This window comes from Theropithecus gelada, chromosome 3 (assembly GCF_003255815.1).
Source record: "Theropithecus gelada isolate Dixy chromosome 3, Tgel_1.0, whole genome shotgun sequence".
NCBI lineage: Eukaryota > Metazoa > Chordata > Mammalia > Primates > Cercopithecidae > Theropithecus > Theropithecus gelada.
In genome coordinates, this window is record NC_037670.1 from 85592724 (window position 1) to 85729396 (window position 136673).

General features: G+C 50.6%; 11 protein-coding genes, 4 long non-coding RNA genes and 1 pseudogene across 19 annotated transcripts; 11 read left to right on the forward strand and 5 right to left on the reverse strand.

Annotated features, from left to right (window-relative positions):
- Positions 1-11075: 11075 nt before the first annotated feature.
- LOC112621253 lies at positions 11076-17905 on the reverse strand. Its single transcript, XR_003118693.1, has 3 exons — positions 17805-17905; positions 15678-17703; positions 11076-13605 (listed from the first exon to the last, which is right to left on the reverse strand). It is a non-coding gene; the product is annotated as an uncharacterized LOC112621253 (long non-coding RNA).
- Positions 17906-18232: 327 nt separating this feature from the next.
- HOXA13 (homeobox A13) lies at positions 18233-23962 on the forward strand. Its single transcript, XM_025379890.1, has 2 exons — positions 18233-19180; positions 19907-23962. Exons 1-2 carry the CDS (start codon positions 18256-18258, stop codon positions 20149-20151), a joined length of 1170 nt encoding a protein of 389 aa, XP_025235675.1. The 5' UTR covers positions 18233-18255; the 3' UTR covers positions 20152-23962.
- A 5043-nt stretch (positions 23963-29005) lies between these two features.
- LOC112620743 lies at positions 29006-32929 on the reverse strand. Of its 2 annotated transcripts, none has more exons than XR_003118580.1 (2): positions 32034-32929; positions 29006-29696 (listed from the first exon to the last, which is right to left on the reverse strand). It is a non-coding gene; the product is annotated as an uncharacterized LOC112620743 (long non-coding RNA). The 2 variants fall into 2 exon arrangements; XR_003118579.1 differs by lacking the exon at positions 29006-29696 and adding an exon at positions 31445-31607 and having other exon boundaries at positions 32034-32760.
- HOXA11 (homeobox A11) lies at positions 32929-36778 on the forward strand. Its single transcript, XM_025379555.1, has 2 exons — positions 32929-33857; positions 35260-36778. The coding sequence occupies exons 1-2, from the start codon at positions 33155-33157 to the stop codon at positions 35490-35492; spliced, it is 936 nt and encodes a 311-aa protein (XP_025235340.1). The 5' UTR covers positions 32929-33154; the 3' UTR covers positions 35493-36778.
- Positions 36779-43954: 7176 nt separating this feature from the next.
- On the forward strand, positions 43955-47695 carry HOXA10 (homeobox A10). The gene is made up of 2 exons (XM_025380680.1): positions 43955-44936; positions 46114-47695. Exons 1-2 carry the CDS (start codon positions 43979-43981, stop codon positions 46386-46388), a joined length of 1233 nt encoding a protein of 410 aa, XP_025236465.1. The 5' UTR covers positions 43955-43978; the 3' UTR covers positions 46389-47695.
- On the reverse strand, positions 46374-49733 carry LOC112621303. Its single transcript, XR_003118698.1, has 3 exons — positions 49334-49733; positions 48528-48984; positions 46374-46978 (listed from the first exon to the last, which is right to left on the reverse strand). It is a non-coding gene; the product is annotated as an uncharacterized LOC112621303 (long non-coding RNA).
- A 3074-nt stretch (positions 49734-52807) lies between these two features.
- HOXA9 (homeobox A9) lies at positions 52808-55914 on the forward strand. The gene is made up of 2 exons (XM_025380682.1): positions 52808-53460; positions 54509-55914. Exons 1-2 carry the CDS (start codon positions 52881-52883, stop codon positions 54745-54747), a joined length of 819 nt encoding a protein of 272 aa, XP_025236467.1. The 5' UTR covers positions 52808-52880; the 3' UTR covers positions 54748-55914.
- Positions 55915-61715: 5801 nt separating this feature from the next.
- Positions 61716-64678, forward strand: HOXA7 (homeobox A7). Its single transcript, XM_025379175.1, has 2 exons — positions 61716-62228; positions 63160-64678. The coding sequence occupies exons 1-2, from the start codon at positions 61850-61852 to the stop codon at positions 63471-63473; spliced, it is 693 nt and encodes a 230-aa protein (XP_025234960.1). The 5' UTR covers positions 61716-61849; the 3' UTR covers positions 63474-64678.
- A 1052-nt stretch (positions 64679-65730) lies between these two features.
- On the forward strand, positions 65731-112585 carry HOXA3 (homeobox A3). 2 transcript variants are annotated; one of them, XM_025379169.1, is made up of 6 exons: positions 65731-66112; positions 78244-78345; positions 91706-91889; positions 96132-96214; positions 108002-108647; positions 110043-112585. In XM_025379169.1, the coding sequence occupies exons 5-6, from the start codon at positions 108122-108124 to the stop codon at positions 110846-110848; spliced, it is 1332 nt and encodes a 443-aa protein (XP_025234954.1). In that variant the 5' UTR covers positions 65731-66112; positions 78244-78345; positions 91706-91889; positions 96132-96214; positions 108002-108121; the 3' UTR covers positions 110849-112585. The 2 variants fall into 2 exon arrangements, with proteins under 2 accessions (XP_025234954.1, XP_025234955.1); XM_025379170.1 differs by lacking the exons at positions 65731-66112; positions 78244-78345; positions 91706-91889; positions 96132-96214 and adding an exon at positions 99213-99292.
- HOXA6 (homeobox A6) lies at positions 70720-73326 on the forward strand. Its single transcript, XM_025379174.1, has 2 exons — positions 70720-71180; positions 72530-73326. The coding sequence occupies exons 1-2, from the start codon at positions 70739-70741 to the stop codon at positions 72787-72789; spliced, it is 702 nt and encodes a 233-aa protein (XP_025234959.1). The 5' UTR covers positions 70720-70738; the 3' UTR covers positions 72790-73326.
- HOXA5 (homeobox A5) lies at positions 74766-76894 on the forward strand. Its single transcript, XM_025379173.1, has 2 exons — positions 74766-75382; positions 76348-76894. Exons 1-2 carry the CDS (start codon positions 74821-74823, stop codon positions 76596-76598), a joined length of 813 nt encoding a protein of 270 aa, XP_025234958.1. The 5' UTR covers positions 74766-74820; the 3' UTR covers positions 76599-76894.
- On the forward strand, positions 87997-90252 carry HOXA4 (homeobox A4). Its single transcript, XM_025379171.1, has 2 exons — positions 87997-88653; positions 89200-90252. Exons 1-2 carry the CDS (start codon positions 88038-88040, stop codon positions 89544-89546), a joined length of 963 nt encoding a protein of 320 aa, XP_025234956.1. The 5' UTR covers positions 87997-88037; the 3' UTR covers positions 89547-90252.
- Positions 95889-97838, reverse strand: LOC112620504. Its single transcript, XR_003118539.1, has 2 exons — positions 97582-97838; positions 95889-96849 (listed from the first exon to the last, which is right to left on the reverse strand). It is a non-coding gene; the product is annotated as an uncharacterized LOC112620504 (long non-coding RNA).
- Positions 112586-115994: 3409 nt separating the features above from the next.
- HOXA2 (homeobox A2) lies at positions 115995-118447 on the forward strand. Its single transcript, XM_025380663.1, has 2 exons — positions 115995-116695; positions 117340-118447. Exons 1-2 carry the CDS (start codon positions 116302-116304, stop codon positions 118077-118079), a joined length of 1134 nt encoding a protein of 377 aa, XP_025236448.1. The 5' UTR covers positions 115995-116301; the 3' UTR covers positions 118080-118447.
- A 4366-nt stretch (positions 118448-122813) lies between these two features.
- HOXA1 (homeobox A1) lies at positions 122814-125825 on the forward strand. 2 transcript variants are annotated; one of them, XM_025380665.1, is made up of 3 exons: positions 122814-123261; positions 123465-123559; positions 124024-125825. In XM_025380665.1, the coding sequence occupies exons 1-2, from the start codon at positions 122908-122910 to the stop codon at positions 123522-123524; spliced, it is 414 nt and encodes a 137-aa protein (XP_025236450.1). In that variant the 5' UTR covers positions 122814-122907; the 3' UTR covers positions 123525-123559; positions 124024-125825. The 2 variants fall into 2 exon arrangements, with proteins under 2 accessions (XP_025236450.1, XP_025236449.1); XM_025380664.1 differs by having other exon boundaries at positions 122818-123559.
- A 9478-nt stretch (positions 125826-135303) lies between these two features.
- LOC112621134 lies at positions 135304-136306 on the reverse strand (annotated as a pseudogene). The gene has a single exon (XR_003118669.1). The product of XR_003118669.1 is annotated as a mitotic spindle assembly checkpoint protein MAD2A pseudogene (transcript).
- Between the last annotated feature and the right edge of the window lie 367 nt (positions 136307-136673).

Sequence of the window (136673 nt, forward strand, 5' to 3'; positions counted from 1 at the left end):
CAATTTCTCTTAATCTTTACCATCCTTCATTTGTGTTCTATGTGAACATATTCTGGAAAGAAAATGAAAGGAAGAAAGAAAGGGAGGAAGGGAGAGAGGGAGGGAGGAAAGAAAGGAGGTAGGGAAGGATGGGGGATGGAAGGAGGGAGAGAAAGAAAGAAAAAGAAAGAGAAAGAGAAAGAAAGAAAGAGAGAGAAAGAGAGAAGACAGAAAAGGGTGGATGGATCCGGTTGAGATGTCTGGATTGTGATAAAATTCTTTTTTTTTTTTTTGAGGTGGAGTCTCACTCTGTCCACTAGGCTGGAGTGCAGTGGTATGATCTCGGCTCACTGCAACCTCTGCCTCCCAGGTTCAAATGATTCCCCTGCCTCAGCCTCCTGAGTAGCTGGGACTACAGGTGCCCACCACCACGCCCAGTTAATTTTTGTATTTTTAGTAGGGACGGGGTTTTACCATATTGGCCAGGCTGGTCTCAAACTCCTGACCTTGAGATCTGCCTGCCTCTGCCTCCCAAAGTGCTGGGATTACAGGCGTGAGCCACCATGCCCAGCCTCTTATTTTTAAAATATTTTCCGTCAGCATTATAATAGTAATACCAAGTGTTCAATAAATTATGTCAAGCTCCTACTTTCTAGGATCTTAACAGTTTCCAGAAAGCCTATGTGAGTGGAGCTTGCTGAGAGTCAGAGCTAGAGGGAAGAGATGGGTAGGAGCTGTAAGACCACCTACTGCATAAGAATCTGGTAACAGCATCCTAGACACTACCTCTCACCTCAATATGTGTAATAGGCTTTCCATTCCCTGATAACCTCAACAACCGTTTTACAAAAACCCAGCTGTTTCCCACTTCAAGGCCAAGTATGCCAAAGAAAGAGCTTTCAAAGCTACAGGAAAAGGTGAGGCCTGGATATCTTTTCCCTAGCATTTATCTTAGACAGACCCATATATACACCTAGCCCCCCATCACCTTCCCCACCCACACACACACCTGTCCTGGATTCAGTGTATCTAAAGATTCGGATTGTATGCCCTGGAAGCTCAAAGTCCTTGCTCAAAGGCTTAATGAAAGTGTAGCACCTTCAATAAGGAGATCAAGACAGCCCTGGGAAGGAATTCATGATCTGCCCTGCTGGAGAGGTTCAAAGAAGGAGCGGGAGTACCCTGCCCTGCTCCCCTAGCTCTCTGAAACTATACAAAGATCATTTCAAGGAAAGCACTACACTTTTTTCCCAGAAATGCCTGCCTCACAGAGGTCTACACTGGTGGTTCTTAAGTGGGGGCAATTTTTGCCCCCCAGGGGACATTTGACAATGTCTGGAGACTTTTCTGGGTGTCTTAACTGGGGTAGGCACTACTGGCATCTATAAGTAGAGGCCAAAGATACTGGTAAACATCCTGCAACACACAGGACAGCCCCCATGGCAAGGAATTAATCATCTAGCCCAAAACATCAATATTGCGGAGGTTTGAGAAATCCTGGCCTAGAGCAAACCCCTGCTGCCTTGGAGAAAGCATTCCCTCAGAACTCCTCCAGCCACTTAGGCAGACAGCAGACAGGAGCATCCGGAGGGGAGTCCAAGAGAATCCCTTCTCAGGCCCCATACTAAGAATGGGGAGGTCTAGCAGACTCCTTCCTCCTTCTGCTTTGCTTCTAGAACACAAAACCCTGGCATCTGAAAAGATTAAATACAATCCATGATTCCCAGCCCGCCAGGCTGCATAACCCTGCCCCTCATATCCTATTTCCCTCCTGCATCCCCTCATTCTTGAAACACAGTTGGAAATTCAAATTGCAATCTTTACTGTCCAGCCCTCAAAGGCTCGGCCTGCTTCCTCTCCCAGGGACAAAGTCTCCTCAACGTCCTGCCTCCCTTTGAGATGAACCCCCAACCTGATTCTTTCACCAACTGTAAGTTTTTCTTCCCCATCTCCCACTACCCCTCCTTCTCTTTCTAATTAAGCTACATCCAGGGGGCTAGGAGGGAGGGGAAAGGATTCTGAAGACTTCCGTGCTGCAGGTTTTGCGGGCCTACAGCTTCATGTTTTTTGTGAGGTGCCAACCACGCTGTGATCATTAAACCCCACAGTGGTGGTGGGGATTTTCTTGTTGCTGTTAACCTGGGAGCCAGCTACATCTTGTTTATCAGACTTGTTTTAATTCAGCTTGGTCAGGTTCCAAGTGTTGAGGTGGAGATTAAAGGCAACTGAAGAATCCAATTAGCTGCCCAGTCTTCTTTAAGCCAAGAACTCAGGTCACAAACTAGATCAAAGTGAAATTATTTCTCGACAGCTCTGTTCATTAAGGGGAGGGTGGGAGCTCACACTGCTAAGCTGGGCTCATTACTGGGACTGGCATTTTAAATACAGTATCTCCCCCAAATTACATGTTTCAGAGGTCAGAGGGAGAAACATAGATTATCTTACATGAGTCTCTGGCTAATAGAAAACAGAAAGCCAAAGAATGAGCATACGACTTCTAGGAAAAGATTTAAATGAGGCTCCAATTTTCCTAGGCAGGCAAACCAAATCTGGAAACTGGAATTGGCACCAATCACTCCCAGGAGAGAATCCCTCCTCCAGGAGATGTAGAGTTGAGAAATCTAGGTCTTCCAGGTGGCTCTGCTTACCATCTTCTGGAGTCCTTCAAAAACTCTTTCCACCCCTTTCCCTGGTTGGGTGCAGCTGCAAGGGAGGCCCTCTCACTATGCAGGCAATCCCAGCCCCAGGACCCAAGCAGCCTTTGAAGAAAAACCACTCACCATTTCTGGTCTCTGGATCCCAGGCAGAGTTAGTCCCAGTGGCAAGAGACGCCTCATGGGTCTCTCTGTGTTTCTGCAGGTTCTTTTGAATGGGCTGCAGAACAGAAGAGAAGGAGGAGGAGAGTAAAGAAGACCCCGATCAGATTTGCTTTCTATAGGGAGAATCAAACATTGGATTGCTGTGAGGGCACAGTTCTATGGGAGCAAGAGAGAGAGAGAGACACAAAAATTACATTCAAGAGAGCAGTCACAGACACATGCCCTTTTCAGTGAGCCCTGATTTTGAACTGAACCTGGATATCTACAGAAACAATGGCCTTTTTCCCTGTCCCCTCTTGCTTAGGAAATTCTGCTCAGCCTCTCAGGCAACCAGCAGCTTCTAAGTTAAAAGATCGTATATTTTAGGCCTTCAAAGCTATAGGCTTGGGGGATACCCGAATGTGGTTAAAGTTTATTTTTGCAGGCTTTAAGTTATAGCCACCTCTGAGGTGTCTGAAATCTGAACCAAGAGTGAGACCTGGCCTTAAACTTCCCAGTCTCTCTGGCCCATCCAGGTAGGGCCTCAGAACAAAGCCACTTGCCCCTGGAGGCCTGACTCTCTGGAAAGGTGGGAGAGAGAAAGGCAGACACGGGAGAGGAAAGAACAAGAGGCAGGAACCTGAAAGCTTTAGTCTGCACCTCCTGCCAGGGTCTTGCTGTTCCCAAACGACTAGTTGCTGCATAACTAACCACCCCCCTCCAAGTCTGGGGGGCCTGGGAAACTTTGTTATGCAGAGGCACTCAAAGCATGGGGTTTACTTTGGGGCTGCAGCCACCCAGGAATCCTACTAGCCTCTTCCTCTCCTTTTCCCTTCGTAGCTACAGCCTGCACCTTCACGGGGGAGATTGGGAGTGCAGATTTCAGGGAACTGCCCCCACCATTGGTGGATCTGAGGGCCCCAGACCCTAAGCCCCAGTAAATGTAGCCCAAAGGGATTCTCTTTAGATGATTCATTTGGAGCAGGAACAAATCACGTCTAGTGGGTTTTGTTTTTCCTCTCTGTGTGAGCGTTTCCCTCCCTGGGGTTTCATCATCCTCCCGGATCTTTCCATTCCCGCCTGTTCTCCATGCCCTGGGGCTGCAGCAGCGCTGCCAGGCCCCAGAAAATGCACCCTGGATCCCACACAAGTTTTTTAAAATATGTCCCACACCACCCCACGAGCACCCAGTAGTTTGATTTGGTTTGGTTTTAAATCAGCGTCCTAAAACGAGTTTTAAAATCCAGTCTTTTTCTAAAGAGAAAGGAGAGGACATTGAGGGCGCGGGCAGTGACTCAAGTGGGGTGCCTGCCCTCCTCCCGCAGAGAAGCCCTCGGGCAGGCGCTGGCAGCAGCCTCTCCCCTGCCTCTGGAGGGCCGCCCTTGAGGAGTTTCATGCTGAGGGTCGCGGAACCAGTGGCTCTCCAGGCTGTCACCCGAGGTGAGAGCCTGCACCACTCTGCGGCCCTGTTGATTTTGTCCTAAAAGCCTGAGCGAAATGGAAATACGGGGAGCCGGGGGCTGCTGTTGTCTTGTGAATGCTCGCCTTTGTCCCTCAGGCGGTCGGCCACCAGCCTGGCCATCTGTCCCTGCACTGGTCACTCTCATTTGGCAGGCGGGGCCGCAGACTACATAGGAGGAGGCCGAGGTGCGTGTGTCTCGAATGCGGTTAGGTGCCAGCACGAGGCCTTACAAGGTTCCCGGATAGCCCTGGCGCACGCCTTGGCCATCGAAGAGGCGGGAGGGGGACCTGACAGGGCGCGGATGTGCCGGACCGGAGGTGGAGGCGGGGGTCCCCCATCCCAGCTGTTCTCCTGGCCCTGCAGCACCCGGGACCCGAAATAGCAAGTTCACCCTGGGTCAGCCTTGCGAGAGCCAACTCGCACCCCACCCCAGGAAGGGCTCAGTCCGCACCTCTCGAGAACTGCTCGCGGGCCCAGGGCGTCGGCCTAGCGGTCACATTTCAACCCGGAGCAGCTTCGGAGGAGTCGAGTCTGGGGAGCAGGGAAGAGTGACCCGATGGGAAGGAAGGTGCCGAAGAGCCCTGGACAGCTGGAATGCCCGACCCTGCCCAAGAAGGGGCCTGCCCGCGGCCGCGAGAGCTCCAGACCAACAGTCTCAGCTGCCACTCAGTGCCTGGCCAAGACGCAGGGTCCGGCCTTCGAGGGCCGCGGGCACCGGGGACCTGCGTGGGCCTTTCCGCTGCGCTCCTCTGCGGGGCGCCCTCTCCCTGGCGCGCCTTTGAACCTGGCATCGAAGCCGCCCGATAGACACTTCGAACAATCCGGGAGAGAAACAAAAAGATCTCAGTTTGCCCGCATAAACGCTGCGAAGTCACTCTCAGTTTCCCGGCTTCTCGTAAAGGTGGCCGGGGCCGTTTACAGTAAGAACGGAATAATGTTTGCGACTGTACGACATAATTATCTCCAGACTTGCCTCTACCCCGCCCCCAGCTAGGGTTTTCACCAGCGAAAGCGGCTAATGCATTTGCACACATTAAACATCTTGAACGCATAATTACAGGCTGCAGACAGGCTGGATAATAAAATATCTGGGCTCGATATTTTTGGAAGCCTTTTGTGACGGTGCCTGGAATAAATAACAACCGCTTTCTGTGTCCTCAGCCATCTAACTGCAGCCACCGTTATTTCAGAACACCCCCACCCCACCTCGACGGTGCGTTTGAGAAAAAACGGGGCAGAAGTGAGGGACTTCAGCGGGAGGGTTCGGTCGCCTGGAGAGGTCTCCTGAGCCTCGGATGCGTGTGGGCTTGGAGGACTAGAATAAGGAGAAGAAAATATGTTCCAAGCCCTGAGGGCCCTCTTCCTCGTTAGAGGCACACAAGTGGGGCCCTCTAGACCCCACACCCTCTGGGCACGTGCCCTCCCTGACTCTCTCCCTACTCGAAGACTAAAAAATTTGAAGAAGACGCAGACTACATGTTCCTACCTCACAATCTCTCTGAAAAGAGCGTCTCTATACTGAGCCGGCTCCTGTCACCTGAAAAATCTACTGGAAAAGAAAGCTGGATATTGAAGCAGCAAGACCCAGAGGAAGAAGCTGCTGGTTAGTTTCTGGCTGGTTATTTTCTTCCACAGAGGCCTGGGACTCTAGCTTCCCTTGAGTCTTAGTTGCTTTGTCTGTAAAATGGAGATGATTATAATAACCTCGGGACCAACTTCACAGGTTGTTAGGAGGAAACACCTAAAAAAATTTTTATTACCGTATAACTTACGTATAGCAAAGCATACAAATCTTAAGCCCCCAGTTCACTGAATTTTATATATGTATACATTTGTGTAACTACTACAAAGATCAAGATAAAGAGTATTAACAGCCCCCAGAAGGCCATGAAGAAGCACTTTGAGAACTAATTTTAGACAGTGATAGTGTTATCTCTAAGTCAAGAGATCAATAGGTCAGTCTAGTATGTGGCCCTTGAAGACACTTGATAGTGTCTTCAAGACAAGAATTGACAAACCAAATATACATGTCAAGGGACTGTGGGAATCTCTGGTCTGGAGGGTCATTTGTGGGCCTTTTCTACAAACCCCTAGGCACTCAGGGATTGGGGGGAAATTGAATATCAGGCTTTAATTCGTTTTGAGACAACGGAGTTCTCTTTTGTGAATGGCTGGGGCTTTATGTCTTTGGCTGGCATGTTCATTTACAAGTTAGGGGTAAGCCCAGAGAGAGAGGCCTGAGAACCTCTCCCAGGGGATGGAAATCTGAGTTGATGTCCATAAGACAAAGATTCAAGCTTTGGGGTAACTTATTTCAGTGTTCTCCCCTGAATCCAAGTCTGGTATAATGTGTGGAGGAAATTCCCCAAAGGAATATTTGGCCATGAGATACATAGGGTACCCAGTTTTCTGAAAAGTATAACCCCAATAGCTAATAGATGCAATTGGTTCTCTTCACAAACAATACAAAAGATTTTATAGAAAAAAAAATTCTCTACTCAGATTCTCTGAACACCACTTCTTCCCAGAGGTGGCCACTGTTACTGATGACTTGTCTGTCCTTCTAGCTCTTTTGTACATTCTCTCTTTTTTAAAAGCACAGTGGTAGCTCTCACTATACATGCTGCCCTGTTCCTGGAGCTTTTCCTAAACACTGCCCATGACAATTCTCCATGACAGGTATACTGGCTCAGAAAGATATGCTCAGACCCAGTGACTCAGCCCAGATAAAACTGAAGCTAACCTCGTCTAGCCTGACACACAGAAAGGCTGCTTTAGCCTGGGTTCTAGATCCTGGCCTACAGTTTATGGGTCTGGCGACCTTAAAAACAATCAGCTAACTTGGTCACACCATCATTACCAGCACCCCCTTTCTCCCTAGGGGAGCAGAGCCATGGGGAGGAGGCAGTAAGGCACTGACCATGAGTAGACCCTCAACCATTTTCTGGAGTCAGGGGAAATTGAAAGTGCTTCTTGGAATTTTTAACTATTCTGTCTAGTAGCTATAAAAACTGTGCTCAGGTCATTAGCCCACCCTGGGTGTCTACCTCCGATCCCATTTCCTTAGTCCTCTTTGGAACTCGATGGGGGTGGCCCTGGGCCTGGCCCCCACCCAGGCCTGACAGAGGCAGGAGGGTATGGCAGGGGCCTAGGGCTTTTCCCCAGACCTTGGACCCCGCAGCGTCTGCCAGGAGACGTCGGAGGAAACGCGTTTACCACCTGGGCGACCTTGACTGCAGCCGATTAAAGTTTAATCCGAGGTGTGTGCTCAGACTTGCCATGTTATTTAAACACATCAAAGGTCATAAAAAGATTCCAATGGCGTGAGCCGCTCCGACGCGGGCCCGCAGGGAGCCAGCATTTGATTCGGGTGGATTTCCAGAGCCAGGATTTAGAGCGCGGGGCGGGAAGGGGAGTATAGGAAAAAAAGGGAAAAGTCAGCTTTCACAGAGGAACGCCAGACTTCAAAAAGGAGCAGGGGAAACCGAGTCTCGGCCCGAGGAGCAGAGACAGCGTCCTTCAATTCCGATTAACTGGGAAGACATCTAGCGGGAAGAGGTCGCAACTACAGCGGTGTCCTGCGAGCATCCTCCGCCGCCGCCCACAGCGACTGCAACCTCCTGGATTGGATTGGATGGGGGTCGGAGGCCTCAAAAAGAAGCCTCTCTCTCCTTGGCCTCCCCGTCGACAGTGGAGTGCTTACTCTATTGCCTGCATGATTGCAGAGCTGGGGCTGGGCTCCCACCCAGGGCAGAGGCGCAATTTCCACCTTGAAAGAAAGATCTAGCTGCTCACCGAAAGCACCCGGCCCAGGATCTCTGAATTCCCATCTAACCCTTTCTGGAGCTCCTGATCCTAAGGCCGGCAGATCCCTGGAGCGCCCATATGTAGGTTCTCCTGAAGGGTACTGAGTGGCTCTGGGGACCAGCAGATTGCTGCAGAAGTTAAGTGAGGCCAGAGGCCCACATGCAAAACCTCTGGAACTACAGACTGCTGCCCACCGGGCCTTTGGCAGAGCACAGGAGCCTAGCTTCTTAGGATTCAAAGGTGACATTTTCCCCATCTCTGCCGTGGGGCCATCCGGCCAGACCTGATCCTGGCTGCCTTCTTGCATCCAGATTCTAATTTCTGTGAAGGATTGGCCTCTCTCACTACCCCATGGAAATGAGCGCCACATATAGAGAGCTGGCTCTTATCTGAGCTCCTCTGGCCCCGCCAGCACCTGCGAACCTTATGGCCAAAAGATGGAGAAGTCTGTGCAGGCCTCCCCATGTGCCTCAGAGATGCTCACTGCAGGTTCTCTATTGGATGCCTTCACCTGCTTCAAATGGGGTCCCCCCTTGTAGGGACATGCCTCCTTGCTGACCACTTTGACTGAGTCTGAGTCTGAGTCTGAGTTCTCCTCTCTGTCTTTTTTTTTTTTTTTTTTTTTAGACAGGGTCCCACTCTTTTGCCCAGGCTGGAGCACAGTGGTACTATCACGGCTCACTTCAGCCTCGACTTGCTGGGGATCAAGCGATCCTCCCACCTCAGCCTTCCCATAGTTGGGACCACAGGCACATGCTACCACACCTGGCTAATTTTTGTGTGTGTTTTTTTTAAGAGACTGGGTTTCACCATGTTGCCCAGGCTCTCTCAGTCTGTTAGTTGTGGCATTAGATCATCCTAAAATTGTCAGGAAGAGTGGCACCAGTATATTCCTTTTGGGGATGATACAGAAGGCCAAGGAACCATGTTCCACATTTCAATGTATTTATCCCAGGACATTGTGGAGCCCCCACAGGCAGCTCCACTGATAGACTTTCCAGGCCTTCTGTAGAAGGACCCCCACCCTGTCATGCTCAAGTCCCTGGGACTAGCATCGATCGGCCCAGCCTCTGGGAAGCAGCTTCTTCCTTTTTCATTTTACCCATCAAGTTGCCTACCCATACTCCTCCAGGATTTGCACTCTCCCTGATTCTCAAATGAAGGCTCAAGGGACCCTGTTCTTTGGCTTTGTTACACGACCACCTACAACCCCCTCTGAAAAAATGGAAGAACTGGAAATGGTGGAAGAGGATATTCTAGCAAATGCCTTGAAACCCTTCACTGAGACATTAGCCATCTCTTATCACTCACAGAAGTGTTTCCCCAAAGGGGTACAAAGGCTATGACTCCTTCTGTGCTCCCACCAATCACCTAATGACTGGATAAACCTCAGGTAGGAAGACTCCCTTATGTTTTATTTAATCAGCTACAGACTATTAAAGTAGCAGTGGGTAAGGGTTAGGGGAAGAAAGGACTGCAGCTGGGCTAACCAGACTTAACTTCAGAAAAACTGAGACCTGGATCATATCACAAGTGAACCTGGGATCCAAGCGCCTGGATCAGTCCAGGTTCCACACTGAGTTCTAATGGGCTGCTGTGTGTGCTTGGAGCACAGCTGATCCCTTAATCCTCTCAACCTGAGACAGACAGACAGACAAACAGACACACACACACACACACACACACACCACGATCCAGAAAGTCCCCTCCCAGCTCACCTGGTTAGGCCCACACTGGACCCCTGGCTGGATTCCACACGCCCAGCCAATCAACTCTGCTCTGCTCCCAGCAGAAATCACGCGGACTTCTATTCCTCAGGGTGACAAACGAGTCTGCTTGCTCTTGGTGACATCAAATTACTTTGCACCAGCCTAGGGTCCCATGACCTGACATAACCTCACATTAGATCCTAGAAATGTAAAGAAATATGGCCTTTTAAAAAGTGGCTGAGAGCAGGTAATTGCTAGCAGGCTTGAAGGGTTGTCCCAAGCTCAGCTCTCGACCTCTGCCTCTGAAGCTGATAGCAGCAGGAATTCACGTGTTTGGACTCTCTATGGGGAGAAGGTCGAGCCTGCATTTAACTCCGCACAATAATCAGATTCTCAAAGCCCAGGTTGTTTTTGAGCAGTTACAGAAATCACAGGGAGGCTTGGGACCTAAAAGGCAAGGAAGACTCAACAGCGGCACCACCCCCACTACCCCCCAGCCAGGCTTCCGCAAAGAACAGGCTTCAGCAGAGAATGGGCTTCTGCTAAGCTTTAAAAACAGGCCATCTTTGAGCTGCTGTAGCTTAAATATTTGTGGAGAATTACAGTTTCATTGCTTCTTATTCTTCTCCCTCCCATCTCTCCCTTCCTCTTTGTCTCCTGGCTTGTCTGTGGCTTCTCTCTTCCCCTCTCCCTCTTCCTCCGAATTGTTTGACTTCTACAGTCCCCACCCTTACCCTGACCCAAGCCCTCAACCCTGTGGTGAACTCCATCTTAGGATCAAGAGACATAGGATCCATAAACCCACCGCTGTGCCCAAGGCTTGGTAGGAGTCGATATTGCTGATACCCCACAGACAGTGGGCAGAGAGCTCATGGCTTCTGCAACATACAGTTGGAGTCATTCGAGATTATTGTAAAATATGTACACACACTTTCTTCTCTTTTTAAATTTACATACCTCTTATGAGTTTCATCAAATAGCTCTTTTCTAATTTATATGCTTAATGTAGAATTTATATGAGAATTTATATGCTTAGTGTAAAAGCATCCCAGATATTTAATCACTACTCAAAAAAATTAATTAAGAAACCATAAACAACCCAAATACAAAATACTGCCATAGAAAAGATGATCAGTATCAACTCACACAAGTGGGGTCAGAATTTATTAAGCAGCCGGGTAGTGTCAAAGTTGTCAAATTCAACAGTGTGCTATTTTCTGTTTTTACCGTTTTGCTTTCTGAAGTCGCCAAGGCTTTCAGTTAAGTCACTTTCAGAGTTCGATGGGGAGAATCATGCTCATTGTAAATTAGACTACCAGATTAAAACAAAAGAAACCATAACACCTTTATTCATTCTTTTCTTTAAAAATCCCTTATTGCTAGGGGGATATTTTCAATGCTCGGCATTGAATTTCTTTCTGAAAACTGCAGTTGTTCTGATGAGCCATCAATTGAGTGCAAACTTTCCTAGTTTAATCATTAGAAATTTCTTTTGAGTTTCTACCAGGGGAGGAGTTGTGCTGAGATGGAATATAGTCATTTACCCACTAATAAGTGAATATATGTCAATTTAGGACACACTAAGGACTGAGGTATGTTTTTTGTGTTCCCCCATAATTCTGACACAGCAACAGAAATTTTCTATTAAAGGACGATTCACTCATATAAAAAGGTAACATAAATCTTCCTCTTTCATATGTAATTTTTAGAAAGATGAGACAAGATTTTTAGGCAAGATGGGTCTACCTCTCAAACCCCTCTTTTGTCCAGCTTACTCCTGGGTGAACCCTCAGGTTTTTTCTAGAGTTTCATTGCAATAACCCCATTTCAAGTCCTTTTGCTCAATCTTGAAATATAACAGATCTTGGAAATCCTATGGTGGGGGTGAAATGATGTGACACTATCTGGGATTTACTTCAAAATACTAAAGAGAGAGAGAGAGGAAGTGGATAATAAAACATTTGAAGATGAAATTATAATAGCGGTCAAAACTAGGAGCTGGGTACATAGGTGTTTGTTATGCTTGTGTGTGTGTTTGACAAAGTCCATAATAAAAGGATTAAAAAAAAACAACAACAACTATGTGGGGCAAAGGTGGAAAAACTATCCCTGCCAAAGGGCTACCAAAAAACAAAAAAGTGGTCTGTTGGTTAGCACCTGTAGTTGCCCATTCCTAATTCTTGATTTCCAGAAACAGAAAACGACCTTACTCCCTTTTCACTTCTCTGGAGTCAGCGGCCAACCCTGATGCTTTCTTTCCGGTAAACTCCCTCTCCCAACCCATAAACTGAATATCTAAACCCAAGGTTGGGGGCTGATTGATGGAGCTTCCGTAGTCAGCTCCCCTCACCAGAGTGTAAATACCCATAAAAACTAATATCAGAAGTTCGTACTGAGCGCTTCGTTTCCCTGAGAGCTGGGCGGAACGGGGCTGGAGCCACGGGACAAAGGAACCGCGGCTCCTCCTTGAACAGTGCCGGGTGCTCTAAACCCGCTCAGCTAGGGTCCTTGGAGCCAGATGGAGGTTCTGGGGAGGACATGTGAACCGGGCAACGCCAGTCCAGGACTCACCTTCCACGGGGGACAGGTGTATTTACAAAGCCACAGGAGAGGGAATGGTGAGTGGTCGGAAAAGTGAGTTAGGAGATGCGCCAGCGAAGTATGTCACCAGGCTGGTCCGACAGGGTGAATTTTTTTTCGTAGGGCTGGTTATGATGCCTGTATTTCACCCACATGACATTGGATGCGCACATTCACTCTGTGTGTATACGCACGTTTGATGCATATCGAGGCACACACATCGTTATAATTACAGCATATAACGTGCCCATAAAACTCTGATCACACCTCAGTGTGTACTTGAAGGGGTCCTGAGTTCCCCTTCCTCGTCGCTGCGCTGGTGAATTTCCTTCCCTCCGTCGCGTTGTGCATTAAGAATTCGCAGCTGGGAACAGGGCCGTGAGAGTTCTTAGGAGTCTAGGGCGAGATGGACCCCCGCGGGCCCAGGCCGCCTGGCTGCCTGCGCTGCTTTCTCAGCGAGAAAGCCGAGCCCGGCTTTCGTGCAAACCCCCTACTTCCTTCAAACGCTCGAAGTCTTCAGTGTATTTGTTGACTTAAAAGAATGAACTGCCCAGTCCTGGTTTCCTGTTTTGTTGCGGGTGTAAGCATCAAGCTAGGGTGGGGGTGGGCGCCCGAGGGTAAAATTCCTTTGGGCCAGTGGCAGAGTCGGGTACAGAGACCCCTCGTCCTCTTCACGTCGCAGCCGGACGGAATTCTCCGGGCCGTCCCGCGCTCGCCCAGCGCCCCAGCTGAGTGACCCGCAGGTCACTCCCTGGGTGGCAGGGGCCCCACAGTCCAGCAAGCTGGTGTCCCCCGCGGGCTGGCCGCGCACTGCGAGAAGGCATTTCCTCCTTCCGGCCGAGCCCTTCTCCAAGCTCCCTCTGCTTCTAACTCACGCTCCGGTCCTTTACGCGAAGGCTGTCTCCAGCTCCAGTGAAGAGCGATCAGAGGCACTGTCGGAGGAAAGAGCTCTTCCACCACCGCCGCCGCTGCCGCGGCCGCGGCCGCCGCCGGCTTCGGAGTCACCTAGGCCTCCCAGAGCCGAGTTTTGGAGGCCGGAGTTTGCGCCAACTCTGGGGAGTCCAGGCGCGGCTGGCCAAGGCTTTGCAGTGGAGGATGCTCCTCATGGGAGTCTGGAACCTGGTTGTTCTGAAATGGTGTGTGTCGGGTGGAGATCTCCTTGCTCAGAGACTCTCTGGGGGAAACAGGGCAGGACTGTACTCAAATTGGAGTTTTCCTTGAGCTCCTGCCGTATTTTCTGAGGCCCTGTGCACTAGTGGCTTTGTGGTACCTGGGGGGGGAGGGGAAAAAAAAAAGAACTCTACAGGCAGCAGGAGAGCTGCTCCTCCAAAAATCTGCTGTCCTTGAGATCCACCCCATGAAGGGATCTTAAAGGCAAAGTGGGGGTCCCTGTGGATCTTCCTGGACCTTGCACTTCCACTTTCACCATGTTAACATTTGGTCACCACAGTGACCGTAGCCCAAAACTATCCCCCCAGCCTCAAGCCTTTCACTGCCTTATTATTGTTTCAAATGCACAAAAATCTAGAACAAAAGCTTGAGTGAGTGACTCAATGCGCCATTTCCCTGTCCACTGGCTAACTTCAACCCAGATCTCAGGACCTACCAACCCTTTCACCTTAAGAAAGAGGGTACAGCTTCCACCTGATGGGGACACTCAAAATTCCCTCCGTAAGCAGAGCAGTCCCCCACTTGCTCCTTTCCCAAATGATCTGCTCAAGTTTGGCTTCAGAGGTGCTACACTGTTTGACGTGTTTGTCTTTTCTCTTTCTCTCTCCTCAGCCCCTCAACCAGTTTTTCCTCTGGATCTTTCTTCCTTTGACATTATCTCTGTGCCCCAGCCCACTAGGGTGGGAGAGAGTGGGTTAAGATGTTCTGCAAAAGTGGCTTGTAAAGCTGCTTGGATACATTAAAAGCACATGAATATCCTGAAATACAAAGTGTCTTTAGAACCAACCAAGGAAAGTTTATCCTAATGCTGGATGAATGCAAAGAAATGGTGCCAGGGAGCAGCACTGACAGCCTCCTCGGAGTTAAAGTGAGAGCAGGTAAATTTCATTTGCTAATGAAAATCAAACTCGATTAAAACCTGGTTTCCCTTTGTCCTTTTCTCCTCCAACGCTGGGAGCCCAGAGCCCCATGGACCAGGCTGGCATCCAGTCCCCCAACCAGAAAAACCGAGCCATAGTCTTTTTCTTCAGTGAGAAGCTTTTGGGCAACCAAACCCTGCAGGGCACCCTGGTCTATCCCAGGAGGTAAGAAGCCTTGTCAGCCAAGGCATTTTGGAACACTGAGAAATGCTCTGGTAATTCCTTAAACAAAGGCCCTGCTGCAGAAACTACCCTCCAGTCCTTCCTGCGCTGCCCTCTCAGGGCTCCTCTGGGGAAATCAGTGCACCACGCAGTACCTGGGAAATGACTGCAGCCTCTCCCACCTCTCCCACCTCTACTCATGCAGCACTCTGCTTGGCTGTCATGCCTAAGGTGCCACCGCGGCCGGCCGATCCTAGTGGGTGCCCTGGCTTCCCCAGTCTAACCCATGAGGAGTCTGAGAATATAAAATTGTCAGGTTGATGGTGCCTCTATGCAATCCTATAGGAATTCCTGAGCCTGGAGAACAAAAAATCAGAGGGACAGACAGCTCAGAAGGTCAGGATCCATTACTTTGGCAGGCAAGCAAATCTTGACCTTGCCGTTGGGAAAAGAGGAAAAATGCTAGGAGGGTCGCAGAGCACAGTCGCCTTAATTGTCCTCCAACCTTTCTTTTGCCACAGCAAGTCAATTTGTTGGCTGCCTGGCAGGGAAAGAAATTATATTGGGAACCATTAAGAAATGTCTTATCTCTCTCAGCAGAAGACAGGGAAGGAAGATTATTCTTGCTTAAAAGCGAGTAGAAATTCTGAAACTCAGACCCAAAATTATTCAGAGCTTGTTTTTCTTCTATAAACCACTTCCACTGATTGGTGGCTACAACTCAATACTGACAGGACATGTAGACATTTGAAAACAGTGGGGGCATGCCAGGACGCCATGGACCTGTCTGGTAGAAAAATAAAAATATATATTGAGATCCAAGACAAGAAGCGAACAAGCAGGGTGCGTTCTTCTAAGTATGTTTTGAGAAGGTTTTTTTTTGTTTTGTTTTTGTGGTTGTTGTTGTTATTGTTTTAACATGGGGGAACTAAAAAAAGCCCAGATAAATTTGATCACTAAAGGTGCACAATAAATCTCAATAATTCAGGCCCCAAGCTCTTTCTTGGCGAGAGAACCACATTTAAGGAGCAAAGCTTAATTTGAGATGCAATCCAAAGCCTTCCCCCAGTACCATCCCTTCCAGACAAACCTGCTTGTGGCTCCTCGGCCGACAAGATGAAATCTTGTCTCATCAATTTTGGTGAGGAGGGACCCAGTCGTCTGTGGAGCTGAGGCCCTTTCTCTGTGCGTAGGGTTCGGGGCTCCGGTGAAGTGGAAGGGGGAGGGAAGAATGTGGAGCCGGCCTTGGCCGCGGTGTGCACCGGCAGCTGCGCCATGGCCAGAGGTGAGCTGGCACAGGCGCAGGCTAGTGGGGGCTCCCCAAGCTGTGTTTTCGTTTTTCCGGGTCTGGCTGGAAAACCGAAGACGCTCAAAGCCCTGGCTGAGTAGGGCGGAGGCAGAGAAGAGTCGGTAAACACCGCCCCAAAAACTCCACGAAGGCACCAAAAAATTCTGGGCAGCCGAACTGAGTCAGAGCCGAGAACTTTAAAAAGAGAGAGAAAATTAAGCATGAGGGCATGCGGGCAGTGGGCCTTTTGCTGCTTCCTGGGTCTCCACGCTTGCATGGCAGTTCTCATGCTGGCTAGACTGCAACTTTCAACTTGACCTTGGCCTCCAGCCGTGTCTGACCCGTATGTAAAACCGCCTTCAAGTCCCCAGGAACAGGGGCCTCGAACCCTACTCTGTCTCTTTGTCACTGTGAGTTTTACAATGCCACTTGGAGGGAGGAAGGGGGGTGGTGAAAGGGCCAGAAAGGAACAGAAAAGTCAGGTCCCTACAGAAGCTAGTTCCTGAGTCTGCAAATGACCAGTCAGGGAGAAGGTAAACTGGGGGCAAATCAATATTTACCCAGAACTGCTAAAAAGTCAAGAAGGAAAGGGCAAACTTGGAAGGGCGGGGGGTGGCTGGTGTGGTGGTCATAGAAGGTTTTATTGGGCGACACTTACATTGGTCAGGACAAACCCAGGATCAGGACAGATAAAAGCCCAAGCCCAGCCACATTGGTCTGGACCCTGCAGGAAGCCCAGGGGCCTTAGAGAGCAGATGGTGGGGTGTGTGTGTGGGGGAGTGGTGGTATGCATGCTGCTCTGAGTTTAGGGCTGAATGTGCAAGCTAGGAGCAGAGGACAGGTCCAAGCCTGGCTTCTCACCAGTCAGCCTAGGGTGGAAAAGAATCCAGCACTCTCCCCAGCACTATTCCGGTAATGTGCCCACTTTCACTTTGAATGCTTGTTCCTCTTCTAGGCATCTCACCAGCTCACAGTAGTGAATCAGGAAGTGGAAGTATGTGAACCTAAAGCAGCAGGACCCCCAGAGCCCCTCGTCAAAACATGGCAGCTGCAAGAGGGGTCGCTGCTTGGTTCTTCAGCACCAACACCCTGCCATGCTAACAATAAAAGGTTGCATTTCCCAGGCACAGAGGAAAGGCTTCTTGGGCTGGTTCTTGGGCAAAGAAGGACTAGGCACCCTCTGCAGGCTGGAGATCCTACTTGAGGGGAAGGCAGGAAGCGGCCCCAAAGAGCCCCTTTTTCTTGTCCCAAAATAGAGTGAAACAGTGGATTCCCAGGTTCCTGGAGAGTCAGGTCCGGTCCACAAAGAAGCTGGAGGCGTTAGAGCCCAGAAGGGGGGCTTGAGTCACAGCCAGAAGCACAGCTGGGGCTTGTTCCTCTTAAGCCCCTTCCAGAACAAGCCAGCCACACTGGCAAGGTGGGAGCATGGATGAATGGTGCACACGGATCACTCACTCTATCTCAAAGTCTCTGGAGGAGGAAGCGTTGTTACAGGGTCAGAGCAAGGAACAGGCTGTATACCTAAGTGTGTGAATGCGAGTGAGTGTGTCAGTGGACACGATGTTTGTGTGTGTGATGAGTCGTTCTGAGTCTATGGGTCTAAATGCAAACATATGAAATTGCTCACTAACAGTGTGGACAGGGAAGGGATAGGGGCTCCTAAATGCAGTCCAAGCCTCCAGTGGAATGTCCTAGGATATCCGCAGGAACCGACAAGCAGCAAACACCCTGCCACTGTTTCCCTGGAAAGAGCAAAATCGCAACTCCATGGAAGCTGAAGGCGCCGATGTCCGTCCTAGGGTCTCACTGCAGAAATACGCGCCGGTTCCTGGAAAGAAAACAGCCCCAGAGGCCTCAAGAAACACCCATTCTGAGCTAGGCTGGTCCCGTCCTCCCCACTCTCCCATCCCTGACGGCCGGCAGAATTACCTGACCTGTCCCCACCGCTCCAGATCGCAACCCAATCGCGAGCCCACCTCCCCTCCCCGCCTGGTTGCGCGGGTCTGGGCCCCACTGGGATAAAGGGAGGGAAGGGGGGCGGAGATGGGGCCGCCCTTCCTTCCCTGCCCCACCCGCACGTTCCCCCGCCTCTCCCCCCGGTGAATGCTGCGCGGCGGCGCGGCTGGCGCTGGCGCTGGGGATGGCGCGGGCCGCGGCGGGGACGGCGGGTGCACCGTGCAGAGCTGGAGTCGGAGCCGCCCGCTTTGCATACGCCGTGGGCGGAGCGGGGGGGCCGGGCCAATGGGCGGCCGCCTGGCGCGACCCCGCGGGGCGCGATCCGCCCCCCTCGCTCGGGCCCCGGCCCCGCGCCGCGCGCTCTTCACTTCTTGGGGGCTTTTTAAAACAGCGCCACTGGGGTCTTCTCCATGCGGCTCGGGCTATGACAGCCTCCGTGCTCCTCCACCCCCGCTGGATCGAGCCCACCGTCATGTTTCTCTACGACAACGGCGGCGGCCTGGTGGCCGACGAGCTCAACAAGAACATGGAAGGGGCGGCGGCGGCTGCAGCAGCGGCGGCAGCGGCGGCGGCGGCCGGGGCCGGGGGCGGGGGCTTCCCCCACCCGGCGGCGGCGGCGGCAGGGGGCAACTTCTCGGTGGCGGCAGCGGCCGCGGCCGCGGCGGCGGCGGCGGCCAACCAGTGCCGCAACCTGATGGCGCACCCGGCGCCCTTGGCGCCAGGAGCCGCGTCCGCCTACAGCAGCGCCCCCGGCGAGGCGCCCCCGTCGGCTGCCGCCGCTGCCGCCGCCGCTGCAGCTGCCGCGGCCGCCGCCGCCGCCGCGTCGTCCTCAGGAGGGCCCGGCCCGGCGGGCCCGGCGGGCGCAGAGGCCGCCAAGCAATGCAGTCCCTGCTCGGCAGCGGCGCAGAGCTCGTCGGGGCCCGCGGCGCTGCCCTATGGCTACTTCGGCAGCGGCTACTATCCGTGCGCCCGCATGGGCCCGCACCCCAACGCCATCAAGTCGTGCGCGCAGCCCGCCTCGGCCGCCGCCGCCGCCGCCGCCTTCGCGGACAAGTACATGGATACCGCCGGCCCAGCGGCCGAGGAGTTCAGCTCCCGCGCTAAGGAGTTCGCCTTCTACCACCAGGGCTACGCAGCCGGGCCTTACCACCACCATCAGCCCATGCCTGGCTACCTGGATATGCCAGTGGTGCCGGGCCTCGGGGGCCCCGGCGAGTCGCGCCACGAGCCTCTGGGTCTTCCCATGGAAAGCTACCAGCCCTGGGCGCTGCCCAACGGCTGGAACGGCCAAATGTACTGCCCCAAAGAGCAGGCGCAGCCTCCCCACCTCTGGAAGTCCACTCTGCCTGGTAAATGGCGACATATTCCCAGCCCTGGTCTTCCGGCTCTGCTCCAGCTTCTCCTCCGCTCGCACCCGGGCGATCCCGGGTTCCCTTCTGTTCTTTTCCTGGTCTGCCCTAGCGGCTCTGCACCCCTGGGAGCCCAAGCATGGCTGGCTGGGGCTTCCTGAACTGCCTTGAGTTGAGCTGGTCCCTGGCCCTCCCTGGGTGAGGGGTGGCTGGGAGAGAACTTGTGGGGACCGCGGCTAGCTTCCCTCTCTCCCTCTGCGCCCCGCCCTCCCCAGCCCCTGACACCAATTTAAGGATGAGAAATTTACCAGAAAACAGCTCCCCAAATTGCCCCTCCCTATTCATTCTGTCAAAAATGGCTTCAGTGTAGAAGCTTCGAGTATTGGGACGGGCACCCAGAAAGGAGCCAGGCACAGAAGTGTTGTACCTTGAGCTTGGCGCTAAGGTGTGGGCCGCTGGACCAGGCTATCTCTCGAAGCTGCCTACGCGTTGCTCCCGCAGGATGGCCGGGTTGGGGACGTCACTGGAGCCCTGGGCGATTTCATTTCAGTTCAGAACTAACCACCTTCCCCACTGACCCTCTAGGCTTTGGCAGAAGGCCGGATTGTACAGCGCGTGGCAAAGAGCAGCCGGGCGCTGCAAGGCGGGTGGCTCAGATCGAGCTGTCGCCTATGCCCTGGCTGGGGTCCGATCCCTGTGTAACTTGCCTTCTCCCTTATCTTCTAGACGTCGTCTCCCATCCCTCGGATGCCAGCTCTTATAGGAGGGGGAGAAAGAAGCGCGTGCCTTATACCAAGGTGCAATTAAAAGAACTTGAACGGGAATACGCCACGAACAAATTCATTACTAAGGACAAACGGAGGCGGATATCAGCCACGACGAATCTCTCTGAGCGGCAGGTCACAATCTGGTTCCAGAACAGGAGGGTTAAAGAGAAAAAAGTCATCAACAAACTGAAAACCACTAGTTAATGGATTAAAAATGGAACAAGAAGGCAACTTGAAGAAACGCTTCAGAACTTGTTGCTTTGCCCAGATAATGATAATAATGCTTAATAATAATTGAAGAATGGGAAAGAGAAAGAGACAGACACTGGCATTTTGCTCTCCTGAAGGAGATCTCTTTCTCTTTAATGGAATCTACAACTGTTTTAAAACTTTAAAAAAGGTAAAGACTGCCAGTTCTTTCGCCAACCCCACCAGCCCAGCCCGTTAAATGTCAAACGTCAACCCCCAAAATACGCAATTTCAGATAAGTTACACAGTTACTGAAATCTTGTAAGTATTTATGTGATCGTTATATTTTAGGACACTGCGTTAGATGGTAATAATCTGGAAGTTGGTTACAAAAGCAAGAGGCCATTGTAAACATCTGCTTGTCCTTCTTAGGTCGCCATTCCCTTTGCATGTTAAGCGTCTGCTCAGGTAAATCTTAGTGAAATTCCTACCGTTGTTGTATGTTCTGCAAAACATTTTATGTATAGATTTAGAGGGGAAACGAGAAGGTACTGAAATAATAATCTTGGAATATTTGCTGTGAAGGGAAAACGGGAGAGAAAACTCTTCTGAGGATCATTTGTCTTGGTAGTATAGTAAAACCAACCAGCTGAACCTTTCAGGCTACAAGAGAAACCGAGTTGGTAGTGTCCTTTTCAGAATAATTTTTAATTGCTTATAACAAGCATATTTTGTGGCATTTGGACTATATTTACTGCCCCAATATCCGTTATTTTCCGAAGGATTTGGTATCTTTTTGAAAATGTTTAAATCATCAGATGATCCACAGAATTCACTTTATTTGAGAAATCCCGAAAGTTTCCATCCCAACATGATGGACTTCGGTTTGAACACAATTCGTTTTTTCATTTGAATTGGCATTTCACAATATTTGCTAAACATTTGCTGGAGAAATCATTTTTCTTTTTTCTTTTTTAGAAAACTCAAAATGAAAATTCATTCCCCTGAAATATTTAGGTGTCTTCATTCTATATTTTGATCTATTAAGAGATTAGTATTTTTCCATGTTTATTGTTTTATCAGACTGCATTAGAAAGATTAGTGATTCATCTTCACAGCACATTTTTAAGCAGTTATTTCAACCAGCACATTCGTTTTGTTCGTATTCACTATAGAATGATATCTTGTAAATAAAGACACTCAGCACACTGTGAAAATGTATTTGTGCACCTGCTTTTTAAATATTTCTACTAAAAATGAAAAAAAAAAACTTAGACCTGTTGATAGCGATGTAGTGGTATTAATTCTGTTAATAAAATAGTCACTGCCATTAAAATCTGCAGAAAATACTCTTTTCTTTCCTATGCTAAATGTGCACTGCACAGAAAGAAAAGGAGCAGGTTTGTCTTATATAAACCAAGGACCATTCTTTATTATTATTCAGTACTTTTTTTGCTACCAAATTTTTAAGAAAAGGGAGAAACCCCTCATAACTAAAATCCTAAAAAATGATAAGTGCTTCAAGGAGATTAAAGTGTCAGATATTCCAAAAGGGAGAGAAAAGAAAGGAGGAAGAGATAGTATGAATTCCCAGGCTCCCTGTGGAAAATGAAAACCAGTTGTTTTGTATCAGCAATGCCTAGGCTGTCATATTTTAAAATGTGCTGTTGGGTCTGCATGTGTCTGAGAGGGCAGGTTTTGATATCTGTTGAAATGACAGGACTACGAAAGGCCTTAAACCTTGACCTTGACGAAAAAAGACAATTTGTGACCTTGACTTTTGACAGCTCATGAATTGGCCTTAGCTGGATTAGTAGATCAAGGGCGCCACCTCGCGTTGACAAGCCTCCTTGTAATTTTTCAACCAAGGGAATCAAGAGCTCTTACCTCCTTGACTTTAGAGATTCAGTACTCAATTATTTGGCTCCAGATGGAGCAAATTTGAATATATGTAAATTATACATGTCCCTGTATATATGTAAATATATATCATATGTGTACACATGTATACTTTTGCATATTAGTGCTTGTGTGTGCTTGTATATATATTTGTAGAATCTGTACAGATATCGTATCATTAATTGCTAATGACCCAAGATATTGTAATTTAAGGTGATTCCTAGAGTTGAGGTACAAAATGTACTTTACAAGATGAAGCTTTGTTCCTTTTCTCTAATGGCTAAGTTCGATTTGTCTTCACAGTGGCTTTCTCTGCATCAGATTTCTGCAGATCTGCTTTAAAGCTGTACATTTTTGTTACAGTCAAAGATGTGTTCTTAAATCACCATTCTTTCCTGGTCCTCACCCTCCAATGTGGTCTCGCACTCTAATTAGAGCTACTGAGGAGTCTTTACAGCAAATTAAGATTCAGATGCCTTGCTAATTCTAGAGTTCTAGAGTTACATTTCAGAAATTCTAAGAAACCCCTCTTGAGAGGTCAGTAAAGAGGACTTAATATTTCATATCTACAAAATGACCACAGGATTGGATACAGATCTGAGTTATCCTGGATAACTCAGAGCTGAGTACTGCTCCAGGGTGGTGTGCAATCTTATATTGATGCTTGTGAATCTGCCATTTTATTTGTAGGATAAATAAATATGTTTAATATTAACAACTTCCATCAAAACTATAATAATAATATATCTGCTGTTGACCTCTAACAACAATCAGGTGCTGTATTCAGAGTCATAAAGAATACATATGTATGTTTGTATATTTAATACACACATAGGATAATGTGTTTTTGTCAAATCTATGCTATGCACATATGTATTAAAATGTTGGTGGAACCAGTAGCCGTGGGATGCAGAATTGTGAGACGCAGGCTAATTTTATCTTTATATTAGAGGAAAGTAACAGTGAATGGAAGAACCAGATTCAACATTTTATGGAAAATAATATTGATTGGTTACAAAAGTGGCTGCCGGAAACCTCTCCAACCTCTCCTGAGGACTCACAGCTTCTTTATAGATGAGAATTATGGAAAGAGTCTCTAAAGCTGTCTCAAAAACAGGCTGGTGTTGAAACATACATATCGAAAGGGCTTGAGAAATTCAATTATATTTTGCTGCCCTGAGGATTTTCACTCCACTTGTGGAAACAAATGATAATGTTGCTTCAGACCCACCTCTCCACCTCTTGTTCCAAACAGTACTCCATTTCCAAATGAGCTGCCATCAAGCCAAAGTAACAACTTTCTCCCAAAATGTTTAAAGTGGTGGAAAATTCCCTCAAAGCTGGATCAAACTGTGTGTTTAAGAACAGCTCCAAAAGGGACTCTTCTGTTGATGGGGGATATTTCTCTTTAGATGTAAGAAATATTCTGAGCCTCGAGCCTAGGAAGGAGGCCAACAGCAGCTCTCCAGCCGGGATACCGCCCCTTTCGAAAGCCATCACCACTACAGGAACCCTGGGTAAAGTAGTAGCCTTCTTTTTTTCCTCTCTAGTTTTTGAAACTGTAATGACAGAAGATATTTCAGGGTTGTTGTGGGTTTTTTTTTCCCCCAGTTCTAAAATGGTCATTGATAGTATCGATCTTACCTAACTCTCCTTCTATTTAAAATTTCTATGGATCTACCAGATAACCAGAGGTGGGCATGGATTATTTATGATGGCTCCTTTAATGCCCAAATAGCAATCAGTCTAAAACCTGAAAGAAAAAAAAAATGTCCAAGGAGAGACCAGCCACCTCCTGAAAAACAGGAATAATAGTATCAGCCACTGATCTGTGAATAATGTTGTTGAAAACCTGACTGAAGTATTTTTTTCTAAAAAGAAAACTCTTCCTGAATACAAAATAATAAAAATAGGACTTTAAAAAAAACCCTACTTTTTCTATCTGCTCTCAGTACTGTCATATTTATTTAGTTACTTCAAGTGGATGATTGTTAAATGTCGCTGTGCATTTTACTCCTATTTGTGACTGATGCAGAGCTGAAGCCACCCATTCAAGTTGTGGGTTAAAAATAAATAACAGAAAAGGAAAGAAAAAAATTAAAACAACCTAGTTGAAATCTTTTCTTAAAAATTCACCACTAGGCAGCGAAATTCAGCTGCAGATGCAACATTTGCGTGTGGAGAGTTGACACAGATTTCACTTTGTAATAGATGTAAGTGCAAATTGCACTCTACTGCATGTGTTTGGAGGGCTCGGTGAAGATGCAGTGTCTTGCTTCCTCTGCGAATTCCCGAGTTCAGGAGCCCAGACGGAGGTTGCCCTGGACTGCTAATCCCCAGACCCGGTGGGTTCAGAGGCGCCCTCCTGGATTTGCGGACCTCTCCCAAGGAGACGGTAGGGGCTTGCTGATTTATGCGCATTCCTTTAAACTTGATCGAATGCGTGTCAGCCGACCAAGACCTGGAGAATCAGAGAAATGTGCAGCGAGTTGCTCACATCCCGTTTCTCATAAGCGAAGATGTAGAGTTATCCAAAAGGCAGAGGGAGATTTATGCCTAGGTTTTAGGACAGGCACGCTAATTAAGTTTTCATCTGCTAGGCCGCCGGGTCCGTAACAGCCGGCCTCATTCTTTATGAAAATGCCCACTCAATCCTTGTGCATCTACCTATCGCTGATGAATGCCTGAATAGTGCTTGCTATTTTTAATTTTATTTTAAAGGGAAGAAAAAAAGACACTGGCGCAGAAAAATTCCTCCATGAAAGCAGCCAAGGCCTTGCCACAGTTGATTTCATTTCTGCCCGGCTCTCGTGGCGCTGAAGAGCCGGATCCACCCGGCAGAAATAATTACAACGGGTCTCAGAGATTTCCAAACCTCTGAGGGCGGTTGTGCGGCGACATAGGACCTCCCCCAGGTACTGGGGTGTGAACTCCGAGAGCTACCTGATGTCGCGCCCCTCGGGGACTGAGGCGCGGCCCCAAACCCTCCACGCTTCTACAAGAACCCCCTACTCAAAATGGAGGCTCAGGCCGGTGGAAAGCCGGCCTCCCTCAGACGGCACGCGGGCCGGTCGGGGCTGCGGTAGGACGGCTGGCTGAGGTCCCAGCGCGGAACCGCGAGGGCCGGGTCTGTGCGGGTGAGTGGCCCCGCAAGTGCAGGCTGACGTCACCGCAGGCCGCGCGGGCCTTCGCGGGACTCCCCGGGCGCGGCTGGATCAGCACAAGCCGACTTCAAGGAATGTTTGGTGCGGGTGCTCACTTCCCCGCCCCGCCCCGCCCTCCCCAAGAGAATAATCCGGTATTTAATCTCTCCCGGTCTTAATTCTTGGCAGCGTGGAAGGTGGTTTGCAACGGGAAATAAAACTTGACAGGAGCATTTTCTCTAAAAGGGATTTTGAGACGAGCTGAAAAGAAACCGTGTTTTTCTCTACCAAATACTTCCGCTTTCTGAACCCGGAGCCGAGGGGAGGGAGCGATCCGAGGGAGCGGAGAGCAAGCCGGGCACGCGAGGCCACGCTGTGCACCCCACCGGCCGCGCCGGCCGCCCGGGCGGGAGGCAGCCTCGGGCTCCGCTGCGCCCCGCGCCTCTACCACGCTCCGTGCCGCTGGGCTGTAGGCCCCGGCGCCGCCCGCAGCCCGAGGTCGGGACCCCGCGCATGGGACCGTGGCACCGGCAGGTCCCGGTTGGCACCCAGAGTGGTACCCAGGCGCTGGCTGAGGGAGGCTGGGGTCAGGCGAGAGAAGAGGGCCCTGGAGAGAAGGCCTTAAGGAGCTTGGCGTTAGCTCTGAGTCTCTGGCCTGGGGGTGTTGGCAACAGCCGCTTGCAAGAAGGGTGGTGAGAGCAGGGCTGGGGGCTTTGTTTCCGGCCTTGGGTCTGCGGACTCTGAACAAAAGTCCAGAGGGGGAAAGGGGGTGAGCGCACAGCAGGCGTGGGTCGAGCGGACTGCTATTGGGTGGAGGAGGCTGGAGAGAGCAGAGTCCCCCTCCCCGCCGCTCAGCGAGCGCCCTTCTCTCTCGCCGTAAAGGTCAAGTCCTCCGCGCCACGGCCGCCTCCATGGTCAGGGCCGGTCGCTGCCGCGGTCTCAAGAAGGCACAGGACGTGCAGTTAGCTTGCTGCAAGCGGGTTCTGGTAGCCTGGGCTCTGGGCTCGTGCACTGGAGGCAGAGGTTCTTTCTTGATTTCCAACTCTCCCATTCCCAGCCTTGTTGGAAAGGAGTCCTGGCAGCCACGGGTGGCCCAGGCTGTGTCCCCGTCCCAGAAGAGCGGCATTTGCCCCAGTCCAGCAGACTTCGGAGCCCGCTGAGGCCTAGCAGGGGCGAGAGGGAGCGCCTGCAAGCCCAGGGGAGAGGACGTGGCTGGATCGGAGTTCTGGGTCCTGGTAGGAACATAGGGCCGAGCAGGGCCAACTTGGCGGGGAAGAGGATAGGGGAGCCAAGACCCTGCTGGAGAGCGTCTCCTGGGGTCCCTGAGTCCAGGCCCCTCCGTAGTGCGTGGTAGGCTTTTGGTGAGACCCTTGATGCTCTTCTCCTGCCTAAAATCCACACTGAGATGTGAGGCGCAATCTTCCAAGGTAAAAACCCTTGACTCCCAGCCCCCAAGAATCCTTCACTGCACTCTGCGAGGGAGAGAGCCCCTTACCTCCTGCCCATAGCCTGCCTCCAACAGGTCAGAGCATCAGGCCCTGCGGTAAACAGTTAGCTTAAGCCTGATCTGCCGCTGAGCCTGTCTCTCCAGGTGAACCAAAGAGGACGTGCAAGGGATTTCTTTTCGCGGAAGCGAAAAATCTGAGTTGTACCCCTAGGGCTACACGGGTGGGCTGGGCTGTGGGGGCATATATAGCAGAAACAATTGTCTGTGAATGGGTAGCAGAAATGCCTGGCAGGGTGTGTAGGGGAGGAGGGCTGGATGGGGTGATGGTTCTTCTCAAGCCTGGAATGTGAGCCACCACGAGCACTGAGTGGAAATGGAGCTGCCCTAGGAAGCAGTTGGAGCTTTGTGGCATGCGGGCTTCCTGTGAGCTACGGCTGTGGGGACCGAGGCCCAAGGACCAGAGCCAACCTTCGGGTTGGGCCACCCTCTTTTGTCTTCTTTATCTCAGACACACTCTGCTGGGAAACCTGTTTGGGTCAAAGCTGCACGGGGAATGGAAGGCAGATCCTGAGAACTAGGGCTTCGCCCTTCAAAGTCTCCCCCACCCCATTTGTTCCCACTCTATAGGAAAAAGAAGTCTAATAATTGGCAACAATAAAAATAAAAATAGTTAATAAAGGAAGTAAATCTTCTCTTCTCCCTTCAGTTTGGGATCCACTAATGTAAATGATAACCAGATTGCTTGGGTACTTGAGACCCTCAGCTGAGCCCTGTGCCCCACTCTGCAGTGGCCAGGGGAAGGGTATGGGCCTTTTCAGATATTTAGGGGTTTTGAAGGATGACTGAAACTGCCAGTCAGACCAAGCAGAATTATGAGGTCAACTTCAGGGCACTACCTATTTCTGAGCTTTTAGGAAGTGTAGGGGACTTTGGGGGAGGGTGGGTGTCTCAGCAAAGGGACAAATTAACCCCTGCCTCCACCTGGTAGTGACAGAGGTGATCTCTTGATTTTTTATCGAAGCCTCAGTGCTGCCTTTGTGCAGCGCCTGGAAAATGTGATGGATTGGCAATGATCTGGCAATAAGCCATGCCCTGAGAACAAATACTGGGAGATCTCCTGGGCCTTCCCGGGCAACTCACCTCCCCAGCTCACCATGGAAAACAGACGTGCCCACAGGAACCCTTCTATTTGGAAGGAGATATTCCTGAAATGGAGGAGAAGAGCTCTGTTGCCATTTCTACCCAGGGCCTCCCGGCCAGTTCTTGCACCTGTGTGCAGTATGATCACCAGGGTTGAAATACTCTTCTGTGTAGCTTTCTAGAAACAGTGCGACATTTGTGGACAGAGGAAAGTAAGGGCTTAGGCAAGCAGGAGGAGGCAAAATATTGATGGTGCCCTAAGCAATCCAACAAGAGAGAAACTTAACTGTAGCCATCTGGGAGTGAGATTCAGTCTGTCAAGTGGGTCCTCACCCCTGCCAGGCCTACCCCATCTGGGTTGCCCAGCCTAGAAAAGCAGCAGCTGGGTCTGCAGAAGAGAAGGAGGAAGTGTTGGGGAAGAAAGGAGGCTAGAGAAGGGAGGGGAGAGGAAGGGAGATAAGCCGGATTTGGTGGGGCCTTGGGGTGGAGTATTCCAAAGAAGGAGGTGGGAGACTTAGTTCAGGCTCTGGTGGAGGCCCGAAGTTGGGGGAGAGTCAGGGACCTAACAGCGCCTCTGCTCTGCACCTGAGTATTGGGTGCCCTCCAGTGGCACCTCAGCCCTTGCTCAGTCTAGCAGAGGCATCAAAAAAGGTAGGGAAGAGTCCCAGCAGGTGAGAATGGCTGGAAGGAGGCAGGGCAGGAGACAGGAACTTTAGGGGGGACAGGAGCAGGATCAGGAACTGTAGGGGGACAGGACCCCCTTGAGAAGGACAGTGGTGACTGGGGCAGCTTGGCATTGACATTGAGACTGTGGACAAATGCTGGGCATTCAAAGGCCTGCATGTGCAAGTACTGGGGACTTCGCATTCTCAGATTTCTGGGACAAGGAGCAGCTGCTGCCTCCCAAGCTAGCCCCAAGGAGAGAAGAGGGTGGCCCAGCAGCTTTGTCAGTTGGAGCTGAGAAGCCTGGAGTGTGGAGGTGCTCCCGGCCACCCAGCTCTATCCTCCCTTGGAGTGAGAGGGTGTTAAGCTGCCTGTCAAGTGACGATCCTTGCAGCTCACGTCCCTTGAATGACTGTGCTGGAAACGCCCCCAGCACAACAACCACGGTAACAAGGCCTCGCATTGCCCGGTGCGCACCGACGGCTTCAAAGCCACCCCGCCTGGGCACTGCCCGCCGGCGCCCTCCCGCTGCCTCCCGGACCCCTCCGGCTGCAAGAAGAAGCGGAGGCGGCAGAGACGCCTGGACCCACTTTATTCCGATATTCCGCCTGCAAAGGCGGTGGAACGAAGCGTAAGGCTCAGGGATGGTCGTCCCCAGAGAGGAGGGTCCCGGAGGCGCTGCGCAAGCCCCCCCTCCCCAACCTTTCGGGCCAGATCAGACGAAGCCTCGGAAAGGCTCGGTCTGTTTTGCTGACCAAATCTCCTTGTTAGCCGTTTCCGCCTGACAAGCCTGGCGCGGGCGTCGGCCTTCTCCTCTCCGGGTGGCCACCTCCAAATGCCGTGCAGGGAGCGATGGGGCCCGGCCTTGCAGAGGGCTGCCTGGACCTTGAAATTTGGAAAAACAAGAAGAGACTGAACCGGGCTCCCTCCCTTCTCTGCAGACACACACGCACCGTCAGGCCGCCGCCACTTCCTGCCTTTGTTTTTCTTCCTCCAAACATTTTTTGGCCTCTTGCATTAGCCGCGGTGGGGCTCTGGGTTGACGATAAAAGGAAATACACCCTGAACAGTTTTCTGGAGATGGCGCGAGCTCTGGAGCTCCTGAGAAAGAACAGCTCCTGGGAAGCCAGTCGCCAGGGCCAATGTCACAGCCTTACCCGCGCCGGCCTCTTCAAGAAATGGAACTCGGACTTGGCCTTCCGGGGCGGCTTTAGCCTCAGTCGGGTCTTTCCCAGAGCCCAGTGGGTTACGCTCGGCTGTTGGACCTCCTGCAAAGCGGAAGAGTCAATCATAGGATCAGAGCAAAGTCAAAACCAAGGACCTGAAGGTCTGCCTTCCCTTCTTCCCGTGAATTTGGTCTGATCCTCAGAGCTGCGCCCACCCCTCACCCCAGCCGCCTGCCTGGAGAAACCTTCACATTCACACCGCCAGCGTATTCCGCACACGAGGGCAGGAGCGGGCAAAACTGGGACATTGCGCAGTCTTGGGGACCTGAGTACCCTTCTCCTATTCCTGCTGGGCAACTAAAAGCGTTCGGTCACTTCAGGCTTTTTCCCTTCTGCTGATATCAAAAGCCTTTTCCCTCATCCATCTTCACGGCAGCGCCCCCACACACCCACTTCCAGGCTGCAAGTCCCTCCGGGCACCCGGCTTCGGTGCAGCCTGCCGAAATGCCCTGCCAGCCGCTCCCGGAGCGCCTTTTTCACCCCCAGCCTTTTATCCGGAATTCGCCTTTGTCTCCTGCGGACACCCATGGGATCCAGCCCTGCCAGCACCCTCTCGGTCTGGCTCTCCAGGAGGACATGGGAGGCAATGGTTATGCGGAACAGCGCACACCCCCATACCGACCTTTCTGCCGGGACCGCTCTCCCTGACACCAGGGGAAAACCGATCTAATTAAGAGAGGGGCTGCGTGCCGCTGGGGGAGGTGGCCTGGCATCCCCCGCTGGCGGGCCACCACAGCCCCGTCTGTTCAGGCACAAGCTGAAGTTGACTGCCAAAACTGCTATAAAACCGCAGGTCTGTCTAGAACTGTTTTCGGTTTTCCTAGACGCCCCCGGGTTCAATTATGGTCTTAAAAGCCCTAATACAAGTGCAAGAATTTGTTTGCCTTCACCCAGGGGCGGGGCGAGCCCCGCAATGGTGGCGCCTTTGTTATGGCAAAGTCACTGAAACCCTTCATGCATTCCTTTTGTTCGAAGGTAGGGGTGGTGAGGACTGGGTGGGCTGCAGAGAGAGAGTTTGGGATAGCCAAAATCAAGCCAGGGAACAGCTGGAATACCTTTGTTTGAAACCTCTCCTTCTGTCTTTTATATTCTGTCTCTAAAAAAGAGATGTTGTGGAGAAACAAATATTTAGCCTTGTTGGTCACTGCTGGAAATAGAAGTTTTTTCGCTGCAGGGCAATTCTGTAAATGTGCTTCCCAGCTTTAGGAGGTCTGAAGCTACTCTTCTCCAATAACCTTCCTTCCCACTGGAACTTCTCACTCACAGCACTGCTGCCCTCTGGACAAGCCACAGTGGACAAATATGTCAAGCTGAAGATGCACAAATAATTTCAAATTCAGTTCTCAGGGATTCAAGGGACATGAAAGTTCTTGTAGCAAATCTTGAATAAAGAGCTCATTAAACCAATGTGTCCAAGTAGCTTGATTTGTGATAAGCAATCCTTGTAAAGGTGGTGGTGGGGGGAGGTGGAAAGCCACAGAAACATTAATGCTAGTAAATTAGTTTACTCGACTACAAAGTAATTACTCGATATTATTGATATTTACAGCAGGTATTCAAATGCAATGGTAGGCCATTATTTGGAGAAAATACATAATGAGAATATTTCTTTTCCAGTGCAATACATGATTAGATTTGTTATTGAGTCAGTTACAGTCAGCTCAGCAATAAATAAATAAATCGATGATGACACTTATATACCAAAGATCTTAGAGTTTATACTCTAAATCTCCCCCAAAATATGTAAATACCTTTGGCTATTTCCTGGAGAGGGAAAAGCAAAAGGTTATCTTTTTATATATCTTTTATTTTCCTTCAGCAACACTCCAGATCCTTCCAAGAAGAGAGTTGTTGGGAGGCCTCAGGTCTGGGCCCCTCTCAGCTCCTGGCCCTGCCTGGCTGCTCTGTGTCCTCTCCCTTCTTTCGCTTCCTCCAAACATTGCTCCTTCAATCCTGCAGGTTGTGGAGCATATTTTGCCTTCTTAATTTATTTTTTTCCTCTTCTCAAGAAAGCTAGACTCAGAGTATTGCTATGGTCTCTCTTTATCCTTAGCACAAACCTAGCCTTTTAAAGGCATCCCTGTCTTCCCAGGTGCAGGGAGTTGGGGAAGCACCTCTCGTTTCTCTGGCATTGTATTCCTTCTGTGGAATGAATAGTAGGAAAGGCACAGAGCTCTCTGAGTTTTTGCCCTGCACATCCCTTGCTTTCACTCTCACACATTGCAAGGAAAGAGAGAAGGAGAGCAGGAGAGTAGGCGAGTTACCCCTTTCTCAGCCACCTCTCCTTGGCCCTCAGCCCGTCCTTTCCACCCCCATTCTCCCCACACCCCTGGAGCTCTGCAAGCAGCCTGGTGGGCCCCCCACGAAGATGCAGCATACCCAGGAGAAGGCTCCTCGGATGTCAGCGCCTCTAAAGCAGCCCAAGGGTTGCCTCAATTGCATGGTTTCCCGCGTCCTCAGCTCCAGAAGACCAGGCAGATGGGTGGACCGGTGAGCAGCGGGGCAGCCCCTGTGTCTCTGTCTCTGCCGAGTCACTCCGAAGCCCGGCAGGCAGCGAGGAGGAGGGGGTTTCTCCAAGGACAGAAGGTGGGATGAGGAGGCAGGCAGGGAAGATGAGGGGAGAGGTGGATCCCGGGTAAGACGAAGGCCCTTCCGGGCCCTGCGGATCAGTGACAAACCGCGGGGAGAAGCCGTTCTGGCTGTGGGCGGTTTAGGGACGGAAGGCACTAAAGCGCTTCGGAAGTGACCATGAATGAGAGAGTGTAATCAAGTCACCGTGCAAATCGGACAAGCCACGAGGCAGGCACATCCACGGTTTCAAACTCTGGCCCCGAAGGGGTGCCGGCTAGGGTCTGAGGCAGAGGCGCTTCCCAGAGCAAGTCTATGGGAGGGGGACTGCGAAGAACGGGGTGCAAATGCGAGCCTCCAGGAGAACAGACTCCGAGACCACAAGCCACACAGCGACGGGCTCCCACCTGGCTATCCCCAGTCCAGGGCACCCCTCACCCACCCGGAGAGCTGCGGGTGGGAGGTGGGCACGAGAGTTGAGCTCTCACCGCCCTCTGCACACTCGAGAACCAGGACCCTGCAATTGAGCACAAGCATGCTGCATGGGGGCGCACCCCAGCCTCTCCGCGCGCCGGGAGGCCCCCAGCGAACATGAGTTACACCGGCGATTACGTGCTTTCGGTGAGAACACCGAGTGACGATCTGTTGCTTCCCCTGAGGTGGCTACAAAGAAAGGAAGCCGGGAGGGAGGGGAGGGGAGGAAAAAAAAAAAAAAAAAAAAGGAAAGGGGGGGGGAAAAGGCCCGGACTAGCTCGCAGCTTGTCAATTTCAACATCGGGTCACATGACCAGCACCTCCCTGCTAAGGATGGGGATAGATTTCCACGTCAGCTTACGTCTCCAAATTTCTACTTCACGGATCCGCTTCAAAGAGGCAGCTGCAGTGGAGAATCATGTTAAGCTCGGCTACTGCGGAGAGCCCAAGGTAGCCCAATGATGGATTTTGATGAGCGTGGTCCCTGCTCCTCTAACATGTATTTGCCAAGTTGTACTTACTACGTCTCGGGTCCAGATTTCTCCAGCCTCCCTTCTTTTCTGCCCCAGACCCCGTCTTCGCGCCCAATGACATACTCCTACTCCTCCAACCTGCCCCAGGTCCAACCCGTGCGCGAAGTGACCTTCAGAGAGTACGCCATTGAGCCCGCCACTAAATGGCACCCCCGCGGCAATCTGGCCCACTGCTACTCCGCGGAGGAGCTCGTGCACAGAGACTGCCTGCAGGCGCCCAGCGCGGCCGGCGTGCCTGGCGACGTGCTGGCCAAGAGCTCCGCCAACGTCTACCACCACCCCACCCCCGCCGTCTCGTCCAATTTCTATAGCACCGTGGGCAGGAACGGCGTCCTGCCACAGGCTTTCGACCAGTTTTTCGAGACAGCCTACGGCACCCCGGAAAACCTCGCCTCCTCCGACTACCCCGGGGACAAGAGCGCCGAGAAGGGGCCCCCGGCGGCCACGGCGACCTCCGCGGCGGCGGCAGCCACGGGCGCGCCGGCAACTTCAAGTTCGGACAGCGGCGGCGGCGGCTGCCGGGAGACGGCGGCGGCGGCGGAGGAGAAAGAGCGGCGGCGGCGCCCCGAGAGCAGCAGCAGCCCAGAGTCGTCTTCCGGCCACACTGAGGACAAGGCCGGCGGCTCCAGTACGTATAAAGGCAGCGCCCTGCGCTTTATGAAAGGGGAGTTGGAAATCTAGCGCAGCACCGCTGTTAAATTTTTATATGCTGTTTTATAAGCATATAAGGTTTATGAAGGGCCTTTAGGTTTCCCCCAACAAAACTTTGTTATAAAAGGCGGGATCACGTGGCGAGTGCTGAAATTGGCCGTGAAATACCCACCGGCCAAGGCATGTCTGCAAAAAAAAAAAAAAAACAACTCCTCTTTTCGCTTTTTTCCCTTCTCAGCTCCCAAGCCCGGCAGCTCGACCCCGCTCGGGGCCAGCTCCGGGCTGGGGAGCCAGAGGTGGGCGCCTGTAAATTCCCCCTGCAAGGGCTTCGGGAGCCTTTGATAGCAAGGTAATCCGGAGATTTTTATAAAAGCCATGTGTTGCGCCGGGACTCCAGTCCGGCCGGGATTCAAAGGCGTCGCTGTTTAACGACGGCGCTAGGAGCGCGTTTAACAGATAAAGTAGCCCGCTTAGCTCCAGCAATATATTAAAAGAAACAAATTAACCCAAAGTTGGCCTTTTTGTCCAAAGGAAGCCATTTTCCTCTGGCGTGGTGGCAATTACGTGCCTCCTTCTGCCCAACTGCATGTTATTCACAATTGTTATTCAATCTGTCAAAAGCGATTTTTTTTCTTGTCTTGTGGGTCTTTTTTTTTTTTTTTTTTAAGGGGGATCAAGTAGAGCCTGCCCGCAGCTTCGGGAAGCCCCCTTTGCCTTCACCCTACCTAAGATAGCGCCACTGCTCTGCCGTGTGCAGGGCGACCGTGTGTCCGTGGTGCTCAGCGAAGGCCTGGGGTAGGGGGCTTCCGCTGCCACCTCCCCACCTCGGGGGAGCCGGGAGGCTGGCTGGGGAGGCAGGAGCTGGTGGCCAGGACTCAGGCTGACAAAGACCCGGCAGCCGCCGCAGATGTTAACGACTGCCCAGTCTTGGCCGCAGCCTGGAAAGATTGGGACTGGAGCCGCCTTTACTGCCTTGGGAAGGGGCAGCCCAGGTGCTGGAAGGTGAAATGTCCGCAGGCGGCTGTTTGTTTAGTCTGGCCGGCTAGAGGCAGCCGGCAACCCCCACTCGGCTGCTTTCAAAGAGGCTTAGGCAGCGCAAACTCGCCTGTTGCTGTGCGAAGCCCTCCTTTCTGTTCTGGGGGCAGCGGGAGCAGCTTCCCCGGGGGCCTATCTAGGGAGCTGGCTTTTATCTGTGGCTGAGCCTCCAACTGCGACGGTTCCAAGTATGCAGTCATAGAGTTAAAGGCAGGGGCCTGGGGAAACTTTGACGGGGCTTGGGCTGGACCACCAGTCCCTGTGGCAGCCCTTCTCAGCTATGGGCTCTGGGGTGGATTGCAGCCCCACACCGGACTCACCCCCTGCCTTTTCTCCCTTCACAGGTGGCCAACGCACCCGCAAAAAGCGCTGCCCCTATACAAAGTACCAGATCCGAGAGCTGGAGCGAGAGTTCTTCTTCAGCGTCTACATCAACAAAGAGAAGCGCCTGCAACTATCCCGCATGCTCAACCTCACTGATCGTCAAGTCAAAATCTGGTTTCAGAACAGGAGAATGAAGGAAAAAAAAATTAACAGAGACCGTTTACAGTACTACTCAGCGAATCCACTCCTCTAAGGCTCCAGCGGCTGGAATTGGGTGGGGGGCTTCATACACATGAAATAATATGCAGATTTTGCCCTTGACAAGGTCAAGCCACATGGTGACTTTTGAAAAGAGGTGTGCAAGAGAGGGATGCATGGAGATAGCCCCACACGAGGCGGCCTGGGACTCTCTTGATTAAGATCTCAGTGGTTAAGATTCCTAATAATCATTGGATTCTGAGAGCTGTGTATCAGCTAGAATGACAGGTTTGGGACCCCTGGTGGTTCACTCTTGGAGCCTGCAGAGCTGCGGGCTGGGTGTGGTCTCCGCCGGGGACTGGGCCCCCTGCCAGACCTCCTGGAGGCTAACCCCTCCACATCCTCCCTCTACTGGGAGCCTACCCACCCCCAGGACCCCTGAGTCAAAAAGCTGTGTGCTCTCCAAGACCAGTTCAGCTTGGGGACAGGGGCAGGAGGAAGGGGTAGGATTACTAGGTGCCCAGAATGAGGCTGCTTTCCAAAGCCAATGTGAACGGCGGCGGCTGGACTTAGAGGTGGCTATGAGGTGGAAGAGGGCTGCAAATCCTTGTGGGAAAAGAAATCTGTGATTCCAGGTGGCGTCAGTGTCTTTCCACTCCTCCTAGCCACCCACTACACTTATCCAGCCCTGAGTTCCTAGCCACCGCCTCCTACAGCCCACCTGGCTTTTCTTTCTACCAAATGAGGGTCTTGGTTTCAGCCTACCACTCAGGCCCAAAGCCTCGTCGCAGAGTGGACTGTTCCCTGAGGTGGGAGATATGGAAAAGCCAAGAAGCTGCGGCCAGGCCACTGGCCCCTGAGATCTCTGCAGGAAATGGCTGTGGAGTGTGGCAGTTTGGCAAACTCTCCACCACATGTAATGAAGCTTGGATTTGCTCAGTGTCTGGCTGCGGAGCAGCAGGCCTGGCCAGCAGGTCTCCAGCTTTGGCTATGAGGGCCTTGAGTCCCCCAAAACACCGGGTTCCAGCACCACACTCTACCCTCATTGGCTCCTGAACTGAGCTTGGAAGCTTCTGGTGACCTTCCAAGAGCCTGAGAGTGAGGTGGAATTATTTTAAAAGATAAATATTATATTATATATATATATATTTCCCTGAAGGAACCAAAGCGAATTTTAAAAGATGCAATGTAGAGGGGAAAAGAGATGATGAAAATATTTAAAGGCTCTATCTGTTTACAGTGTTCCATGGTTAAACTCGCTCACTGCTAAGAATATTTGAATGTATGCTTCATACAGGGATGGTGTTCAAAAAACTTGTAAATAAAGAAACCATAACCAATTTTGTTTTCCTTCCTTCCTTCCTTCCTTCATTCCTTCCTTCCTTCCTTCCTTTCTTTCTCTTTTTTGCCATTAGTTGATTTCCTTTGGGGTGTTGGAGGGGGTGGAAAAGGTATTGAGAATGGTCTTTTTAATCTCTTGCAACATTTGGAAAGTGTTAGGGAAATGCTCAGAGGCAGTCGGCCTGCCCAGACTGGGGATCTCATCTGGGAAAGCCAGGCACCCTCCCATTGAATCTCCTTTGCCTCCCTGTATTAAGAAATCTCTATTGGCTCCATTTGTACTGGGAGTGTTGGCCTGTCCTCAATTCTGGTTCTTACCCACCGTGTGTGTTGCAGCATGTATACAGGCAACTGGGCACAAGGAAAATAAAGACGGTGGAAATTGGAGTATCCTGGTGTGACATTCCTCTCCCTGATCGCCTTTTACTGCCAAATGTCTGCCCCCCTCCCCCACCCACCCCAAAAAAACGCCCTACCTAGTTGAGGGGCAAGTTATCCAGCCCCTGAAAGGGTGAGAAGGTGACTAAGTCAGGAATTGGCTACAATAGAAGCCAGGCTTAGGAAGCCAAGGTGGTTGGCTATGTCCTTGTGGGAAGTGGGGACCTGGGGATGGGGTATCTCAGGGCCTGGAATAATGGACTTTATCCCCTCAGACTGACCTCAGCCCTGGAGAGGGCCTTGGGGCCTGAGGTGGCCAACAGGTCAGACCCCAGGCTGCCCTCCCTCACCTCAGGACCGCTAGGCCTACAATGGGACCGTCCGGGGGCCCGTGGAGGCTTCATCAAGCCCGGTCTGGGTTCCAAGGCAGAGCAGACTCCCAGGAGCCTCTAAGGGTGCTTTTTCCCCAGCTCCCAGCTGAGGCTGCTTTTTCCCTTTGGGAAAAAAGGAAAAAAAAAGGATGCCGGTTTCCTCTTTGTTTGCTGCCTTTGAACTTCTGCCTTAAAATTGGACATCACCCATAACCTTGAGGAGAAGGGCTGAAAGGACAGAGCCCTTTGTTGCCCACTCCACCCTCTCTTCAGCCACCCAGGCAGGGCCAGAGCAGCAGATAGGGTCGCATTTGGAGAGAGGCCCCAGACCCCACTCTGTTTATTTGTTTGTGTGTTTGTCTAACTGGCGCGACTGGGGAAATCAAGCTAAAGGGGAGTGGGACAGACCCCGAGATGAATGTCTAGGTTGATAGGCAGACACGCAGAGACGAACAAGGGCCCTCCTGGGGGGCAGGGAGGGGGCGGGCTGGGAAGCCTGGGTTTAGGGAAAGACTTCCTTTGGGATGGTTAAAGATTAACCAAAGTCTCTCAAGTTGCTAGAGAGAGTCTAGTCAGGAGGACTGCTCGCGGGCGGGCGGCGGGCGGGCGGCGGGCGGGCGCGGGTTTGATTTCTGAGCCCTATAAAAGCCCATCCTCCGATGGCTGTGACAATGTGGTCGTAAACCCGTCTGGGGCCGGCGAATTTGCATATTTGGAATGCGCCGCTATAAACCCGGCTGGGGTTTTGCAGCGATTTCTTAGATGTAAAAATGAGATCTCAATAGCAGCGGGCTGGGCACATCCTCTCCTCTCTCCCTCTCTGCCCGAAGCCGGTTTCCCTCTCTCGGCTCGGAGCTGGAGCTCCGGCCCAACCTAGGCGCGCAGCCGCCACGAGATGGCGCACTTCCGATCAATGTCAAAGCCGCCGGGGAGCCGGGAACCCCAGCGTGATTCTTGGCCTTTGTTCGTTTCTGATACTAAGAGCAGCACGGTACATTATTTCACTTGTCCCGCTCCCCTTCGTATCAGAAAAAGGGGGCTCACCCTCAAGAAGTGGTTAGTATTGTAATTTAAAGCAACGCGCATTCGCTAGGCCTCGCGAGCGTCGCCGAGCGGAGAAGCCAGCTGCCCCTTGGCAGTGATTTCGGAAATGTGTCAAGGTAAGAGGCCACAAGTTTAGCAATTTCAGTCTGGTGGGGCGCGAGTGGGAAGGTGGCCGATGTCTAAGCAGGGTTCTCGGGAACGTGGCTGGGTTTGTGGGGTGATGCGGTAGGGAGCCCCCACCCCATTGCTCCCGAAGGTTGGAAAGCAGGGGGAGGCCTAAGTAGAAAAGTTGAGAATTTTATTTCCTTGCGCTAGCATTTCACCCAAGGCGAATCGTTGGATTTTTGTAGAAATATTCAGAATAGAATGGGCTAGGGATGAGAGGTATCTAGGCGAAAGGGTTCCAGTTGTGCTGGGATAGGGGGCTGTGGGAGGGGAAAAAAAAAGAGAGAGAGATGATCGGGGGTTGAGGAAAACAGAAAGTTTCCATTCTAAACAATGGGGTGGTAGAAGTCTGCGGCCGGTAAGGCGAGCATATTCCCAGGGGCAGACGTCCTGGAGGTCACTCGTTTCCCACTAGGTGCATCTCTAGGTCTGCCCAGTAGCTTGGAGAAAACCTTTGTTCCGAAGAAGGCCAATTCGGAGAAGTCGCATGTGATTTTTGAGAGTGCCAGACCAGTCTCTGTACTGCATACTTGGAGTACGCTGTTATAAATCCCGCGATTTTGCAGCAATTTCTTACATGTGAAAATTAGATCTTTTGTAAAAGATATTTTGCAAATATGCAAAAATGTATTAGTAAATACTAACACTTTTTTTTAAAAGCTGGGGCCAAGGATAAATTTTGACGGAGCAATCACTCCATCGGGGTTGTCATCAAACACATTTTAAATGATAAAAATTCACTTACATTTTGGAGGGCCGATTCAAATTCCCTCTTTCTCCTATATTTATTTTTTAATACTATTTTTCCATTAGTTTCCCACATCTTTTTCTTTTCCCAAATATACAGTGTATGGTGAGTGGGGGGAATCCCAGAGAAAGTAGGCACTCCCTGTTGTGTAAATTTTGCCTATCATAGTTAGTCTTTGCTGAAAGCTGGCTCCCAAACTATGCCGGAGCAAAGCAACAAGGCAAGAAATGAGCGCTCACCCAGTGAGCTGCTCTCTGCAGCGGGAGCCCACCCTACAATGCCCGAGCTGCCTCCAGTTCTAAGGCAAGAGGCGGTTTGTTATGAACAAAACTAAGAATATTGCAATTCAAAGGGTGTGTGAAAAGGCCCCAACACTTCCCTAACAGGGGTGGGGCCATCTCAATGGTTGGATTTAGAAAAACTTTAAAAATATGTTGTTTAGTAATAGACTGCACCTGATAGATTCAAAACAGACGCGTCAAATATCCCTGAAAATGTTGACATTCTTAAAGATGAATCAGAAAAGAACGTCATTGCTTGTGGAAAAATTTTCTAACTATGCATAAATGCATGGATCTGAGAAGCTCTGATTTTTTAAATTTTTTTCTGCTAAAGCCAGATATGTAAAAGCAGACTTTATTTTTCTTCTGTGGGGCTGCAGCCCAACTCCACCGCTGGATAATTCAGAGCCTTGAAAGCACTTAGAGTGCCCTCCAGACACAAATTGTTTACCAGCAGTTTCGATCTCAGGACCTGGTATTTTTTCTTTAGGAACTTGTTTTTCATAATAGTTTATTTCTCATTGCTTACAAGGGCCTACTCAGAAGGAGTACCTAGTGAACTGCAGCCTAATCCTTGCCGAAGGCCTTAATCCATGGGCCTGGTGTTTATTTTGGCCCCATAGGGCTGGCGGGCTATTACGCAGGTAGAAATGGGCAGTATTTCCTCCTAAATTAAACATGGGCTCTGGAGGTGACTGTGTAACCGCTGCATAAGGCCTGGTTGAGGCAAGCAGGCACTGAAGATTTAGGTCAAAGGTACCCTGAGGGAGAGGGAGAAATTTAGTAGCTGGGAAGAATGGCAAAAAAGAAAGAAGGCAAACGAGCACGAGGGAGGAAAAGTGCTTGGAAGCCGACCCACACTACAATTGAATTGCTTTCTTAATCTCTTGGGGTAGGGAATCTCAGGAAAGCCTAAGCGCTCAATAACTGTAATATTTTATTGAGAAATCTAACACTTCAGTGTTAAAGTCTAGAGAGCGTGGGAGCCTTGGGGATCGGTCGGGGATGCTGGGGGCTAGGAGACCAACCGAGAGGGCCAGGGAGGCGTTTAACTTGAGCTTCTGCTGCATTGGTATCCTCTCATTTGAACCAGCAGCAGCAGGCCCGCCTGCAGCCAGCCGGCTCACGGACAGTGTCTCGCTGTGTTTCCCGCTCAGCAAGCCCTGGTGGGAGTTGGAAGGCAGTCCTGGGCCAGACAGGGGCTGCCATACACGAGCTTACATACTCTTTTTAAAAGCAAGAAAGAGCTCAAGCCCAACATCCCGTTTGGTTTATTACAAGGGGGAAAAGTCATGCTAAAGAAACACATCTGGCTCACCACAAAAAGGTCACTGAAGACCCAAGTGCCAATGCCACGGCCTGCGAGGCCCATAGCAGGCCTTCCAGCTCCTCTACTCTTCGGCTGAGGCAGCCTTTTGTAGCAGACGCAGTACAAACTGACTTTTGTAACCTTGGTTGGCACGTGCAGGTCTCTGGATTCTATCCAGCCTAGAAGCCCATTTGGCTGCCCTACAGGGCCCTGACCTGAGCTGTCTGCCACAGGGCACCCAGCTTGTCTTACCAGCCAAATTGGCAGGGCCCCCAAGTCCCAGGAGACTGGGGGACTCTGGAGGACCTAAGGAAAAGACTGAGGGGTGTGTGAACTCCTTCGAAATGATGGGTCAAACTGTGGGAATATACCGATATGCATTTTTCACAGAATGAGTCAAAACTTACTTAGATTTTCCAGAAGGGTCCTGACTCCCTAAAAGGTTAGGAAAGATAAGTTAAGATCATTGTATTTTACTTTATTTGTATAGCCTCCACTATCTCAAACATATACTGGACCTTCCCAGATGTTGGCCTGGGAAGCTGCTTTCTGCATTTAGCCTGGAGAGGCATGACTCTAGGCCCAAGTCCTGGCCCACTGACCTGCTATGGCTCATTATCCAAGAGGAAACCTCGATGCTCTTGCGACCCACTTCCCAAATGACACAGCTTTTCTGAGAGGCATGGGCAGTGCTGAAGAGCAAAGCTTCCTTCCTAGGCAGTCCCCAGCTCTGTGGCATTTCCAGGTGGCATTGCTAAGGGCAACAGTCCCAGCCAGTTCCACCCGTCTGGTGAGCAGGGTAAGGACCAGGCAGATCCAGAAAGCTAAAGATAGGGCCATTGACTGCGGTGCTCTGAAGCTTTTCTGCATTCAGGTTCGTCTGCCTCATGGGCCTAGCAGGTAGAGAATTTGCCTTGGCCTTGGGTGCAGGAGCATGCGAAGAGCGAAGGAGAGTTATCTCTCGGTCTTGATTCCTCTAAGCCGCTGCTGCAGCTTCAAGACCCTGTCAGGCTGGAGAGAACTGGCTTTCTTATGCTCTCTCCCCTCCTGTTTCTCTCTCTCTTTTCTCTCCCTCTGTCCGTCTCTCCTTCTATCTCTCTCTTTTTCTCTCCATCCGCCTTGGCACCCTGATGCTCAGTCCTCAAGGCCCGGTCACCGTGGGGCGCCGAGGTTGAAGTGGCCGGAGCTCCGCGCTAGCGGTGGCGCGGCCTTCTGGGCCCGGAGCTCGGAGCAGCCACGGCCCGCAGCGACCACAGCTGCTTGAATCTCAGAAGCCAGACCTGGAGCTCTACCTAGCCAGCTCTCTCGTGCGCTTTCAGGGTCCTCTCAGGCTCCTCTTCTACCTTGGGCTGGATTCACATTGGGAGGAAGGAGACAAAGTGCCGCGTATGACCTGGAGGCAACAGTCTTTCCCAGCTGAAGGCAGCGGCCTGAGCGGTCTGTTTCCTGGGATGCCGACGTTCAGCAATGCCAGCTCCGAGTGGAGCCGGAGGGGTGGGCGGCCTGGAGTATCCTGGAGACCTGTAGCCCACAGGCCAGGGGCAAGGCAGTGACCTCCCGGGCTCCACTGGATCTGCCCGGAAAAGGTTGCATTTCCTGAGACTAGCATGAGGCTCACACTTGGGGGCTAGCACCTCAGGCCGGCCATTTCCAGTTGGCTAAAACAGAGCCCCTGAGTCTGCTGAGCAAAGGGCCTGGCCTCCACATGCTCTTATAACAGGGCCATGAGCCCAGCCCGGCCTTGCAGGGAAAGGATTTCCTCACCGGGGCCTCGTTAAAATGAACACACTGCAGGAGCAAGGACTGCCCTAGCTGAGGGTATGGGAGGGAGGGGAAGAGGGGAGGGGACAGAGAGGCAAGAGTGTAGTGACACTGGTTCTTGCTGTAGCCTCCAGGAGCATATGAGTGCCAAAGCTAACAGGAGAGCAGGAACTTAAGGCAGCAGAGGTGTACACCGGGCACACCCCTCGAAGTCTCTCACTTTGGTCCAGCCAAGGACCCCAGGGCCAGCATTTTACTTCCCTGAAATGACTGTGGGCTTAGAGTCTTCCCTACGTGATGAGGGGATGCATGGACCTGGCTCTGGCCTCGGGAGTGGGAGTGGGGCCGTCTTTCCGTCAAGGTTGGCAGCAGCTTCCCACCCCCAGTCCTGCCAGCCCACCAAAGTCCGCTGACAGGAGCTGTAGAGAAGGCAAGCCAGATGAGCACAACACCACAGAAGAAGATCCTAACTGGATCAAGGGACTGGGGGAGAAAAGTGTTGGGGGTTAGGGGCTAGGGAACAACCATTGCATTTTGAGGAAAAATCTGTGGGAAAGTCGACTTCCAGTTCACTCTGGGCTCCTGACACTCTGAGGATTTTGACAGCCATAGGGCCAGGTCATTTTGAGGATGCAGAATTCAGACAAGGGGCCAGCTCCTGATCCAGAGCTGAATGGGAAGCGAGTGAGTCCCCGACATGGCCAGTGGTCAGAGTACACCGGGGACTAGTGGCAGTTTCTGCGACAGGGATGGTGAGCACCCAAGGCAGACTGGGCGCGCGCCATAAACACCCCACTCGTGTGCGGGGCCCAAGGGCGCTTCAAACGAACCCCGGTATGGGGCTCACGTCCGGGTAGGGGCGGGGCGAGCCCAGCGGCCAGGCCCCCCACCAGCCACGTTGCGGCAGCCCCCACAGCTCCCGGCCTTCGGGCCAAGGTGCCGGGCGTGCATCTCCTGGCCCATCAATACAGATTACATATTTATATCAATCGCGGGCTTCGAGGGCGCCCTCGGAGAGCGGCCCCGCGCCTACGAAACCAAACTGGGAGTGGTCGCGCGGAAACTCTGGCTCGGGATTGGCTGCGGGCGCCCGCCGCGGTGCGGGGGGATTGCTAATCGTATTCAGCATGTTTTGCACAAGAAATGTCAGCCAGAAAGGGCTATCTGCTCCCTTCGCCAAATTATCCCACAACAATGTCATGCTCGGAGAGCCCCGCCGCGAACTCTTTTTTGGTCGACTCGCTCATCAACTCTGGCAGAGGCGAGGCGGGCGGCGGTGGTGGCGGCGCGGGGGGCGGCGGCGGTGGCGGTTACTACGCCCACGGCGGGGTCTACCTGCCGCCGGCCGCCGACCTGCCCTACGGGCTGCAGAGCTGCGGGCTCTTTCCAGCTCTGGGCGGCAAGCGCAATGAGGCTGCGTCGCCAGGCGGCGGTGGCGGTGGCGGGGGTCTAGGTTCCGGGGTGCACGGCTACGGGCCCGCGCCCATAGACCTGTGGCTAGACGCGCCACGGTCTTGCCGGATGGAGCCGCCTGAGGGGCCGCCACCGCCGCCCCAGCAGCAGCCGCCGCCCCCGCCGCAACCACCCCAGCCCCCGCCTCAGGCCACCTCGTGCTCTTTCGCGCAGAACATCAAAGAAGAGAACTCCTACTGCCTCTACGACTCGGCGGACAAATGCCCCAAAGGCTCGGCCACCGCTGCCGAACTGGCTCCTTTCCCGCGGGGCCCGCCGCCCGACGGCTGTGCCCTGGGCGCCTCCAGCGGGGTGCCAGTGCCTGGCTACTTCCGCCTTTCTCAGGCCTACGGCACGGCCAAGGGCTATGGCAGCGGCGGCGGCGGCGCGCAGCAACTCGGGGCCGGCCCGTTCCCCGCGCAGCCCCCGGGGCGAGGCTTCGATCCGCCGCCGGCGCTGGCCTCTGGCTCGGCCGATGTGGCCCGGAAGGAGCGAGCCCTCGATTCGCCGCCGCCCCCCACGCTGGCTTGCGGCAGCGGCGGGGGCTCGCAGGGCGACGAGGAGGCGCACGCGTCGTCATCGGCCGCGGAGGAGCTCTCCCCGGCCCCTTCCGAGAGCAGCAAAGCCTCGCCGGAGAAGGACTCCCTGGGTAAGCAGGGCTGCAGAGGGCTGCAGTCAGGCGGGCAGACAGGCAGACGCAAGGAGGAGAAGGATCAGAGAACTAGGAGCCCGCGCAGCAGCCGGCCGGCCTTGGCCCAAGCTGCAGGCAGGCTGACCTTGTGAACTTGCTTTTTAATATTTGGGCGTGGGGACGCAGTAAAATTCATGTCCGGCTTAGCGCCCCACAGCAAGACGTCCTCGGCTCTGGCCTCAGCTTCCCCTGACTCGGGGCGAGGACACCAGCGAGCAGGCCCCCTCCTGTGCGCTCTTCCCTGTGGCCGGGAGCACCCAGAGCCCTGGTCCCTGCCCAGCCTTCGCGGCGCGGCCCACGCGGGGGGGAGGGGGAGGGAGGGAAAGTAGCTCGGCCGCAGATAGCGCGGATGTTTGTAAGGCATCCAAAATAAGCAGCCGCCAGCGCCAATAAATAAGCCCATTAACCGGCGAAGTTCGAGTTTACGATCCCCATGCTTTTTTCAAAGTTGCTGAGGGGCGGGAATCTTCGTTGCGGGAAGAAGAAAAGGCAAATCCAGCCTGGAAGCTGGGGGCCCTGAGCTGGGAGCCAGAGAAGGGACATTTCGCTTCACCTGGACCTCGGAATCGCCCAGCTATTTACCCCTGGCTCCTGGAGAAACTTGAGGGAGGGCCCTGGACCCCCGAGTAGGTTTCTCCTCCTCTTCCCCATTGGACCAATGATGCCCTTCTTTCTCCCCTTATCGAGTCTTGGGCAATCAGGGCCCTGGGGTGAGACAGCCAAGCTGCCTGGCCCTCCTTCCAAGTAAGCACCCCGCGCTCCTAGCCTGGGGGGCTACAGGAAATATTTGTCTGCCATATGGGAAGAAGCAAAGAAAAGCGTTAAGTTCAAGATGTACAGTCTGCCCTCCCAGGCCTTTCCTTCTGCAAGCATCTACGGCTTAATGCTAAAACAGGTGTTTGGGAAAGTGGGGGAAATGTAAATTGGAAGGATCATGTAGATTGAAGGCCCACTCGATTTTTGTCAAGAGTTTTGGAGGAACTGCTTGCTCTCAGCAAGCCAAAAACGGGGGCAGGACTCTCTTCTCTGTGACTTGGGACATCTCTCTTATGGGAGAAACGGAGGCAATTCACTCCCGCGGGCAGCCGGTGTGTCCTCGACTTAATCATCCCCTCTTTATTCTTTTACATGCCAGGCAATTCCAAAGGTGAAAACGCAGCCAACTGGCTCACCGCAAAGAGTGGTCGGAAGAAGCGCTGCCCCTACACGAAGCACCAGACACTGGAGCTGGAGAAGGAGTTTCTGTTCAACATGTACCTTACTCGTGAGCGGCGCCTAGAGATTAGCCGCAGCGTCCACCTCACGGACAGACAAGTGAAAATCTGGTTTCAGAACCGCAGGATGAAACTGAAGAAAATGAATCGAGAAAACCGGATTCGGGAGCTCACAGCCAATTTTAATTTTTCCTGATGAATCTCCAGGCAACGCGGTTTTTTCACTTCCTGAGCGCTGGTCCCTTCCCTCTGTCTTCAGCCTCTGCCCAGGAACTCGCACCTGTGCTGGAGCCCTGTTCTTCCCTCCCACGCTCGTCATCTCCTGGGCCGTTACATCTGTGCAGGGCTGGTTTGTTCTGACTTTTTGTTTCTTTGTGTTTGCTTGGTGCTGGTTTATTTGTTGTTTTCTGGGGGAAAAAGCCATATCGTGCTAAAATTCTATAGAGATAGATATTGTCCTAAGTGTCAAGTCGTGACTGGGCTGGGTTTGCTGTCTTGGGGTCCTACTGCTTGAAATGGCCCCTGTGTTCGGCCGAGCTGGTTTCCTGCCCAGCCTGGGGCAAACCTAGCCGGAAGGCCGAGGTCCCATTGTTGGCGCTGAGGTGTCTGGCCTGAGGTCAATGGTGCAAGGAGCCGCCACCGGGCATGTCTGCCTGGAGTGCTGTGCTGTGTTTAATCAGGGGATACAGGCCCCTGGGTTTCTTTTTTCTTTCTTCCTTTCTTCCTTGGCCAAGAGAAGGGCTTACAGGCATGGACATGCAGGTTGGCAAACGGGCTTGAATTTGGCTGATTTAAAAAGTAAGAAAGAAAGTAAAAAAGAGTAATTTTTCCTTCCTCTGTAAGATATCTCAGCTTTAAAAAGAAAAAAAAAAATTACCAACAGAAGGGGACTGCTTTTCCAGTTTCTGTAAGGTCTTACATTGCTTGACTAAAATGTCTCATTTACCTCTAAATTTCCATATCCTTCTAGCTGTAGATAAATAATGTAGTTTTGTTTATACATTTGGAATTAGTGGATTTTTTGTCATTAAAATTGTTACCACTGGTAACATGCGACAAGCACACCACAATTCTCCCTATCTTGTGAAGTTGTTTTTTAAAAATCGCCTTGAACAAAAAGTTTTTTTAATTTTTATTTTTGCTTTCTGAAATTCACAGAAGCCTAGGAGGACTGGGGTAAGAGGAATAAACTAGAGAAGGGAGACATTGTTTGGATTTCCTTTATACTGTGAAGTTACATGCATAAAAGGGTCAAACCTGTAGATGCAGAAAAAGAAAAAAAACTATAAATACAAATCTGTATAAATGTCTATTATTATGAAGAATTGCCAATCTCGTTTTAAGCAAATGCATTCTATCGTTATTATAAATGTTAGTTCTAGCTCTATTTACTTCTAATCTTAAATCAGAATAAATTAATATTGTATTGCTGCTGTGCGTGGAAAAAGACGATGTTTATGTTCTTATAGAATAAAAGCTGTGGAATGAAGCTTTTTAATTTTACCTCTTTTTTGACTTCTTATCTTCACCTTCCACTTTATCCCGTTCACCACTTTTACAACAGGAGGACTAACCCGAGCCCCCTGCAATTACTTTAGGCATCTATTTAAATATTACCTAGACGGTCGTAATTTGTCTGGGCCCTATAGCCCTGGTGCCGTAAGGTTTGTCGGCTTTTGTTCAGTTTTATGGCTTGCTAGTATATCTGGATTGTGGCTGTCTTGGACCAGTGATTTCAGTTGAGAGGGGAGCTGCATAGACAGAGGAAGCCAAACAGGATTTCTTTTGGGAGCCCCAGGGAGGCTTGCAGAGGCCGGTTATTTTGCGGGTGTCTAAGTCTCAGATGACCCTCAATCTGAATCGGAGAGCAGGCCTGGCCCACAGCGCATCCCTAGTCGCTGGAGGCAGCCGTTAGGTGGACCCGGGCTGGGCGGCATGGGGGCCGCCCCCTCCCCCAGTACGGCCTCCCCCACCTGGCGGCCCTCCGTAGGGCCACGCGTTTCCTGCTGGCCAGAGTTGTGGGGGGGGGGGAGGGCTAGGGGGAGGGGGCGCGGGAGCGCGCGCCCCGGCGGGAGGGCAGCTAGGAGGCAGAGGCGGGAGAGCGAGCGGCGGGAGGCCGGGGCCAGACAGGGAGCCGGGCTCTGTACTGTCCCTGGCACTTTCGAGCCTTACACGGCTACCGCCGCTTGGCGCCGGCTCGCTGGGCTGCAAGATTTGGGAAAGCAGCGTGCACACTGCTCCTCGGAGCTACTCTCGTCTCGCCTGCTCCCCGCCTTTATTCCTCTCTTCCTGCCTTTCCTCGCTCTCTTTTCCTCCCTCTCCCTCCAAGGCATACCTTACTGGGGCCTGTGGCTTCCCCTTCAGTGACGCATTTGCGGCTGCCTGGGGCATTCCCTTGCAGCGGCGGGCGCAGGTTGCCTAGGGGCTGCGCTGGGCCGGGCGCGATCGCAGGGTTCTCTCCTGGCGGCGGCGGCAGCGGCAGCGGCGGCGGCGGCAGCGGCGGCGGGCGAGGCAGCCCTGCGCGGGCAGCACCAGAACTGGTCGGTGATTTAGGTAGTTTCCTGTTGTTGGGATCCACCTTTCTCTCGACAGCACGACACTGCCTTCATTACTTCAGTTGAAATCGTCTCCAGGTACTCTGCGCGCTGGGGTCGGGCCGGGCGGGGCATCACGGCCCTGGTCGTGCCAGGCCTGCGGTGGCATCCTCGGCTTTCCCTGCGCAGGAGCCTTGTGTCTTTCTCCGTAGCGCTCTGCCAGCCGGCCGGCTTTCCCCTTCCACCACACACCTCCACCTGGCCCACAGCAGGTAGGGTCAGGTTGGCTGCTCCTTCGCGGACGCCGGGGGCGTGGTAGGAATTCTGGGCCTTGGGCGATTCAAGGTCAGGGGCGCACGCTTCCATCCTGAGCCTCCCCCACTAGAGGCCTGCGCCTGCCCAGGGACCTCCTGCCAGGCTCTTGTAAGGCTGAAACACACACACACACACACACACACACACGCGTGCGCGCGCACACACACACACACACACACACACACACCAGTCCCGGGTGTGAGCTCAGGAAAGAATCTTCTTCCAGTGGAGACTCAGGCTGGACTAGGAAGATAGGGCAGGCAGAGGTTGGGATCCTGGCCTTGTCACTTACCCTTCTCTCTGTAAGCCCAGCCTCTGTTAGGAGTCGCTTCTTTCTCTTTTCTTCCTTCTTTTCCCTCTCTTCCCTTCCTCTTTTATCCCTTCTTTCTTTTTTCTTCTTTCCTTTGCTCCTTCCTGCTTTCTTTTCTTCCGTTTGTCTTTTTTTCATCTTCCGTCTCTGCCAGATTCTATCTCACCTCCTTATCTCCTTCCCAAAGCATCCTTGGGGAGAGGCTTAGGGCTGGCTTCAGGAGAGCCTAGGGAGTCTCACTTTCCTCTGTGTCTCAAGTAGAGGTTGGGAAGTCTGCTGAGGAAGGGCCCGCGTGGGGCGGCTGCCGAGGGCGGTGGGTTTGGGCCTGGTGTGTTACTGTGCAGACAAGGCCTCGGTTATGATCACGACCGGATGGCGGCGGCCTTGCGTTTCGTCTCCGCCTGTCGCTAAAGGCTGATTAGGAGATCTGATTAGGGGGCATTCGCTGCAGCTTTGTGTGCACATATCGAGGGCAGGGAGGCCTTTGCTAGCCTCACTGGGAACTGGAGCTGAGGCCCAACCAGCCTCGCTGGAGCCTGGCCATTCTCTGGGAAGCTCTTAGCCGGCTCTTCCCGGCCTGCCGGTCACAGCTTGGGGTTTGACCGCATTGAGGGAGACTGGCTAGGGCAAAGCTTGACTGCTCGCTTGCTAGTGGCTTCTATTAGGTACAAAATATGTTCCATACGGCACCTTTGTGCCGCTGGGTACTGGAGAAGGGGACCCTTAGCAGAGCCAGTATGTTTCAAATGGGCAAAAAGAATCCCAAATTCCAGAGCCATTGATATAAACTTGGGTCATCGTTTCAACTTGTAGTCTACAGATGGGAGCCAGTCTAACCATTTTCACTCCAGAAAACAGAAAACAAACTATCTCTCCCTACCCCCAACACACACAGTTACAGATTCGTGCCCACAGAGCTGTTTCCCTTCCCTGCCTGGACTGGAGGCCCAGGAACTGTTCCGTTGCACAGCCACCGGCCTGCTGTCTGAAAGGACCGCATACCCCATTCCCTTCAACTCCTCCGAGCCATTTTCTGGACCAGGATATTTATTAATTTCAGAGATCACAGTTTTAGAAATCTCAGTCGAGAAGGGGCGGTTTTAAATTATAGTCATTTACTATTTCTTTATGATACGCAATCTCTTTCACTTCCAAAATAAAAGCAGACAAAAAAGTCTGATTATTCTGGCTCCAAACCTTTGGGCTGAAGTGAGACAATATTTGGTTTTCTGATTTTTCTCCTCTTTCTAGGCACCAGTAACATCTGCTTAACACTCAAGGCCTGCTAATTGTTCAGCAATTCTCTTATTTGGGGGCTAAGGCTGTTTAAAGGAACAACTTTTTTACTTAAAAAATACTAAAATAATCAGTGTCTTCTCTGGTATAAAAAGTGGAAAAGGCAGCCAGACATGCCCAGCCCATTTGCAGACACTTAAAATTAGGAGCCAGGGTTTCCTCCAGGGTTAATTTTTTAAATGAAAATCTCAGAGGCCTGGCGGACTGCGGGGTATTTAGGACAGGGTGGACTGTGGTGGGGGTGGGCATGACCTAGAGGAATTTATAGGGCAAGGAAAATGTTAGGGGGAGGGAGATGAGGCGGACATCACGGGGCCGTGTCGGAGTTCATTATGTCGGCCGCTTCCCTCTTCCAGGCGTGGGTGCAGGAAGGGGCACTCTGTCGGTATCCGCCCGGCTTGGCAACCTCGCTGGTATATGAGAGTCCCAGCCAGAAGTGTGTCAGGGTGTTTGGTGGGGGGGGGGGGGGGGGATTACTGGAACTGCTGGTGAGGATGAAGGCAAAAAAGAGAGAGAGGGAGGGAAGCGCCCGAGTCCGCCAGCCTCGCCGCCAGGGAAGTGGGCTAATGAAAAACACACTGTTGCAGGCACAGTATCCACACGTGAATTTGATTACCCCTTTTCTAGGAGTCGCCGCTTTCTGTTAGGAATTGGGGGTGGGGGGAGTTTCCTTCCAATTAACAGAGTGCCTGTGACCTTTTAATTTACCTGCAATGGGTGAGAAATAAACTTCCCCAATGTGGCCAGGCCCAGGAATGGGACTGGAGTCGATGCCCTTGTGCCCCTCCCCGTTCTAATTTCCAGCCCTGGCCTTGAGCTGTGGTTGCCTCTCTTTGGGCCTTGTACCTCTCCGCCGAGTCGCCGGGTCCGTAGGTAACCAAGGCGAGGCCCGGAGTAGTAGCTGGAAAGGGGGAAAGGAGCCCTGAAAGGCTCACACGGCCCCGGGACAGGCCACATCGGTGCGGACCTCCCAGCCGCCGGAGCCGCGGGGTCTCAGGCGAGGCTGCCTTTCCCCAAGCCGAACTCTCCTTCCGTTGATGCCACTTGGAGTTTTTTCCCCAGTTGGGGTTCAGGGAGCTCAACTAGGCTTGCAGCACTCAGGGTTAGAGCCTCTGAGGCTGGAACACAGGGCTGGGTCGCCAGCCGCCTGAGCCTGGGAATCCTGATTTCCAGCTGATGAGAAGGGCGGGCTGGGTGCGCGTTTGCGTGGGGTCGACGGCCGGGGGCCGAGCGCCCCACACAACCAACCAGGCCCTCAAACCCTTCGCCCTGGGGGCGACTGGCCGCTCCCTCCTGGCCAGCTCCTCAGTGGGGTCCTCGCAACAAAGGCGAGTTTAAGGACTGCTCTTGCGCCCCTCGCTCCAGGCGGGTAGCCGTGGGGACCTACACCCGCGGTACTTCCTGAGCGGCCAGTCCCTGCCTGGAGTGCCCTGGTAGGGCTGGCGGCTGCTCCGTTTGGGACGGATCCTGCGTTGAATTTGACTTTTCGCAGGCGGCCGGGGGTAAACTCGCCTCTCCCCGGGACCGCAGGGATTATTTACAGGGAGCTCGCCAACCAAACACAACAGTCTAACCTTTCCAAGTCCTCGTAAATTTTTACTGCTGGGAGTCAGGGCGAGGCAAACGAATCTGTTGGTCGTTCTCGACTTCCCGCCAGCCTGTGTGGCTTCTGAAACAATAACTCCTTATGAAATATCATAAATATAGATTTAAATACAGTAGAGCGAGAATGCGATTTGGCTGCTTTTTTATGGCTTCAATTATTGTCTAATTTTATGTGAGGGGCTCTGCTGGCCGCACTCGCACGGGGGACCCGCGCCTCCCTGATGGCGTGATTAATTGTGATATAAAATAGTCCGCTTAAGAAGTGTGTGTATGGGGGGGAAAGGGGGAGTACAGAGGCAAGGCTAGATTTGATCTTTTAATCTTCGTTGGCCACAATTAAAACAAACCCGATCGTAGAGCGGCACGATCCCTTTACATAAAAACATATGGCTTTTGCTATAAAAATTATGACTGCAAAACACTGGGCCATTAATAGCGTGCGGAGTGATTTACGCGTTATTGTTCTGCTGGGCGGGCACGTGACGCGCACCGCCAATGGGGGCGCAGGCGCCGGCAACTTATTAGGTGACTGTACTTCCCCCCCTGGTGCCACCAAGTTGTTACATGAAATCTGCAGTTTCATAATTTCCGTGGGTCTGGCCGGGCCGGCCAGGCGCTGGGCACGGCGATGGCCACCACTGGGGCCCTGGGCAACTACTACGTGGACTCTTTCCTGCTGGGCGCTGACGCCGCCGATGAGCTGAGCGCTGGCCGCTATGCGCCGGGGACCCTGGGCCAGCCCCCCCGGCAGGCGGCGACGCTGGCTGAGCACCCTGACTTCAGCCCGTGCAGCTTCCAGTCCAAGGCGGCAGTATTCGGCGCCTCGTGGAACCCTGTGCACGCGGCGGGCGCCAACGCTGTACCCACTGCGGTGTACCACCACCATCACCACCACCCCTACGTGCACCCCCAGGCGCCCGTGGCGGCGGCGGCGCCGGACGGCAGGTACATGCGCTCCTGGCTGGAGCCCACGCCCGGTGCGCTCTCCTTCGCGGGCTTGCCCTCCAGCCGGCCTTATGGCATTAAACCTGAACCACTGTCGGCCAGAAGGGGTGACTGTCCCACGCTTGACACTCACACTTTGTCCCTGACTGACTATGCTTGTGGTTCTCCTCCAGTTGATAGAGAAAAACAACCCAGCGAAGGCGCCTTCTCCGAAAACAATGCTGAGAATGAGAGCGGCGAAGACAAGCCCCCCATCGATCCCAGTAAGTGTCTCCTCCCTTCAAATCAGCCGCCACCACCGCCTCCATGCCGGCCTCCCGGATCTGCTGGCCCGCCAGCTTTCTCTCGAGCCTGCCTTCGTCCTCGCTAGGAGCCTCTCAAGTTGGGGCCAGGAGCCAGAAGTTGGTGTTTGGGACGCCTCAGATAGGGCCCCAAGACCGGAGAGCCGTGAAGAGTGGCCCGCAGGGCTACGGGAGAGGAGGCTGCTGCTGCAGCGACAGGGGGCGGGGCGGGCACTTCGGGCTGAGCCAAGACTGGCCGCCCCTCTCCCTGGCTGCCCGGGCCTAGGACCGAGATACTTTGGGCCGTTCTTCGAAAGCAATGCAGCCCAGAGAGCGTTTTGTGCAACTAGATTGTCCGTGAACGGCGGCAGCCAGGGCAGCCGGAGCCGGGACGCTGGGGGAGACGGCCGATTTCCTTCCACTTCTTGCCTTCGGCCAGTGGCGGCGTAAATCCTGCCAAGATAAGGCGCGAGCGACCCGGGCCACAAGGGTCCACATGCCAGATTATTCAAATAAGCCACAGACGTGATCAACGGCCTTGGGGCGCCCTGACGGCATGCCCAGCTCCGAAGGCCTTCCAGGAAGGTCAAATAAGGAGTAGGGGGTGAGAGCGTAGAGGGAAAGGTTGGGAAGGAAAGACGAGTCAGTGAACGGGACAGAGGAATCCTAATCTTGCTACAGGACACAAGGTAGCATGCTTTCCGTCTGCGTGGCAAGGAGATCTGTTTCCAAATTTCATTCTATACAGCGTTCGGGGAGTGGGAGGAAGGAGAAGGGGGACAAGAGGACGGAGTATGAGAAAGGAGGGTCTCGGAGGGGAGGGGGAGCCGAAGTTTTACTGCGTGCAATTGTAAGTGACCCTCTGTGCTTCTGTTTGCCAGGGTTCCATTGTGTCCGAGGCCTGACTGCCTTTCCTAACCAATTCAGCAGAGTTCTGCACTTCGGCCAGAGACCCCACCCAGGAGGTTCCTTTGCCCCCAGCAAGGTGTGCGTATCCTCCTCCTAAACCCAGTGTTTCTCTTCTCCACAGATAACCCAGCGGCCAACTGGCTTCATGCGCGCTCCACTCGGAAAAAGCGCTGCCCCTATACAAAACACCAGACCCTGGAACTGGAGAAAGAGTTTCTGTTCAACATGTACCTCACCAGGGACCGCAGGTACGAGGTGGCCCGACTTCTCAACCTCACCGAGAGGCAGGTCAAGATCTGGTTCCAGAACCGCAGGATGAAAATGAAGAAAATCAACAAAGACCGAGCAAAAGACGAGTGATGCCATTTGGGTTTATTTAGAAAAAAGGGTGAGCTAGAGAGAAAGAGAACTGCCCGTCCCCCTTCCGCCTTCTTTCTTCTCTCACCCCCACCCTAGCCTCCACCATCCCCGCACAAAGCGGCTCTAAACCTCAGGCCACATCTGCCCCAAGGCAAACCCTGTTCAGGCTGGCTCGTAGGCCTGCCGCTTTGATGGAGGAGGTATTGTAAGCTTTCCATTTTCTATAAGGAAAAAAAAAAAAAAAAAAAGTAGGGGGGGCATTAGTGCTGATAGATGTGTGTGCTACCTTGTATATATATTTTTAAAAATCTACCTGTTCCTGACTTAAAAGAAAAGGAAAGAAACTACCTTTTTATAATGCACAACTGTTGATGGTAGGCTGTATAGTTTTTAGTCTGTGTAGTTAATTTAATTTGCTGTTTGTGCGGCAGATCGCTCTGCCAAGATACTTGAACACTGTGTTTTATTGTGGTAATTATGTTTTGTGACTCAAACTTCTGTGTACTGGGTGATGCACCCGTTGTGATTGTGGAAGATAGAATTCAATTTGAACTCAGGTTGTTTATGAGGGGAAAAAACAGTTGCATAGAGTATAGCTCTGTAGTGGAATATGTCTTCTGTATAACTAGGCTGTTAACCTATGATTGTAAACTAGCTGTAAGGATTTCCCAGTGAAATAAAAAAAAATTTTTTTAAGTGTTCTCGGGGATGCATAGATTCATCGTTTTCTCCACATTAAAAATGCGGGCATTTTCGTCTTTCCATGATCTGTAGTCCTGTCTTGTCTATTGTATATATAATCTATATAATTAAAGAAAATATACATAATCAGACAAGCTTGAATATTGTTTTTGCACCGGACAAACAGTGAGGAAATTCGGAGCTATACATATGTGCAGAAGGTTACTACCTAGGGTTTGTGCTTAATCTTAATCAGAGGAAATGGATGCTGATTGTAACGGAGTTAATTTTATTGATAATAAATTATACACTATGAAACCGCCACTGGGCTACTGTAGATTTGTATCCTTGATGAATCTGGGGTTTCCATTAGACTGAACCTACACTGTATATTTTGCAATAGTTACCTCAAGGCCTACTGACCAAATTGTTGTGTTGAGATGATATTTAACTTTTTGCCAAATAAAATATATTGATTCTTTTCTATTTTTTGCGGGTCTGCTCTTTGCACCTTCTTCTCTGGGTCAGGGGAGCCTGTGTAGAGTCTCTGGGTAGGGGCGGGCTGGGATGGGGAGAAAGAGCCCCAATTTTGCCTCTGGCTGGCTTTCAGGAGCGGGACCTGCCACAACCAGTCCGCCGAGCTAAGCTCTCCCAAACAGGCCAGCTGCCTGGCGGCGAGAAAATCTGGGAAATCCGGCGGCGGAACCAGGCTCCCGGCCTTGTGTCTATGTGCGGGACGGCCGAGAAGCCCCTGAGAAGCTGGGCTGGGCTGGCCAGTAGCGGTGGAAAAACGACTCTTTCACCTTGGTGCCCCCGAGAAAATTCCCAAACCTGGGCCTTCGTTAGCTTGGTGGAGAAAAGGGGGAGAAGGTGGCAGGATAGAGCTGGGGACCGCCTTCTAAGCAGCCTCTGAAGAGGGAAATAGGAGCCCCACCGGCCCAACGCGGCCATGCAGGCAAACATTTTGGGGGCTTGCAAAGGAACAAAGCCCTGCATCCTCGTACCGCTCACCACCCTCCCCTGCAGCGTCCTGCCAGCGTGGCCCGAGAGAATGTGGGTCCTGCACTGCAAGCCCCTCCCGAGCACAAGTCCTAACAGAGGCAGGGCTGAGGCAACAGACTAGCCCCGAAGCGCCATAAAAGAAAATGAGGGCTGTTACCGTTTATGGGGTGTAAAGGGCTGCGGGGGGGAACGGCCACAACTTCGGAGGCCTAAGCGCTTTCCAGATGTGGCCGGAGGGTTCGGCCTCGCTTCCACTCCCTTGCTTCTCTCGCCCTTCCCCCTCCCCCACTCCACGACTTCTGCAAAGTTGGATGTGTTCTAAGTTTAAAAGGGGAACCAGGGCGCGGGTGGATGAGGCGTCTCCTTACACCCACCCCCACCTCGCCGCCAGGCTGGGACGCCCTCTGTTGTTGCAGACAGAAAGAACTTCAAAGAATAGGCAGTAAGAGTGTGCCATAAAGGCCGGGACTGCGAACTGTCTGGAATTCGTCCCTTAATGAGTTTACAACTGTCCAGCCCTAATTAGGATATTCCACCAAAGCCCTTTCATTTGTTCATTTGTTCTGTCTGCCGCCGATAAAGCGACTGCGGAAACAGCTCTTTTATTGGCATTGCCTCCTCTGCAGTAGATTCCGGGCTCCACGCAGACTCCCCAGGACCTAGGCCCACGCCCCTCCTCTGGGAGTGGAGTGCGGCGGGCTAGCCGGCGGCTCCCAAAGCTCAGGCCGGCCGAGGTAGCTGAGACTGCAGTACCGAATGATGGCCAGCAGATGGCAGTGTGGCTCCATGCAAGAGGCTTCCGCGCCGCCATCTCCCGCCTCCGCAGCCCTGGGAAGTTCCTAAGATGTCGACTTGACACGAGCCTTTCTGGAATGGGAGCCCCAGATTTTAGTGAACAGGCGCCCTATATTTTCGGTGCTCCTCACGCCTGGCTAGAAGCCTCGCTGGGAAACAAGGAATCGGCGGGGTCTTGCCCGACCCTCACCGCTCGCACCTCCCTGACCCATCCTGAGGGCCCAGCGAGCCGGGCTGCAGCTGTCCGGGCAGCCGCGGGGCAGCAGCTCCAGGCGCCGGCGCGGCTCCGGGGTCACCGTCCTCAGCTGAGACAGGCCTGACACAACCAGGCTCCAGGGAGCCCCGGCTGACTGTTGGACACAGGAGGAACGCCTGCAGCCCCCGGACCTGATAACCGCCCAGAGGGTGTGGACAGTGCGTGCCGAGGGCGCACACCGTGGCCCGGGTCCCGCGGCCGCCCAGGAGGCCCTCGAAACCTGCGACCTGGGTCAGGGCCCGGCGAGTCAGAACCCAAGACAGAGCCAGGACCCCGGGACTCGGCTGGCTTGAATCAAGACAGTAAAATTAGGCGGTGAACATTGGGAGTAAAGGCAATCTCGGTGTCTGTCCACTGTAGGTCTAGGGGCCGGGCCGAGTTGACTGGGAAGAGAATCCTGGGGGACAAACCAGGGACTGCTTTGATTATTTTTTTAATGTGATGTTTAATATAACAATCACACCGTAGCACAAAAAGTGTCGCACACGGTATGGAAGCCGCCCGGGCTGTCTCTAGCCGCGGCATGTCCTCCGCTGTAGAGGAACCGAGGCTGCTCTGGCGTTCACCCATCAGGAGGCCAGAGGGAGGGGACCCCAATCCAGGTCCAGCCTCTCCGGGACCCTAGGCGGGGAACACGCTGCGGCCTCCTCTCGGGTGGGAGCATCAGCCACGGATGTCGAATGGTTCCAGAGGGAAAACGCAAAAGCAAACAGAGAACCTTTCGAAGCGTCCCAGAGTCCTGTGAACACGCAGCACATTGCATTTATTTGGGTCGTAATAGTCTCCGCCAAGCCCACAAAATGTTTACGGCCCGCATCTCCGCGCTGTACACGCTGTAAAACTGGGGACTGGATTTTGGCTGATGTCTCTCCCGGGTGTTTGTTCTCTCTCTCCTTTCTCTCTCTCTCTCTCTCTCACACACACACACACACACACGCACAAAATATCTCTCCTTTCTCTCTCTCCCTCTCTCTCTTCTCATATATGTGTGTATGTGTGTGTATATATATACACACACACACATCGATATTACAGACACACGCCTTCATTATATTTCCGTATATAATTTCACAACATCTGATTGTAAGAAGGGTTTTTTATAGCTTCCCCGGGAGTCAACCGTGGCTTTGTATTCAAGCCGCAGATAGCTCAATTTCTTTAACTACAAATAAATGGTGAAGTCGCAGATCTGTAGATTCAGAGAGAAAGCTCGATTTGTGTAACTACAAATAAATGAAATCACAGATCGGTGGCGACTGCGTCTCTCCACCGATCATGGAGGCCTCAGGTGGGTTCAGGCAGCCCAGGGTCTCCCAGGCCTGGGTGGACCGTCCAAAGGCGCCTCCCTTGCCCTTGGCAGGCTGGTGACTGGGAGTCTGCTTTTCCTCTGGGAAGCCTGGGAGTGGTTTCCCAGCAGCAGGCCTTCACCTAGGCAAGACCCCGAGCCGCGCCAACCCAATCTCATTTGTACGCTACGGGGACGGGTTTGTCTTTGCGCCCAGGCCAGGGATCACTCACTGACTGGGTGGGGAACAGATGCAGCCGATGAGAGAGGCAAGGGTGGAAACCTTGAGGAAGCAATTCGCCAGCCACCCACCAAATCTCTGGAAGGCGCTATTCCCTGCCTAGAGCTGGCTTTACCTTCATAATTGAATTTAAATATTGGTATTTGGTAACAAGAAGCAGGGTGAACACGCTCTGCCAGTAGGTAGGAAGGAAGCTCAGGGACAGCAGTTGAAAATATCTATCTAAAGATAGCTCGGCTGATTAGAAACCCGCCTACATGTGCCTGCTTCAGGCTGAGGGTTAATGAGTATTTCTGTGAAAATTATCTCACATAACCTAGTGCATTTGTGTCTTTTCAGTCAAATAAGTAGAGAACCAATGAATAGAGAACACGCAGTTAAAGAAGCCTTATTGAAAGCCTGATTTTATCTGACCTTTTCGTTTTAAATCAGACCACACAGGGCAGGAGGGGAGAAAGAAGCCTGGAAACGAAAGGGAGGTTTCGGTGTCCGCAGGACTCGGCCCAATTGGCTGACTTGGGTCCATAAGGGCCGAAGGCTTGCGAGCGGTATCCGGATCCTCCTTGGCCAGGGCGGAGGGGCAGTGTGTCCTGCCAGAACCTCCTGGACGCGCGCCGGGCAAAACCGGGGCAGGGATGAGCCGGTGGCGAGGGCGCCCAGCCCTCCCTTGGCGAAGTGCGTTCCTTCCCGCACTCCCCGAAATCGCTCCCCGCTCGGGCTGTTGGACTGGGCACGTTGTACTTTAAACACCAGCTCTGTCAGCCCCTCCAGCCGCTTGAGTCTAGACAGACGGCGGCGGCGGCGGCGGGGGCCTTGGTCTTTTCTCTTTGCATCTTGCTCTGTGTCACCCCAGGAACAATTTATTGGTCTAAAGCGGTCTAATTCTGCCTCTTTGATCTCCTAGCCTTCTTGTTTGTTTCATCTTCCTTTAACTTTCTTGGGTTTTTATTTCCTTCCAGAAGGTGATGGGACAGGGATTATTTAGGTTTTTTCTTTTTGTCTTACTCTCTCTATTCTCCATCGGAGACACGGTATCATCTGATCCGCCATAAAGGCATCTCCGGATATTGTCCCCCACCCCACACCCCTACCCCTGGACTTCCATGGCACAGGAGGAGACAGCCCAGGGCCCACCTGCCCCACCAGCCCCCACCTTCACTCCCAAGCCCGGGTGGTTCACTGCGCAGGGACTGGGGCTCCATGGCGTCCCAATCTGAACCCTCCCTCCACCTTTTGTATTCCTGGGACCCCCTGAGAGGGTGCGGTAAACGGGGGCGGCCTGGACCCTCTGAAAGTGATGGGAAGTGCTTTGTACACAAGGAACTCAACTCTATAATTTACAGGAGAATTTCCGGGGCAATTCCATTGTGAGGTCGGGTTTATGGTGTGTAATCGAGCTGAGCAGTAAAAGGTGGCTGGGCTTCCAGAGCAGCCGGGCAGTTTATGAGGCGTTTAGGGGAAGGGTTCTCCCCACTATCCTCCTCTGAGCGGTGGGCGGCAGGGGCTTCAGCTGGTCCAACGTGGTGCAGGGGTTGGAGGCCTGGGAAGGCAGGAATTGGGGGCCTGGATGGGAGGGAGTGAGACCACCGTGTGCTCAGCTCCGTGTGAGCTGGTACTTGGATAGGTGAAGCCTCCACAGCTGGGTGGCATTTAGGGGGTGGTCCCCCTATTTGTTTTTGGTGTCTTCAAAAGAAGTGGAAGTCCACAGGGGGTTGCAGTCCCTAGACGCCAGAGCCCACTCTCCAAATCGGCTCTAAAGCATGTATTGTTCCCAGGCACCCCGGCCTAGGAGGTGGAGGCCTAAGAGTGGCTGAGGTGAAGGCTACCAGAAACCTTCCACTGTTGGGAGTGCCTGGAAGGGTGCAGGCCTGAGATTTCTCCAAGCTGGGGGAAACAGCCCTGGCTACCCATGCGCCAGAGGGGAACCAGAAGTTGTGACAAGGACAAAAGAATCTTTAGCCATTTATCGGACTGCTGGAGCCAGCCAGGTGCCCAGGAGCGAAGGCACAGAGCCTGCAGCACTACAGCGTCCGGGAGGAGGGAGAGGAACCCCACGTTAATAAATCTGTTGGCAAATGAGTCTCATTAATAGATAAATATTTCACTGTTTCCTTTAGGGCGGATAAACAGTGTGCCTCCGATTAAGGAAAGGAAGCTGAGAGACGTTGACTTTATTCGAACCACATGGTTCCAGTTTGCGGTGGCATTCTCGCTGCAGCTGCAAGCGACGCTGCGCTTTCCCCGTCTGGATCCGAGTCTAAATCCCGCGTGTCGCCCATTGGACCTGGATGAGAGAAGACTTGGGCAGACTCGATCTGCTCATAGCTGAGTCCTGCCCACAAGGCCACCGAGGGGCAGTCTGTTGCGGGGAACAGAGATCCTTCCAGGGGCTGGGCAAGCGGACAGGAGAGGGATGGGGAGGATCCCAAGCTGGGTCCAGGGCTCACTAGCAGGAATGGGGGCGTTGCGCGAGGCGGGGCCGCCCGGCGTCTGCAGACCCCAGTGCCGAGGTTGGCGGCCAGCTGGGCGCTCCGGCGGAGCCTCCGGGTCTTTTTCCGCCCGACGCGCCAGGCCCACCCGGCGCGGGCGGACTCGTTGGCCGCATATTTGAGCCTCTTCCCCTTCCATTCTAGGCGGCCGCGGGCCCAGCGGAGCGAGACCACCTGTGAGGGCTGCTGAGATTGGCGGAGGCGGTCATGTGGGCGGTCACGTGCTGCGTCGAGCTCCGTCCAAAAGAAAATGGGGTTTGGTGTAAATCTGGGGGTGTAATGTTATCATATATCACGCTACCTCGTAAAACCGACACTGAAAGCTGCCGGACAACAAATCACAGGTCAAAATTATGAGTTCTTCGTATTATGTGAACGCGCTTTTTAGCAAATATACGGCGGGGGCTTCTCTGTTCCAAAATGCCGAGCCGACTTCTTGCTCCTTTGCGCCCAACTCACAGAGAAGCGGCTACGGGGCGGGCGCCGGCGCCTTCGCCTCGACCGTTCCGGGCTTATACAATGTCAACAGCCCCCTTTATCAGAGCCCCTTTGCATCCGGCTACGGTCTGGGCGCCGACGCCTACAGCAACCTGCCCTGCGCCTCCTACGACCAAAACATCCCCGGGCTCTGCAGTGACCTCGCCAAAGGCGCCTGCGACAAGGCGGACGAGGGCGTGCTGCACGGCCCAGCCGAAGCCAATTTCCGCATCTACCCCTGGATGCGGTCTTCAGGTAGGCGCAGTCGCTAGGCTGGCCGGGCTGGTGGAGCGGGACCGGGAGCGGGGAGCGCGGCGCTGGTGAGCGCGGAGCCGGGGGCCGGAAGAGCGGAGCCAGGCTGTTGCGAGCCGGCAGCCCCGTGACTCCCGGCGCAGCCTTTCTGGTTTTAATTAGAGCGGAGGCGCCATTGCGTGGAGCCCATAGCATTGTATGTAAATGAGGCTCATAAAACTTTTTATGGCCCAATTAATGGGTTCGATCCTCGTAAATTTATTTAACTCCATTTGCCTTGGAATTTTAACATTAAGTTTGTTCGCTATTCTCTCTTTCTCCCTCTTCTGTCACCCTCCCTCCCTTTCTTCTCTTCCTCCTCCTTTTCCTTGCTGCCTGGCTTTTCTTCCTCAAAAGCTGGGAGAGCCAAGCCCTCCAAGGCCTCTCACCCGACCCTGTGCCAGGGGCCATTTCAAGATGGGGGCGAGGGAATGAGGCCAGAGGGTCGGGGTACCCTAGGAAGGTCCTGGGGATTGAGGTCTCAGGCTGCTGGGAAGGGTCGCCCACTTGCCTAGCAAGGTGGGGGAATGGCCGGGCTCATCTTTGAATGGCAAAAGTGCAGCTTTTCCCACTTGCCCACACTCTATATTTACAGTTTTCCTTTGTCAGGGGAAGCAGGACATTGTGGAAGCTTAGCCGGCTGGAAAAGGCAGTTGTAAAGTTGGGATTCTGTGCCTTTGCTGATTACAGAGCTGCCTGCGAGTCTGGCACTGCAGTTGGGGTCTTTCCCTAACACCCCCCCTCCTCCCCTAGCTCAGTTTGGGGCCTGGGGCAGAGGGGGATGCTCGCCTGGGACTAGGCCAGGAGGAAGGTGTGGGCTCTGGGACAGCAGCCTAACGAGTGCCCTGTCTACTTGTCTGTCCGTGTGTTCCTGTGTCTGCATGTCTGTTCTCAGGACCTGACAGGAAGCGGGGCCGCCAGACCTACACGCGCTACCAGACACTGGAGCTGGAGAAGGAGTTCCACTTCAACCGCTACCTGACGCGGCGCCGCCGCATTGAAATCGCCCACGCGCTCTGCCTCACCGAGCGCCAGATCAAGATCTGGTTCCAGAATCGCCGCATGAAGTGGAAGAAAGAGCATAAGGACGAAGGTCCGGCTGCCGCAGCAGCTCCCGAGGGCGCCGTGCCCTCTGCCGCCGCCACCGCTGCCGCGGACAAGGCTGACGAGGAGGACGATGATGAAGAAGAGGAAGACGAGGAGGAATGAGGGGCCGAGCCGGGGCCCTCGCTGCACCGGACAGTCGGAAAAGCGTCTTTAAGAGACTCATTGGTTTTATTTACAAAAATGGGGAAAATAAAAGAAAATGTAAAAAAAAAAAAAAAAAAAAAAACAACAACAACGAACAAACAAAACAGTCCCCAACCTGCACTCTACCCGGCCCCCATCACCTACTCCAGCTCCCAACTTTTGTGGACTGAGCGGCCGCAGCGACTGGGTCGCCTTGGATTCCCTCTGCCTCCGAGGACCCCAAAAGACACCCCCAACCCCAGGTCAGCCGGCCCTGCGCTGGCGCGGCCAAAATACTACCTAGCACAGGCCTCTGCTCGAGGCACCCCCAAACTACCTATGTATCCAGCCCAGAGGGCCTCCATTCCCAGGAAGCCCCTATGTATTCCAGCACTGGCAGACACCCAGCACCACCCTCCCAGATCCGAAAGAACGTGAATCTCACTACTACCTACTCCCCTAAAACTACCTATTTTGTGCTGGCTGGCTTGCCTGCTACCTAGTGCCGACTGCTCCCAGACAAGGCCCCTGCTGCTTACAGCCCGCAGGTTTTGGGGTCCCTGAGGCTGCCCTGAGAATGTGCTGAGGTCCAGGATCAGGGTATTGGCATCTATTTAAATTGAAAAATAATATATTTATTCCAAAAAGCATTCTAAGTGCTGCACCCTAGAATCAATCCCTCCTTCTCTGGCTTGGCACCCAAAGTTCAGGCCCATCAACCCCCACTTCTGGAGGGGAATGTTCCTGAGCTGGCTGCAGATCTCTGGGTTAGCTTCTGCTTAGTAGGACTGTGGAGATGCTCCCAGCTTCGCTGTCCTTTCCTCTGGCTCCTGTATCTTACTGTTCAGCTGTGTTAAATATGTACGCCCTGACGTTTCCTACAATAGCAGATACTGTATATTTGAACAAGATTTTTTTGTTTGATCGTTTCTATAGTCTTGGAGTTCATTTGTAAGGCAGTGTCTTGACTTGGAAAGGATGTGTTAATGGGGTGACTTTGTAGCATGGTATGTTGTCTTGAGCTAACTGTAGTGGGTGGGGAGGTCCAATGCCCTCCGCAATGCCCTTCATCTCCTGTGTTGTCCTGTATCCCCCTCAGCTCCATCCTGGGGTTCAGGGAAGGCACACTTCCCAGCCCAGCTGTGTTTTATGTAACTGAAAAATAAAGATGCTTGGTGACAAAGAAAAACGTGGACTACCTTATCCAGAGGAGACTGGGAAAGGGGAAGTGAGCATGGCTGGAGGGAAAGGGGCAGTGGGGAAGCAAAAGTGGGGTGGCTGTCCTTGTGATGGTCCAAGTGTTGGATGCTCATGTATTGGTGTCATGTATTTTTTAATGTATTTTTATGTGTGTATTTGTATGAGTATGTGCTTATTTTTCTGTTTATGTATTTCTGTGTGTGTGTTTTTACCTAATTTCAAAATTGTGTATATTTTGGTGTCCATAATTGGGTGCATGTGTTTCTGTGTGTCCATAATTGCATGTCATTCTGTGCCCACAATAGAGTGTATGCCCTTCCCTGTGTGCATAATTGTACATGTGCCTTTATCCGTGTAGAGACGTTTGTCTGGTTTTTGTGTGTGCACTAACATCTTCTAGATTCCTTGAAAACGGAATCTCTGGCAGATACGTTATATTCTATGAAGCTCCCTAAAAATCTCCATAAATTCCATGAGGAAATTTCAAATCCACCCTTTCCTCTAAGGCTGCGCAGTGGGCTTGGAAAGGGGCATTATCCAGAGGCTGATTACGGATTTCGCATGCGCCCTGAACCCAGCCCCAGGCTAGGAAATGGGATTTAAGGCCCCCACCCCGCCTGCAGGCGAGGCAAGGGCGCCCCAGGGTCCCGCACTGCTGTAGGTGGCGCGGGGAGGGGCTAGGACGGCAGACCCTCGCTGGGCTGCGCAGCCTGGGCAGGGGCTGGGGCATCTGGGTGCAGGGAAGGGGCGAGGGGCGAAGGGCGAGGGATTGTGCGGGCAGCTCAGAGCATCCTGAGTTCCGCCTGCAAGACCTTGTCTCCAGTCTTCTGCCTGGGTTGGGTCCGCTTCTTATGGCTCTTTTAGTAAAACCGGGCCCAAAAGGGTCTGTAAAACCTGAGGCCCCAAGTCTGGGCGGCCTCGGTGGTAAGATGGCGCCGGTGTAAGAGCTGCCTCCTCTCAGTGATGGGGAAAGGGTCATAAATCCGTTGTTGTTTATGAAAATTTACAACTTTGCAATACAACTTTATGAGTTGTTCGGCCCTTCCATTGGCCGCTGTCGGTCATGTGGATGAGAACCGTGAACATGAACTTTTTTATAATTTCCCTTGCGAGAATAGAGCCGCATTCTTTTGCTCCGCTCCGTCCTGCCTGCTTCGGAGCTCTGCCTTCGAGCCTGGCTCGGCTGCGCTTTGTCCGGAGATGGCGAGCGAAGGGAAGCCCCGGCCAGGCCAGGCCTGGCGGCTCCCGCTGGAGATGGGGCGCGCCCCGTTCCCGGCGCCGCGGCGGCAGCTTTGCAACTCGCAACCTGGCTAATTTCCTGCGTCCTCTGGCACCAGGAAGGAGGACAATTCGTCTTTCGGGCTGCCCAAGCGACAGCTGTCACAGGGGCAGGAGCTTCTGGGAGTCGCCGTCTGAAGGTGAGACATGTGGGGAGGAGATAGGAGTAAAGGTGGTGAGGTGACAGCCGGCGGCAGCAGCGGTGGGAGAGGGCACCCAGGGAGGCTTTAAGAGGGGCACACTCCCCCTTACCATACTCACCCATTCACACTCGCCCCAATCACACACTACAGCACACACACGTCACACACACAGGCACACACACGCGCGCACACACGCACACACACCACTCCCTTTCTCTCCCCTCCCTGGCTCGCCTTGGCAGTAAGTGCCCGCCTTCCCTCGGCCCTCCGTGGCACAGCGCCCAGGCACAGGGCAGCATCCCTTGGGTCGTCTCTCTCCCCTTCCCCAGCGACCCCGTGAAGCCCAAAAGGAAGTGGCCCGGCACACTGTGTTCCCCGCTATTCCCTTGGGTTTGGATTTTTATGTTTTCATTCATGGCCCTATTTGGTTTTGTTGGATTCCCCAACAACAGGAAACCGTTCTTGACCTGGGAAGGTGGGAAGAGGTGAGGGCAAAGTGCTTTAATCCACAGTCATTTTATTAGCATCAGCACAGCACCTTCTACTCCGTGGGAATTGGTTTCAGAGAGAAAGGTAAAAGGGAGAAACAGAGAAAAACTTACTAATTCAGCCAGAGTTCTCCGCTCGTTGACGGCTTCCTTTCGCCCGGTTTTTCGATGAGAGAGGTGTCTGAAGCGCTGGGAGAGGGAATAGGTGCGTGGGTGGAATTCTGTGTTGGAGGAGAGGATGGAGTTAATTGGGTGTTACTTGGTGGGAAGTTTCGGTGCAGAGGACGTAATGGTGTTAGCGCGGGTGGCAGGGGCCCGCAGTTAAGGTTGAAAGAAGGACGCAAACCGAGTCTGGGCGATAGGGGGACCCCCCAATCCACCTTGGCGCAACGGACTGGCGACCGCACTCCCCACCTCCCGCGAGCGGGGAGAGGACTGTGGAGCTGCCCGGGAGGAAGCGCGGAGCGTGCTGCTGGCGGTGGCTTTGCGTAGCGCGGTGGCTCGAACTGTAGCTCGGCCTAAGTGCGTATCAGACCAGATTTGCCCCGGGAACTCCCCGGACAGCGACAAGAAAAGAGTCCGAGGTTCTTTTTGTTTATTTTTTGTTTGGGTTGTTGTTTCCCCATCTTGAAACAATATCTTGGTATGGATTCGATAAATAGGAAGGGGCTGTGGATGTCTGGGACATTCGCCCGTGCTCTGGGTGCGCTCGGGGCGGATAAAGCGGCGTATTTGCATCCTAGGGTCGCTGCCTTCCTGCCTGCGGCTGCCGCTGGCGGATTATTTATTGCGACCGTGCTGGCGCTCGCTGCTGCCACGCCGTGGCGGTCGCCGGGACCGGCGCCAGCCGCAGCCCGCCTCTTGCAGCCTGGCGCGACTGCTGTACGGGCCCCTCAGAGATTCCAGAGATTTCCCAGCAAGCAGGGTAGAGGGGGACGAAAGGGGACCTGGGGGGCTATCACCCAGAGCCTATTTGGCCGGGAAATCTCCCCGCCTCGGCTACCCCTGACCGCAGCTGGACGCCGGTATAGACTCGGGTCCTCCCCCCACCCCCACTCCAGCACCATGGAGACTGGTTGCACAGGCCGCCTGGCACGTCATGGCTGCTTCTGCCCAAACTGCACGTCCCAAGGCGTCTTGGGGGCGCACGCTGGTTCAGGGAACACTCTGACTTTGCGATTCTGATATCGGAGAGACTATCTGTAGTCCTGAGGCTTGTATGCCTGGCGGATCTGAGGAGGATGGGCTATGGCAAAGAAGGACGGCTTTGGCTCCAGGCGAGGGCCTGTGAAGGGCAGAGGCCGCACCTGTGTGCTTTGGGCTCTGGCCTGGGCTAGCGAGCTGGCTGGACTGAGGTGGCCTTCAAGGTACCACACCTACATACTCCCAGACCACCCTCCAGGCTGGCGAAGGTGGAGCTGTTCAATGGGCAGCCCAGGGCAAGGGCAGACGGTGGGGCCCAGCTCGCCATCCTGCCCGCCTTGGAGAGAAACTGTAAGGTAAGTCGCTTTCTGCGTGGCTTTGGCAGGGAAGAGAGAGAGCCCTGGGGTGGCCATTCTCACCATCGCAGGAGAGGCTCTCTGGAGGGTCTGGGCTGCCTATTCTTGCCGGAATGATCCTCTCTCTGAGAGACAGAGAGAGAGAGAGAGAGAGAGGGGTGTGTGTGTGTGTGTGTGTGTGTGTGTGTGTGTGTGTGTATATATATATATCTGGTTGGAGAAATGAATTGGTCAGCTGCCAACTTGATATGCACTAGCCTTGGCTAACATGTAAAGATTCCAATGTAATATATATTTTTCCATCTTAGGGCCTATAGAAGCTAGAAATATAATGTTTTCTGGCTCTTAGCTGAGAAATCAAATTCTCTTGTCAGCTGGAACAATAATTAGATCGAGAATCCTAGTCAAGGCATGACAAATAATAATAACAACAGTAAATTGACACCAACCCCACCACTGTGTGGGACATGGAGGAATGAAAAGGAAATTATAAATGTGAACATTGATTGACATCTCCAAATGGTTATTTTCATCTTAAACAATAACTTGCTTAAAATCAGTGTAGTCTGATAATTTCAAGAAAAAAAACCACAAACATGATTTTCTTCAAACAGCTATTTTTAAAAGTCCCTTTTAATTTTTTGACACCAGTTTTCATTTTCACCTATTGAATTCTTTCCCTGAAGTAATGTGTGGGAAATGCCCAATTCTATCCTCTCATTCAAGGCCCTGCTTTATATGCAAAGTAAACCCTTTCTAGGACAGATTGACTGGGGAACAGGCATCCAGTTTCCAGGGGTAGCCCCCATTGCGGGGCTAGTAGCCGCCTTCCAGGAGTGCCTCTTGGGCTCTTTGGAGGTCGACCTTAGGCCAGTCCTTTCCCAATGTTTTCCCTTTGTGGGAGGAGAGCTCAGGAAAAAAATTGGAAAAGCAAGGAAGAGACTAAGTCATTACTAGATTCCTACTGGAACACTGCCAATTGCCACCTCCCCACTAAGTCCGGAACCGGTGAGCTTGCATTGGCCAGGGTTTTACAGATCTGTAAACAGTCTCCAGAAATCCATCCAAATCACGTAAATAGTCTTTCTTCAACCTCCACAGAATTGAGGATTTTAAAGCTAATTCAAGGGGTTTTACAAGCCCAACAAACACAGTTGTAAAAATGCCATTGGGCTGCTATCACATTTTACAAAACGAGATTGATCCATGTGTTGTAAAAGTCAACTATCTCGAAGGCACACCTCTCAGGCAAGAGTGAACAGCCCAGGACAGGCTTCTAATGTCCTGTCTGGGGACCGCCAGGCCTGGAACAGCAGTGAAAACAATTCAGGATTTCTGGAGCCGGTGAGACAACTATTCCCGGTTCCGGAGAGACTGAGGGGCGGCAGCCCTCCGTGCGATCCCAGGAAGGGCAGTAAAGAGGGCGGCCCCAGGACAGTGCCGGTTGTCGGGCGCCCCGGAAACCGAGCCCATCAATTATCCCGCGGCCTTGGGCCCCGCAGAGCTGCCCTCTGTGCCCAGCTTGGCCAGGGCCCCTGCGTCTTCTGTGCCTCTGGAATGTGGACAGAAAGATTCCACATCTGGACTTTTATCCGCCTCAGCTCTGAGCGGTTCTCGCAGCAGATGCCGAGTCCCCAGGCGCTGGGCAGGGGAGCAGGTCCCTCGGCTGGCTTAGGAGCCCAGTCTCACGGCCGCTGCTCTGTCGGTCCTTTCTTGTTAAAACCAGTGGTTTCTGGCTTCTTAATTCCCTGGGTTCAAAGGTGGGATGGGGACGCCCAGCTGGAAGGGGTGCTTTAAGACCAGGCAGGCGCGGGCCATTGAGCCCCTTGGGACTCAAACAGGATGTGTATGTGGGAGGAGGGAATGGGTGGGAAGAACCTACGTTTGGCTGAGTCCTGGTCAGCTCGAGGTGATCCTTCAGCTCTGGGCTGCAAGGCCCAGGCCCCTGGTGCGAGTGGAGAAGGAGAGAATAAGGGAGTTCACCGATTGCTAAGGCGCACGAGTGAAGAGCATAGAGTGAAGGCCTGGTTTCTCATGGCCCTTGCTCCAGCTCAAGAACTCGCACCCACTAATAGGGGATCGCTAGGGGAGGGGCAACTCGGAGCCATGCCTGGAGTGCAGGCCGGCAGGGAGCAAAGCCACCTTTGTCACCGCCCCTCCTGGCGCAGGACCTTCAGGTTTCCTGTTTGGAGGAGGAGGGGTGGGGAACCCGCAAAATTCAATAAAGCAAAAAGGGGAGGAGGAAGGAGGGGGCCTGGCGGGGCCTTTGCGGCGGCCCGAGCGTTAGTGTCCCTACTCTGGCCTGATCGGCTCGCCCCTGAACGGGCAGTGCCCGCCGCTGGCGTTCGGGAAGAGAGCCGGGCCGGCTGGCTGTGCGCGCCCATTAATCTGCCGGGCGGGCGGCGGGCGGGCGAGCTGGGGGCTGTTTGTAACTTTGCTGCCTCGGTCGCCGCGGTCCCTGGGGAGCGGGCTCCGGCGCTCGCTCCCATTGGCCGCCGCGGCGTCAGCTGGTGCGATTTGCTGCTGTCGCTTTTGGCGTTCGGCCATCCAGAAACAAACCAGTTCGATGACTACTAATAGTTATAGCCAGATGTACTAATACACAACAAATCACAGTCCTGCAGAGGGGCGCGCAAATGAGTTCCTATTTTGTGAATCCCACTTTCCCCGGGAGCCTGCCCAGCGGCCAGGACTCCTTCTTGGGCCAGCTGCCCCTCTACCAGGCCGGCTATGACGCGCTGAGGCCCTTCCCGGCCTCGTACGGGGCGTCGAGTCTCCCGGACAAGACGTACACCTCACCTTGTTTCTACCAACAGTCCAACTCTGTCCTGGCCTGCAACCGGGCGTCCTACGAGTACGGGGCCTCGTGTTTCTATTCTGATAAGGACCTCAGTGGCGCCTCGCCCTCGGGCAGTGGCAAGCAGAGGGGCCCCGGGGACTACCTGCACTTTTCTCCCGAGCAGCAGTACAAACCCGACAGCAGCAGCGGGCAGGGCAAAGCACTCCATGACGAAGGCGCCGACCGGAAGTACTCGAGTCCCGTTTACCCTTGGATGCAGCGGATGAACTCCTGCGCGGGTAAGGCATATCCCAAGACAGTGGAGGGAGAGGGGAAAGGAGGCAGGAAAAGAAAGAAAGAAGGAGGAAACCGAGTAGAAAGAGGAATAGAGAGAAAGGAGGAAAGAACTAGCAAAGTTTCTTTGACTTTTTAAAAGAGAAGAAAAAATCAGTTCCCAATGGGGCAATCAGGCCATGGCAGAGGAAGGGCAGGGCCCCAGTGTCCATGTAAGGTGACACTTTAGGGGAGGATGGGGGCACTGAGACGTATATGAGACCTGTGACAGGGACAGCCTGAAGAGAGAGAGAGGCTGGTGGGGACCCATGCACCCTGGGTACCCTGCTCAGCTTCCCAAGCCAGTGGGCCTTTTGCACTGGTCACTGATAAATACCCTTTGCTTCCCAACCCCCTCTCCTTTCTGCCCTTCAGAAACCCGTACAGAGAGAGGTGGCCATTTGGCCTCTTCTAGTGTCTCCCCAAAGCCTTGGAGGGCCACAGCCCCAGACTCAGGATTTTTTTCTCTCTCTCTTCCCTCACCTCCTCCCCCTTCCACTCAACTGCTCACTCTTAGCCAACTTCTGCCTTCTTCTGAGCCCATGCCTGAGTTCATACACCTGTCTTGGAGGGATCCCCACCACCCTTGGGGATCTTTGGCACAGATCAGACAGCCCAACACAATCCTACATTGCTAGAAATCCTAGACTAACTATAGCTCCATCTCTTAGCCTCTGGTTTCCAAAGACTCCACAGGGAATCCCAAAGACTCCTAGGAATTCCCTAGGACAGAGCCTAATGCGGATTGTTAAAATTATAATGTTTTGCGTTAAAATCCACTTTATCCTTGGGTGAGTTCTGCATTTCTCAGAAGGGTCATATAATATGGGAGAATGTGTAAAGATTCAAGAGGGCTGACCATTTTTAACTCTTCAAAAAATGTGTTGAGTTCTGACATGGCTGGTCACAGTAGCATCCTCAGAGAGACCACTATGAATTCAGAGTGTGTACACTACTTACATGGTTCCACACCTCCCCCCCGCCCCACACACACACCCTGCATCCCCACAAAAACACGACCTGGGCGTCCCAAATTAAGAATGCCCATTCTGTTATTTTGATTGTAATGATTTTCCTATGAGGCAGATTTTTCAAAAACAATAATGTCCACCCCAAGTCGTTATAGGTGGAAAACATCTCGCTTGGTATGAAATAATCTCCCATTCAGTATGCTTTGGGCCCCAGACATAGTGGGAGAGGCTGGAGTGGAGGCGGGGTGGTTTTCAGTTCATATGCCCCTTGTGGGAGGCACTGGGCTGACTGGGTCAACCATCCAGGTCCTGGCTTACCGGCGCCCGGCTGTTTCTGCTCGCAGGTGCTGTGTACGGGAGCCATGGGCGCCGAGGCCGCCAGACCTACACGCGCTACCAGACACTGGAGCTGGAGAAGGAGTTCCACTTCAACCGCTACCTGACACGGCGCCGCCGCATCGAGATCGCCAACGCGCTCTGCCTCACTGAGCGCCAGATCAAGATCTGGTTCCAGAACCGCCGCATGAAGTGGAAAAAGGAAAACAAGCTCATCAATTCCACGCAGCCCAGCGGGGAGGACTCAGAGGCAAAGGCGGACGAGTAGACGCCTGGGCAGGGACCAGGCCAGCGCTGCAACCTCCTTCGGCTTTGCCCCCTTGCCCTCGCCTGCTCCCCAACTTTTCTCCCCGCCTGCTTCCATCGGGGGCTTCCGCAACTTCAGGGGAGCCCGGAGCTTTGCAAGCGTCTGTGCATTTATTTCTTAAAAAACAAAACAAAACAAAACCTCACACACAGCCAATACCAGCAGTGGAGCGGGGCGCATTGCACACACCCAGTCCCGCTCCACAAGGCTGCCCAAACCGGCTCCCGAGTTCTGGGGTGCGCCCTGAATGCTTCCGGGGCTGCTGTGCTAGTGCCTCTGAGCTCCCCGACCTCGGAACGCCGAGCTGCTAGGGAGGAAAGAGCCCTGGGCCGAGCCCCGTTTCGCGTCTGGGAGTCTGTGCCTAGGTCCCTCGCCAGTAGGTCCCGAAGGGCATCATCAAATTATCTCTGACCAGTGGAAAGAGGGGTTCTAAGTGCTGGAGCCCGGCCTTGTCGCGGCCTCCCAAGCGGCCTCCCAGAACAGGAAGCTCAAGGAACAAAGGGGGCCCCAACAGAGCCCAGTCTCTCGGTCCCGCGTGTGCAACCGTCAGTGGAAAAGAAGCAGCCTCAGCCGAGGCAAGCTAACCTGGGCGCGGGTGGAACATTACAGCCCGGGGAGCCCCTGGGATCCCTCAGGCCCCCGGCTCCGGATTCCCGCTCCCTGCCTCCGATAGCGCCCGCGTCGCCGCCACAGCAGCGTTCAGGACCCAACGAGGGGCCCAGGGCCATGGAAGCCGCCAGAGTCCTGGCTTCCAGACGTGCCAGGGGCGCCTGCAACGCGGGGCCTCCAGCGGGGAGACTCCACTTGCCTCTCAGCTATATTTGTGATTTACTTGAGTCTTTCGGAGCCGTGGAAAATAACTACAGAGATACTAAGCACTGCCACGAAATGCTTCCATTATCGCCCTCATTTTACTCCTGGAGGTCTAAGCAAGACCCCAGTAACCGGCCCCACGGATCCCCAGACCCCAAGCAGCCTCTGTGGCTGCAGGGAGCCTGGGCCCACTCGCTGGGTTCAAGGAGAACCCTCCAACTTGGGGTCCGGCTGGCTCGAGGAACCGGACCCTGTGATGAAGATTTTCCAGGCTGGATACGTAAGCAAATCAAATAGCAAACTAATGACACGAAAACCATATTCACACGAAAGAAAAATCGACTACGGTTATAAAAGTGTATGGAATTTGACCTCGCCTTGCAGAAACATTACACAAAAGCTATCTTTAATAGACGCCTGTCATTTAAGAGCGGCAGGGACACTGTCCCTCATGCGCTCGCAAAAACAGAGCCGTAATTGTAGCTGCTGCTGCTGCGGGCAGGATTTATTTATCCAGTTGGCTAAATGGCTTTCCCCCTTCCCCGAAGGTGATATCTGTATTTTCAAAATTCAGAGCTGCTGGCAGGACGGGCAGAACCGACCCCAACCTCGACACAAAAATAAGAGGGGCTGCAAAACGGGGGAAATAAAGTTGTTGTAAATAAAATGCAAGTCACCACCTTCCCCCAATCCTCTGCATCCTCGCCGGGCGCGCGATCGGCAGCTGACGGCCTAACAATTGGTACATCCTAATGGAACTGCGAGGGAAATGCAATAATTTTGCCATAATGGGCTGTAACCTCAATTCGACCCCGGCCCTTGCAGCCCCCGGTCGGAAACTGGGCGATGCGCCCTGCCTCCAGCGGGTGGCGCTCGAGTCCGACTGAACGGCTGCAACTGGCGGCGGGCACGCGCCCGAGGCGCGCGCGCCACCCCTCTCGCCTCCACCCAACTCCCCCATTAGTGCACGAGTTTACCTCTAGAGGTCATCAGGCAGGATTTACGACTGGACAACAAAAGCACGTGATTCGAAGTCGTACCCCATATTTGGGTGCCTACGTAGGAGGGAACCAAGTACATGTCCCAGTCATTTCCATAATTCATCATAAATTGTGCAAGGGTGCTATAGACGCACAAACGACCGCGAGCCACAAATCAAGCACACATATCAAAAAACAAATGAGCTCTTATTTTGTAAACTCATTTTGCGGTCGCTATCCAAATGGCCCGGACTACCAGTTGCATAATTATGGAGATCATAGTTCCGTGAGCGAGCAATTCAGGGACTCGGCGAGCATGCACTCCGGCAGGTACGGCTACGGCTACAATGGCATGGATCTCAGCGTCGGCCGCTCGGGCTCCGGCCACTTTGGCTCCGGAGAGCGCGCCCGCAGCTACGCGGCCAGCGCCAGCGCGGCGCCCGCCGAGCCCAGGTACAGCCAGCCGGCCACGTCCACGCACTCGCCTCCGCCCGACCCGCTGCCCTGCTCCGCCGTGGCACCCTCGCCCGGCAGCGACAGCCACCACGGCGGGAAAAACTCCCTGAGCAACTCCAGCGGCGCCTCGGCCAACGCCGGCAGCACCCACATCAGCAGCAGAGAGGGGGTTGGCACGGCGTCCGGAGCCGAGGAGGACGCCCCTGCCAGCAGCGAGCAGGCGAGTGCGCAGAGCGAGCCGAGCCCGGCGCCGCCCGCCCAACCCCAGATCTACCCCTGGATGCGCAAGCTGCACATAAGTCATGGTAAAGCCAGCCTTTTTCTAAATCCACGCGACCGCGGGGACGCGGCTCTCGGTCCCCCCTCTCTCCTCTGCCGCCCTCTCCCAGTCTCTCTCCTGGTCTCATTTCTCCCAGCCCTGCGGAGCCTCTCCTTGCCGTTCTCCCTCCTCTGCCTTCCTCCTTCCTCCTCTTCTTTGCAAGCACCCCGCGCTCACAAATAGTGGGGGAAATAGGCGTTCGCTGGGCCAGTTTAGACGTTGAAAGGGGCAGGAAGCAAAATACCCCTCTGGAACCCCACGCCTTGGAAGGCGCTCCCGGGTCAGGCCAGCTGAGCAAGACGCAGAGAGGTAGAGGATGGCAGTAGGAGCCGTGAATCGGGCTTGTCAGGGCGGATAATTTATGAGGGCTACGCTGGGGAAGCAGCGTTACTAATTAGAGCCCCCGAAAAGGGGCTTGAGGGGAAGAATCGAGGCGAGAGCCGGCAGGATTCTGAATTTTGGGAGCAGGAGGGAGAGAGAAGGAAAGGGAAGGGAAGAAAAAGAAAGCAGGCGCCCCAACCCTGCAGGCTGGAAACTGGAGGCGGCTCTCGGGGCTGGAACTTTGAGGCAGGGTGACCCAAAGGCCACTTGGGCGCTCAGGAAAGGGCCTTGCTTCCTGGGTTTCTGTGCGGTGGGCAGCCTGGGAGGGCTGTGCCTCCCGATCGGGGCGCCCGGGGTAGGGCGCAGAGGGCAGGAGAGGGGCCAGGGAACGCCGGAGTCCTCCGGGACACGGCCCCAGCCTCAGATGGGCAGATTGTTCCCAGGATCCAAATCGTATTGTTTTCTCTCTAGAAAGGAAGAGGGAAGGAAATTCGGGAGGGGTGTGCGGGCTGGTAGGGAGAACTTGTTGAGCTTTTCGCCTGGGTTCCCTGCTCAGGACCCAAGCTTGTCCCCCTGGAGGACTTTGGAAGACAGGAGTTGGTGGCTAAACCGCTGACTTTTCTATTGCAGACAACATAGGCGGCCCGGAAGGCAAAAGGGCCCGGACGGCCTACACACGCTACCAGACCCTGGAGCTGGAGAAGGAGTTCCACTTCAACCGTTACCTGACACGCCGAAGAAGGATTGAAATAGCACATGCTCTTTGCCTCTCCGAGAGACAAATTAAAATCTGGTTCCAAAACCGGAGAATGAAGTGGAAAAAAGATAATAAGCTGAAAAGCATGAGCATGGCCGCGGCAGGAGGGGCCTTCCGTCCCTGAGTATCTGAGCGTTTAAAGTACTGAGCAGTATTAGCGGACCCCGCGTAGTGTCAGTACTAAGGTGACTTTCTGAAACTCCCTTGTGTTCCTTCTGTGAAGAAGCCCTGTTCTCTTTGCCCTAATTCATCTTTTAATCATGAGCCTGTTTATTGCCATTATAGCGCCTGTATAAGTAGATCTGCTTTCTGTTCATCTCTTTGTCCTGAATGGCTTTGTCTTGAAAAAAAAAAAAATAGATGTTTTAACTTATTTATATGAAGCAAGCTGTGTTACTTGAAGTAACTATAACAAAAAAAGAGAAAAAAACACACAAAAAGTCCCCCTTCAATCTCGTTTAGTGCCAATGTTGTGTGTTGCACTCAAGTTGTTTAACTGTGCATGTGCGTGGAAGTGTTCCTGTCTCAATAGCTCCAAGCTGTTAAAGATATTTTTATTCAAACTACCTATATTCCTTGTGTAATTAATGCTGTTGTAGAGGTGACTTGATGAGACACAACTTGTTCGACGTGTAGTGAATAGTGACTCTGTGATGAAAACTGTGACTCCAAGCGGTGTGTCCCTGCGTGCCTTTGTAGGACCCTTTGCACGAACTCTGGAAGTGGCTCTTATAAGCGCAGCTTCAGTGATGTATGTTTTTGTGAACAAAGTTACAAATATTGTCCAAGTCTGTCTGTTTTAAGCAAACTGTGATCAGCTTTTTTTTTTTTTTTTTTTTCGTATTTGTTTTTAAGGAAAAAATACTGACTGGAACAAAAAATAAACTTTCTATTGTAAGTTCATTTGGTCTGGTTTGTGCCAAATAGTGAGTGGCTCTGTCTGCTTTTCTGTCTGTCTGTCCAGTCCTGGAAACCGTTGGGTCTGAGGCTACCTGAGCAGATGACCTGTGCAGGGAGACCTCATACCAAGACTGGCCCATCGCTTCCCTAACTCTGACCCATCACAAAGTTCAGGGCAGAAGGTGGAAAAAGCTGTAGGCGGTTCCAAAGCTCCAGGCCACCATGCCCATCTCTGAGGAAACCAAGTTAACTTGCTAGGTACAAAAAAAAGAGAGAAAGAGCAAGAAAAAAGGAGAAAAAGCCCAGGGCTTTGTTAGCCACCCTCAGGCCACACAGATCCTGCCTCTTTCCTAAGGCTGTCCTAGGCCTCCACTTGCTGAAGACGCTGCTCTGTCTGGCTGTGGACCCCAAACCCTCTGCCCTTAACCCATCCCAGCACCCCTTCCCCACTCTTCATCCTGGACCCAGTTGGCTTCTTTTGCTACTATTAATTTGCTACAAATGGAAGGTACTTACCCCATCCTAGCTCGATTGGGAAACTCCTCAGAGCAGCTAAAGCGCAACTAGAGATTTGCACATTTACCGACTGCTTACACTGATGCCGTCTTTCCTTTTAAAAGTTATAAAACAGTAAACTTTATAAGCCCCAGTTCCGGCTATATGACATTTGGGTGCCAAATGAATAGGGTTTTGTCTATGAATTAGATCGTAAAATCATCCATAGCACAGACAGATCGGCTCACTGGCTATAAAACGTCACGTGGGGCCATTAAAGTAAGTTTTATGGTTTTGGGGAGTTGACATCCAACATTATATACCACATAACATATAATCTCACTAACGCTGGACTCCATTTGACTCTTTTGCAGGCTACGTGTGCCGCCTGGCCATTCAAACTGTCAATTTTAGGTCCAGAAGTGTCCAAACCACAAGTTCTCAAAACTCTGAAAAATGGCTCCCTCCGAGTTAAGGTAAGCTCGCCTCCTGAGCGCTTTCAAGTTTATTTGTACTTTGGAAACTTTCTCTCTCTCTCTGTCTCTCTCTCTCTCTCTGGTTCAATAGCTCTGAGGCTGCCTCTGAATTCGAAAAGGCAGAGCAAACTTTCCCTCTGCCCAAAAGAGCAGCGCCAGGAACCAGCTCTGCGGAGGCAGCAGGGTGAGCAGCGCCTGTGGCCGCGCCGCATCCCCAGGCCTAACTTTAATTGCTGCACAACCGCGGATGTTAATGACTTCCGCTGCTACCGCCGGCGTGCAAAAAGATGATTTTTTGTGTGTGCGAATGGGCCTGTGTGTGGGAACCTGGCAAGGCCGCATCCCCAGTCCCCCGCGCAATTGCTGGCCCGGCCGGGGCCGGCTCCTGGGGGTCGCGGAGCCCTGGGGTGGGGGCTGGGAGACAGGGGGGCGCCGGCCGCGGGCGCCGAGGCCGCGCTGCGCTCAGGAGTTTGAAAGAAAGGCCCGGGCAGGGCCGAGGCCGACTCTGGCGGGATTCCTTACGGGGCTGTGGCAATATGTCTTCGCGGGCCGGGGTCATCTGGCAGGGCTGAATTGAGGCAGCGGCCTTCGGGGCTGGGTTTCAGGCTAGCTCGCGAGAGCAGGAGGGTGGCAGAGGCCGGCGAGGCGGGGGCTGCACCTCCAGCCTGGGCTCCCGGGTTGCAAGGTGGATCCTGGGCTGCTAGCGCCCACTGGACCCTGAGGACCAAGGGTCCCCACCCTGGTGTGTGAGGGTGCTCAGCACCCCCTCCCCCGCACCCGGGACCAGGCCCTGAACCCTGTTAGCCTGCACGTTCTTTTTATTTCGGTGGGACTGTTCTCACCCGCCTGTGAGTCTGAAGCAATAAACTTTATGGCCGGATTTAACTTTAGTCTTTGAATCCCCAGGCTAATTGAAAGGGGTTAAAGCGCTTTCTTTTCTTCCGCTTTGCCTTTCTTCTCCCTCACTTCTTTCCTTTTCCTCTCCTTCTTTGTAGAATTAAAAACATCTAGGCACAGGACCCTCAGAAGGCACCTTAGGCGGCCCCCTAGATAACATTAAGATTGGAGAAATTCACTCCCCCTCAACATGCAGGCGAATTCTCTGTTCCAAACTGTGCTCTAAAGTTTTGGGGGGAAATTGAGGTGTCTTCAATGCCCAACTTAAAAGTCCCCAGAGCCATTAGGTTGTTTTTCCTGACACATCATAAACGGTAGTTTAGGGAAGAAATTGGTCCTTTGTCAGTAGGAGATTTCCGCCTTTCTTTTGTTAGCTGCTCTTTCTGTTTGATCCCAGGAAATTTACATAATCTATGATTTCCAGAACAATCTCCAAAATTGCACCAATGGGTGAAGTAAGGTGAAATACGTTTATCCTGGGTACAATTCCATATTGGCCCCAGTCACCCCTTCTGGCCCCAACCCCCCATATTCTTCAATGGCAAAACCCAAGCCCAGTGCCTGGGGACTGTGGCCTGTCCCGGGATCTTTTTCTGGATGGGTACCCACAAGGGACCCAGTAGATTTCCCTCAATCCTATTTTAGGAATTAAGCCAAATTCTCCTACTGCATTCAGAAATGAAACAAAAAATAGGATCTGCTTTTCTCCTTAGGAGCTGGGCAGTTTTCAGCAAGTATTAATTGGCAAAGATACCTATTAAGTGCTTAAAGTGAAAAAACTGAAAGTATAGATTTGGAATTTCAATAAACTTTATTGTGCAGAGGCCACCTACACTCAACATAAGTCCAACAGATGTCCCCAAAGTCAGAGGTCCAGAAAGCAAAACCTAGAAAGTTTTTTTTTGAAAAATAGAAACCCTCCCACAAGTGCTACTTCTCATGAACAGTGGCAAGGTGAAGAATCCTGAAGTAATTGTATGTAACCTATTAAAGTAAACATTGGTACTTCAGCAGTCGAGAAGATGTGTCCACATCTTAGTGGGAACAAGGATATAAACTCTATATGGGTATGGGTTCTCTTTTATAATGTTATGTGTCTGTGAGAATACTGGATTCCTTTTTTTGCTGCTCTGAATTGTAGGCTCCTTATTGAAAATATTGGGTTAGGGTTCCATTTTAGTTACTCATTTGGTGATCTTGCTTGAGTGATTTCTTGGTGATTGAAATTAGAAAAAAAAAAAAGTGACAGGGATTCTGCCAGTTTAGTTTGAGTAACTTACACAGAAAATATCCACACTACTTCATGGCCATATTCCACCTTGGGGTGTGGGAATGAGCAGAAAGCCTGTTGAAGTCATATCCAGCACCACAGAACATAGAGAATCTTTCCAAGGAATGAGAAAAATTACAGGCTGTAAATATTGTCAGCTTGCTTATTTCTGTCTGTTTTAATCTTCACAAAACTTAAGTAGAATTTAAGAGAGCAGGCAAACCCACATGGCCACATGGAATTAAATGACTTTAAAAATACATCATGCAGTCAGACCTATACGTTATTGGAGGATTTTTTTTCTTTCTTCCTATTTTCATAGAAAGCATAATAAAGAGGATGGCTGGTTTTCTGCTCATTCTGTAGATAAGTTATTTCTTTTGTGGATTCTTTTGGGTTGTTCTTGCAGAGGAACTTTCTAAGAAAAAATATGTCTGTCACTGAGGGCTTTATGAAGACATCCAGCCTCAGCCAGTGGCAGAAGTGCGTGTGTGTGCTCCTCCTCAGCGGCAATGTGCGGGGGCTCGTTTGTTCCCACAAGCTGAAGAGACAATATTTCTGAACTATAAATACAACAGGAAGCTTCTGGTCACACTTACTTAGGGGTTTGTTAGGGTTTCCATGGTCTAATTTCACAACATTATGCCAAGATTCCTTTTCTCCTGCTCTTTCCCCTGCTTCATTGTTGGCGGCTCTGGGAGAGCAAGACAGAATTTCCTACCAAAAATAGAGTCCTGTTCATTTGCTGAGATTCTGAGAGGACTATATTGAAATAATTAGTGAGTGGAAAGCAAATCACATCTTAAAAGATGGGCAATTAAGGAGGAAAACAATCTTTTTAGCTTAAAAGATGCCCTTCTCAGCCTCTCCCCTGACTTGGCTGGGGGTCTGTCCATGGCTTGCCCACCATGGAGAGTGCAGAGCATTGTGGGCTCCATCCCTTTGGTTTCTAAGGAGGAATTTCCTTCTAGTCAATGGCAAAACTATAAACGGGGCTCCCAGGCAGGGCTGAGGGGGTCAGCCTAAGCTCCCACCCACATAGCGGAGGGGATCCACAGCCCCAGCCATTCTAAGCCCCAGAACTTGAAGGTCTGCCCAGGTTTGTTTTGTTTGGTGTTGTTCACAATAAATTTGTTCTTCTCCCACCAGATCCCCTCCCCACAAGCCAGTCTTTTCAATAATAATATTTGTTATGAAGGTTATTAGATAATTATTGCGATTTTGTGAAGCAGCCCTTGCTGGAGGTGAAGTCTGTCATCGCCTAACAAATGACGCCCGCGCAGTTCACTGCCGGGTTAAGTAAATGCAGAGAAGATAAATCTGCACACCCTAGGAATCGCCAGCAGAGCACGCTTTAGTACAAGTTCACAGTCAACTCACCCGCCTGGGCCAGCTCTCCCAACAATTAGGGCTGCGTCTTTAGTTTTAAATAAAGGGAAAAAGTGTCTCCACCTCCCAGTGCTTGCTTTCCCCCATCTTCTCTTTTCTTTCACTTTTTGCAAGGTTCTCCCATTCTGCTCCAAATTTTCCTCGTAAAATAGAATCACGAGGGATTTCAAGTTAATCTAGTACCTAGTTGCTGACAAAGGGGTCGTAGGCTGATTTAACAAAAAGTCCAGTCACAAACACTGAGGAAAAATATCCATTTCACCCTCCAATTTCAAATGGCAGTGGCAGAAGCAGGGTGTCCTGAGATGCTAGGGGGGCCCCTTCCCCCTGAAAGAAGAGGCTCAGCTTTGTGTATCTTTGTGGTTAGTGTGTTACAACTGCAGGTCAAAAAGTTGAGGGTCAAAAGTTTACATTGTGCAGTGCTCTTAGTCATCTGCCCAGACAGAGTTTGATGTCAATGTTAGAGCTGTGATCTTGACTATCAGCACAAAAGATAAAATGGCTCGGAGTGACGCGTGTATCACAGTATGGACTCCAGGTGAACCCTAGTGGTTGAATGACCTCAATTACGGAGGAAAGGATAGAAAATTCCTCTTTTCAAGAGTAATACATGCTGTATTTCATCTTGAATTATCGCTCCTGTTCTGAGGGAATAGCAGCAGGTAAATAGGCATAGATTACTGAAACACCAACACCTTAGGTGTTGGAGAACCAGGAGTCTGTGGGTTTGTCACAAAATAAAAATGCTAAAAACTCATCTATGGAGCTTTAAAAACTAATGTCGCAAGTTTCCAATATTTCATTATGCCTTCAAAGGCAACAGAATGGTGCAGGAAACCTCCTTTATTTGAAAAGAGGGATTTTGATTGGCCAGTTTTTTGTCTTTTTAGTACATATCATGACCCCTAAAGTGTGTAAGAACAAATGCAAACACAGGCACTTCTTGCAAAATGTAATCTTTGCAGTTTTCAAACATAGAATATGCTTTTTGTGAAACTACAGTCCGCTGAATGCAAAGCATTCTGAGATCTGAGAAGGGGAAGGAAGGAAGTGGACACCCTCCTGAAAGACACAGAATTCTCCCTTCACCCCTTCCACCAGCACTACCAGTGACAAAATGCTTATTGGTGCCATGAAAATGTTCCTGTTTGGAAATTTTTGTTGTTTATTATTAAACCACAATTGAATGTAAGAGAAGTACTACAAGCTATAAGTGAATAACTAGACTGTAGGGAATGCAGAAAGGTGAAATCCACAAATACCAGGCCACTGTGTAAGACAACCAGGACAGAATAGAATATTTTCTATTCTTCAGAATGTACTTTTTAATAATACACGTGGAATTGAAGAAAAAGTCAAGGAGAAGAGAAAGCAATCTAAGCAGAAGGGTAGGAGAGCAGAAAAGAAAGGGAATAGTGTATTAAGGAAGCCGACTGGAACCATGCCTCATGTGTGAGTTGCAACTGAAGAGCTAAACAATATTTTATTTTTCATGCATCTAGAATGGCTTTAAGTGTTGGTGCTATAATAATCTATTTTCCAGAGGACATATTTCTCTTTTGTATGAATTGACCTTCAAGGGATCAGTATAGGAAAACAGAGAAGAGAAAGGTGAAATATTTTCCCTACGTTTTTCTTTTTTAACTTTGGAGATAATTCAACTACTCAGAATGTAGACTCTTGAAGGAATGTTTAAGATCATCCTAATATATCTTGGTTGATTGGATTTAACAGTGCCAGGTATGTTCAGTTTTAAAATAAATATTTCCCAAACACTGCCTTCATGGAAGTAATCAGGGTGCTTCTGTGCAACGTGTAAAGTTTTCACTCTGGCCAAGAGCTTGAAGCCAAATGGGGGTCTGCCAGATGAAACAGAAGAAAGGAAACAACTGTGGTGATTGCTGTTGCAGCAGTGAACATTTCACCACATTTGGGCTAGTGAAATGAAGAAAACTGAAACCCCTCGATAAGTCAACAAGACAATTATGTGTCTCTTTGGGAAAAACCTTTTTATTGTGTTTTTTGTTAAAAACGTGACACACCTTAGAAACATGTCAACTTCAAAAACCACAGATATCTCGCCGGGCGCGGTGGCTCAAGCCTGTAATCCCAACACTTTGGGAGGCCGAGATGGGCGGATCACAAGGTCAGGAGATCGAGACCATCCTGGCTAAAACGGTGAAACCCCGTCTCTACTAAAAAATACAAAAAACTAGCCGGGTGAGGCGGCGGGGGCCTGTAGTCCCAGCTACTCGGGAGGCTGAGGCAGGAGAATGGCCTGAACCCGGAAGGCGGAGCTTGCAGTGAGCTGAGATCCGGCCACTGCACTCCAGCCTGGGGAACAGAGCAAGACTCTGTCTCAAAAAAACAAAACAAAACAAAACAAAACAAACAACAACAACAAAAAACCATAGATATCTCTTAGTTAGTCTTCAAAGTAAAAGAAAAGGGTACTCGCAGAAGTTATTGCTTTTAGAGTGCTTGCTTCTTTATTTGGAGGATTTTGAACCTCAGGCCTCTCAAACAATCCAAGTTAAAATTCATGTGTAATCCCAATATGAATATCAGTCCTCATCCCTGGGTTGTGTGCATTATTTTAAACTACTACAAGAAAATTACCCCCAAACTATTAATTGGTCAAATGGCTGGTAAAGTGTTGTTCCTCTCAAATCTTGTGTCTAGTGTAGGTGTGGGGGGAAGCCTTCAAATGCCACCATCAGGCGTTTTGAAATTCTGCCACTCCACTGTTCAGCTCCAGAAACACGCATCAGATAGAGAACAGTCTGGGGACTCTCGCTCTAAAGAACAAAGGACAAATACAGTCAATACATTCCATAACGTTTACATTTCCTTTGGCTTTTCCCCTTGGTTTTTCCTGAGAAGGAGTGACCTGGGCAAAGCACCCTGCTCGCTAAAAGACACTGTATAGACCTTTTACAAGCGCAAAGTCCAAGGCCGAGGTGAACTTCAGGTCAGTGCGTCTAACAAATATGAAAATGTCGGCTGGTGAAGGGCGCGCCTTGTGATTTAACAAAGACTGTCAATGTGTAAGATTAATAAGAAACAAAATGCACACGGTGTCACTGTTCGGTCACTTTGAAACTTGGGACAGGATTGCATTCAAGAGAGAGAAGGCTGTTACAAATATATTCAAAATGATTCAAATCAGATTCAAACCAAGCTGCAAAACATTGCCTCCCTCTCACCCTCCCTCTCCCTCCAACTCCCTTCACTCTTCTCCATCTGGGATTTGAGGACATGACGAAAAGTTATTTCACCTAATGGGATTTTAAGAAAGGTTTTGTTGGGAATATGTTACCCCTGCACGTGGAAATGAGCAAATGTGCTCACCAGTTTCCTAAGGAAAGGATAACGCTTCCACCCCGCTTGGGACTGGAGCCAGTTGGTGTGCGAGGATTTGCATGCTCCCTCTCTGCTACATTTCAGGGCATCCCATCTTTTCTCAGGCGAGATGCTGCTGGTAAACTTCAGTTTGTTTATTAATTGAGTTAGTTTCTTCCTGGCTTTACTTTGGTGTCTTGGATATTGTGTAAAGGCAAGAGGTATTTTAAAAAATGTTTTTCAAAAGATTATTTGATTCGATGGAATGATGCTACAGTTTGCAAAGGGAGATTGAGGAAGGTTCAGAAAAGGTACTGCGATTGTTTATTACAGCCATAAATCTTGCAGTAAAATGTCAAAATGTCGGTGTGTGAGATAACACTTGGTGGTCCTGGCTCCGTTTGTGTTTATGATACGAACCACAAAGACAAGTTACAGGCCTTGAGGGATTCTGTGTAAGGCCATCTTCCTAAAGTAATAGAAGCACACAAAACACAGGCACAGCTAACTCGTTTGGGTTAACCATATACAAAACAGTGCTTATGTCTCATTAATACTTAAAAATAGAAACTTGGTACAAGGTTCTGAGGCTAAACAACAGAATTTTTGTGTTTTAGTGTCTGTAAATATTAAACAGATATGGTTAAGACCTTGGTACTCAAGGTTGATGAAATGAGGAGGGAAGATTTCCTTGTCATGCTTTTTGTCCCCCTGAAACTTATAGGGTTCAGATTTGTAATACATATAACTATATATTATTTATATTACATTGTATACAACCTATGTATATATTATTTTTTCTTGCTAGGGAGAGATATTGGTTCAGGTAGATGTATCACAGGCTGAATTTTTCCTCCAGTCTAGAGAGGATGGCTAAAGATTACACTCAGTGTTGATTTCTGTCTGTGGCTCAGATTTCATTAAAAACAAATTTTCAGGGTGCCTCATGTGAATGGACAGCACTCTTCACACACACATACACCTAATATGGAAAATCTCTTTGTACCACTTCAGGGTGATTCCAGTTAGAAAGCTAATATGATCCCCTTTTTAACCTCTTTTCCTAAATTAGTTTAAAGATTAGTCCCATATAATAGGCTTTATGTGGCTAAGCATTAAATGACTATCCATCAAATGGATATATTCCAGCATTTAGTAACTCCTATGAGTAACCAATATGAATGAAGATAGAATTGACATTCCTTTTGAAGTGTCTCCAGGCTTAGGAAATAATTTTCCTTGTCTGCGTTCCAGACTCAGTTGTGAGAAGGTTGTTTATACTGCTCTTTGAAAAATCAACTAAGGTGCACCAGCTGAAAAATCCTTGTTTTTGCATGCCAATATGAAAATATTTTTAGAATGGTGACTATGCTAGTTTGCACTGCTTTAATCTAGGCAGAAAAATAGAGGATCTAGATATGTCTCTTACTCAGAAAAGAAAGGGAGAAAGTACACAGTACAAATAAGGCATAAGTATTTACTTCAAAGATCAACATTAGGTGGAATAAGTAATTTATTTGTTAATAATGGCGTAATTAGTGTACCCATCAAATTTCAATTACCAAATGGCAGGCAACAGTCTCCTCTCCCTCCTTTCCGGAGCTTCTGATATCGTTAATACGCTAATTTTCAGCAATTAAGAAATTATAGACTGTCCTGTAAATATAACTCTAGTCTCAGATACTGCCTGAGAAAGCAGGATCTAAAAGAGAAAACTTGAAATTCTTAGCTGGAAAAGACCCATCAGCAATCAGACCGGCAAGGCGTTTATTCTACCCTTAGCTTGTTTTTGTTTGGGGATTGTTCTGAAATAGGAAGTTATTGTTTTCAAAGCTCGGTTCTGTGGAGGTATTGCTTCTATCCATTCCCATCCTTGGGCCACCTTCTCTCTCACAATCGCACCTTGCAATCGCGGGCATATTTAGCTCTCACATCGACAACCCCATCAAATTAGATGCTATTACGAAGGTTCCAATTTTTCTTAGGAAAACGCGAAACAGATTGTCTCTGAAAGAAGGAAAAAATGAAAAGCGTCCATCCAGTTATAATGGAATGGCCTCGCTTTACATCCTTGAGTCGATTTCTCTTAGCTGCCCACCCACCCTTTGCAGCTTCTGCCAAGCTTCTCAAAACAAGGGCTCTCAGGCCGACACGCAAGGAGCAGGGTGTGGGGAAGGGGGATCTGCGGTTGGGAGAATGTGTCTGGTGGCCTCTCAGGGGCGTACATAAAAGCCAGGATGCCCCTTGGTCCCAACGCCCTCCTTTCCCCCGTTAGCCTAGAACCCCTGAAGGACGCGAAGCCTGACTGGGTTGCGCCCGAGGTCAGCGCTGAGTCGCGGCTGCCAGACTGCCCGAGGCCTAAGCCAGCAGTAGGGCAAGCAGAGGGCTCCCAAGAGGACCTACAGCCTGACAGGGCCCGAATTCCCAGGGAGAACCAAAGTTGGGGGGCTGCGGTCCAAAGCTCCTGCTCCCTCCCCCAGCCCAGGGACAGGACAGCAGCATCCATCACGCACCCGCGCGTTTCCTGATCCGGGTCCGCGCGCGCGGTGCGCCCATTGGTGGGGGCGCTGCACGTGGGGCACGGGGCGGGGCGCGCGCTGGGCTGGGGAGGAGCGGCTCGAACTTTGGTGGCGGCGTCTGCGGGAGGGGGAAGGGTGGGCACTTGACAGCGGGGGGAGGGGAAGGGCGCTGAGGAAAGGGGGATGGGAAGCGAGGCAGGAGGGGGAGGGGCCTCGGCGAGCCCAGAAAAAACGACAACGCGAGAAAAATTAGTATTTTTGCACTTCACAAATTAATGACCATGAGCTCGTTTTTGATAAACTCCAACTACATCGAGCCCAAGTTCCCTCCCTTTGAGGAGTACGCGCAGCACAGCGGCCCGGGCGGCGAAGACGGCGGCCCGGGCGGGGGCCCCGGCTACCAGCAGCCCCCGGCGCCCCCGACCCAGCACCTGCCGCCGCAGCAGCCCCAGCTCCCTCACGCGGGCGGCGGCCGAGAGCCCCCTGCCTCCTACTACGCGCCGCGGACCGCCCGCGAGCCCGCCTACCCTGCCGCCGCGCTGTACCCCTCGCACGGGGCCGCGGACACCGCCTACCCCTATGGCTACCGCGGCGGCGCGAGCCCCGGGCGGCCGCCCCAGCCCGAGCAGCCCCTGGCGCACGCCAAGGGCCCGGCGCACGGCCTGCATGCGAGCCACGTCCTGCAGCCCCAGCCGCCGCCGCCCCTGCAGCCTCGCGCGGTGCCCCCAGCGGCCCCGCGGCGCTGCGAGGCGGCCCCCGCCACCCCAGGCGTCCCGGCGGGGGGCAGCGCCCCCGCGTGCCCGCTGCTCTTGGCCGACAAGAGCCCGCTGGGCCTGAAGGGCAAGGAGCCCGTAGTGTACCCCTGGATGAAGAAGATCCATGTCAGCGCCGGTACGTGGCGCCGCTGGGGAGGCGCGGGAGGTGGGCCGGGGCTGGGCCTGGGTTCGAGGGACGGGGTCAGGAGGGAGAAGCTCAGGGGAAGGGGTCCTCGGGAGGGGAGCCCCCGTCTGGCCCGGGCTGCGGTGAGATGTGGGTATGTGTGTGCCAGCTAGCCGCCTGATCCCAACGTGAGAACCCTTTTGTACCCAGGGTCCCTTTATCAGGAGATTTACGAGACGCCAAACTGTTAGGGCAGTAATTATAGCCCCCATAAATTTAATTGCCCTGGCAGAGGCTTCAGGCCATGTGTCTTTGAAGCTTTTCTTCAGCCCCAATGCCCAGCACCATTCTTTATGGCTCTCGGGTGTTTCCCGTTGTCAATAGCCTGTGAAACATTTTCTTTGCCGTTTTATGTATCTTGCGTGAACTTGGTGTCAGGTTATTATATAATGATGATGTCCAATTGCTCTTCCCCACCCCACCTTCTCTCTCCTCCTCCTTTCTCTCTCTTCCGCTCCCTCCTCCTTGGCCTTCTCTTTCGGGGTTCTGGGTTTTCAGTCAACCCCAGTTATAACGGAGGGGAGCCTAAGCGCTCTCGAACCGCCTACACCCGGCAGCAGGTTTTGGAGCTGGAGAAGGAGTTCCACTTCAATCGCTACCTGACCCGGCGGCGCCGCATCGAGATCGCCCACACGCTCTGCTTGTCCGAGCGCCAGGTCAAGATCTGGTTTCAGAACCGGAGGATGAAGTGGAAGAAAGACCACAAACTGCCCAACACCAAGATGCGATCCTCCAATTCGGCCTCGGCCTCTGCCGGCCCACCAGGGAAAGCACAAACTGAGAGCCCGCACCTCCATCCCCACCCCCACCCGAGCACCTCCACACAGGTTCCCTCCTCCATATAATCTTCTGGAGACCTTGACCAGTTTCTATCCCTTACTTGCTTTTCTCTTCTCTTCTCTTGCTCCTTTCCTCATCCACCCCTCCCCATCCGGACCATAATAGACACCAAAACAAACCCAAATTGGTGAAAAGGATAACCAAAAAGAAGACATTATCCGGGTAAGAGTGTGTGCTGGTTGCCACCCAAGAGAGGACAGTTGTCCAGGATGCTGGTTGGTGGAACAACCTGCTGGCCTGAAACAAGGCTGCCAGGTGTGGATACCTGAGAAGGACTACTTGGTATCAAATACTTTTGAGATGGCTACAGTCAGCTAGCTGGACAGCCCATGCTGACTGGGGACGTATACTTGCATCTTTGTTGAAAGCAGAAGAAAACAGACTCTTTCCCCACCTTCCTTACCTCCTCCTCCCCCATTAAGGCAGCTCATCCAAGCTTGTATTGAACTGAATAAATGAGTAGACACTGTGGACCTCACAAGATTATTTAATTCTTAAATGTGTAGACCTTGATGGTAGGTGTGACATGTTAGTTTTCCTTACTTGCATTTATTTAAGATACTGTTACAGAGATACTGTTGTCCCGTTCTGGGACACAGTCTTTGGGGAGAGGGGAGTGCATTTAGACTTATGTGGAACTGTACAAATTGTGATGTGGCTATATAGAAAGCCATGTGCTAAGAATAAACTCCATTTAAAAAACATTAAAAATCTAAGATTCATGTGTTTTCTAAGCTTTTCATTAAGAAAACAAAAGTCCTCTGGATTGAGATACTTGACCTTTCATGTAAAAACCTTGTAGATAGCTTGAGCTGTATTCACTTGGATTCTGACGGCTCACATAATTTGTGTGTGAGAGTGTGTGTATGTATGCTCAACTTGAGCTGAACTCTTGTCAAGCTTGGCCTACTGTGGAAAAGTTCCAAAGAGCAGGAAGGCTCTTGAGCTCTGAGAGGGCTCCTCTTCTTCCCAAACTTGGCCAGTCTTTCAGGCTTCAAGTCTCTGTAAGGCATAGAAACGTGTCCTTCCCTGCAATGAAAGTTGAAACCGTGCAGTGCTGTGGGCCCAGGAGTTTCTGCAGCTGTTCTACACACTGAACTCTGAGCACACTTGGAAAGAAGTGGTCTCTTTGGTATTTATTGCACCTTCACACTTAATTTGCCTGTTTCCCTGGAGATAAAAAATAGTTCGTGCAAAGGGTTGAGATTACTTTTTGTTTCTTGGCTGTTCTTAAGGTCCTCTTCACTAACTACAGACTAGGAATTTTTGTTTGTTTGCTTGGTTGTTTCTCTTTTTTGAAGAAGGAGCTTTCAAATAAACTGAATTTTACAAGGACACTCTCCAAAGTTTCTCCTGAGGAAAGAAAAGCATAATATACCTCCAAAGTTCACCCCATGCAAAGTAGACCTGGGAGAGTTTACTGCTGGAAAATAGCAAAACTCTGAATTAGGGTCACTTTCCTCAAATGCTTTGTGATTTTTCTGCTCGATTCCAGAGATCTAGATCCAAAAGGCTGAAAATCAAAACCCACTTCTCAATCTCTATAACCCTAGTATTTGTTTACTGATTTAGATTTGGTGCTTACTGCAGGGAGTCCCCTACAATAAGACAGCAAAAACCAGTGCGCACTAGCCCCAGAATATTAGAACTGTCACCTGGCCTTGATAACGTGCAGCTTTGAGGTTATGTAGTAATTTTAGCATAGATGGGAGTAGGTGCTCACCTGCCTCTGCAACATCAGAGAATTTTTAAACACATTTTTTTTTCATTAGTGGCAAAACCCTTTAGCCACTGTCAGAGCTGTTACCCCTTTCACCCCTGCTGCCCTGTGTGTGATACAAACAAGGGTGATCAGTTCTATACCCACAAATCAGATTTGAGAGGAAAGTGATAGATACCAGTCTCTGAGGAGCCAAGAAAATTCGGGAGCAAACAAATACACACTTACCTTCCCAAATCAGGAGAAACCTGGCATAAAGTGCATTTTATAAGGTGTGAATGGGTGCCAGGAATTTCTGGAGGCAATGTAACTGCTGCTGAAACTTATTAACCCTCCCCCTACTAGACACACTTGTAAAACAAAATTAAATCACGCTGAAAATAGCAATTTTCCCAGGAATCATTAATCACCTCAAACAATAAATACTTCTTTGTAATTCAACAGCAATTCTGAAAGGCATTCTCTGGGAAAAGTCTGTGGAAGAGAGAGGGATCTTCTTGCAAATAATGTGGTCTCAGGCAAGGACACAGCATCTTGGCTGTCTGCTAAAAAAAAAAATGCCTAGACTCTCAGTGGAAATTGAGTGTCAAGCTGCAAAATCTCAAATGGCAGACTATCATCATTTAAGGTAAATTCTTACATTTCTCCTTTGTGGGAAAAGAGGGGTATGGGAACATTCATTAGCTTCATGCTGGAGGCAGTTGTATGAGGATGAAGGGGGTGACTTTCTTTCACTTGCACTTATAAGTCTACCCAGAAGGGGAAGATAGAGGATTGAGATCATTTTTTCTGATATTACAGGACAAGATGGCTTTTTTGTCCCAACTGTATTGATTATTAAGGTATTGGTGAGTTTTACAAAACCAAGATTATAGAAAATGATCCAAATGATTGTCATTTCTTTAGTGTTGTTTTGCCTGCTTCAAATTGTCCTTTAAGGGCGTTTGTTATAAGAGATTGGAAAATCCTACTTTGTACTTCAAAATCATGCATTGTCTGCCCTTTGCTGGGGCAACCTTAAGAGTTCACTGAGAGGACAAATTTTCTATCTCATTAATTGTTTTTTGTTTTGTTTCGTTTTAAGCAAACCCTACTGGCCCCTCAAACCCTTGACCTTTAAAGACAGTATTTTGTGTAAGCTCTATAATTTTACCAAAACAAGCCTTACATATGCTCTCCTCTTCTCTCTTTCTCCCTCCCTCCAATACACACTCATCTGCTTTAGTCACAGAGCCAAGTTGGGCATAACTCTGGAGATAAAAGTTTTGTCAACATCTGAAATCAACCTAAATCGGATAGGAGACACTTTAATGGTCACAGTTTGAATTAAGTACTTAACACTCTCCCCCTTGAAGAAAAATGGCACTTTGCAGGCTTCCTTCCCTAGTTTTGTTGAAATCTACGATATACCCGGTGTTTTATTACAGCAGGAATTCAACTGTGACAGGCATAGTAGAGTACTTAATACCCAGGATGGAGCTCATGGGAAGATTACCTAGATGGATGGGGGAGGAGGGAAGTCCCTTTGCATAGCATCTCCGACTTCATACCCAGTTGTCCCAGGGGGTCCCATTCCCCTACATCTCAGCCTCCTCCCTGTGGGGTGGGGCGGGGTGGATATCCCTATCTTTCCTCTGTCCCCTTGTTCCCCTAAGCTTCCAAACTCTGCTTCTCTCCTCACTGTTGCCTTCCCTCTAGCAGCCCGCATAGAAACAGATCAATGACTCTTTAGAATGAAAGAGAAGAAAAACCCAAAGAATCAATGTAGCAAAAAGGCCTGGGGCTTCCCATCTGAATGAGTGGGTTCTGTGCAGGCAGTAGGCTTTCCTTGGCACTCCCTTGGTTTCTGCATCCCTAGACACAGTCTTGTATAGAAGAACACAGGCTCACCTTTCTCAACTGCTGCTCTGTTGCCCCTTCTCTATATTATACACTGTCCCAAGAATAATTCTGCTTTGTGTTTCAAAGAAACACATGGGCTGGAAACAATAGGAGGAAGAGACTTGTGTTCTGTTCCCTTGGTGGTATGAGGGAGGCTGCTGTGGCTGTCTTGAAACCCTCTAGTCTTCAACTTACAGAACTGGCACCTCTTCTGAAGACTCCAAATTCATGGGGAAACCCCTTCCCTTTCAAGCCAGCCCCACTTTCTCTGGGATTGATTCCTGGAATTGAAAGAGATTCCCAGATTGAAAGACTGTCCAAAGTGAAGGAGACCTGGAGGCCATTTTGCACAGATGAGAAAACTGAGGCAGCTGAATGATCCTCCCTCCACCGTTCCTTATGTTAATGAGTATGGGGTGGAATGCAACCTTTAGTCTCACTCTAGAGAGCAGTAAGGGCACAGACATCTTTCCTCTTAGGAAGGTATTCTGCCAGGAATGGAGGTATGCATCTAAGCTTACACTTGACCTGGGTGGTCACAGGTGTGTACATCCAGAGAAGAAGGATGGGTTCTTGCCTCGTGGGCCATCAAAGCTGTTGGGGAGATTTTGTAACCAAGCCACCCTAGTCATGAAGCTCAGACAAGTGGACTGGCCACTGGGCTCAGGAGGAGACAGATGTCAGGGCGCCTGGGAGAGCAGAGGACTCCCCACTATCCACAACGGTCATAATCCCAGGATGACTAATTCTGTCAGGCTTGCCCTGCTATTTCGATGGTGGTGGCTTGCCTCGGACCAGGGCAAGGATGAATGTGCCCCGGAGGCCTGCAGAGCCAAACAAGGACCCTGGTTGCAGCTGATAAAGGTGTAGCGTCTGTTCGAGGGAGATATTGAAATTGTAATCTTTGAGGTCACGTGACTCATTAAATAATTAATGCAGATCGTCAGGAATGGATCGGAGTCGTCAGGGCCTCACTAGGAATGAATTTCTCAGAAGTGAGACTCCAACTTACCATTTGATTTTTAAAAACACACACCCTCAGATTTATCTCCAAAAGCTTTTAACTCCTTCAGGAAGGCAGGAGACAGCCCTTCGGCAGGGAGGACGGAGCTGGCGGGCCCTCGCCAGGTCTTGGGGCTTTTTCCGCAGGGTTTCTGCGAGTCCGGGGAGCGCGCCGCGTCCGGGGAATCGTGAGTTCGGGCTTGGGTTTTCTGCGGTCACATCCTGGCTTTGGTGATGAAGTGGGACGGATGCGCAGACAGTTGGTAATGTTCTGATTCACGCTGGGGAAGGCTGCAGAGATACCACAGGACGGGCGCGCGGCTTTGTTCAATTTTCCCGGCGTTCATAAATCACCCGCGCCGGGCGAGCGAGGGAGCAAGCGAGCGCCAAAAACTCGGAGAGCGAGGCCACGGCGGCGGTGGCGGCCATTGCAGAGTGAGAGACCTGGGCAGCATCTCTCTGTGACTCATTAGTCTGAACGATTTATGGGGGACAGCAGCCATGAATATTAGACTTGGGGATAAGGAAACAGCAAAAATAATAATAGCCATAATAATTACATACTCCTAAGTGTCACACAGGGGAGTGCTGGATGGAGGCATAGCGGATCTTTATCGGGTGAAATTGAGAGGCAAAGTGCGGGATGGCTGAGTCCACCTTGCTCACGGTCATTCCAGGATCCCCAAGACCAGTGGGCACTCCCTTTGGGGACACAGAAAGCAAGTTTGAACAAGAGAAAGGGGGCGCAGCGTGGATCTTAAGTCCTTTTCCTTTGCTTTGTGGGGGCTGCGGGTCGAATGGTGGCAGAGCGCAGCTGCTGGTGTGCGGCCACTTGTTCAACGTGCTCGGGGGGCTCCAAAGCCAGGGGTCAGGAGACTCCTCGGCTATTTGATAGCCCCTCTTAGTACTATCTACAGAATTGCATGAAGGCAGACAGACAGCGGAGGGCTGGTTTGGGGCAGGCTGGGGTAAGAGGTTACCTGGGTCTGAGTGAAGGGGTAGTGGGGGCAGGGATAGGTCTGTAGACGCAAAGGGCCCGCAGAGTCCCAGTGGAGCGCAGAACTTCTCCAAGCCAGGGTCCGGCGAGTGGACGATTCTTTGCCCCTTTCCCAGCGTCTCCCACTCCCAGAAAGCTGACTGCTGGATCGGTGACCATTTGTTGGTTAGAGGGCAAGAGAGGGTTGCAAACATTGTGAGGGACGAGATTTGAGCAGAATCAAGGCATCAAATCGGCCTGTGGCCGCTGCGCAAGGCCAGGCAGGAGCAGGGCCCCTGAGCAGGTATTGTACCAGCCGGCGTCCCTCCCAGTTTCCAGCAATCTTAGCTGGCCTGCTCTGAGGGACTAGGTGCTGCGGTAGCCCCGTCAGCCCACTAGGACCTAGAAGGAACGCACCTAGAGTTGAATAAACCAGAAGACAAAACCTCCCAAGACTGCCTGTGGCCAGTGGACTGAGTTCGGGTCTGATTTCGCGCCAACAGAAATGAACACCATTAGTGAGGTTTCAGGAGAGTCCGTGATTGAATGCTCCCAGACAAGGCTTCCTTTTGTTAGGAAAGGAAAATCAAGCGAGCATTCACATTCTCCAAGTTGGGGTGCCTGAGGAGAGAGCTCTCTGAGAGCAGTCCACACCACCAGCAAAGCCACTTCCACCCTCTCAGCTTCCTCTACTTCATTTTCTTTCCTTCCCCATTCCACCCCCCGCACCCCCCTCCCCCCAAAAAAAGAAAGAAAAAGGAGAAAGTATGGGTGTGGAAATGGAGTATGTATTTATTTTACAAAAATAAATCACCATCTTCGGGCCATTTGTAGACTGGAACATTTCGAGCAATGAGTGCGCCGCATGGACGAGTGCCCTGGCGACTCCTTGGTGTTCGCGTCACCTCCAGGGCCACCTTGGCGCCCACAGGAGCCGCGCTTCCCACTCCCGGCCTCCAACTCCCTTCCCTCACAGCCGCCATTCACCTTCTGCTGTTTATTTGTCTGCAGAGCGCCTGGACACCGGAAAAGGCGATTCCCTGAGCGCCTGGAGTTGGAGACAATTTGTGGTTCAGATTTAAACATCTTTCTAGGTAAGCGCTGCTCCAAAACTCTTTGCCGCGTGGGACTTTGCACCAGGGCGGTTGGGAGGAGTTGGCCCTCCACGGTTCCTGGCAACCGCAGCCTGTTGAAAGAGGTTCTGGTCAATATTTAACTTCAGAGCAGTTTGGAATTGGATTCCTTTAAGCTTCTTGCCCTGCGAATGCGGGGCGTCAGGCAGACAAAGAGCCTACCCCAAAGCCAGCGATGGTCAGGAGAAGCGGTTGCAGAAGGCAAAGATGGGTTGTGGAGAGTCAGAGGGGGTGTGCTTATTTCTTCCTGCAAGCCCCAAACCACCACACTGAACTTCAGGGCAAAAGCAAGTAAAGGCCACGGGCACGGGCGCGGTGGCCGCTGCGTGGGCTGCTTTCCTTGTCGACCGAGGCGACTGAGGAGGCTGTGAGTTAAGAAATTGTCGACAGTCCCAGTCCCGCTGTTAAGGAAAACTTGTATCACTGCCTTGCAGTTCCTTAGGTCCTTTTGCCTTTCCTTCGGCATGAGAAAGATTGCTGTATTTCTAACCTTTAGGACTTCGCAGACAGCGGGTCTTCTCCCCTCTTTCATCGGGGCTCATCATGGGTTCTTCCTACGGGAACAGCATGGTTTTCTGTCTTGGCATTTTCTTTTCCTATTCGAAACAAGGGAAAACTCTTTTAAGTTATTTTCAAGTTCTGACTTAATTTGTCGTCTTAGTTTGGGATGCAGGGAGGCAATTACTGTGGTTTATTACCTTGTAAAAGATCCATAAATTACTTGCCTGTTTGGGGGAGGGGCTGCTGGAATAGCTTTCAAAAGCGTGGTATGAAGGAATGGGTTTGCTTTGTTCTTTCAGTAATTACTTCTTTTTAAAAAGTTTTGAGATTTTGTATTCTATTCCCTGGCCTCAGTCTTCCCTTAAATTTGCTCCCAAATAGATATCAGGTTGTTAATTAATTGCAACATGATATTCAGTGGTGCTTTAAGGCTGATATGGTGTTCTGGATACAATTATTTTTTCCAATAGAAGGTAAACAGAGCAATAGTCAACCTGGGTTACTTTCTCAGCTACTGTATGTCTGTTTATATCAAATATAGATGGAACGTTTCAGGAATTTGTAACTCTGTGTATATGATTTCCATCTCAGCAAACAACAGAACAATTGCATGTATAAATAGTTGCAGGAGTTTGGGGCCTTATGTAAACACAATATACACATCCACACGTGTCCAGAGAACTTGGCCCTTTTGTACTACCCTTGCACCCATAGGAAAAATCTCATGTTAAATAAGAATCTATCATACACACACATGCGCGCGCGCGCGCACACACACACACACACACACACACACACACACACAGAGTGCGCTAAGAGAGCCTTACCTGATGCTGAGTAGAAAATCCACTAAATTTAAGTAATGGGACAAAAATGTTAAGTGTACTTTTGACAGAGAAATCAGATTACAGTGTTTGAGTACAGATATATCTAATCTGCCAACAGCCTTGCAAATATTGACTAACGGTCTGTATCCTTGGTTGCCTGCTTTTTCCAAGCCAACTTTCCCCCTATTTTGGCTCTGGTGACCAGGACCACAGCATGAGTCCCAGCCCAGGCCAAGTTGGAGGCCGGTGAAGTGAGTGAAGAGGGACTGGCAGCTGGGTTTTTAAAAGGCCTGTAGCTTTGCTCCAGGAAAGTGGATTGCAGAGTGGCAAAGGAGAACTCTCAGCTGCTGGTTCCCCAGATAGGCTGCCCAGGCCAAGATCTCACATAGAGAAGCTGCTTTTTTTTTTTTTTTTTTTAACCTCAAAAGTTAAATGTCTTTTGACTTCGCAGATTTTTTCCCTTCTCATCCCACCAAATCACCCCATCCCACCCTAAGTCGTTAATGTTAATTGTTAAACAGCAGTTGGAGCATTAACTGGGATGTTAGCAGCCCTGTGGAGGCCCCAGGCTGGAGCTGAGATGCCTCTGAGCTTTGCTGGCGTTAAGGCATTTCTCTGAAGCAGTACCAATGACTTCTCTCATTGATTTATGGCTTTGCTTTTTTTTTTTTTTTTTTTTTTTTTTTTTTGACAGTCTCGCTCTGTCCCAGGCTGGAGTGCAGTGGTGTGATCTCAGCTCACTGCCACCTCCGTCTTCTGGTTTCAAGTAATTTTCCTGCCTCATCCTCCCGGCTAGCTGGGATTACAGGCATGTACCACCATGCCTGGCTAATTTTCGTATTTTTAGTACAGACGGGGGTTGCACCATGTTCAGGCTGGTCTCGAACTCCTGACCTCGTGATCCACCTACCTCGGTCTCCCAAAGTGCTGGGATTACAGGCATGAGCCACCGTACCCAGCCAATTTATGGCTTTAAGAGTTTTCATTTGCTTGACTGTTCTGAGAGTTTTTAAGGGGGCCCCTTCTCATCTTTGAGTTGATGCTTCCTCAGAAACTTGGGGGTGGGGAGGAATTTGCCAGTAATACCTCCAGGTCCCTTTCTAGGGTATCTGGAGAGCTCAATGTGAATGATTGGTGAGGGGTATGAGGGAGGCAGCAGTAAGAAAGAGAGGAGTGAGTTTTTGGGGGACAGGAGAATGCTTTTTGGAAACCAGCTCTTAGTCCTGTCCTCTATCCCCCAAACCTGAGAGAGGCAGGTTTTCACTTGGAGTTCTTACTTTCCAGCTTGTAACTTAGATAAGAGCTGGAAAAGTTCACATGGAGGTTCTCTTCCAGCTACACCACAGATTGAACCTTACTGAAATACTGTCACCAGCTTAGGCCAGGACTTGCTTCCAAGGGATTAGGTCTCTTCTTTTATTGCCCTTCTGATTTGGACAACCCATGACCAGGTTCTCTTATTAAGGACCTTGCATTTTCATCAGACCCCTTCTGTTCCTCTGCAGGGGAGGAGTGAAGGGGAGGAATCACATCATGCACAGCCTCCTGCAGCTGCTGTAAGTGAGTCCTCACACTTAGGCACAGCCAGCTGAAGACCCATTCTCCAGGAACAAAAGAATATGGCCTGAGGATCTCACTAGCCTCAGAGCATTCTCAGAAATTCAGAAACTAAGACCAGAAAAGAGAAGATTTTTAGACGGCTCATGAAAGGGTACAGTGTTGAAATTAGTGAGCAATGTCACCAGGCAGAAGGCAGGAGTAGGGGTGGAATCAGGGGTGGGAGCAGCTTATTTGTTTCAGTTAGGTTCTTCCTGAGCACAGTTGGTTCTCTACTGGTTTTCTGCTCAAGATTATTTTGAGAGTTCTGAAGGGGGCTCTTTCTTATCTTTGAGTTTATGTCTCTATAGGAACTTGTGTGGGGATGGGGGTAGAATTTGCTGGTGGACACAGAATTGTCTTGGAAAAGTGGGTGGACAGACCTGCCTGTGGAGAGGTCCCAGATTGCCTTGCCTTGTTAACTTAAGGCACTCCAGTGAAGGCTGATTCTTTCTTTTCCTTTTATTTTCTTTTTTTTGGGGGGTGGGGGGAAGGTCTCTTGCAGAGCAATTAGATCATTTCCTCTGATATTTTTCATATTTAGAAACCTATAATTCCATGTATCACTCAGCTGTGTACTGAAGAAATGCTTAAGTGCAAGTTTGGTCAGGGCACTAGGTTTCTCTAGATTTTGCAAAACCCAGACCCACCACTCTATAGCCAAGCACATCTTTCCTAGTGGGCTCCCACTGAACAAAACCAACTGGACTTGGAGGAGATGCTTTAACCTTTTGTCAGGTAATTATGGTCCTTTTTGGTTTCTCTAGTGGCTGTGGTGTATGGTGTGTGTGTTAGCAAATTCCATACAATGGCAGGCTGTGAGGAAGTCCGCTGTCTAGGTCAGTTATTTCTGGGCCTGCCCCTTGCCTTTTGATATACTGGCCTGCCGGCCAGAGGAGACTGGGGTGCATGGGTGTGCAGGATCCAGCTTGTCCGTGGGTGGGAGGCTGTAAGGAAAGTTAAAAGGATTTTAAAAATGTGAATAGCATTGCTGTACCCTTGTATTTGGAATGTGTGTAAAGAAATGTAAGTGGAGATAAGCTTGTATGTCTTGCATGGCATTCATGGGGAGATGGCTCCCAGCATCCTATTGCTTAGACAGAACTCTTAAACTCAAAACTGCTGGTCAAGGTTCCCCACCTACCCTCCCCCAAAGCTAAATATTCTGTTTGGCAACCTAGTTCCTTCAGTGGTTCCATATTTCAAATAAAAGGATTTAAGTTGACGTATGACCACGTGAGCACATAATACAGCGCATTATTGTGGCATTTGGAGCAGAGACCCAGGCAGGCTTCGCCTGTGATTACGTTTTCTAGATTCTCTACAGAGCCAGAGCTTTCCTCCAACCCCCACGAACCCACCTCCTCCTTCTTCTTCCCCTTCTCCGGAGAGCGCTCTCTGAGCCGATTGCAGTTTTCAGCACTCATGGAGCGGTTCTGGGCGAGTTAGCCGATGGAAGTCGAGGCCATACCAGGAGGATGGAATTTATTTTAAGGTATTTCCGCTGATTGTTCATATCTAGAGTGAGTTATGGCTGTGAGAGACAAAGGTCAGGCGAGGAGACCCTGGCTCATGGACAGGACCCTCAGCCTCTCTCTTCCTTTGTTTCTCTTTTAGAACCGAAACCATATGAAAGATTCCCAGTAGCGCCTCAGACTCTGAGTTTAATTCCCTGGAAAGTGTTAGGGGTGTAAAGGAGGGGGCACTAGGGGGGCACCTAGGTGGGCCCAATGGCCCCCAGTGCAAGGGTGGCTTTGTCCATTGTAGCAGGGCACGGCTGGAGTCTCAGGAGCTGATCCCCAGGCAGAAAGAGGGTACCGAAGCCAGGTGCAGGCTGAGGTGGACCGGCTTGCAGGGCTAGACTGCCTGGGAGGCATGGGGGATGGGTGGGTGAGAAGAGGAATCTCTCCCCGATGGTGGTGTTTTCAGGCAGGGGATGGAGGGTTAGGGCTGACCTGAGCAGCCTGAGCAGCTGGAAGAGGGAAATCGATGAGGGAAATGTGCAGATGCGCTGCCATTTTATTGATGATGCTTCCAGGCACTTTGTTTAGTGCCAGATTGCAGAGCATGCTTCCCCACAAGCCGGACCCAAGGATCTGAACTGGAGGGCCCGCCAGTGTTTCCCTGAGCACCCTCTGCCCCAGAGGGCTGAAGAAAGACAGCTCAGACCTAGGAGAGCCTTGGGGTGGGGTGAGCATGCTGGATGCCCAGGGGCTCCTTATTCTAACATTCAGGAGACAGAGGAAGGAGGGAGCCAGGATTAGGTTTGGACTTCATCATTGTGCCTGATCTGGGCATTCCTTGTATACCCCCAGCTGGCCTGGAGAGTTCCAGAACTGGCCAGTGGGGCCTGGGTTGGAGGGAAGTCCAGAGACAAGAATCCTCAGGAAGCAGAGGCAGACATCTCTCCACTTCATAGCCCCCAAAACAGAGCTGTAGCCAGGGTGGAGGCAGATGAAAGTTAAAGTGCATGTTTCCAGATTATTGGGAATGCCCCAGCTAATTGGGCTTTGGGGACCCCACACTCCTGGGAAGGGTGGAAACCCCCTGGAAAGTGCAGGAAACTCTACTTTATTCTGCTCCTTGGAGTAGGGAAAGGGATGCTTATAAGGAGTCAGAGGTTGGATTTGCCCCTTTGACTTCTTAAAATATAGATTATTTCTTTCTGTACTTGAAAAAAAAAATCAAACCAGGCATCCCCTACTTGAGTGGGATTTACTACCCCAGAACGAAAGGGCCCTTCTGCTCTCTCCAATGGCGGCCTCAGCAGTAACCATGTTTAACTGAGGCCCTTTCAAGTGCTCTAAAACACCCCTTGGAAATAAAATGTAAGCTTTAATTGCTGTTCAATTACTTGTCAGCATTTCATATGATTTATGACCTAGTTCTGGCGCATTTTTGACCCAGTTAAAGACTCATAAATAATATAGTTTTGCTAGAAAGAATGAGAGAATAGAGGTCTGTTAGAGGCATCTTTTTATTGTTGCTTCAGTGCCAGCAAGCTGAATAAATATCTAAGGATGGACTCTGGTTCTATATAAAAGCATGCACAGTGAGAAGCCAGGAGCCACATTTATAGAGCTCAGATTGGTTTTTCCTCCCATGAAAGTGCTAAAGTCAGTCCATTATGTATAAACTATGAGATATCAAAAAAGGCTGGTTCCCTTCTACCTCAAAATGCCAGCTTCACCCTCACAAGCAAGTACATTTCCTCAATAATATTCCTCCCTATTCTGTGATTTTGATGCCTCTTCTTACCCACGATATTCCTCACCTTCCTCCCTGGCTGCACAGCCTTGGAATCGCCAGAGGCCCTCTTAGACGCCTTCAGGAGGACACCCCCTTGAACAGTAGTAAGGCACCACGGGCACCTTTGCTGCTCCAAGTATTCTTCTAGCGCTGAGAAAAATCTTTTCTTCTAGTTCCCCTAGATGAGAGATCGGGAGCCATGGGGATTTGGGGGAATTGGTGGAACCAAGGGGTCTTCTCAGTAAAGAAAAGCTCTGCGGTTTTGGCGGAGCCGGGTGAACTGCTGTGGGATTTGTCTAGAAAGGGCTCAGAGACGGCGGCCGGTAATTTCTGGAGGTGGAAATCAACAACCGGCATTTTCGCTTAAAAAACAAAACAAAACACCAGTAACAAACCGACAAATAAAAACATTCCGCCAGTATAAATTATTATTTTAAAATCCTCTCGCCTACGTTTGCTCCAAAGCCAGTCCTTTGGATTTCAGCAGAGCGGCTTGAGGCTGGGGCACCGACCATTTGCGTGCCAGGACGCCGGACCTTCGTCTTGAGGTCGGAGCCCCACTTCTGCCCGCTGAGGCCCGCGGCCCGCGAGCCACGTATCGGGGCGGATAGAGGCCCTGGCCGGAACGAAGCTCCAGCCTCAGATCTCCCTGGGCTCCCGCGGCTCCTCAGGTCCGGTCCCCGCGTTTTGCCCGGCAGGGTCTTGGCGCCACTGGAAAGGTATGCATTCCGGGCGCCCCAGCCCTAGCTCGGGCGTCCTCGGTCCCTATGGCCCGGAGAATCCCTTCTCCCGGCAGGTTCTCACGGAGAGCTGGCCTTCCCGGCAGCTGGCTTAGCTGAGAAGGCGGTGAGAGTCGCGTCAGCAGTTTGGAGGAGAAAGTGCGGGTTGATTATTGACCCACGCCTTCTTTCTTCAAATGCCACATCCGACCGGGCGGGTTTGAAGAGAAAATGCCGCCGAACGGATTTTTGCGGCTGGCTCTCACCTCCTACGCGGCCGGCTCCCCCTTTCAAGTTGCTCTGCAATATGCCATAAGGAGCAAGTGTTTGCTGTTTTGTGCTCTGTTTACAGCTTTGGGGCGCCGAGTCATAAATCTTGCCCAGCCATAAATGACAAAAACCATTGGTATGCATGAGGCCACCCTGGCCCGGAGTGTTTTTTGATTTCTCCCTTTTCCCCGGCTTTGTTTTTGCTCTAAGGTGACACTTTGGCTCCTTGACAGTTTAAACATACTACTTATATTTTTAACACCTTCCTTTGAGAAGGACCCGCCGTTGACGCCTTGGGATTGCAGGAAATCTCCATTTCTCTCTTTTTGCCACACTCATAACCCTTGCAGAGTTTGCTTCTGAAGCTGGGGGGCAAAGGAGGCTTTAGGAGGAAAATCATCCTCTTTCAAGTTGTGGCAATATTACCAGGCAAATTCGAACCTTTCTTTTGCCCAGCTCAGCGTTACTCCATCCCACTAATGAGGAAAATATGTATATGTGTGTGTATGAAAAACCACATATTCCTCTGCCCTGCGTGTGTGTGTGTGTGTTTATATATATATATGATATCAGTTTCTGTTGGGGTCAGAGCTTTCTCTGTCTTCCCTGTGGGTGAGCTGCGTGTCTGCACTGTGAAATGGGCACACGAGCCCTGGAGATCCGCATTTCTAAACACCCTTGTGTGTACCTGAGCCTGGAGCATCCCATTTCACTGCTGGAACAAGTGCATGTCTCTCCCAGGACACTTCCCTCCTGGCTGCTAAGATGTCAGCAATTTCTGCCTAAAAATATAACCAAAGAGAGCCCAGTTGGCTCTTTGGGGTCCCTAGAGAAAAGCCTTATCCCAGCTCCCCACACCCCCACCTAAAGATCTGTTTGGGGGTTGCAGGTGAAATAAACTGGGCAAAGTCTGGGAAACTCACTTTTCTTGGTTCTTTTTCCCCTCACCCCACAATTGGAAGTGTCCAGGGCAGAGGAATACGTGGTTCTATTCTATTCTCAAACGAATTCCTAAGAAATAGAGCCCAGCAAGATAGCCCCTTTGTGAGAGCCGTTTGTCCTCATTAGCATAATTTTCCTGGACTTTAGTGACGCCTGGGAGCAGGAGAGGGAGGGCGTTGGGGGGTGGGGGCAGGCTGCCCTCCTCCCGCCACAGCCGAGCTCCCCTTCTCCCTCCGGTACCTCCCCTCGCCTCAGCCCCATCCCCCACACCGGCCCGCGCTTCCCCAGCCGCCTTGGTCTCCCCTCCCGCCCGCCCCAGCACCCCCCACCGCACCCCCGGACCAGACGCTACTCCGCGTGTAATATTCATAAGAAACATACCCAAGTCGGTGCCACTAGCCCAGGCAGAGCCCGGCGCCGCACTAGCGCTTATCTCCGGGCCGCGGCTGCTGCCCTCGGGAAGGGCAGGGGGCGGGGGTGTGGGGGAGGGGTGGGTGGGTGGGGTGGGTGGGAGGGGGGTCCAAGCCGCCCCAGTCGGCCCTGGACGAGCTGTGCTGGAGCAGCGAGGCGGCCACGCTCTGCGCGGCGGTGACCGGGCCTCAGGGTCTCCCGCCCGCCTACCGTCTCAGCTGATGCTGAGGGTCGGTGCCCATCCCGCGCCGAGGGGACCCGGCCGGGCCGCCGAGCCAGGCCGGGGGCCGGAGCCGGTGTTTGAGCCTGAGCCCGAGCCTGCGCTTGCGGCGCTCGTCAGAAGTTAAGGTAAGCAGGGCCGCAACCGGCCGCTCCCGGCGCTGAATGGCGGAGTTTACGTCTCGGTGATTTATGGCTGCAGACTTAAATCTCGGTTCAAGAAGAGTTCACAAGCCGGAGCTTCCTTCCCGGCAGTGACTGATACCCTTACACTTCGAGTTCAGGCCGCTTTCCCATCCCCGCCCCCACCTCGTGTCTCTCCCCTAGCCCAGCCTTAACTTTTCTGGGTTGCAGAGAGAAGGAGAGGTGAGCAGGGGACTCGGGGCTCCTATCCGACGAACCCGCTCAGATTTGGGGTGAGGGAAGGCTAAGGAAGAGGAGGGAACGGGAAGAGGGAGCGATGTTTGTAGGACGGAGGGTGAATTTGGACACATCTTCCAGAGAAGCAATAGGGCTTGCTTCTTGCACTCAATTTAGCCTCTTCAACTCTTTCGGCTCTTGCACCTGGAGAGTATTGTCCAGAAACGGATCTTTGTGGAGGAATCTCCCCTTATCCCCAGCCTTTGCTTGGCAGTGCAAAGCAAAGTTTCCTGGCTGGCAAATCTCCAACTTCTTTACTAGGTTGCAAACTTTGGGGGCTGGGTTGGGGTGTGGGGATGTATGAGCTCCAAGGTAGTGGTCTGCTGACCTCAAACAATGGGAAGGATTTTGGTGGGATCCCAGACTCGAATTCATATTTTAAGTTTATGGGGGCTGTTGTATGCTCTTTGATTTTCAAAGATATTTTTGTTATTTTGCAAAACAATGCACAACTTGATAAAAAGACTTAAGTAAGTAGTAGGCTGGTATAACCTGTGATAATGGATTAGCAAGTCACTAGAAATATTGCATGTGCAAAATCAACTTAATTTTGTTTTATCTAATATCTTGCTGTTCGAGTGTCTAATTTTCTTAACCTGACATTTTATTTTACACAAGCCTGGTATCTAAAAAATTTATAATGGCCGACATTAACTCTGCCAAATGTAATAGGAACTGTTTTCAGTAAAAGAAAAGGAAATTGATACATTAAATTGCTATTCAGTTTTATTTTATCCTTTATTTACTTTCAACCATGGTATGTGTAGCTTCCTATTTCCAAAAGAGGAACAATGCTCCAGGGCTCATGATCACTGACAATAACTCTGGATAAGGGATGCTGTAATTTTTAATTGAGGTTCTGGAAAATTAATTGTGCCTGTTTTGCAGATGTTGGTCAGATTGTTGGCTTAATAATGAAGTCTAAAGGAGTCCATTATTAGCAATGGAATTATAATTATCTACTGGTAGATGCAATACATTATCTTTTTTTTCTAGTTAACAAAGCATCTAATATTCGTGGAAAATGTGAATAATTCTGGGACTCAATATATATAGTTGGACTGAATGTTAACCATTTTCTTTTGAATTTGTTATAATTTTCTTAAGTGGTCAGAGGGACTAACATTCCGAGTGTGTGTGTGTGTGTGTGGGGGGGGGGGGGTGAATATTTGAAACTCACATGGAACTTTTCTGTGCTGAGAACTAGAGGTTGACCATGCAATGGTTGAAAACAAAAAGAAAACAGATTGAACTTTTGCAAACTGCTTTCTAAATGAAAGAGGGTTGAGGGGGTTTTCAACTGCTTTTTAGATTTTCAGGGTTATCCTTTACTTGGAATTTCTGAAGCAGGTAAATAGGCCAAGTAACAAATATCAACAACAACAACAGTACACAAAGATCAGGAAACTCTGACAGGATTTTATGGCTTGTGCTTCCATCCCTCGTCCGGAGCCAAATGACCCCCATACATCAAATTACATAGCAGTTTCTAAGACAGAACCTATTATCGTTAAGTTGGAAGGAGAGTTCAAGCCGTGGTCATGGAGATGAACGCTGGTTTTTCAGGTTCCTGGAGGGTTTTTTTTTCTCTCTAATCCATCATGTTTTAACAGGTAGAATTTGATAGTTGCCCCGAATAACAGCACCTCAGAAAGTCCAAGATAGGAGGTTCTGGGAACCTCCTGTAACCGGGGAGAGGAAGTAAAGAAGTGGGGGTGGCTTGCTGGGAAGTGCCTAAGAAACAGGGAGAGGAAAGGAGTAAAGAACTCTCCAGGATTTTAGTTGTGACTTGCTGGATGGGGTGTTACTGTTGGTCCCTCCTGCAAACACACACACACACACACACACACACACACACACACACACACACGAGAAATGTGTTCCAACCAAAGTTTTCCCTCCCCCCTTCTTGACCACAAGGGGTTCATTTGGAGGAGGTGAGTCATATCCCCAGCAAGGTGGATTAACTGCCTAACAAGCTCAGCTTCTGAAATCCAGCATGGTTGGATGGGGCAAATTGCCTGAAAATTTTTTGTGCAAACCTCTTTTGGGAGCAGGAAGGTCCAAGAAGGAGCTGGGTGGGAAGTTACTCCATGTCAGGGCTCTTTTGACAAACATCAGTCCTAAAGCCGAGAAAACATTGGCGACCCAAGCTCCCCTTTGCCTCCTGGTTCCCTTCCCAAGATTCCCAGAGTGGAGGAGTCTTGGGCCCTCTGGAGGAGGCCAACGAGCAGAAACTAAGCGACACCCCAAGTTTCTTCTTCCCTGGAAAAGAAAGCTCCCAGCCTTGTTCCTTTCTAGCCTATCAAGCCTTTCTCCTTTGGACCCCGGCTCCTGAGAGTTCCAGCCCTCACTCGTTCTCCTTCTCTCTCCCCGGAAAATCCCCCAACTCCAGACGCAAGTTAAGCAAATATTTGTAGCTGCCAGTAAATTCCAGCGGTTTTTTATAGCGCGGCTCCCTGCGCCCGGGGCCAAGTCGTGCTGCTAAATATTGCTGACCACTTTTTCTTTTATGGCTTTCATGTCACTTAGCTATTGAGAGTAAGATGGATTTGCGCGGAGCCCTCACCGCGCTGCGCTTCTCGCCCCCCTAGGTCTGCGCGGGGCGGCCATTGGCGGCGGAGTGTCACGTGACCGCGGGGGCGTGCCAATGTGCGCCCTCACGAGTGTCAAACCCCTGTCAGAGTGTGCGATCAAGATCGTGAAACAACGCGATGCAAAAAGCGACCTACTACGACAGCTCGGCGATCTACGGTGGCTACCCCTACCAGGCAGCCAACGGGTTCGCTTATAATGCCAATCAGCAGCCGTACCCGGCGTCCGTCGCTTTGGGTGCCGACGGCGAGTACCATCGACCCGCCTGCTCCCTCCAGTCTCCCTCCAGCGCCGGAGGCCACCCCAAGGCACACGAACTGAGTGACGCGTGCCTGCGCAGCCTGAGCGCCCCACCTAGCCAGCCTCCAAGCCTGGGCGAGCCGCCCCTGCACCCGCCGCCGACCCAGGCCGCGCCCCCTGCCCCACAGCCGCCTCAGCCCCCACCTCAGCCCCCTGCACCTACCTCTGCCGCGCCCCCGCCTCCCTCTTCTGTCTCCCCCCCTCAGAATGCCAGCAGCAACCCCACCCCCGCCAACGCGGCCAAGAGCCCCCTGCTCAACTCACCCACAGTGGCCAAACAAATCTTCCCCTGGATGAAAGAGTCTCGACAAAACACAAAGCAGAAAACCAGCAGCTCTAGCTCAGGTAAAGGAGTGCCTTCTGGAAGAGGGTCCTCTGGCCTGGCTCCCGGTCCCGGAGCTACTGCCCACGACATCTAGCACAACCTAGGAGTGGTGGAGCATATCTGGAATTCACTGCTCCCACACCACTGCCCACCAAAAAGGTTTTCAGAGTCTTTGCAACTTAGGGAGGTGATAGGCCTCTGTAGGCTGGAAAACCCCAGAGACTTGCTGGGAGTCCCTCTGGACTTCTCCAAGGGCAAGTAGGGTCTAGTGCAGTTGGAATCCCTTCTTGCTCCACTCTTGGAGTTAGGACCTCTGTGCAGAAACAACCTGAGCTCCACTGTCTATCTTTTTAGCATAGCTCTTCTAATAAAACAGTGACATCCTCCCCATACTACAATGTGGCAGAATAAAAACAGGCCTAATCACCCTCCAAGACAGAATCAATGCTTTGCCTATAATCAGAGCCAATTTTTGCTCCAGCAGATGGAGTGGCTGCCTTACCTCTGGGAAGACCCTACTCAGACTTAGTACAATGAAAGCAGCCAAAGATCTCCTGGAGGAGGGGGATGCAGACTTGTCATCCTAATGGGAACCACATGGGCCTCCTGGAAGCAGGCTCCAGTAGAGGAAAGGCCCCAGGCCTTAGGCTTCCTAGCATTTTGGTTACCTTTGCCCCTGCCTTCTCCAGTTGCCAGTGCCCTGCTCTGAGCCTGAGCATCTGGGACCTCCATAGCTAGGATTTGGGGGGCCAGGGAGGACAGAACGGTACAAGATTAGTGGACAAAAGCCGGGGCAGGCTGCTTGATGACATAGGGAACCCTAAAGAATAGGACACGGCATGAAGGGCCTAGGCCTCCCCACCAGAAATACCTTCAATGGGATCTCTTCTTTGGGCCTTCTCTGCCCAAAGTTTGAGGTTTCCAGTCTGCCCATCTCCTCTGGGTAGAGAGAAAAAAGTGGCCAGTTGAAGCTACTGCCTAATTATTGTCGGACAGTGTGGGAGGGGAATGAGTGTGTACATTAGGTTTCCCACATTTCAGTTACTGTGAAGGGAATGGAGATGCTGAGACTGGCCCACAGGGAGGCTGTTGTCCGATAGGCCAAAGGGACCAGTAAATGAGTCAGAAAGTTAATAGCTCTAAAAAGAAAATCCAGACCAGGAAGGCAAACCGGGAGTTCTACTTCTCTGTCCTTTCCCCCTTGAGAAGCCTGTGATTTGCTCCTTGGCTGAATGGGGAGTACCGCTGTTTTACCCACCAGGAGAAGAGAAGAGCACCTAGTTCCTTCTTCTCTCTGGGACCTGACAGATTCAGGAACCTTTGGGGCCTGGTGGAAGGAGGGGCCGGGCTGGGTCAGGGGCTGGGCGGGGCCGCGGCAGCCCCTGACGCCGCTCTTCCTCTCTCTGTCCTCGCAGGCGAGAGCTGCGCTGGCGACAAGAGCCCGCCGGGGCAGGCTTCGTCCAAGCGCGCGCGCACGGCCTACACGAGTGCGCAGCTGGTGGAGCTGGAAAAAGAGTTCCACTTCAACCGCTACCTGTGCCGGCCGCGCCGGGTGGAGATGGCCAATCTGCTGAACCTCACTGAGCGCCAGATCAAGATCTGGTTCCAGAATCGCCGCATGAAGTACAAAAAGGATCAGAAGGGCAAGGGCATGCTAACCTCATCGGGGGGCCAGTCTCCAAGTCGCAGTCCCGTGCCCCCCGGCGCCGGTGGCTATCTGAACTCTATGCATTCGTTGGTCAACAGCGTCCCATACGAGCCCCAGTCGCCCCCGCCCTTCTCCAAGCCCCCCCAGGGTACCTACGGGCTGCCCCCCGCCTCCTACCCTGCATCCCTGCCCAGCTGTGCACCCCCACCACCCCCACAGAAGCGCTACACGGCGGCAGGGGCGGGCGCAGGGGGCACCCCCGACTATGACCCGCACGCTCATGGCCTGCAGGGCAACGGCAGCTATGGGACCCCACACATACAGGGAAGCCCCGTCTTCGTGGGGGGCAGCTACGTGGAGCCCATGAGCAACTCTGGGCCAGCCCTCTTTGGTCTAACTCACCTCCCCCACGCTGCCTCGGGCGCCATGGACTATGGGGGCGCCGGGCCGCTGGGCAGCGGCCACCACCACGGGCCCGGGCCTGGGGAGCCGCACCCCACCTACACGGACCTTACTGCCCACCATCCTTCTCAGGGAAGAATTCAGGAAGCACCCAAGCTCACCCACCTGTGATGGTGGGCTGGTGCTATGCGCCAGGAAAGTCTCCCCCCACCCACCTTTTTTCTTTGGTTGCTTTTTTTTTTTTTTTTTTAGGTTCTTCCTGCCCTTTCCTTCCTTCCTTCCTTTTCTCTCTTCTCCGCCCCCGCACTCCTTTCCCGGTTTCCCCCCTCGTTGGGAAGGCGTTTTTATAGTTTATGTGACGTAGCAATCTTGGTTGCTGGAATGGCTGTATCAGTAGCGATATTTATCTCTTCCTGCTCCTCGATAGGCCACTGGCCCTGCACCCTTTACCTTCTCCACTCTTTGATCAGAAACAGGGTATATGAACAAATTTTCTAGTCGAGTTTTCAATGTGAATTTGTTCGTACATTATGGCTCCCGAGGGGAAGCGATTACTTTTTTTAATTTTAATTTTTTTAATTGCACTTCTTATAAAGAATGAGAAAAAAAAAATCAAAGGCGCTTTGAAACAGGGGCTCCCTGTGCAAGGATGACTAAGTGTACGTCTTTCCGTGTGTGTATGCTGGTGAACAGTCAGATTTATTTATATTTTTTTGCAAGCATTGAATAATCTAAGTTTTAAATATTATTTATCCCCATCCGTTCGTATTTATATTAAAGAAATTCTGTACCCTGATGGTTCAGAGGGTTCTTGGGCCTTTTGTTCAATTGTGTATTGGCGTACTTAGAATTTTTTTTTTTATTTCAAAGGGAAGTATAATTCCTTTAAACGGTAATGATGCAATAAAACCAGAGAAGATCCAGCTTTTGAAAACAGTGATTTAGGTTTGTAACATCCGGCAAAACTGAAAAAAAAAAAATCTGTAAACGCGAAAAATACTAGATTTGTTTTGAGAATTCTACATTCCTTGCTGCTCACATTCTGAGAAACAAAAAGAAATAAAGTTTTTATTCTGAATAATATACGTGTTAAGAAGGGGTTCCTTGGCCGAAGACGTGGGTCTGCGTGGAATTCAGGCCGAGGCGAGCCGGCAGAGCAGGCCGGGCTCAGCAGCCCTTCGGCTTCAGCATGGGGCCTGGCCAGGCTATTCGCCTGGAAGCTCGGCGAATTCTCAGGATGGCGGCTGGGGCTCCACGCGGCTGCGGCAGCTCTGGTAACGCCGTGCGGCCGGCCCGCTGGGCTGCCCGGTTCCCAGCTGCTGCGGAGGTAGGCCGAGGGCGCAGGGGTTGCCGAGTGCTGTGCTCTAAAGAAACAAAGGCAGCCCGGCCCAAGGCGCAGCGGGAGCGCACAGGTGCCCCGCGGCCGAGCAGGGGGATAACGCAGGGCGGTCTTGTGCTCCACGCTCTTGCTCGGGTCAAAGCGGACCAACTAACGTCTAAACCTCGGGATTAGCCAGCCGCGCAGAGGATGCCGAGCACTTTCCGGGAGCAATCGGACTCCTGGTCTCCTCTGGGATGCTTTGCAGTCTATTACAGTGTCAGAAGGAAAGAATGGTTCCTAAAATCTGCACGCGAAGTGAAACAGTTTGAAAGGGACTGAGGCTCACCCGGGTCTCCAGCAAACGGAGGACCAAGCTGGGGAGAGTCACCTGAGCCAGTCCCTTCCCTGGACTGCCTGAATCCCAGCATCAGCTTCCTACTGAATGTAGTATTTGGCATTCTCTGAATTTATTTCCTCTCCTTCCCTCCCAGCTTTCTTTTTATGGCCCCAGGGGGAGGGGGAGAGAGCAAGGAGATCGGTATCTTTGTAATAAAAATGCAATTTTATAAGTACTTTTTTGATTTGATGTTACAGGAGCTAAATATTACATTTCCACTCCTGGATTTAAGATAGGGCTGCTTACTGACTGGCTGGTAGAGGCAAAAGAAGGCACAGTAAAGGGAAATATTTTCATCTTCAGATTTAAGGATTCCTCGAGAAAGGAACCAAATTCAGAAAATGCAAACCTCAGACCTGCATCCCATCATCACCCGCTTCAGAACTGGAAGTGAGGAACTGCTTTCGTCTGGGGATCAAGAGCATCGGATGTGAGAAATAAATCCCTATTCTCCCTGGATTGTATCTTTCAGAGGCAGAAGAGGAAAATGTCGCCATTTTGTTTGCAATCCAAAATATCCATCATCATGGCCGTTATCTTCCCCCTGTGAAGCTCCCTCAGATTATTCTTAGAAGCAGGCACTGGAGCCATTTCTGGGTACTGCTGGGTACCAACGAGCTGCTTTTAGAGAAACTCCTCAGTTTAAGGAAAAGGCTCGGAGGATGCCAAGCCAGGCTGCTGCGGAGAGCTCAGTGTTTCTCTCACACCCAGAGGTGCTTTCCCCATATCTGTCCTAAGGCTGTTGAAATATATATATATATATATATGTATATATATAATATTATATATATCCTTTTTAAAGAGTTTGGGCTATGGGAGAAATAGATTTGCTCTCCGCACCTCAACCTCTGTGCCAAAATATGGCGCACCTCAGAAATGCAGAGGCTGCAAAACCAGGCTTTGTGAGGACTAGGGCTTCCACCTTTTGGTCACGCTGAGCAGATACAGGAGTCTTCTTTTAAGTAATCAGTTTAGAGACACGTGTAAAATTACCTGGAAAAATAAGGAACAGCTAGTAAAATTACCTAGAAAAATAAAGATCTTCATCTAAGGATGAAGATCTTTCAGGGATATCACTATTTGAACCCACTTCTGAAATCTACTCTTTAGCTGAGGGAGGGATGGTTTGGAGGCTTCCTCCTTCCCCCAGGGCTAAGATTTTAAAATGAGATTCTAATGTAATTTCCCATATCTTACCAGTCAAGACATCCATTTTGGCTTTCAAAGAAAAAAGTATTGACTTCACCCCCCCAGTTTCCTAGATATTAAAAAGAAATCCTTATTAAAATATCTCATGAGTTAAAGTAATAGACTTGGGGAAGATTTCAGTGTTGAGTGGTCAAAGAAAAGGGTTTTCTTCCAGATGGTATTTGAATTAAGGCGGCTGAGGCGGCAGAAAGCTCTCACCCACGCAGCCCCTGACAAAGCCTCAGAGATATGGGGGTAGCGCTGCTCCCTCTCTGCACCCCCCTTCCCTTAAGCCTATACTATTTTCTGGTAAAAACAAATGCCAAAAGCCGCCATCCCAGAGTCCGCAAAGCACCCTTCCTAAAAGGAGCCCTAATCTTTTTCACTGCCAAAATATATATTTTTAAAGACTAGTTTTCCTTATTTACTTGCATTTCCTGCTCTCCTCTTTGCTCGGTCACATTTTATCTTGGAAGGAGCTGGAAGCTGAAATGTGTTCTTAAGGGCTAGAAGCTGTCAAGGCTTTTGGTGAGCAAGATTGATCGCGCCCAGACTTCCTTCGGAGCTTTGTTTGGAATAAAAGCAAGAAAACTAAAAAACCTCACATTTTCCGAAATAGCATCTCCATCTGCAAGGCAGTGCTCTGGGCTCGTCAATGATATAGGCCACTTATATCTGATTTCCACCCCAAACCCTCTTTGATGCCGGCCTCAGAGATGGGGTCCTGCCTTTGCTCCTTGGTTGGCCTTTCTTGTTTTCTACGTAGATTTTTCTCCCCCTCCAACCTCTCTCTCCCTGGCCATCAGAATGATTTATTTTCCTGCCATTGATGCCTGCCGGCCTGGGGGACTCTGATCACTTCGTCTATATCAAAGGAAGCAAAAGCGAATCACCATCCTCAGGGTTTGGGGGAGAAAAGAGGTACCTCCAGATCTACCTCTCAGCCTCCTTACCTCTTTCTGGCTTGGTGGATTTTTAAAAAATTATTTTTTGGTACCTAAAGGTGTTATCTTTTGAACCCTCTAGCACCGTCCAAGATGCGCTCAGTCTCAAGTCTCCGAATTGGAAAAAGAGAATGAAGGAGAACGAGAATCTTTATAATTCCTCCTTGGGTCGCCTCCTCTCCCCCGCAGTGCTGTTTCCCACAACAGAACCCGGAAGCAAACATCCCCGGTGCCCAAGGATCAGGAAGGTGTGGGAGGCAGTTCAGGCTGCCAGGGAGCACTCGCTGTATCTAAACCAACCAGCCCCCAGCCAGAGCGTCAAGGACAAGAAGAAGGGTAGAAAAAAAGAGAGAGGGAGGGAGAGAGAGGAACAAGCATCTTCTCTTTCCTTGCTGGTAACTTCCAACAGACTTTCTGGAAATCGGAAATACTCACCGCACCCGAGCCCTACGGGTATGAAACCCAGAATGCCAGGAGCCGCACGCGCCTGCTCGGGGCGGCATTTCTTTGGCTGGCCGCCGCCCTGGCTACGGGGATTTGGACACATGGACCTGGGGTTGTTGTCTCGCTTGGCACATGCATCTTTCTCCAGCCACTCCTGAGAAGTTGATGGCGCAGGAAGGTCGGGAAGCTTTGAGAGCCGCCTCCCGTTTTCCGCTTCCCGCCGGAGCCAGATGCAAAGCTGCCGTGGAATAGCCTGCTAACAATGGGCCGGGGGCACAGACTCTGGGCTGCACACTGGGAGGGGGGCGAGAGGCTGCGGGAAGAAGGGGAGGCGGACATAAGAGAGAGGGAGGGAGAAAGGGGGAGAAGAGGAAAAAGAGGGAAAAAGACAGGCAGGAAGCAAAACAGACCGAGAGAGATCAGTTTTGGGATCCAGGAACTGGTTTCAGGAAAAGTGAAGGAGGAAAAGGGAACGAAAAGGAGGACCCCCTCCCAACCAAAATCTTTCTTTTCTTCTCTCTTTTCTGTCTTCTCTTTCTCCATCTCTCCATCTCTCTCTTCTTCCCTCTCTCTTTATTCTCCCTCTCGCATCTCCTCTCTCCCTCTGCTCCTTTCTCCTGCTTTAACAGAACTTATGTGGCTGGGATGCAGGGCCCTCGGGTGTCAAAACTTTGAAGATTAATGGATTACTTTGTTAATGACTGCAGGCGTCAGACTGAGGTGCTTAAATGATTTGTGAGGTGCGAGGCGTCTTCCCGACAGTCCCAAACAATGCGCGGAGTGTGCGGGGGAGGCAGAGGGCAGCCGCCGGCGGGACCGTCAGCAGGGCTTACACTCGCACACATTCACACACACATACTCCCAGGCGCACACACCAGATCCTTGTAGATCAGGAGGCGCTCAGGCACCCTCGCCCCCACGTACTCCGGGACATCCCCACCCACACCAACATATATGTATTTTTGCCCTGAAAAAAGTGTAAATAAAGCCTCGCTGGCCCCCAATGAGGCGTTCCTTCCCGACTTTTTTGGATCAATCAAACAGACAGTGGCTTCTTTTGATTAAAGCCCAAATTGTCATTGGGCAGAAGCAATCATGTGACAGCCAATTCGGTCCAATTTCAACCTTGTCTCCATGAATTCAATAGTTTAATAGTAGCGCGGTCCCCATACGGCTGTAATCAGTGAATTAGAAAAAAAACACCCTAGCAGCGATATTCTATGATAGATTTTTTTTTTCCTCTGCGCTCGCCTTTTTCCTGGGCCTTGCCCCCCCAAAGCCCCTCCAAAAGAGGGAACTTTTTCTCTGAGGGGGCTCCAAGGAGAAGGCCATGAATTACGAATTTGAGCGAGAGATTGGTTTTATCAATAGCCAGCCGTCGCTCGCTGAGTGCCTGACATCTTTTCCCCCTGTCGCTGATACATTTCAAAGTTCATCAATCAAGACCTCGACGCTTTCACACTCGACACTGATTCCTCCTCCTTTTGAGCAGACCATTCCCAGCCTGAACCCCGGCAATCACCCTCGCCACGGCGCTGGCGGCCGCCCCAAGCCGAGCCCCGCGGGCAGCCGCGGCAGCCCGGTGCCCGCCGGCGCCCTGCAGCCGCCTGAGTACCCCTGGATGAAGGAGAAGAAGGCGGCCAAGAAAACCGCACTTCCGCCGGCCGCCGCCGCCGCCGCCGCCGCCGCCGCAGCCACCGGCCCTGCTTGCCTCAGCCACAAAGGTCAGTCCAAAGACTTGGCCCCAGGTCTCCGGGACCCTCTTCCTTCTCCGGGCTGCCCCGAGAGTGGCTGTTGGGGGAGGGGAGAGTGGGCTGGGAGAGAAGGAGGAGAGGGAGAGATGCTTGGTTGCCTTGTCCTTGCCCCTGTGGGCTCAGGAGTGGGTTTGATGGAGAGGAAAGGGGATCCTGTGCTCTACAATGAGACATATATATTTTTAGGAAGTGGGGGGAAACTTTCCCGAACTTGTGTAATGTGGGATGATTTATTTGAGTTGGAACTGACCTCCTCCTGTCTAGTTGTCCTAGAGTTTGGCTTTTTGACAGTAATGAAGAGTGATAGATCGCTCTTGCTCAGCTAAGCAGCTGATGCATTAATTATAAATTGTGTTGTGACTAATATAAAGTTTGCTCCCGGATGAAGAGGTTGAGGGGAGTCATAGGCATGAATTCAGTAGACGAGGAGGAGACCGGGTCTCCCCAGGCTGGGCTCCCAGGAAAGGCAGCACAATAGCTCTACTGCATCCAGGGGCGGCCATTTTGTTGCAGTTGATCTTTTCTGCTGTATTTATTCTCCAGTGGAATAACCCCGCTCGGACCCCTCCACCTCCAACTGTGCGTGTGTCTCTTGTTGGTTTCCCTTTCCGCAGAATCCCTGGAAATCGCCGATGGCAGCGGCGGGGGATCGCGGCGCCTGAGAACTGCTTACACCAACACACAGCTTCTAGAGCTGGAAAAAGAATTTCATTTCAACAAGTACCTTTGCAGACCCCGAAGGGTGGAGATTGCAGCGCTACTGGATTTGACTGAGAGACAAGTGAAAGTGTGGTTTCAGAACCGGAGGATGAAGCACAAGAGGCAGACCCAGTGCAAGGAAAACCAAAACAGCGAAGGGAAATGTAAAAGCCTTGAGGACTCCGAGAAAGTAGAGGAGGACGAGGAAGAGAAGACGCTCTTTGAGCAAGCCCTTAGCGTCTCTGGGGCCCTTCTGGAGAGGGAAGGCTACACTTTTCAGCAAAATGCCCTCTCTCAGCAGCAGGCTCCCAGTGGACACAATGGCGACTCCCAAAGTTTCCCAGTCTCGCCTTTAACCAGCAATGAGAAAAATCTGAAACATTTTCAGCACCAGTCACCCACTGTTCCTAACTGCTTGTCAACAATGGGCCAGAACTGTGGAGCTGGCCTAAACAATGACAGTCCTGAGGCCCTCGAGGTCCCCTCTTTGCAGGACTTTAACGTTTTCTCCACAGATTCCTGCCTGCAGCTTTCAGACACAGTTTCACCCAGTTTGCCAGGTTCCCTCGACAGTCCCGTAGATATTTCAGCTGACAGCTTTGACTTTTTTACAGACACACTCACCACAATCGACTTGCAGCATCTGAATTACTAAAAACATTAAAGCAAAACAAAGCATCACAAAACAAAAACCCCTTTGACCAGGTGGTTTTGCCTTCTTTTATTCTGGAGTTTATTTTTATTTTCTTCTTGACCTACCCTTCCCTCCTTTAAATGTTGAGGATTTTCTGTTTAGTGATTCCCTGACCCAGTTCCAAACAGAGCCATCTTTTACAGATTATTTTGGAGTTTTAGTTGTTTTAAACCTAACTCAACCACCCTTTATGTGATTTCCTGAGAGCAATATGAGACCTGCAAGAAAGTGATCATCTAATTGTATCTTCACTTTCTTTTTATTTTTGTATTACATTAGGATGCATTGTCATGCATATTTTTTGTAGAATAAATTCTCCTTTCCTATAAATAGCTTTCTTATTTTTCTCCCCTTTTTCAAGGCTCATAACAGTTTCTTTTTCTTCTTTTAGTCTAACTTGGTAAATAAAATTCTAGTCACAATTTATCCTCTTTTTCAATTTTAATACATTTATTAAGGCGGCATGTTCAAAGTCTTCAATGGACAGCAACAAAACAGAAAGCCAAAAAATGACTAGGGCTTCTAATAAGTGTTTTTTTTTGTTGTTGTTGTTTGTTTGTTTGTTTTTGCTTTTTTGCTTCTTCTCCTCCTTCTTTTTAAAGGGAATAGATTTGATTTTCAGTGCACAGGTTCAAGCCATAGATTTAAATTGGTAATAGAGACAGAATTGGGCAGTCTAAGATTTGGGCCAAGCCCAAGCTCTTGAAAGTGGAGAAATAAAGTGCCTACAGAAACCTCCAACTCCAGGAATGAGTAACATGGAGTTTCTTTAATAAGCTACCAGTCTCCAGGTCAATAACTAAGTTATCAACAATTCATTTATTTATACACTTTTGTTTCAAACATCCACATTTCAACCCTCTCCCCCATAAATCTCTCCACCTTTTCAGTGTGGTTGATTAATCTCCCAGCTCTTGATGGGTTCAGGCAAAACAGACCTAAAAGACAGAGAAAAACAAAAATAAAACAAAACAGTGATTACTATCTGGAAAATGCACCCCAGAAAATGTTCTTTCCAATCCTCTGGTTCAGTCACTCTAGGATTCTTTTTTTTTTTTTTTTCAGGGTCAAAAAAATCAATATTTCATTCTTAAATCTGTTTACATTGCTAATAATGGATCATTAATGCTTCGAAGTCAGGTTAGCAAGTTGAGATTTAAAATGGTGTGTTTCTACACCCTAGGTTATAAATTAACCCAGGTTCTAGAGAGAGAGAAAAGCACTTTAAATGAAATATCAATAAAATGTGATCTAGGGTGTGTCACTAGGTTGTTGCTTTTTTCCCCCTCCCTTGTTAGGTCTCTCCACGTTTATTTTTCCCTTTCTGAGCTCTCTTCTGATGCCTACTTACTTACCGTGAGAAAACGCAGCATGTAAGCAACATGTGTGTGGGACGGGTTGATTTAAGAACCTGGCTCTTAACAGCAAAGGCTTGGAAGTTCCAATGACAACGCGATGTTTCTTCATAGGTTTGCTCCCTACCTTCCCTCGCCCCTTCCTCTGCTAAATCCCAGCTGCCGCGGCGGAGTGTGGGGACTATGGCTGGTTTCTGGCCCCAAGCTCATCGCGGAGCAGGGCGTCCCCGTCGCGGCCAGGGCTGCGCAGCTCCTGGATGCGATTCGTCCTACGCTCATAAATCAAACGCTTTCTATGAATGAAAATGTCATCAAAGAGATCAATTGCAGGAACACATGCACAAATAAAAATCCTCTTACGTATTTGCCGGGGATCCCCGTCTGAAAGCATTAAGTTAGAAGGCGTTTAGTCATAATTCATTTTTATTGCTCTTTTAAAACAACAGCTTGGCTGAGCCGCGTATGCCATGAACAGTTCAGGGCCTCGGCGGCGTTTTGTCTCCTCCTCATTCCTTTCCTTTCTAGTGTAAGAGCCCTGAAAGAGGCGTTTTGAGCCAAGAGAACCGCTTGCAGGCGATCACTTTAAGCGTAACCAAGCTCGCCTTTCACCCAGTCTCCCAAGGCGTTGAAAGAGTCTTGGGGCGCTGACCTACTTGCCTAGAGGGCCAAGGATCTCCTACTCGGTGGAACAGCCCCCAGAATTTCTTGGGGGAGGGGAGTGGGGAAAGAACCGAGCTACAGAAGCCTAAGGGCTCGAGGCCAGGGGAGGCTGCCTTTGTGTGCCGTTCCCGGAGAGCGGCGCTCTGGGCTGCCAGCCGAGGCATAGCCAGCCCGGCTGCGAGCGCCCGGCCTGCGGGGAGCCGGGAACAGTAAACGGAGGAGGGCGGCCGCGGGCCTGTGTGTCTGCGGGCCTGTGTGCGAGAGCAAGCTCGTGATCCCAAGAAAAACACTCCACCCAGGATACCCCCGAAAAGAGGCCAGGAGAGAAGAGAGGCTGAGGGAGAGCAGCGCCGAAGCAGCGAACTAGCAGAGGGAGAGTGGCTCCTGCCGGGGTCGGCTTTGTGGCAGGCGCCCTGCAGCCGAGGGGGTCCTGCAAACCCAGGCTGAGGAGGGCAACCAAGGTACAGGAATGAGGCAGCGGGGGAAAATGTACTGACTTGCTCAGGCTTGGAGGAAGGATTGCTCTCATAGCCAGCACCGACCTCCTCACATCCTGCCCACTCCCCCACAGGAGCTCTTTCTCTCCCTGCCGCTGGAAGCTGGCGCTCCCAAGGAAGCCACCTCCAGGAGGACCGCCTTGCCTTTCCCCTTCTCCAGAAGGAGGATTCCCAGGAGCCGAAACTGGGGCAGGGGTGGCTGCCCAACCCCAGGAAGCGGCTCTTTCCTGCCCCTGCTCCCTTTTAACCATGCTTGGAATGGATCAAAGTCACAGAGAAATACCAACCTGAAAGGAAATGTTTGGGGAGAATGTTTCATTGTTACTGAGGGAGTCCAGAGTCAGCATGGGTTTTCCCTCTTGAGGGGACAGGTTTGGGGGAGCTTCGGTAGATGGAGAACAGAATACAGAAGACTGAAAGGGTGACTAACATATTTGAAATGTGCCTGCCTTGAAAAAAAAACCTTCCTTGTTCTAACAGGGGAGGAAAGGCTGAAGGGGAGTGGAAACCCCAAACCCACATACATTCCTCACTATAAATTTCATCTGATTCCAACATTGTACACATGGTTGGAGTAAAATTTATACAGCATTGGCTGCAAAGCTTCCTGGACGAGCTCTCGATTTCTCCTACCCAAGACTGCATCAATTATTGGTCTCCGTTTGGCTTTTTCCTCTCTACAAGCCCAGGGTTGACGTGAAACCTAATAGTAAACAACAATTAACGACCTCAGCAGCGTCAGGGTAGAAGGAGGGTGATGGGGAACAGGACCCTTGGCCTGGGATGACGCTCAGATTTTCACGTGTCTCTCTAAGGAAAGACTTGAAGGTTCTCATAAGCAACTACCCAGCCATTTGGAAAGGGGAGGAGGTGTCGTTGGGGTAAAGTGTTCTGTCCACCATCAGCCATCTGTCCACCGCTCCTCCCACCTGCCAGTCCCCACACCCACTCTAGACGTGCAGCAGAATGAGGAAGGTTACAAAAGGAAGCTCTCTCTCTCTTCTAACATTCCCCTCCAGAAAAAGAGGAACGCAACGAAGGGAGTTCAGCTACTTTGTTGGAGCTGTGGACCGGCCCTGCGAGGCCCACGCGGGAGCGGAGGCTCCTGGGTCTCGGGCGCCGGCAGATGGCCTGCAGCGCACGGCCCGGCCCCCACGCTGGCCACGTCCGCCAGCGTCATCTCTCTCCCCCGCCTCCTACCCCTAAAAATCCGGCGGTCGAGTAGCTCCGCATCCCGGAGGGCTCCCGGTGCAAAACTGAGTGGGAAAGAAACCGCGGAGAGCAAGGAGAGAGGGAGGGTGGGGAAGAAGAGTCCGGCCGCCCCCGGCCTTTTCCGGCGATCCCTGTTTCCAGGGCTCTTCCGCACCCCCCCTTCCCCGGTCGAATTACAGAAACTCCTCATTGCCATGCTAATGAAGAGCGGGGGCTGTGGGGAGAGGGTTTCGGAGACTCTCCTGGAAGAAGGGAAGTTTCTTTTCTTGTCCTCGTCTCCTTCACCCCCACCCGAGTTCCTTCCAGCCAGCCCTCTGCGCTCTTCCCTCTCCATTCCGCGCTTGGAGAGCCGGTGGCCCAGCCTCGCCCTCTGCCACGGTTCTGTGCGCTCCTCACAGCCCCATGGTCTCCCAGCCCAGCCTCAGAGCAGAGAAGGCGGCCTGGGAACCCGGGGCTCGGTGTCACCCGGATTCCCCGCCTTCCGGTTGGGCGCGCTCCGGGCTGGGCCCGCGAACCTGCGGCCACCCGGCGAACTCCGGCCCACTAACTCGCGCCCCGAGAGAGCCGGGAGCCCTCTTCTCTTCTCACCTCTCGCCAGTTCATCTTTCAGTGCACAGTGGGGAGGGGGCGGGAGCGGGGGACGCCTCTCAGCCCCCACCTCCCGGAGGCCTGGCGGGGCGGGCAGCGGAGTCGGGCGCGCGCAGAAGGCAGCCTTTGCTCTTCTTCGCTCCAGCACTCCAAATCGGCCGTTGCAGTCGCCGCAGCAGCTGCCGCCGCCTGGGCTGCCTGGGGGGGCGACTGCGCGTCACCTAGACGGCGGAGCGCCGGGGATTTAAATGCCACTGAAACGGTGATCCATCACCGCGGAAGCCGGCAAACTTTTGCAGGAGGCTCAGCCATTGGCTGACACCGTCACGTGCCCCTCCCCTAGCGTCCTCCGCCCTCCCGCCCCCCCCTCTTGCGCACTGTACATTCATATCATTTTTCTTCTCAGGCCCCATGGAGGAAGTGAGAAAGTTGGCACGGTCACCCAGGGCTTCGCAGGACCAGGTCACTCAGTGACAGATGGACAATGCAAGAATGAACTCCTTCCTGGAATACCCCATCCTTAGCAGTGGCGACTCGGGGACCTGCTCAGCCCGAGCCTACCCCTCGGACCATGGGATTACAACTTTCCAGTCGTGCGCGGTCAGTACCAACAGCTGCGGCGGCGACGACCGCTTCCTAGTGGGCAGGGGGGTGCAGATCGGTTCGCCTCACCAACACCACCACCACCACCATCACCACCCCCAGCCGGCTACCTACCAGACTTCCGGGAACCTGGGGGTGTCCTACTCTCACTCGAGTTGTGGTCCAAGCTATGGCTCACAGAACTTCAGTGCGCCTTACAGCCCCTACGCATTAAATCAGGAAGCAGACGTAAGTGGTGGGTACCCCCAGTGCGCTCCCGCTGTTTACTCTGGAAATCTCTCATCTCCCATGGTCCAGCATCACCACCACCACCAGGGTTATGCCGGGGGCGCGGTGGGCTCGCCTCAGTACATTCACCACTCATATGGACAAGAGCACCAAAGCCTGGCCCTGGCTACGTATAATAACTCCTTGTCCCCTCTCCACGCCAGCCACCAAGAAGCCTGTCGCTCCCCTGCATCGGAGACATCTTCTCCAGCGCAGACTTTTGACTGGATGAAAGTCAAAAGAAACCCTCCCAAAACAGGTCAGTCCTGCTGGTTGGTGGATGCTCCCTGATTAATCTGGAAGGAGCTGGTATGCTTAATTTCCAAGGAAAATTAATAATTATCTTTTTTTTAAAAAAGGCTTTAAGACTAGTGTTGTAGTGCATGGAGAGGGTACCCAGAGGTGTTGGGGCAAAGAAGCCTCAGGGATTGGCGTGTTCTCAAGGATTTTATACATTTGGGAAGTAGGAAGTGTGTGGGGGTGGTTATTGTGACGGTAGTGTTCTGTTAATATCTTAAGGCTCCATTAATCACCGATCTGACCACGCTAATGGTTGACTTCAGGTTAACACTTTACACCTCATCACTCACCCTCCACAGCCCGATTTGTGTTGAGTTCTTGATCTTTTCTTTACCTGAGTGTTGCCATGAAGCGTGTAGGTAATCTCAAGTCGGTTTAAAAATTTTTACCTTTCCATCTCATGGCTTCCCACTTTTGCCCCAGGGAAAGTTGGAGAGTATGGCTACCTGGGTCAACCCAACGCGGTGCGCACCAACTTCACTACCAAGCAGCTCACGGAGCTGGAGAAGGAGTTCCACTTCAACAAGTACCTGACGCGCGCCCGCAGGGTGGAGATCGCTGCATCCCTGCAGCTTAACGAGACCCAAGTGAAGATCTGGTTCCAGAACCGCCGAATGAAGCAAAAGAAACGTGAGAAGGAGGGTCTCTTGCCCATCTCTCCAGCCACCCCGCCAGGAAACGACGAGAAGGCCGAGGAATCCTCAGAGAAGTCCAGCGCTTCGCCCTGCGTTCCTTCCCCCGGGTCTTCTACCTCAGACACTCTGACTACCTCCCACTAAGGCGGCTCCAGTCCCAGACCACAGCCCAGGCATCTCCTTGGGCTGGGACTTCTTACCCAAAGCACATGCGTAGCTTATCTTTCTTTCCATTTACAGTCTCTTCCTTTCTGATCCTATCTGGGGAGCTCCTGGCCAGGATAATATGTTTGCAGATAATTCTGGACCAGAGACTTGGTGCCAGGTTAACACCTTAATCCAGATTGGGTGCCAGCATACATTTTCTGGTGGGCCTTAACATCCCTCCTGATTTTAGGAGAATTCACAGAACCTACTGTTCCTTTCAGATGACTTTTTGGAAAATAGTTCCCTTTACCAACAGAAACATGCCAGAAGGAATCTTCTCATCTTTTATCTAACTATATGTACAGCTCTCTCCTCCCTTGTCCTTGAAAGTAGGATATAGTGAAAGGAGAGTCCAGGAGCTCACGAAGAAGAGATACACTGTGTGTTTACACAATTAATTCATCCCTTAATTTAAGTCATTTTCATGTGTGAGTGTGTGCTGGTTGTGAATACTTTGTCCTAAGAGATTTATCTTTATACAGATTTTCTAGAAATGTTTAGGTTACTAAAACAGGGGGGGCAAACTCTCAAAACTGGTACAATTTTATAAGTGAAAGAACAAATTTCCTCATTTAAATCCAATCAGATGCCTCAGAGGGTAGCCTCGATTTGTTCTTACAGTTAAGAAGCCCTGCAGAGCACAAAGTTCAGAAATCCAGCTTCCTGTGCTAAGTCTTTCCCAATCCCCACTCCTTTCTTCTTGGGCCACCCTCTGTTTAAAATTTGTGCTGGGTTATTCAGAACCTAAAAGTATTATTCAAACCAGCTTCTTCCTTCCACAGTTATCTTAGTTGGATATAATGTATTTTCAGGTCAATTGTTAATGTGATGGATGGCACAATGAATGTATATTTTGTGTGATTCGTGAATAGTCTTTTGCATGTCGCACAATGTTTGATGTCCCCGAAGTACCACACTGAGTTCTATCAGTTATCCTTTGTGAGCCTATGATATTCCCCATTTCCTGTACAATCATGAACAGCTCTGAGATCCTAGAGAGATATGATCCAGAGCAGAGTTTACGGGTCTTAGGATGTCTGTAATAAATAAATATACTCAAGTTTCAGGTATGCTTAAGCATCCATGTATTTGGCTGGGCTACAATTTGTTAATTCCTACGAAGTTGGCATATTTCATGAGGGGAAAGGAAGAAGAGTGGTAAATATTTTCAAAGAGATGGGCCTTTTCTTGAATAAAAGTTAGTAACAGCTCCTTTATTATAATCAAAGCTCATAATGGAAAAAAAAAAGACTGATGAAGAAATTTATGAAGCAGATTTATTTTTGAAACAAACATGGATACTTCCTGGGTCAAGTGCTAACCTTTTCACCTCCAACTGGATGTTGACATATATATACACAAAACTCCCTTCAAAAGCCAAAACTGTCTTCAGTCAGTCTTTCCTCACATCAGTGAACCAAGAGCTAAGAGATTCACATTTAATTAGCTCCAGTATAAAGTTGTTGTGAGGATGGGGCCCTCATTCCACTCCTCTTCCTTCTTTTTGGATTGTCACGCAGAGTTCTAATATATTCCACCCTTCAAATGGAGTGTTTTTAGTAAACCCTTGCATCCCTTCCCCCATTCTTCCTGTCAACATCCATCCCTTCCTGTGGCTCTTCCCTCCTTCTTCCCCATCTCTGGGTTGCATATCTCATTCCCTTCAGACTCAGCTTTGATTTCATAGCCACCATGGCTGTAATGGATCCATAGTTCTAATTCCATGCCACATAACCCAGAAAAAAAAAGTCATTTTCTTCTCTGGGCTCAACAGGTACTTCCCAGGTGAACTTGTGGAAGCTACCCTGAAGCCTTTCAATATCCAAGTTGTTTCTGACCAAGGTACATATCTGCTCTCAAAAGAGGAAACCAGCAAATGATAGAGTTCAAAGTGGCTCTCCTCCCAGACCTCTTTATTGCTTTCCTTTACTTTCACACATTTTTGGAGGCATTTTATTTAGACCAACAGTAGAGCAGAAAATTTATGACACTGAAAACAAACACAGACATATGACTTCCTTCCTCCCCAAAGGGTGTTTTACAAAGGATGGGCTGGAGGAGAAAAACCCTACAAAAACTTGGAATTTGCAGGCCATCTAGAGCCCTCGTGAGAATTCCTGCACTTCCCTGTCAAAGAAGAGAAGGCTGAACTTTGCGGTGCAGTTGCTGCGGCCATATCAAGGGCACCCGGTGCCCTCCCCTCAGCTGCTGGGTTCTGAGGTTGCCTGTAAAAGACTCAAGTGGATGGAGAAGAACTTCAAAGACGGTCAACCCTTTCTTTCATTTCCTGCCTGGCCTTATACTGTATCTTTTGTTTATTAGTGTAAGGTCACACAGCAAAACAGATGGCTGGCTTCCAAATACTTTAATGTGTTAAAGTGTCATTAGCATGCCATTGACTCTATTTCAATATCTAAAAGCAGGGCCTGATCCGCTGGAATCCGGGAGATTCCAGTCTTTAAGGTGCTGGTTTTAATGTAGCAGAGAGAGAGAACAATAAATTATGGCTAACCATCTCTAGCTTTCTCTAGGTCATGGAATAAATCAGTTAACAAGCAATGCATTTAGGAAACATTAATACACCTTTCAACAAGGAAAACATTTGTATCTTTTTAGCCCTCCCAATCGATTAAATCAAAGGCGCTTAACACATCCTATTTCAAGGTCTCTCTCTTTCTGCTTTGGTCTCTAAGGAGCACAGTTAGCTACTTGAAAAATAACAGCAATGGTAACTGAAACAACATAGAGTGGGAAAACTGAAAATAACATTTTATTGATACATTTAAAAAGGAAACAAGGGTCTCAATTAGACACCTGAGATAATTGAGATATAAAATTCTAGTTTTCTACTGTTTTTTTTCCTTACTTCCTCTATGTTTATCCAAAGTACTCCCCAAATACAGTGTTCCCAAACTAGGCTGAGTTGCTTTGGCTCTGAAGTCTGCTCTGGGTTTCACCTTTTAAAGTTTACTTTTGGAGGCTATTCAAATGCGGTGGTGTTTTCCTCTGGGACAATCAGATTCAAACCGATCAATATTTACTCAGTCTGAAAGGGTTGTTGAAAAGGCTGCTAACAACAAACTGCTTAGCTGCTCACCCCTGTTTAATCTCAGGTTCACCGAAAGTTCAAGAAGAGATGAATGCAGTGATGGGTCACTTTAGAATGAGTCCCAGCAGTTTATCTGAGCTCTCAGCTAAAGGCAACAATTACAGTTTCATCCCTCTTTGGGAAAGGGGCAACTTTCCTATTATTCTTTTGCTAAACAATGTTTACCAGAAACTTAAAACACTTTCCTCTCCCCTCCTGGTTCTTTTCTTTTCTTCCTTTTTTTCTTTTTTCTTTTTTTGGAAGCTTCCAGCTGCCCTTCTCCTGCCTCCTCCTCTAGTTTTCTGCCAATCCATTAGGTTTGACTTTAAATAAATTACATCAAATATTTTAAAAATGTTAAATTAGTCTCACAGAAGAGATCTGATTTATTTCAGATGCCACGAGCTATGAAATGAAGCTCTTTGGGCCATTAGAGTTTATCTTTGTGAAAGTACAGGGCAAGATTGAATTGAAATCCATTTGTGTTTGAGTAATATTGACAATCAGAGCCCCAATATCCATCTGAGATGGCTGTTGAGTGGGAAAGACGGGAGGGAGAATTGGCTTGCGCAGAAGCAAATACCTCAGGTGGAAAGTCAACTTTTAAATTTTACGATTTCTTAATGCATGAAGTATTGAGGTATGAAAAAGAAAGACACAAGGAAGCCAGTGGGGAATGGTGAGTAGAAGATGCTAGACACTGAAGCTAATTGCTACAGCTCTTCAGAGGTCAAAGTTCATGTAATCACTGCATAAATGCATACTAAATAGGGATTTATTAAGCTTTCCTAATGGCTGAGCACGTCTGTAAAAAATGGTCACTGCTGTTTGTTTCCTCCTTAAGAATAATCATTCTTAAAGTAGAAGCTCTAGGCGTTTCAGGCTTTAATTTATTTTGAGAGGCAACTCCTCTGCTTAAAAATTTTGAAATTAGTGCATGAACAACATCTTTCTTTATATTGGATGGGGCTGTAAAAGAAACGCTATAGCTTTTTCAGTACATACAAGAACACACATTAGCAAGCCACTATTGGATAAACCAGTCACTGGTCAATTTTGGTGATCCTCTGCCTTAGATAAGTCCCCTTTGTGCCTGCATTTCTGAGAACACACAAAAATTCTGTCTTAGGACTCCTTGTGCCTAAATGATCAGAATTGAATGGGACCCACATCCCTAATCTCTCACCCTACGGATCAGAAAAAGGCACCCAGAGGTGGATTGTTTTGACTGAGAGCTGTCAGTATTCATACTCTCATTTCCTAAATAAAAAACAGGGCACCTTAGAAGCTGAGTCCAGTGCACTTTTAAATTCTAAAATCCTCATTCGATTTTGTCCCTCCCTGACTTATTCCATGCAATTTGTTTCAGGCTAGATATGATTTATTTTTTCCATTTCTGTTTTACTGGCCACCCACTCAGTCAAGTCCTTGACTTTGAGGCCATTAGGAACACCGAATCTTTGAAACAACCTGAGTTGAATGCTTCTGCCACCTTGTTTGAATAATAAAATGTGCTACTTACCTTTAAAAACATATGTTTTTAAAATATAAAATTAACAGTCTTAGAGGGCAAGTAAAATTCAACACACACACATATATTTCTGTTTTGTTTTTAAACTTAGATGGGAAAGAATAAATGAAAGAGGAGTTGCCTACACACAAATTTGACGTCTGTTAAATTGTCAAGAAGTATCATCTAGAAAGGGCTTCAAGATACAAGGGACATTCCAGGAGGGGTTCTAACTCTGAACCTTTTAAAAATGTGTTTGCTTTTTCTGGCTAGTTTGTGGCGCAGCATACCTTCTAAATTGTTCTGACTCATATATCTTAATTTTTTCCAAGACTCACTCATGTACCTAATACACACACACACACACACACACACCTGCAAGCCCAAACTATTAACATAAAGTCTCTTTGCAATACAACTTTCCACATTCTCCTTCATCTCATCCCCGTGGGGTCCTACTGATCTTAGCAGAACCTGATGCCCAAAGGGACATCAATGGTTGTCAGTGTTTGAAGGAGCGAGCTGGAATCCTCAGCGTTTTAGTGCCTTATTTTTAATAATACCAGCTATCAAATACAGCTAGCTGACCTTCCATAGCAGAACTACAAACAAAATATCAATTAAACAGGTATGTTCAATAGGCGCTGGCCTCTAAACACCTTTGCTTTTTTTTTTTTTCCTTAGGCAACTCTAAACCTTCATCATGTCCTGCAAAACATGCTTAAATGACTGCATTTTGAGTTTACTGGAAATAAATGAAAAGACCAATGTCGCTTTTTGCAACATGTTCAAACACAACTAAAACACGTGTTTCCATTTTTTAATCAGCTCATTACATTTTACTCTTGTATTAAAAACGTGTTGGTAAAACGTCTAGTCACAAGGCTAATCTATAGAAATCAGTTTTGCATTTTCATTTAGGCTTGTGTGGTTAATTGGTTGGGAAAAAATACACAAATGATTGCAACAGAAAATAAAAGAAAAATTATTGAGCGACTTTTCTTTTCAAACTGGGACACTTTTCAGCCGCGTTGGACATTTTTACGATTTACGACCCACTTTGTTTTAAGTCGCCACAGAACCATAACAAGGAGGCAGAAAGCCACGATTTAAAATGGTACCCCCAACCCCCGAAATATCAGCAACACAGTTCTGGCAAAGTATGCACAGGAATTTTCCCATTCTGAGGAACAAATGGGGTCTTTCCTTTAGGGTGCGCAGGGGTCAGCTGTTCAAGGCTTGGGAAGAGGTCGGCTCGGGCGATCGAGTCGCTCGGGCAGCGGCGGCCGCGGGAACTCAGGCTCTGCCGGGGCCGCGAGGAGCGGGCAGGGGGTACCAGCGCCTGCCCCGGCCGGCTGGGCAAGGGCAACTGCGAAAGGAGATGCCGCAGGACCTTCGCGGCCCTGCGAGGTTGCAGGGGAGCCCAGACGCCGAGGTCAGGGCGGCTTTCCTTCCTTGGCTTCCCAGCCTTCACCCTCTGAGTTCTTGACCCAACGCCGCCGCTCCGTTTCTCCTGTTTCCTGGGCCCCAGGCAGAGCAAGAAGGGAGCAGCATCCGGGCCCTTCCCCGGCCTGCAGGCGTCGCGCCTCTGGATGGACCAGGGCCGGCCCGGGGCGGGAAAGGAGCAGCATCCGGGCTCTTCCCTGGTTCGCGCTGAGGGCCCAGCTTGGGGCCTGTGCGTTTCCCGGCCCGCGCCGGTAGGTGGTTTCGGAGGGAAAGGAAAGTGACTCCGGGCACGTCCCCGAGGCTGCGAATAGCCCCGCTTTGTCTCTGGGGACAAGAAGGCCTCGCGTTTCTTTCTGTCAGCGTCGCCCGGCTTCGAGCGCTCCTGAGGCGCGGTCTGAGCTGCCTCGGGCCGCCACCTGACTCTCCCGGCGAGGGCCTCGGGACCCAACACTTCCTCAGAGGAGGAAACCCAGGTCAGAGGCCTCACCCATCGTCAGTCTCTCCAAGATTTGAAAGGGGAAAGGAGATTTGATTCCCTGTCCGCCCCTTGCCCCAGATATCTTCAGAATGTACTTAATTGAGTAACATATTCATTCTCCTCCTAGTTCAATTGAGTTTTTTTAAACAGTAGCGGTGCGGGTTTCTGAACATTGGATGTTCAGGGACGGATCCTTGCCTTGCTTCTCAGATCAGATGCCTTCTGCTCCTCCAGTTGCTGGGTCAAATGCCTTAACGCCTTGCCTCGTCTCACTTCTTTCTAGAAAGTTTTCAAGTACTGCTTCCCACTCTTCCTGCTTTCCCCTCCTAACAATAGCACCGGTTTTTTTTTTGAGATGGAGTCTAGCTCTGTTGCCCAGGCAGGAGTGCAGTGGTGCATTCTCAGCTCACTGCAACCTCTGTCTCCTGGGTTCTAGTGACTCTCCTGCCTCAGTCTTCCGAGTAGTTGGGATTACAGGCACGTGCCACCATGCCCGGCTAATTTTTGTACTTTTAGTAGAGACGGGGTTTCTCCATATTGGCCAGGCTGGTCTCAAACTCCTGACCTCAAGTGATCCGCCCGCCTTGACCTCCCAAAGTGCTGGGGCCACTGCACCCAGTCTCCCTTTTTGTTTTTTGTTTTTGTTTAACTTGCATAAGTGATCAAGGACTTGGTGTAATTATCGACATTAGAAATTACTGACATTGGCCGGGCGCGGTGGTTCATACCTCTAATCCCAGCACTTTGGGAGGCCGAGACGGGCAGATCTCCTGAGGTCAGAAGTTCGAGACCAGCTTGGCCAACATGGTGAATCCTTGTCTCTACTAAAAATACAAAAATTAGCTGGACATGGTGGCAGGTGCCTGTAATCCCAGCTTCTCGGGAGGCTGAGGCAGGAGAATCGCTTGAACCTGGGAGGCAGAGGTTGCAGTGAGCCTAGACTGTGCCATTGCACTCCCGCCTGGGCAACAAGAGCAAAACTACGTCTCAAAAAAAAAAAAAGAAAGAAAAAGAAATTACTGACATTAATTATATCTACAATCACAGAATCAAATAAGACACTTTTAAAATAATCTAATCTGGCTTCTCCATCGTACAGGTGAAGAAACTGAGGCCCAGAAGGGTGTTAGCAGCAATCATGGTAAGAAAAAAAATTAGTTATATCTTTAATATGTACTTTAAGTATGTATTTAATAAAACAGGCAAAAATTAATTCCAGACTAGATATATTAATAACGTTAATTATTAATTACTATATTAAGCATACTAATTATAGTTATCATTAAATATTGAAGAACTTAAAGCTATTAAAAATAAGCAATTTTGAATAAACAGATATTTGGCCAGAAGGTTTTTTCCTTCCTGTTTACTTTCATGAACCCTGTAGGAAGGGTAACAGCTTAGATCTCTCCTGCCCAATGGATAAAGAGAAACTGGTTGATCTATTTTATGCCTTCCATTTCACAAATTCCTTACATGATTTGCCAGATGAGACAGAGAAAAAAATCAAGAGAGCAAGCTTTATAATTGCCCTGCCCAAGCTGCTCAGATGGCATGTTAACTCCGTAGTCAACTGTTTGATTCAAGAACCTTGGAAATTGCGGGCATTCTGGCTTCATGGATGAACCATAAAGATTTTACTTGCAGTTCGTTATCTTACATAAAATATACTCTTTCCTCTTGAGGCCACAGTGGCTCATGCCTATAATCGCAGCACTTTGGGAGGCTAAGGCAGGAGGATCACTTGACCTCAGGAGTTCTAGACCAGTTTGGGCAACATGGAGAAACCCTGTCTCTACAAAAAGTATGAAAAATTAGCTGGATGTGGTGGTACATGCCTGTAGTCCCAGCTACCCAGGAGGCTTAGGTGGGAGAATCACCTGAACCTGAGCCTAGTGATCAAGGCTGCAGCGAACTGTGATTGTGCCACTTCACTGTCCAGCCTGGGCAACAGAGACCCTGTCTCAAAAAAAAAAAAAGAAAAAAAAAGTAGTCTTTCTATGAGAGAAATCTAGACTTCAGAAAATTGTGACAACTTATATTTTTATGTTAACATTTATTGAAGACTGTTTCGGCACTAGATGCTGAGCTAAAGGTTTTTTATGTATGATCTTGTTTTTCCTCACAGCAACCTTATGATATGTGTTTTTTTATTCCCATTTACACATGGAGAAACTAAGACTTAGGGAAGTTCTGTAAGTGTCTCACCATTACACAGTGAGTGATTAGCAAAGTTGGAATTTGCAGCCCATGCATTTCATTCAGTTATCACATGTTGAAATCTCATATTTTAGGACTGCAAAAGTAGAAATGTAATTAAAACTAATCTTAAATTTAACTTCATATTTAAAATACGTTTATATGTTAGAAACCTGGTGTTAGGCTATTAAAATCTATACAAAAATCCAAACTCTGAAATACTCCCAAATCTTGAATTTTTGTGTCAACATGGCACCACAAGTGGAAAATTCCACATGTAAGTACTTAACGAAAAAATTTGTTTCATGCAAAAGTTATTAAAAATATTGCATGCCGGGCGTGGTGGCTCAAGCCTATAATCCCAACACTTTGGGAGGCCGAGGTGGGTGGATCACCTGAGGTTAGGAGTTTGAGACCAGCCTGGCCAACATGGTGAAACCCTGTCTCTACTAAAAATACAAAAATTAGCCAGGCGAGGTAGCAGGCGCCTGTAATCTCAGCTACTCAGGAGGCTAAGGCAAGAGAATCACTTGAACTCAGGAGGCAGAGGTTGTGGTAAGCCAAGATCGTGCCATTGCACTCCAGCCTGGGGGACCAGAGTGAGACTCCGTCTCAAAAAAAAAAAAAAAAAAAAAAAAAATTGCACAAAATTACCTTCAGGCTTGTGTGTATAATAGGTATATGAAACATAAATGAATTTTGTGTTTAGACTTGGGTTCCATCCCCAAGATATCTCGTTAGGCATATGCAAATGTTCCAAAATCCAAAAAAATCCAAAATCTGAAACACTTTTTGTCCCAAGCATCTCAGACAGGTAATACTCAACCTGTATATACAATATGATCTTAGTTTTGTACAATAAAACATAGATGACTATATACACATATAGAATAAAGTTCATTTTTATTTTTTTGAGATGGAGTTTCTTGTCACCCAGGCTGGAGTGCAATGGCATGATCTCGGCTTACTGCAACCTCTGCTGCCTCGGTTCAAGTGATTCTCCTGTCTCAGCCTCTTGAGTAGCTGGGATTACAGAAGTCCACCACCACGCCTGGCTAATATTTGTATTTTTAGGAGAGATGGGGTTTCACCATGTTGGCCAGGCTGGTCTTGAACTCCTGACTTCAGGCAATCCACTCGCCTCAGCCTCCCAAAGTGCCAAGATTACCAACGTGAGCCATCGTGCCGGCTTCTTTTTTCTTTTTTGATGGGGTTGGCTACCGTCTGAACCCTTTATGTTTAGAGAATTTTTCATTATAAGTCTGAGAAGGCCATATCCTCGCTTTCTCAACAGGGTCATCTATTTCTAGCACAGCCATGATAAAGGTGCTAAAGATGACATCCAATAGTGACCAGGTCTAGTGGCTTGACAGTGCAGGTGGCAGCATAAGGTTTGGGGCAGAAGAAGTTGTCTGCTCACCAGACTGACTTTGTGGTGACAGTTAGCCCTGGATCTGACTGCCAAGCTTTTCATTTTTCAAGCTTGCTTTCCAGTCTTTCTAGCAATGTTCTGAGCTACCCATCTGTTCCTGTTCCAATTAAAATACCAATAGTCAGTTGCTGTTGCTTACAACTAAGAAACCTGATACGTGTACCATATAATATACCAAATAATTGAGCTTTGATATTTTTGGGGGCCTGTGGACTGTGGTCTGGAATTGTGGGAGGAAAATTGGACTATATGATTTAGTAAGTATCTATAGAAGGTGGACCAGAAGCCAGCTTCTTCATATTCCATTTTTTCTCTTTGCCTAACTTTGGTTTATTTTATTTTATTTTTTATTTTTTTTAAAACAAACAACTTTATTTCCTCACTTTTACTTAAAACTTGATTTTATAAAACACACACACACACACAAAAACATTTTTAAGAGTTCTGTATCACAGAACATTAAAGAGTACAAATATCCATTGCTTCATAGGTTGAAGTTACATAAATTAAAGTCAAATAATTGGAAACTGATTCATTAGGGAAAACTATACATGAAATGAAGGTCAAAAGGAGCTAATACAGCAATATTTCATTGTTTATAGATTATTAGTTACTTTCAGGACCTTAACAAAGATTCTGAATATTTAGACTTCTTTTGCTGTATTTTGTATCCCTACCTATACTGAGTCGAGCTACTTGACCAAAACATCTGATTTAGGAAAGCATTTAGCTTTATAGCACAAGTTTTTCCATCTACAGTTACTATCTTCAAAGGAATATACATCACAACGTTGACAAAAAAAATTCCTGGTTCCTTTTGAACAATGTGCAATAAATTCATGATGTTAACTCCATGATAAGTCAAATAGGTACCAAAAAATAAAAGGAACAATTACAGTTCAGTAAGTATCATTTTGGTTTTCTCCATGTAAAAATTAACCAATGAAATAAAACATATTAACTATAGATGACTTGATTTCAGGAAAACCAAATTTCAAAATTACAGTTACATTATTTTCCTCATAGTCATCCTCAGTCATTGACAGGAATTTTGTGGGCCACCATGCTATTTACTTTGTGGATTGTAGTAGTAAATGAACGAAGGTGGACTTCCTCAGAATTGGTAATAAACTGTGGTACCAACTCTTCCCATTTTTCAGGTACAACCAAATCTTTGTCTGTATAAATCAGCAGATCAAATGAACAAGAAACTTCCAACAGTGGCAGAAATGTCACTGTAGCTGTGATCTGTCTGATCGCTGAACGGATTTCATCCTGGATAGCTTTCTGAGATTTTTCTCTGGGTGCGCTGTCATCTTTTGCAGTCTTGTCACACTCAATATCAAACTGCCATCTTTCCAGGACCTCACCAGTTTCAATATTTGAGATAACTACAACCAGTTTCTGAACTGAACACTTGTATAACCAATCTTTTAGTTGTTCCACCACATTATTTAGATATTTTATGAGCTCAAGATCAGTAGTTACAAGCAAGGTGAGTCCGTATTTCTGCACTCTAGTAAAAGTTTCAGATGGATATATGCCACGCTGATATAAAATGCTGTTGATGATGAATGAGAAGAACTCGGCCACAATTTCGGCGCTCCTGTGAAGGGTGATTCCCTGCTCCCGGGAGAGCTGCAGCGCCATGGCCAGGGACACTAACAAAGGCACGCACTTCCACTCCGCGGACAGCAGCCACAGTGGCTCCCATAGCCGCTTTGATTTATTTTAATGCACACTCTCTTGCCTTGTTAAACCTATACAAATATATAAAAAGGGTGAATGATGGCCCTTTTCTTTACCCACCAAGAAAACACAAATTTATCTAATTGAGTTGGAGAGCATAATTTATTTTCTATTTTATTTTACAGCCTTCCTATCATATCCGCTTGAGTATTTATTCTTCTGAGGCTCCTATATGTATAGCAGTAGTTGACACTTGTTGATCCCTTACATTGTGCTGGGCACTGTGCTAAGTACTTCACATGGATTGATTCATTTAAATCCTCTTCACAACCTTGTGAGATGTAGGTGCCATTATAACCCACATTTTACAGAAGAGGAAACCGAAGATG

Coding starts and splice junctions, on each gene's coding strand:
- HOXA13 (XM_025379890.1), top strand. CDS start 18,256: ATGACAGCCTCCGTGCTCCTCCACCCCCGCTGGATCGAGCCCACCGTC. Junction 19,181..19,906: donor CTGGAAGTCCACTCTGCCTG/GTAAATGGCGAC, acceptor CTTATCTTCTAG/ACGTCGTCTCCCATCCCTCG.
- HOXA11 (XM_025379555.1), top strand. CDS start 33,155: ATGATGGATTTTGATGAGCGTGGTCCCTGCTCCTCTAACATGTATTTG. Junction 33,858..35,259: donor GGACAAGGCCGGCGGCTCCA/GTACGTATAAAG, acceptor CTCCCTTCACAG/GTGGCCAACGCACCCGCAAA.
- HOXA10 (XM_025380680.1), top strand. CDS start 43,979: ATGTCAGCCAGAAAGGGCTATCTGCTCCCTTCGCCAAATTATCCCACA. Junction 44,937..46,113: donor GCCGGAGAAGGACTCCCTGG/GTAAGCAGGGCT, acceptor TTTACATGCCAG/GCAATTCCAAAGGTGAAAAC.
- HOXA9 (XM_025380682.1), top strand. CDS start 52,881: ATGGCCACCACTGGGGCCCTGGGCAACTACTACGTGGACTCTTTCCTG. Junction 53,461..54,508: donor CAAGCCCCCCATCGATCCCA/GTAAGTGTCTCC, acceptor TCTTCTCCACAG/ATAACCCAGCGGCCAACTGG.
- HOXA7 (XM_025379175.1), top strand. CDS start 61,850: ATGAGTTCTTCGTATTATGTGAACGCGCTTTTTAGCAAATATACGGCG. Junction 62,229..63,159: donor CCCCTGGATGCGGTCTTCAG/GTAGGCGCAGTC, acceptor GTCTGTTCTCAG/GACCTGACAGGAAGCGGGGC.
- HOXA6 (XM_025379174.1), top strand. CDS start 70,739: ATGAGTTCCTATTTTGTGAATCCCACTTTCCCCGGGAGCCTGCCCAGC. Junction 71,181..72,529: donor GCGGATGAACTCCTGCGCGG/GTAAGGCATATC, acceptor TTCTGCTCGCAG/GTGCTGTGTACGGGAGCCAT.
- HOXA5 (XM_025379173.1), top strand. CDS start 74,821: ATGAGCTCTTATTTTGTAAACTCATTTTGCGGTCGCTATCCAAATGGC. Junction 75,383..76,347: donor CAAGCTGCACATAAGTCATG/GTAAAGCCAGCC, acceptor TTTCTATTGCAG/ACAACATAGGCGGCCCGGAA.
- HOXA4 (XM_025379171.1), top strand. CDS start 88,038: ATGACCATGAGCTCGTTTTTGATAAACTCCAACTACATCGAGCCCAAG. Junction 88,654..89,199: donor GAAGATCCATGTCAGCGCCG/GTACGTGGCGCC, acceptor CTGGGTTTTCAG/TCAACCCCAGTTATAACGGA.
- HOXA3 (XM_025379169.1), top strand. CDS start 108,122: ATGCAAAAAGCGACCTACTACGACAGCTCGGCGATCTACGGTGGCTAC. Junction 108,648..110,042: donor AACCAGCAGCTCTAGCTCAG/GTAAAGGAGTGC, acceptor CTGTCCTCGCAG/GCGAGAGCTGCGCTGGCGAC.
- HOXA2 (XM_025380663.1), top strand. CDS start 116,302: ATGAATTACGAATTTGAGCGAGAGATTGGTTTTATCAATAGCCAGCCG. Junction 116,696..117,339: donor TGCTTGCCTCAGCCACAAAG/GTCAGTCCAAAG, acceptor CCCTTTCCGCAG/AATCCCTGGAAATCGCCGAT.
- HOXA1 (XM_025380664.1), top strand. CDS start 122,908: ATGGACAATGCAAGAATGAACTCCTTCCTGGAATACCCCATCCTTAGC. Junction 123,560..124,023: donor AAGAAACCCTCCCAAAACAG/GTCAGTCCTGCT, acceptor CTTTTGCCCCAG/GGAAAGTTGGAGAGTATGGC.